Genomic DNA, 106439 nt, shown 5'->3' on the forward strand with positions numbered 1-106439 from the left:
TGACAGATAAATACCTGTAGAATGTTTTCACGCTTCAGTAGATTGAATTCTAGGTATATGCAATATATGTGCAGAATGAAATTAAAACCTTTCCATAGACCGGCTTTATAGCGAGCCCCCCAAAACTGGGTGTCGAATGCTGGCCATATTTTCATTGGTGGAGGATGAGGGCTGTCCCACACTCCCCTGTTACATCATTGCTTAAAATGTAAAATACTTGAAGGTTTTGAGATGAACCGTATCGGTTAACTCTTCCTGCTTAACTGGGAGGCGACTATCGACCCGCAGGACCTGTGCTGTCCTCGCGCGTAAAAGCGCAGAGGGGTACGCTATGAGTGCATAACGATGGGCGCTCGTTAACGACCGAGGTGTTTGAACAGCGACCCCATCAGCCACTAACGGCCAGGGGCCCTAACTGCCTGTTCACTTTTGTTCTGTAAAAAGTTATCTTCTCCTTTTCATGTTCACAGAAAACAGCTCAAATTAACTAAAAGTATTTGGAGCTTCAAGACGCTTCAATTATTACCAAATTGCCCACGTTTCTTATCTTTTATTTCTTCCAAGAAAGGACAAACTGAGTGCGTCTCTAATACAAGATTATTAGGTTATGATGGATTTTCATTTGGATATTTGAAGTTATCATGTATGGATTCTAATGACCAAGGGACTGACTTTGTATATCACAGCAGAATAATGATCAAGCATATTTTGCCGCAAATGTTTGCCGTAAATATTAGACAGCTTGTGCAAACTTAGATGCGGTGGCAGTCATCTGCTGTTCGGCAATATTGACAGTCACAAGAAATCAATTCCGAAACGCGTCAGTGATATGTTCTCTGGCGCCAGCGTAAAGTTGCTCTGAAACATTTTTCAAAATATGGACCTCACAATAAAGAACATCTGGTCTGATAATTGGGAGTTTAAAGTGTGGATTTCGAGGTCCTCTTCTCTTCTCTTCTACAACCCATAGAAACCCCCAAAACAGGACAGGGAGGGGATGCTGTTATGTTCCTTTTCACTGAAAGTGTCTGTCTTACATAAGCTCACCATCCCATCACGTTTCTACCAGGCGGTTGCCTTGCGTCACTGTGCTGCCAAACAAGGCGCAGATACATCTCCAGCTGTGCATTTTGAAATTGCATAACCTTCTGGTCTGTCAAGGTGAACAATATTTTGGAAGAAGTATTTCATCAGCGGGTATGCGTTTTATCTCAGTTTAGTTTATATAGTTTTCGTGGATATTGCATACAGAGAGTACTGTTGTAAGACAGAGAGAAAATGAATGGTCGTTGTTTTAGTTGTTTTTTATTTTCAGGTAGACAAACGACACAATGATGTGACATGTGTCGCATGTTTTCACTTTGAAAAAGAAAACGTGATGCAACTCTTTTGCCCCGCAACAACAAGTTCTGGAAAACAAATGTAACCCCGCCACGTAAATAAACAAATATCGTAATGAAATGGTCCAGTACACCCATTTGCCTTGGACATTGAACCTTTTTTTGCAGTTTGGTAGTTTGTTTTTGGTTGTAAGCACCCAATACACAATATTAAAATGTAAAAACGGTTTTTTTTTCTCTCTCTCTCTCTCTGTGATACATACAAAACACACAACCACATAAATACCCACTCTATTATTCTAAGGTAAGGACATTAAATAGAATAAGAAGCAGCTCTTCACATTATCAGTTAACACACTTATAGTACAAGTTCACACATACTGTGCTGCAAAACAACAGCAGACACACATCTGTGTTCCTTAGCATGTGCCCCCCCCCCCCCCTTAACCTCCTCTGCCGTTCAGTACCCCATTGGTTCCCTCCCTGTACTCTTTTAGACTTATTTTTCCTCTCTTTACATTGACTCATTCTCTTCAGATAATTCAGATTAAGTAAAAAGTCCTAAGTGCATGACTACAGCAAGACTCTGATGCCCCCACAGAGTTACATTCATTCATTTCAAACCAGGCTTCTGAATTCACTAGCCTCTTCCAGTCAGTTCTCACTCTGTACGCCACCAACCAGCTGTCCTGGCATAACCTTACGGATGCTGTACTGAAACACTTGTGTCAACATGTACACGTACAATGGACTTGTGTGATTACCTTCTCCCTCGTCCCCCTATACCTCTCCCACCCACTCTCCTCCCGTTCACTTGATCTCCCTGGCTGTCCTCTTTTTCAGTTTTTCTCACTTGTTTTTCTCTAAATCCAACAATTTACAAAATTTAGAAATGCTGGTCAGTATGTCTGAGGTACAGTATACCCACTGAAAACCTGCACAGTGATTGGATGATATAAACAGGGCTGCCCTGATTGGTGGGTTGACACTGAGTGGAGTTCTGTATGTAACAAGAGCCAAGTGAAAAAGTGACTTCACCCACATCTGACAGACATACAGTACATTTCACTTCATCAGCTTGATTGGGGAGGATTGCACTCAAAACATAAACCAATAGATTTAACGCAGAGTTAATAAAAAAAAATTTAAGTAGAAGTTTAGTAGAAATGAGGTAAGATTGCTAATAAATTACTGCAGCAAACAAACAGATGTACACATGTCCATTAAGATAAGATCAAATAAAAACAGATCTGTGCTTACATAACATACATATTCATATATGTAATTCTCACACACAAACACACACACACACACACACACACAATACTCATCGTACTGCTTCTCTCTTATTGGACGATGGCACATAATCTGAGTCAGAATTGTCCGACTCACTCTCAGTGGAGGAGTCAGTATACAAAGAGTTCACATCAAACAACATACTCTCTTCATCCTCATCCTTCTCTTCCTCCTCTTCCCCAGAAAGGCTCACAATCTCCTCTGCTCCTACTGCGCCCCTCCTGCAGTGCTGTGGAGAGAGTCGCGTGAGCAGCACTAACGGCTGAAGCAGCGGGGACCGGATCAACAGGGCCTGGGTCTCTGCGGAGAACCTCAGCATGCACACAGGACTCGCTCCACCCTGCCAGCAACCCCGTCCACTCCGCGCCGCCGCCTCCTTGGGGGTGGAGGCCTCGGCGGGGACGGGGTCTTGGCTGGGGAGGGTGGGGGTGTCCGACTGGAGGGGAGTGTGCCCTCCTTGTGTGAGGAGCTCCTGTGAGCACTCCCGCAGGATGCTCTTCATCATCGTGTGATGTGTGGAGCACATCTGTCTCCCGCCCGACATGAACACCACCTCCGCCTCTCCCCCGCAGTCCTCCATCCTCTCCACCTCCATCCATCCTTCCTCCTCCATCTCCGCCACTTCCTCCTCTTCCTCTTCTCCTCTTCGATCTCCCCCCATCTTCTCCAGCACTTCCTTCTCCGTCCTCTCCACCTCCACCTCTTCTTTTCTTCGATCTTTTTCCAAGCTCCTTTCTCCTCCTCCTCCTTCTTGGCCGTGATCCCAGCTCTGTTCACTTGAGTTCTCCTCCTCCTCCAGCAAGAGAGGGCTGTCGAAGTCCTCTCTCCACTCCTCCCTTAGCCTGGTCTCTAAGGTAGCCTGTTGTTTGGCAGACTGAGGCTCCTGAGAGCAGCTCAGGTGCTTTTGTGTGGAGTTTCTGTTTACGTCTCCCTTGCAACAGTCGTGAGAGCGGGATCCATGCTTTCTACTCTGCTGGGAATATATGACGGTGATTGGGGAAAAGGTGGGGCTCAGGTCTCCAAGAGCAGAGGGTTGGATGTGTGGTGAACTGGGGGTGTTTGAAAGGCTGCTGTGATCAATCAAAGCTGGGTGGATAAAGAAAGAAAGAAAAAGAATGTTAATTATTTTTTTCATAATCTATTATTGTAATGACATTCAACCTTGTAGTAAAGTATGTCAGAGCTGCAAAATCCAGGGCAAAAATGAAAGACCAGTCATCAGGTAGGTAAATAATATCTTAAATATTGACATACCACATTGCAATAGCCTTTCCAAAGCCACAGGAAGACTGTTGGAGCTGGAGGCCAGCAGGTCCAACATCAGTTCTTCCCCTTCCGTCATTGGCCACTCTCTCCTTAGCACCTGCCGATGTTCAGTATACAATCACTGCACTTTTTCACAACTGACATTATTCTCTCACGTGCGCACATACCGCACGTACACGCATGAGTGCATCGATCCCTCCAAAACAAACAGACACACTGACACAGATATACCTACACACCGGTTTAAAGATTCACAGACCCTTGTACATTACCTGATCTAGACATGTCAGTTGTGGCAGTGCAGATTCCAGCTGCTGTAAGTAATGGTCCAGCCTCTGCTGCAGTTTCTGAGCATATCGGTCACCATACTGCTCCTCCATGAGGTCCTGTTCAACGACATTTCACTTTAATGTATGTAAACATGCAGGGGCGATTCAACGATGAATGATTTTATAGAATACCAATTTCCATTTTTATTTCTGGAGTAACTGGTTGTTAATAGAATAAGGCACTATATAGGCTACAACAATATAGAGCTTTAGCATGAACATTCTGCCCCCTGCAGGATAGAACTTGCACTGCTCACACACACTGCAAATGTTTCTCACATTTAACAATGAAGTACTGTGCTATTATCAACCCTCCTCCAACAGTAATGTCTCCTTAATTAAAGCTGGAACATCAGCATCAAAAACTAATATGAATCTCAAACATTATGTTAAGAAATACTGTGAAATAAAATGATCAATAACTTTAGATGTCCTGGTGCCAATATAACATTCACCTAGTTAAAAAGGGAGATCTTAGTTTACTCTGATATAAGCTTGCCGGAGGTCCTCGTCTCTGGCAAGAGACACCGCAAACTCTCTGAAATCCTCTGAATTCTTTCTCATCAGTTCCATGTGTCTTCGAGACTGTATGTAAACAGGTCAGAACAATTACATTTCATTTGGTTGCATTGTACATGTTACTAAGTATCATGCAGTCTGCAGCAATATAATTGTATTAGACCTAAATACAACATATCTAGGCCATTCGACATTGCATTATACATAATGTAGCTGCTCACATTAAGTTCAAGTCACTTATGCTTGCCTACAGAGTGCTTGATGGTTCTGCTCCCACCTACCTAAATGCTCTTGTAAGGGCAAATGTTACACCCAGGATACTGCGCTCTTCTAGTGAGCGTTGTTTGGCACTGCCGTCTGTGCAAGTACGGCAGTCCCGACTATTCTAATTTGTAGTTCCACGTTGGTGGAATGAACTACCTAGCACTACCAGAGCAGGGGCGTCCCTCTCTACCTTTAAAGAGCAATTCCTGTCCTAACTGGCACTTCGACTAGTGCGTAACTTGCAATTACAGCAGTTACATTTCTGCATTTTTTTTCTTTTTTTTATTTCATTTTGTTATATTTCTTATGTAAAGTAGTATTTATTTTTACACCACGTTATATTGCCCGTAGCTTGACTACTCTCTCCCTTGTACGTCGCTTTGGACAAAAGCATCTGCTAAATGACTAAATGTAAATGTAATAATGTTGATTAACACCCATCAGTTGTGTGAAGCTGAATTACAAAGCAAGCAAACATGATGAACTGTCGCCCCCTAGCGGCATTGGATCGTCACTCACACATTTTCTGTACTGGGGGTGTTGGCTTGGAAAGAACTTCATCGTCTTCTCCATGGTGCTGACAGGGCAGTGTCCTTTTTGGATCATCCACATGATCACCTGAGTCAGATCGAAATAAGCACAAAAGATTAAACACCCTTCACCACCAATGACTCGCCCATGTACAGTGGGGATTTGAACCCCTGCCGATTTCGAAGTTTGGCCACTTGCAAAGAAATGTGAGATCTATAATTGTAATGGTAGGTGTATTTTAACAGTGAGAAATAGAATATCAACAAACAAATCCAGAAAACTGCATTTTATAACATTTATGACTTTATTTGTATTTGATGCAGAAAATAAGTATTTGAACCCCCAAGCAAACAGCAAGAATTCTGGCTCCCAATGACCAGTTATGTGCCCAAGAAGCACACAGATTAGTCCTCATTAGGCCTCACAAGGTATACCTGATCTCAACTGGTGACGTGTATAAAAGAAACCTGTCCAAAGAATCATACTTCACACCTTCAACCTCACCACAGTGGGCAAGACCAAAGAGTTGACCAAGGACGTCAGAGATAAGATTGTAGACCTGCACAAGGCTGGAATGGGTTACAAAATCATCGGCAAGCAGCTTGGTGAGAAGCAGACAACTATCGGTGCGATTATTTGTAAATGGAAGCAACACCAAACAACTGTCAATCGCTCTAGGTCTGGGGTCCATGCAAGATATCCCCTCGTGCGGTATCGGTGATCATCCGAAAGGTGCAGAATAACCCCAGAACTACACAGGGGGAGCTTGTGAATGATCTCAAGACAGTCACCAAGAAACCCATTGGCAACACACTACGCCGTAATGGTTTGAAGTACTGCAGCACTCGCAAGGTCCCCCTGCTCAAGGAAGCACATGTACAGGGCCGTCTGAAGTTTGCCAATGAACACTTGAATGATTCTAAGGAGGATTGGGAGACAGGATGTGGTCAGATGACACCAAAATCAAGCTCTTTGGCATCAACTCGACTTGCCGCGTTTGGAGGGGGAAGAATGCTGAATATGACCCCAAGAACACCATCCCCACCGTCAAGCATGGAGGTGGAAACATTATGCTTTGGGGCTGTTTCTCTGCCAAGGGTACAGGACGACTCCACTGCATCGAGAGGACTATGGATGGGGCCATGTAACGTGGAATATTGGGCTTGAACCTCATTCCCTCATTCCCTCCCATTGAAAACGCAACCTTAAGGATTTGGAGAGGATCTGCAAAGAGGAGTGGACCAAAATCCCTCCTGAGATGTGTGTAAACCTGGTGACCAACTACAAGGAAAGTCTGACGTCTGTGCTTGCCAACAAGGGTTATTCCACCAAGTACTAAGTCATGTTTTGCTAGGGGTTCAAATACTTATTTTCTGCATCAAATGCAAATTAAGTCATAAATGTTATAAAATGCAGTTTTCTGGATTTTTTTGTTGATATTCTGTTTCTCACTGTTAAAATACACCTACTATTACATTTTATAGATCACACATTTCTTTGCAAGTGGCCAAACTTGCGAAATCGGCAGGGGTTCAAATACTTATTTTCCCCACTGTATATACGAATGTATTGATACAGACATAGTATTTATGAAAAAACATTATTGATAGGAATTATGAAAAACAACTTCCTAAGTACTGAGCTAACCCTCCTCACTACAGAGCCTGAAAGACACATAAAGGAAACATACACAAACCTATACACTTTGTGTTATATTCAAATAATAAAATATAATTTAATTCACCAAACACAGCTACACTGGAACATCACTTCAGCTCCTATACAAGTAGGCTATAGAGTACAGATATCCATCTATTCTTGAGCTCTTAATGTCTTTAACATTACACATTTCTAATCACCCTAACCACGCCACAGCAAACCACCTACCAGTGTCTTGAAACCAAATACAATCTTCATGTGTTTGATAGAAGAGACCAGGAGAGGAAGGAGCTTCTGAGTGACCTCCAGGAACTCTAGAACGCGCTCATAGTGTTCCACGTCACGGGCCCTTAGAACCGCACAGGCTTCAGCAGCCGCAACCCGCACGCTACAGGGTTCCGCCAGCGTCAGGGAGCGCCAGTCTCCCTCCAGCCACAAAGGAGGCCCAAACACTGCAGGTTCACACACAAAGGGAGACGCATCTGAGTACAATTTAACCACATCAGCGATACATGCTCCTCAGTGCCATCTATACACATCAGTAATACATGCTAATACATTTACATTTATCCATAACTACACAAAGGAAGACTACTTCATTGCAAGATATTTTAATGAGGTGCATAAAAAGTAAGTGTAGCTGCTCTTCTACTTGTTAAACACTGTATTTATCCATATTTAGGTGTGAAAACAAAGTCCCATATGCAAGAATAACAAATATAGGATTCCACTGTTTTTACACCAGACATGTGAATACTCTTCATCAGAACAATAAATAAAATAGACTGAGCAATTTGAGTTTGGTATGTGACCTCAATTTCAGGATGATACCGGGCAGTTACAATGTAGAAATGATTTTTAGAGGTCACAAAAAAGTTGTATGCAGACAATCTTTGGCATTACAAAGTTACATCTATGAATGTACATCTATGAGGCTATTTTCTGTAGTCTAGATAGTTTTGCTAAAATGACCCCAGAGGCAATGGCAATATTGTCCAAAACTGTTTGAAATCAATATTACAAAAAAATTAAATTTACACCATTCAGTAGATCCGTCAGCCGCTTACTCCAGGCATATTCGATAATCCAGAGAGGAAGAGCAGGTAGAAGTTTCACACATTTGATTTCACTCCGCTTGAAGTGAGCATTTTCCTCCATTGTCAATCCCAGCGGTACTCCTTAGTTATTTACAGTCCTCCAGGTACCGACTTTCCTGGGGACACATTTTCAGAACAGTCAAATGCATCATCTGCGTTATCCTGCCGCTGTTCCCTAGTCCCTCCTCAGTAATCGGTTTCTTCTTACCCAGTGCCCGCCTCTCATTCATTCACAGATGGGACATGTTCGGGCAGGGACCGATAGGGAGGGGCCCACGCATAGGGCCCACGTGGTCTCACTATACGTGGGGGTGTCGAAATAATAATACAAAATAAATATAATAATAACTTAACTATACCATACATTCGTTTACTTTCTGTCCGATCCAAGAGTACTATTTTCAAGTCAGCTAAAGTTTCCCTACAACGCTGGCCCTTTCCTGCTCGAGAGCAACCAAGCGAGCATGAAGTGACAACTTAAAAGCCTCCTTTCCTTAATTACTACGTAATGTTTATGTGGTTGGTATGATGTCGTTTTGTTTTTATTATGATAGCCGATTCTAGTTGTTTCAATTACATCATGACTACATTTCAGGGCTTTTAAATTATATTTTATTTTGTTATGTCTTTTTTTACTTTTATTTTGACAAAATGAAAATTAAGCGTAAGCGGAAGTAAAAGCTGGAGATGAGAGGTCAAATTTTCATCGTGGAATACATGGGTCGCTCTGAAAGTCACTGAACAATACTAAATATGACTTTAAATATGTCGCGTTGACGCTACATCGCAGAAATTAATTTAGCGGATATCGTCGGTAAGTTGACTACTTCGTCATGATTTTTACACGTTTTACAATAGCTATCTTGTCCATTAAATACACCGGTCAATAATGTCAACGTTGGGCTATAGAGAGCTGTCAACCTGTCAGCCTTAATGTTAACCGTCTAGGTTTAACTTACTAGGGTTCAAATAATCCACGTTTTGCCAATGTAGGTGGCCCATAGATATGCAATAATTTGATTAACGTAGCCATTGAACAATCCTAATGCAACAATTGCTAACAGTGTAGTGTGTCTGAGAATCTATTTTGGCAGCAAGTAAATGATCATATGCATTTTCTTCAGAGAGCAATGTAGCTTCCCCTGTTTGTGGTTTTGTTGATGTTTTGCTCACTGACACTATATGGTGTTTGCAGGTTGTCTTGCTTAGGTTTTGCAGTCACTAAGGGCAAGTACCTTCCCTCTCCAGACATGATTCGACCACTGAGAGGGGCTCTTTGGCCCTGTCTAGTTAAGATCTGCACCTCCAGACCCCTACAACCCTACACTCACCACTCCCACTGGCCGTCCACCACCCCCTCCCGTGCCCACTCCAGCAGCGTCAAGGTCCGCTCCTACCTGCAGTACATGAAGCGCAAGCTAAAGTCACCCTCCAAGCCTCCCTATAGCCATGTGTGCCAGGTGGGGGACCCCGTGCTGCGTGCGCAGGCAGCTACCGTCGGCCCTGAGGAGGTGGGCAGCGCGGAGGTCCAGCAGGTGATCCGCACACTTGTGCAGGTGATGCGGCGTCTGGAGTGTGTGGGGCTGAGCGCACCACAAATTGGCGTACCCCTGCGCATCCTGGCACTGGAGTACACCAGCCAAATGCTGCAGGACAGCTCAGAAGCATCCCGACGGGTCCGGGGCCTGGAGGTCATCCCGTTAAGCATCTTCATCAACCCGGAGTTACGCGTGCTGGACGGGCGCACTGCTGTCTTCCAGGAGGCCTGTGAGAGCATCTCAGGCTTTTCTGCGTCTGTTCCGCGTTACCTCTCCGTGGAAGTGTCAGGTAAAGGCCCCACACCACCATAACACAACCTACACACAGCATCTCTTTCAAACTAGCATTACTGAATTTCCTCTAGATGTCTACATCTGTAGAGAATATACCCCCTGCAGAATACCCCCTGCAGCTGTCAAATGACAACCTGAATGCCAATCATACCAAAGTAGTTATTCAAAATTGGTCAGTGACCTGCGGCACCGTTACATGAAATTAACTGCCAGTGAACCGTTTTCTCTCTCTTCCCTTGAAAGGTCTGAATGAGAAGGGTGAGCCAGTGTCGAGGCAAGCGAGTGGATGGTCTGCTCGCATCCTGCAGCATGAGATGGACCATTTAACCGGAGTCTTATACATAGATCGCATGGACAGTAAGACCTTCGTCAACATCAACTGGCAGGAGCACAATGAATAGCAGCGGGATTACGTTGTTGAACAGCCAAGAAGAACTGGCCCTCAGGACGGTTACCTGCAGAACCTTGAACAAAATGTTGCTCTTGAATTAGGATTTGTGTGCTCTTCACAAGCAGATGAAGGTTAAATGAAAGGCTACAGAAGGCTGTGCAGTCATAAGATAAATGCTGTCAACAGAGGTGCACTATTTCAAAGAGGAGATGGACAATGTTGCAGTCATCTTCAACAGCGATCTTCAAATGAGTATACACTGTGTGATTCAATTCATTGCTATTTGGTGTAACTTCTGTAAATAAAAAGGTGTAAAAGCAGCATGTAAATGTCAGTGACTATACCTGTGAAATGTGTTAATATTTCGTAAACATTTGCATCTTGCCTCAACAAATACATAAAAACCAGATAGCAAAGATAGTAGTATTCAAGGGCTGGTAAGAGTTCAGAAGTCGTTTCTTTAATTTCCAAAAGAACTGGATGAAAAAGCAGCAAATTCATCCTCACACAGATATGTAAGCATTGGACAAAAATACAGGTATCACTGCATTCATTTTATAAGCTGAAAATTAAAGTATGTTTCTAACCCCACCAAAAAGCATCTTGCACCTTAGTTCCTTTCTTCAATTTCCCTCAAGTCATGATATACGTAAATGATAAATGTTAAAGTGAAACTATCACGTCCCCTGTAGATGTCACAAAGCTCTGGAAGGCTGAGGGTCTTACTCAGAAATGTAGCCTGCATCACACATTAATAAATGAGAAAGAAGAAAATATATATCAATATACACCTTCAAAACATGTTAGTATTGTTTTGGCATATATGAGTGCAGAAAAGTATTTTTTCTTACAATATGTAATGTTCCTAATAAACTCACAGCTGCCTGAGGCATATTTCAAAGGCAGTGTTTTTAAAGGTAGAGATGCACGGGCCACTGTGCTGGAGAAGATTGGCACATCCATTTAAATGTCCAGTCAAACAGGAGAACATTCATCATAAGGCTTTCCACACAGACAGGTCAGCGGGCTCTTGTACCAGCACTCTCTGCAGAACTGGGCACAGCAGTGCCTGCACAAAATGTGTGGAGCGATTAAGCACTCCTTAAACTCACACACACCCTTAAGCTTGCGCACGTTGTGTGTGTGTTGTTTACAGGAAGCTCCGTCCAGGCAGGTGGCTGAGTGGAAAACCCTGCAACTCAGGCAGGCAAATTGGGGGCTGGAGTGGGTGCAGCAGTGATGGAAGGGCATGGACTGGCTGGGCTCCAGCTGGTACTCAATCGAGTGGTTTGCCTTAATACAGCGTTGCCCGTCCTCACACAGGTAGTCATGGGCGCACCGGCAGGTGAGGCAGGTAATGTGCGGTTTGTCTCTGGCCTCCAGACAGGAGTGCCTCTCTGGAAACCCAGGCGGTAATCTTGTGCTGAATGGCGGTGGAGAGTACTTGTCCTTGGGACTCACAGGTTTGATCTGTTTTGTTTCACTTTCAACTTCCCCTTGCAGGAGTGCATCGCTGGTCATGGATACATAGTGTCCTAATTCTCGGCAGTAGTCGAGCGCAGCGCAGGACATGCAGTGAAGCATATTGCACTGTTGACACAGGTACTCACTGTGGCTGTCAAACTTCAAACAGCTACACATCTGTAGGTTCTTCTGAGAAACACCAGGCGAGCCATTCCCTGTAATCATTGCCCCGTAATCATTCTCTGTAATCTGCTCCTCAACTAGCCTGGATGGCTCGAGCCTGGTCCCTCCACCCGGTGAGGAAGGGGAGGAGATCTGGTAGCTCAGTGTGGACACACACAGACGTGACGTCTGCGAGGCCCCCCCACTGGTGCCCAGCAGTGGGCTGCTACGAGCCTGTTTGAGAGGTCGGTGAGAGCCTTGAGCTTGGACTGGTATCCCCACAGCCACAGAACTACTGGATCCAACATTTCCCTGTCCCGTGTACAAGTCCTCGTCCGCCTCTGTCGAGTCGCAGCAGACCTCCCTGCTGGGGCGTACGGAGGCCCCCAGGCTCCTCTGGACACTCTGCAGTGCCACCTGGAGGCTGTGGCCCCTGCACCTCTCGTGTACCAGCCTCCGCTCCCACTCCGACCCCTGCGTTAAGGGCCTCAGGGGCTCCAGCACGGAGAGCAGTAGCTGGCACTCGCAGCGGGCAGTGAAGAAACTGCAGGCCAGACGGAGGAGCTCTTCCGGCAGCTCAGGAGACATGTTCAGGCGCAGTTCTTCCTCGCCACTGGCCCCCACGGAGGCATGGTAGCCCAGCAGGCCAAACAGCTCTTTCACCTGCACCATGGGCAATGCTGGCTTAACGTGGTGCGTGAACATGCCCGAGTAGGTCTGAGTGAGAGGGGGGAAATACAGTTAATACATGTTAAAAATGGCCTGTAAATAAATGATGCTCCACAGGTGGTGGTTGGACATAGTGGTCTTCAGTTCAATGGGAGATACTTTGTTGAAAAAAACAGAAGCCTGTACGGTGTTCATATACATTTAATTTGCTTGATTCTGTTTTTTACGGGAACTCAATGGTAAATATAGCTGTACACAAGCTGTACACACCTTGATTATTCTGTACTCCTTCCTCCAAGGATACAGATAGAGGTTGAGAGAGGCCAGCTCCAGCACCTCAAATGCCCTGGTCAGTCCCTTCAGTCCAGCCTTGGCCGTGGCCGGACAGCGAAGGGACTCCTCCATGACAGAGAGGACGTCCGGGCTGAGGGTGAGGTAGGACTCGTGGCCGCTCTGTCCTCTGAGGATGTCCTCAACGTGATTGCACAGCTCTTCATCTCGGCAGACCAGGCTCCAGCCCCCCTTTTCAATGTGCTGCTCCAAACTGGCCTTGTATGCTTCAGGAAGACTTAGGCCATTAGTCTCTTTGATGCCAGGGCTCATCCTGTAAAGATGTTAGTAGCAAGAGCAGTTGAGAGGTTAACTCAAACGGAAAGATTGACAACCGGACGGCCTGACAGCCACTGCTAAGACTTAAATTGGCAACCACTCTACATATGGAGACCGGCAGTAGCTATTCATTTTGAGGAAACTTAAGTACAGCCATCAAAGCTAAAGCAAGCCTTTGTGGCCGTTTTCGGACACTCTGAACACTGCATGGTGGCTAGTTATCGGTGACATGAAGACCCAAATCAGTGCGAAAACATGGTCAATGTTAAGACAACAAGGTTGCTAGCTACCTATGATAGCCAAGGTTAGTTTGCCATGATCTATTTGCTCTAACGTGCAACAAGTTAAATGACACCACTGATTCAACTTCATTTGGTATGTTACATGGAATGAAATGCTTTCAAAACACGTCCATGCGATAAACTGTGATCACTGGTAAGAGAAGTACTCTAGGAAGTTAGCAGATTCGTTGCAACAAACTGAAATCAGCCGACCTTGCTAGCTAGCCGGTTAGCTAGCAAACATATAACATTACAAGAACAGAGTAGTTGTCGCTAGTGGTTCTCACACGTAAACGTCTGCTCAGTTTTTACATTAGCTCAGAGTTGGCTAGTTGCCCAGGTAATTTACCAAAGTTACCGAGCGATTTCAAAGCTAAAGTAAGTCAACTTGTTTTACAGTGAGAAAACTAATAATCAGGTAACCTTTCTGTGTTTCCTCCGCGTCCAAAGTTGTTTGGTTGTTGGCTTAGAATTCGGAACAGTGAAAACTGATCTTCAACTTTAGCTAGCTCATAACCACACATTACTTTCATTTCACTTCTGACGCCGCATCAAAAAATCAGACGTAACTTCCGCGCAGGTTTTTTTTTGTTTTTGTTTTTGTAAATAGCCACATATGAATTTATAAGCATGGTAAGAACAATTGCTTATCAAAATATAAATTCAAGTGGATGAAAAATAGATACAATAGAATAAGTAAAGGAAAACAAAATAACAGTAAGAACACGCCCAGCAAGGCTATCAATTCTAATGAAAATGAAAGACACCGTACAACAACCTACCATAATATAACATAACATATAAGTACTCTACATAATATAACATAACATATAAGTACTCTAAACATAAATTACACCTATGATAACATATAGTAAACCTACTAAATATACAAATAAATATACAATACACTATGCTAAACATATAATACGCATATGTTAACCTATAGTGACCTACTAGACCTATACTAACCTAAAGACAAATCAAGTGTGGGAGTAGCAGGTTGTGCAATATTACAAATGTATATAGTGCAAACAGTAATTGAAAGTGGCAGTGTGTAAAGTGGATGATGCCAAAACAACGTTTACTGACGTAAGGTTTTTATCTCTCAGGAAGCTTTTGTGCCCAGGGGGCTTGATTTCATATGCTTGATTCCATGCTCATTCTCTCACTTTGTCCAGCGGCCATACTATGCACTGCTATGCGGTATGTCTAGTTATCGTTAAATGTAACCTTATCTTGAAATTTCACAAATTTTGTTGCAAGCTGTAGGCCTACACAGTACGTTTGCTTTGCGCCTATCTTGAAAGCCACCACTTCCCTGCAGCTCAATTGTGACTGGACATGATACACAAGTGGCCTGTCATCACTGTGATATTTTGTGATGAAAGGATTTTTTTTAACTATTCCTGTAGAAATGATATAGGCTAGCCTGCGTTTGAACATACATTTCTGTAACAATTTAGGGCTGTCCTGATATCCTTCACCAATTTAATGTATTGAGATGACCCAATGCAACCTTCACCAAACTGAATTACCCGTGCATCAATCTCACTTTTGATGTACGGATAGGCTATATTTAGCGCGTCACGGTCTTCAAGAGAAGCACAACAACTGTCGATTTTTTCACCTCATGCCTGATTTCCATATAAGCACAATTTAGTAGTTAGGGTTGCTCTTTCGTCCAACAGGTTGCGTTTCTAAAAACCTACCACAAGGGGGAGGTGACAATTTCATGTAGGCTATCATGAGAACGCATCTGGTCCATGTCAAGTGTTAATGAAACTGTAGCCTACTTGCTCTGAGTGGGCATAGTGGCGCAATACATAATTATCTTCACTTAAATCTGCAATTCTTAGGTACAACTAGGTATAATAAAGTGGACAAGTGTTTGTGTGTCCAATTTCATGATTTGTTAATCAAAGTTTATATCCTGAAGCATAGCCTATACGCGGCTAACTCACTGTAACAGACCAGACAGCAATCACCTTCAGGTCATTCAGCGACAATTATCACATTAAATTGTTCAAAATTCAGCATTCAGAGGTAAGGAAGACTTTATGGTGCTTTGAGTGGTAAACTGAACAGTGCAGTTGTGGATAATGGGCGAGGTGTCCCATCATGTAATCCAGGCGTGGCTAGGATGGATGACAGTGACAGAAGGGCGGAACCTTGGACCCTCGCATCAGTTTAAAGGTTCTCAGTTCCTTATGAAGAGTTAAACGGGAAGATAAAGTCACAGATTCTGACACAACCTCCTCTGTCGATATATTGGCGATCTTTTCAGATTGTTTCCACACATCTGTTTTCAAATCATAATGTCAAACGGGGAGAGAGTGGTGTTGGCACTTGGCGGTGCAGGTACCGTGGGCTCCGGGATTGTGAAGGCGCTTTTGGATAGGGGTAAGCCTGATATCTTTGAGGTAGACTAGCAAATAGAATCACTTTTATATTCTATATTCTATATTTTCTTTGTGATAATAATTATGATTTTTGTATGCTGCTTCTTGAGACTGAAATAAAGTACTACAGCAAGGATGAATGTGAATGCAATATAGATTGTAATGCTTTCCCCAACTGGAACATTGCTGCACAGGTTCTTGAGTCAAAGATAGAAATTGGTCATATTAACATGTAGCCTATCATGAGTTTAGCCAGAGTTTGCTACAAATTACTCTCAGTAGGCTACTTTGCATAGAGGTGGAAACTAGCGCACTAGGTTCTTATTCGAGTGCACTCAGGGGCACAAGCGCCCGATGCCAGCGTGACGCTCTGTCTTGCAGAGATGTGTGCGTTCCTATGTGATGTTCGATTTTTGCTGTGAAGGTTTCAGGGTGGCCGTGATCTCGCGCGACAGCGCCCGATTGGATAAGCTCAAGGACTTTGTATCTCCATCCACCAAAGGCAACCTGATCACACTAGTGGGGAATGTTGGTGAGAGGACAGCTTTAACTTACCCTATTCCCTCCTTCAACAATCCTCAACGTGAGCCAGTTGGGTAAATGTATACATTTTCTCTCTTTTTCTCATATTGCAGGCTCAGAGGATGGTGCAGAAGAGGCTAAACAAGCTCTGCTGAAGCTAGTGGGGAATGTGACAGATGTGGTGTCTTCTTTGGGCTTTAGCTGGTGGCAGGGTGGACCCCCCCACACGCAGACTGTAAAGGAACTGCACTGGGTGAGCATCACTGGGTGATGTGTGTTCATAATCATACCTTTACCATAATCATACCTCTTTATCATCAGAGGGGTCATTTTCTGTCTATCCATGTCTTTCTCATAAATATTTAGTTGTAATCCTCTCATGTCTCCTCATCATGGTGACCAACTTTGTACTTGGTCTGATTCCTTAGGTCATCGAGACCTTGTTGCTCAGCACCTTTGCCTCATGGAAAGCCTTCTTCCCCTTGGTGAGAGATGATTCTGACTGCACCTACACATTCATTACAGGTGAGCATCCCTCCTCCTTATGAAATCACACACTTTTGACTGTAAATAGATAGATAGATGGATACTTTATTGATCCCGAGGGAAATTCAGGAAACTAGTAGGCTAGTAACGCTCAGATCATTTGGACAAAGTTTCCATTATGCTACAGTAAAGTATCTAAATATTTTCTGGCCTAAAGAGATTCATGATCTCAAATTGAGCTCAAGTCCCTCTGATCTGAAGTCTTTAAGGAATGCCCATCTTTTTTCAAATAAGTGGTGGCGGTATTATTCAGGCTGCAATAACAAGCGCTTTCCTGCAGGTGGTGCTGGAGAGAAGCTGCTGATGCCAGGCACTGGATTCCTGACGGTGGGAGCGGCGAGCGCCCTGACCTTCTGTCAGGTTCTGCGGGAGGAGTACCCAGACGTGTCCTGCAAACTTAACCAGGTGTGTGTGAGCCTCTCAGCCCCGGAGTCCCATGTTGTTGGTGTACACAACAAATAAATAACAAATGCCAGATAGATTGTTTTGTCCAGGATACAGGGCAGGTTGGTGCTACTCTGCCATTGTTTATCATCACCATCTTCCATGCCTTCTAGGTCACAAATATTTACCCTAGAGGCTAAAAAGTTATTTGCCTTTCACATGTGTCGGGTTCATACCAGGGATATTGTAGTTAATGAAACTAAAACTAGCAGTGAAAAAATGATTTCGTAAACTAGAAAAATAGAAATTAAAATTCCAGTTTTCCAAAACTCGAAAACTTGGACCGGACTGGATATCCTGAAGCTGACAGCATCTTTGTGTGTTGATCTCCTCTGAAAGCATCTCTCTCTCTCTCTCCCTCCTGGTCCGCAGGTGAAAATCAACACGGGGGTGGGCACTCCAGAGCGCATGGCCCCTGGGTTCCTGAACCACCTGGAGCTGGGCCAGGCAGTGGCGACACTCATCGAGAGACGGAACACTTCCCACACCATCTACCCAGTCAGCTGCCCTGCTGACCTCAAAACAGTCATCCTGGAGGGAAATCTGTAGGTTCATTTGGGATGCCATCAGCATTCAGAACCATTGTGTTGGGCTTCCCCTCGTTGGACTTCCACTCTGTGCTATTGCCAGTTGGCGTGTATTTCAGTGTATGTGTGTTGGTTCAGCTGTGTGTGTGTGTGTGTGTGTGTGTGTGTGTGTGTGTGTGTGTGTGTGTGTGTGTGTGCGTGTGTGTGCATGCATCCCCCTTCGCATGTCAGTAACGAGGATATTAAGAGAATAAGGGCAAAGCTTTGTAATATCGGCCACAAATGTATTATTTGCCAGGCTCATTTACATTATATTGAGTGGACAGATGGACAACAGTGAGCACTAACCCAATGTAAATGTAATTGCTAAGTGCATGTCCTGGGGAATAGGGGGGAAAAAGAAAAAGAGATGGGGGAGTGAGTTTTAACATAATATTGTTTTATTATTTTATTTTATTGTACAGATCTTTGAACTTTCATAGATGCCATTTTGTTGGAATCTGTGTGTGTATGTTTAATGTGTGAATATGTGTGTGTGTGTGTGTGTTTGTGTGTATTTGTGTGTTTGTGTGTGTGCGTGTGGCGGGAAGTGGAATGCTTGTTGGCATTTTTCGCATCTCCCCGTCTTGCTCACAAACACATCTTGCTCCCAGCCTCTGTTCTCCCGCTTGTTTGGATCCAATTATCCAGGTCAACCAAACCTGTAGATAAACATTTAGGGGGGCTAAATCGGCCAACCCCCCACCTTGTCACACACACTCCCATGGATTACCCATATGCCACAGGAAGATGAGACGGATTTGAGAAGAAGAGAGTGTTTGTGCCGTTGTTTACATCCCTGTCATTTGCATATGTGCTTTGGCGATATGAATGTACATTTGTCATGCCAATAAAGTAACCTAAATTCAGAGATCCTGGCTGCTGACTTTTTTTTAAAGGGATGCGGTTTGGTGGGAAGGGTGGGAGGTTGGTTGAGGGGCTAAGCAGGGTTGTTGTCAGAGTCTGTTGGCTGTGCATTTGTTGTGACTCTCGGCTGACAGCCAAATTAGGCCAAACTTTAATGAACAGCAGGGGACAATCTATCGTCTTTGCTTCCCCTCTCTCTCTTTCATACACACACACACACACACACACACATATATATATATAGACACACACACAGAACAACACTCAGTTTTCACATTTCCCTCATCTAACATCAAAGCTTATGACAAAGCAGAAAAAAGTAGGCTATGGTAAGCCCTTGGATATCCAAACTTTTCAGTGCACTGCATACAATCCTGCCAGCTGCTAGATAGAAAGCCAAGATGGCTTTTCACTGCAGCTTTGAAGGTGAACTTGAGGTATTGTGAGGGTATGAAAAACAGGATGAGACAGAAAGAAGGAAGGATGGAAGGATGGAGTGAAACAGGGCCAATGAAAATAATTGCAGCTGCACCAAAGTACTTAAACAACCAAGCACACACATTATTTCCATCACTTGAATCTCTGATCACTTGAGAGCCTCTGACAAAAGTAGAAAATTGCTATGGTTGGGGGGTCTAGGCACAAGACCTTGTTTGACCTCACAGGATCAGAGCAGATGTGTGTGTGTGTGTGGGTGGGTGTGTTAGCGTATGTGTGTGGGCTACCTGAGCCTGATGAGACAGTAGTCATGGCAACAAGAGTCACAGAAGAGTTAAGCGTAGGGTGTGATCGCTGCCGCTCTGGATTTGATTAAGACTTGGAACTGGACTGACGCCTCAAATCACAGAACTCGGTCGAGGACTCGAAATCCCATAACCGACGGGGAAAACAAAATTGAGACTTTGGCGAAGAACGCTGCCATATCCTTCCCTTGTCGTGAGAGCAGAAGTGGCCCCTGCCAAAACGCTGCACAGCTAAGCCTTAGTCACTCTATCCCCAAAAGCCATCAGACTCTGGCCTGGGAGACTGAAACACAGCAAGATCTGTCACATGACACACACACACACACACACACATAAACAAACACACGTGCACAAGTCTAACCATCTACACAAAATGACCATTCATTATAACACATGACTGGGGCCCCACACACAAACACAGACCGGTCACAAACCCAAGAAGATGATGAATACATGGAACTCGGCTCTATGTGGATGATAAGCCTTTGCGTGACTACGAGCCTGCCAGAGAGAGAGGGAGCAAGATAGAGAGAGAGAGAGAGGGAGAGAGAGAAGGGAGAGGGGGAGAGTCGAACAGAGTGCTGGGGATCATTATCTGAACGCATCGCTGTGAAGTCCGCTGATTCTTACGCAGCGTGCAGTACGCCCCCCCCACCCCCACCCCACAGCTCCGCCATATTCTGCTCTGAGTCTGACCAAGCGGCATGAATTACAAACGTCACAAGTGCCCCCGAGTACATAAGTGCCCCAGAGTACATCAGGGCCACTGAGTTCGCCAAGAAATTAACGGCCTGCCACAGCCACTGCCGCTGAAAAGTTTCTGTTCAGGTAGCACACGTATACTTGCAGAATGCCAGTTCAGACCCAAACAGGACCAAGAAACATCAAATAAATACTCTACTCTGATCTCCCCAAAGTGACTTAAAACCAGCCCTGACGCTGCGTGTCTGTGCTTGTGTGTGTCTGGGTGTGTGGTTGCTTAATTAACACTGGCAGGGCTTTTGCCACAGCGCGTCAATGGGATTAACACCATCCAAAAACAGTGTAGGAGAGTTTATGAGGTAGAGAGAGAGGGGAGAGAGAGAGAGAAAGCGGGAGAAACGGTGGAGTGGATGAGAGAGGGAGAGAGATGGGTTGACAAAGTGAGAGGGAATCAGAGAGAGAGAGAGAGAAAGAGAGTGAAGGGGAGACAGATAAGTAGAGGAGAGAGAGTGAGATAGAGAAAGAGATGGAACTAGAGAGTGATTTCTGGGAAAACTGAAGGAGCGGGTTGGTTTTTGGAGCTGCAGCGTAGCAGGGCACAGAGAAATGTTTGCCGTTGCTGGGCGCTGGCGTCACATCTGTGGCCAGTTCTGAGGTCAGAGAGAGGCAGAGGCGGGAAGAGCAAACTCACGCTATCAGCCACACAGCTGGGAGAGGCTGGACCGCGCACTCACACACACACACACACACACACACACACACACACACACACACACACACACACACTGAGGATTTAAACAAATATGCAATGAGCATCCTCCCACACAGATAGACTTCAGTTTGTATTTCATGTAGTTTGGTGAAATCTATCCTGTAAGCTGGCAAATGAGCACAAAGCATTGTGTTACTCAAAACGGCCAATCTAAATAAAACAAAGTTCAGCAAAGACAGGTTTGTTTTGGGTTCTTCGGTTTTGCTAGTGATGAGGTAACGACAGCTTGCTCAACTGTCAGCATCTTGGATTAATATATCTTGAAAATGCTACAAGGTCAGAAATGGCCTTGACACCGGTAAACTCATATGTAGCCAGACCTGTAAAGCTGTGAATATAGCCAGACTACAACAGTGCTTATAGTCCCAGAGCCTCAGCCCCTAAGGCTTCAGAACAGACTTGAATGCCTCAGGGATTTGGGAGAGGAATTTCCCAGGGAAGAGACTGAAAGTATAAAGTGATCAAACCACAACACCAGAAAGGTGGCCACCCACAAGGAGCGACATTTAACACCTGTTCAACCCACAACCCTCATTCTTGGTGACTCTATTGTCAGACATGTAGAGAAGGGATGATTACATGCTGCCTTCCAGATGTAGCCGCCTCAGACACAAAAAACAAACTTTCAGAAATAGCGTTGAAACATAAAATTTCAAATGCATTTTTGTGCATGTTGGTGTGAATGACATGTACAATGAATTGCGAAGACCTATTGGCTGTAATAGCATTGTAGTGCCCCTTTGATGGCTGGTGAGCTGGTCTGCTCTGCCGGCTGGAAATCTGAAAGGACTTCTGGTGCCTCTGGGCCCTGGACCCCCGCCTCCTCTGCCAACCAGGCATTGAACCTGGCTGCTAGCTGAACTTGGAGCAGGTCTTCTCTGTTGTAGCGGGGGCAGCTTTGTCACTCTTTGCTGAGATGCTTCTTAACTTCTCTCGGTTACTAAATGCATTTCATTAATTAGATGTGCTTAAAATTGTAAATGTATCATTGCTGTCTGGCACATCCCATAAGTCCCTGTAAACAGCTGTTAAAAAGGCCCTACTCTAAAAGAATAAACTAGATGCTTCCACACTTAACAATTACAGGCCCATATCCAATCTGAAATTTGTTGGCAAAATCAACATACATCCATCTTAACATCAAATGGCTATTTTGATAACTTTCAACATTCAGAACAGACTTGTTAATCACAGTACTGAAACTGCTGTCATTAAGGTTGTAAATGACATACGCCTCAATACCGATACAGGTACTTCTCTCGGTTACTAAATGCATTTCATTAATTAGATGTGCTTAAAATTGTAAATGTATCATTGCTGTCTGGCACATCCCATAAGTCCCTGTAAACAGCTGTTAAAAAGGCCCTACTCTAAAAGAATAAACTAGATGCTTCCACACTTAACAATTACAGGCCCATATCCAATCTGAAATTTGTTGGCAAAATCAACATACATCCATCTTAACAATCAGATTGATCAAGATCTTAGATCAATACCAACACCAACATCCCTGACCTATGGTGTCCCCCAGGGGTCAATCTTTATTATTGGGCCTTTATTATTGAACCATTATATTCTCCCACTTGGACAAATCAATGAAGACAATAAAATGTATTATCATAGCTATGCTGATGACACCTACATTTACTTAGCCCTTTCATCTAGTGACCATGGTTCTCTCGAATCTCTCTGTCAATGCATTGACCATATTAACAGCAGGATATCTAAATATTGCCTTCAGCTGAAAAAGGACAAAACTGAAATAATGCCAGCAGGGTTGACGACTGCAATGGTCTTTTTACAGGCCTTCCTAAAAATACCATTAAACGGCTTCCGCTTGTACAAAATGCAGCTGCTAGAGTTCTTACAAAAAACAAAAGAATTGACCATATTACTCCAATACTTAAGTCCTACTGTCAGAAGTAAACACGGTGAAGCAGATTTTAGTTACTCTGTTACCAACTTCCTGATCAAAGGTGTTCCAACTGTTGCCGGTTTCAAATCTAAGACCCAACTGTTTTCAGATGCTTTTTGTTAGCTGATTGAATGCACTCCACATGTTATTTATTAACTTCATCTTAATTTTTAATCCTTTTAATTACTTTTTTCAATTTTTCTGTGCTCTTTTATCTGCTCATTTGTAAAGCACTTTGAATTACCAATGTGTATGTATTGTGTTATATAGTAGCACTTGCAGTGAAGATAGGTACTTCATCCTGCCAAAGCTATGTGATTTAAAACTGCATCAAAAATGTTAAAGGTTTTATCAGTCAGGTACTTCTTCCTGCAAAAGCTATGTGATTGAAAACAAATAATGAAGCTTGTGTTTGATAGCTGTTAAAGGATTTATCAGTTGTTTTCGCCAGTGCAGTCATACCCTAGTGACAGAGTAGGGAGCAGGCAGAAAACTACATAAGGTCTCAGCGAGCAGTCAGCAGCCCAAACAGCAAACGCAGCAAAGCGGGTTTTGATTGGAGCAGAGCTCAGACGGGCACACTGGTGCTCACAGAGGCGAAAGGCTAAGTGGACCAGAAATGATTCAAGGGGACGCAGAGACACAGAGAGTTCGGCATGAAAGTTACTTAGTCCCAGCAGGCGAGAGAAAGGAGACTGTGGGTCTAGGGGTCCGTTGGCAAGAGCCTCCATTTGATTTGGTGTGGCATGTTTTTCCTTTGCCCTCAAAACTTTTGGGATACTCCAGCCATCTGGCCGTTACAACATTATAGATGCCCCCCCAACCCCTAACTACACACACACTACTGCCACCATCATCGTTCCTCCTTGCGCCAGTCAGGTCTACGTTACCTCCTGCTGTGCTGCTCCACCACTGCTTCCGCGCCCACCACACTTGTTTAAACAAATATTAATTCAACTGAGCAGATGAGAGATGAGAGACCATTCACCCGGGGCAACTGCAAGGCTGTGTGGTGGGTGGGGATGGCCAGAGAGAGGGAAGGGGAGTGAAGGGGGAGCGGGGAGGGGGATAGACCAGACACAACCTACAGGGTGTTTTTTCTTTTTTTTTCTTTACAAAGTAAAGGTTAAGATTGACGAATGATTGATGGGGGGAGGGAAAGTCATATAAACAAAATGTATGTAGTGCATCTGTGCCTTTAATGGGAAAAACTAGAATATACACTCACATCAATTTGTTCTGACTGACTGATTGATGAAGTTCAAGAAAATGAAAACTTGAGGATGTAGTACTGCGGTGTAAATTCTTGTTTCTTTTGAACCAACGTAGACGGCATGGAAGACATGGGAAAGAACTGATTCAATTTCTTTAGATATATCTTTATTGTTAGAAAACTCTAGGACGTCCATACCTTTCTCTCTTGCGCACGCACACACACACAGAACTCTACATACAAAGCAAAACCAATTTAAATCCTCCAAATCAAGCAAAAATTGGGAAAACATGGAGAGGCAGCTTCATATAAAATTGCCATCTGCATTTTTGAGTAATGCCAAGAGCCAAGACAGCCATTGTATATTCACATTATAATACTTATTATAAAAATGGTTCAGCCAACAGGCAGCTGACAAACAAATAAAAATCAACAGAAATAACTATACAAACACACATAATTCTGCCTTGCTTTCTTATCTGCTAAACATCATGCCTTTAACAGTTGCCTACAGCAGATGATATGGCTATCTGTACAAACATATTTAAAAAGGTCTATTCAGTGTTAAGACATTCAGGAAAAGTCATAATTCATACTTTCTGATTCATACAATATGATACCATACTTTGCACCATCTTATACAGCAATTCTTTTCACATTTCTTGAGACCTTGCCCTCATACAACCTCAATAAAAAGCATCTAATAAAAAAAATAAAATAAAAAAAAACAGCAAACAAAACAATAGTGTACATGGTAGTGCAGTGGTTAAAAGAACTGCAGGTCAACCTTGGGTATAAAGGATGAACTCAATCCACTGATTTAGTAGAGATAAAATAAACAGAACAAAAGCTCTCTAGTTAATGCCTGCTCTTCAAAGGCTCATTGATAACTGAATTCAACACAATCACCATTAACTTTGAACATGTGGGACAGGGGCACAGAGCAGGCCAGTTCCCACACGCCGCAAAAGTCATTTTGTTGTGAAGATGTGACTGCATGGAGCACATTACAATCACACATCGGCCACTCGACGCAAGCTCCACCCCAATTAAGCAAATCTCAAGGGGAAGTGTCACAAAATAACGACAGAAATCTGGAGATGATTCTTGTAAAACAATCTTGCTTTTTAAGGAAACAAATAGCATAGGAAACGTACATGATCTGTTCATACAAACACACACGCTCGCCCTCAGGCGAACACACACACAGCTCGTTTCATTGCACAATATTCCACTCTGCATACACACAGCAGAAGTGCATTCCTGAAGGTTAAATGTTCATGATCGTGGCTAAAGTGACAAGATAATCACCAAAGAAAATCATCTCCCCATGAACCAAAGTGCAAAAGTAGTATTTTATCATGTGTAACAGAAATAGATATCACAACACTGATTATGAAACTGTGTGTGTGTGCTCATTACAGTTCAAGCTGTGTAATGTCATGTAACATGAAAAGCGAAAAGGCAGTAGGAGTTTGACAGGTTTACTGATCTTACTGGTAACTGTCTTTCTCTCTGCCACACTTGATGCACTGTTTTTCCATACAGAATAAAGCTCTAGAGTCACTTTGTTTCTTTGTACAAGCAGAGAAGTGATACATGTGCTACTTTAAAATAAGCCTATAAAACTATACATACAAATAATATCCGTCTAAACATATTGTCATACATATATAATCTCCTTACAAGTTGCTCAATTAGTAATGCAATACATTAGCCCTCCACAGAGACACACACTCACTACTCTTTGGTAGCAAACAGTGCTTCAATTAGTAAAATATGAGGCTATGGTTGTTAACAAAATCTAAAAATGCAGGAGGAGTTGTGTGGGCATTTAAAATAAGCCATATCATCATGCATTTGGGCCTTGGTTGACAGATATTAGGCACATGCTTGTTGAGACATATGACACATCTGGCCAATATCTGGCCGAACCCTTTGCTATAGAGACCTGTATACTGATAAAATTACTTGACTGATGCAGTCCTGTGTAGGGTTCGACTGAGTCATCACAGGAACCTCATCTCCTCCCAGTAACAGCATGCCATGTCAGCAACACTCCTTGAGCACGTTTCTGAGGCCTCACCTGAAAACAACCAAACAGAAAAGCATATATTGCGTTATGTTACATAACATTCAATTTCATTAAAATACAAGTCTGTGATATTACAATACACACAGACAGGACCAGAGCCAGAGACCATGTAAACAAGCTGGTAACCTTCCAATCTTATTCAATTAGTCCAACTTGTGTGCTCATTAAAATGTTGCTTACAGGTTTCCATTCTAAAAATGACTGAAGTGAAGTTGTAGACGTGCATTAAATATAGTCAAAAAGCTTGGTTAAAAATAGTCAAAATAACCTCCAGAGAAGGAGCCTACAGAGTCACTCTCAGGATGGCTACTACTCTTGACGACACGACTACACCACTGCTCACTGGCAGTCACATCGACAACCCCACCTTCCGTCTCCCTGACAACAGGCTCCGGGGAAAACGGATGTGGATGCTGAGGTGCTATTGTATCAGCCCCACGACGCAGAGGGCGAGTCCCTCCTCTTTCCTGGGAGCCCGAGTGGATGTGACAGGGTCCCAGACAGCCAGCGAAGCCCAGTAAAATGTTTTGATAAAGGAGGATAATTGTGTCACAAGGAGTTTGGGGCCAGGCGAGGAGACGATGTCACAGGGAATTAGGAGTTGCGTTGCTCTGTGTACGCAGCCCGAGGGAGTCGCCATATGATTCACTCTGCTTCACTCACAAATGCTGGGAGAGTTTCTTTTTTTTTTTTTTTTTTACCTCCCAGAATGTTAAAACATACCAGGCACAAGCAAATCTAAGCAGGTGTCAAAGACAAGACAAAGCCTAACTGTTGCAAACACGTCACAGCATCACAGTATTTGCAACACATTTGCATTGCTGGGATTTAGATCACTAGATCAACACTTCAGTCTATTCATATTTGAAACCAGAACAGTGTCTCACAGTCTGAATCAGGATCAGGATCAGGTCACTTCCTCTAGGCTGGAGAAACAACTGGTTTCAGTACTGACAGTGCCTTTGAAATGATCTGTAAGAATACCCATTTTGGGCAAGAGAGCCTGTCAGACTGGTAAATGGAGTGTGTATGAGTATGCCTTACCGGTCAGATGAGATTAGTGTTGGCCAGTGGCGTGGTCAAGGTGTGCAGTGATTCTACATAGGTCAGCGCGCTCTGCATAGAAGTTAGACAGTAACCCTCCTCACCAATCAGGTACCTGAGACAGACAAACATCAAGGGGTTACTTTACATTTCATACAATCTTTGCAGCTCATAAGGAAGAGCAATCTCAGTTATACACAGGACAAGATGTGAATTATTTTTGTGCTGTTGGTAAGATCGTAAAACCACCAATATAATGGGTTTAATGCCCAGGAAGCACAACATAACCTAATAAAATGTGCATTTGGGTTCAAGTTTCAGATACATATATAATGGTGAATGTGTCTCAGAATTAAAACAAAACAATTACCTGTGACCAGGGCCTTAATAAGGCACCCATGACAAGCCTATGGGCAAAACTTAATCCAAAACTGACCCAGGATTTACACAGGAAACTTGCATTTACAAATAACCGTATAGCATATCGGTAGTTATGCAAATAGTCGTGCAGCAGGCAAACAGAGTGACGAGCATAAAAAAAAATGCACCTTGTAACTGATTTCATCTGTCCTTGTTTACAGTTTGTTGAAAAAAACATGGGTGATTTATGCCTTTCGTGTTGGGTGATAAAAGAGGGAAATTAAATCAAATGGGTGGCTGGAATAAAGAGATAAAGACACGCATTACACAGAGGGGTGGGTGGGAGGGCAGAACAGGGGGGAGGCAGAGGACCAGGTTTGCGTCAACTCTGGGTGACCCTGAGTTAATGAGAGCAAGACAGGAGGGAAACTCAGAGCAGAGCAGTGTGTAACAACATAGTGGGCGGGCGGGCCGGCAGGGGGGGGGGGGGGGGCGTAAGAGAGAGAGGGACACAGATAAAGTGTATGTGGGTGCATGTATGCATCTGTGTCTGGGTGTGTGCGTGCATGCGTGCGTGCATGCGTGTGCGTGTGTGTGTGTGTGTCCAAGTAATTGAATGGGAGAAAAGGAAAGGCAGAACACAAATGTGCAGTTGTGCGTGTAAGAGCCACTTTTCTAAATCGGCTATAAACGTTTTGATCATTTAAGTTTTCGGCAAACAGCATCAGCAAGAGCAGCAGCAGCAGCAGCATCAGCAACAAAAGCAGCGACATTCCCAACGCTAAAAGGCCTTCCCAGCAAGTCTGTGTAAGCTCCAGCCAGGCCTGTTCCAAACCACGGAGCTGCATAAACATCCAGTGGGATTTTATTTGTATTTTTATAGACGAAGCAAGAACCTGACGAGAATATCCCCAAATTCCTCGGGCAGTGCCAATCTAACCAGCCCGTAAAAGAGCCATCGCGCCTCAGATAAACAGCACCCGCTGGTGCCTTCAGCACTGACACGCAAGGAAAGAATCTGTCTGGAGGTGTGTGGCTCCATGGGTGGAGGGCTGTGGTTTGGGGTTTGGGGTATGAAGTAGGTGGGTGTGTGTGTGTGTGTGTGTGTGTGTGTGTGTGTGTGTGTGTGTGTGTGTGTGTGTGTGTGTACGCGCGCGTGTGTGTACAGTGGATAAGTGGGCTCTGACTGTGTGTGGTTCACGGACAGAGCTTGAGAGAGAGAGAGAGAGAGAGAGAGAGAGAGAGAGAGAGAGAGAGAGAGAGAGAGAGAGAGAGAGAGAGAGAGAGAGAGAGAGCCACTACTCACCCCTCGTGAATGAACTCCTCCAGAGCAGCACACTCAGACACCAGCTGGGGCAGCTCTGTGCGCAGGGCAACGAAGGACAGGATGGGCAACAGGTCATCTGCACCTCTGTAGACACACACACAAAGGGAGAAAGACAGAAATATTAAGTACCGGGGCCAAACATTAAAGTTGTCTCACACACACACACACACACACACACACACACACACACACACACACACACACACACACACACACACACACACACACACACACACACACACACACACACACACACACACACACACACACACACACACACAATGAAGGCACCATTCACTACTGTTGTGTGCTGTTTCAATCCGCACCTCTACTACAAGCTCACAGATAAGAATGCAAATGCAAGGGCAGTCGAGATGGTAGAGGTTCAAGCCTTATACGGTGGTCTCTCCCTCATAGTTCAAGCAAAACAAACATAATATAAAACGTCAAATGAACGACCTGCAAGCACACAACCACAGCATCCAAAACACAACGGCGTAAAAACGAGAATTAGTTGTTTCGATTGTTTTTACAGAACGTCCAGTTTCTCTGAAACCAAGGGAACGAAGTGAGAGACGACTCTCATATGGGGAACTAGATCGATGCATCCAAGTTGCTGAAACGCCTCCGATCAAGCTTTTAGGCAGGCAACGATTGTGCTGGGAAGTAGCCCAACTCTGCCCTGTTCATTAGCTATATAACCCACTGCTCATCATTGCCCCCCCCTCATAGCAAGTTGTTTTCAGAACAAGCCTGTGCTCTGAGACTATGCTGAGCTGGGACTGGTTTCAACCTGCTGTTCCCCTTCGGTCACTTCATGAGACACAGCTCACATGTGGGGGTTATAGAAAAGGTCCTGGAATGTGAAGACCTATAAAACAACCTTCTTCTCACCCAGTGAAACCCATCAGGGAAATACCAAGCCACTAGGCCTTGATCGCAAATACGCTGCGCAAGCGATGGTGCTGCGACATCCAAATGACTAAGGGGTATTAATGTAAGAGAACTGGGCCAATCAGGAGCTTAACAGATCTACTTTCTGTCATTGTTTTAAGCCATGAAATAATGCCCAAGAGGTCGCCATACCGTGTGTAGAGTGGGTGCGCACCTGTGGCAAGCGTAAAAATAAGGACATACGTACTGGACATAAGGCATGCAATCACCATAACTCATCAAATGTGGCAAAACGTGGGGGGCAGTAAGAAGCGTTCTTAATATGCGCTGAAGTGTAAGCTGCAGCCGCTACCTTAGGCACAAAAGCAGGGTTAGTCCCTGGAAGTAATGTTGCAGACGAAGGGGGAGAAGAGAAAAAACAAAAACCACCGGCTAGCCGCATCTCCTACCAGTACTACTAGCAAGACAGATACTAGTCACATCTTCTGAAAGCAGTGAAAAAAAAAAAAGTGTTACTGTGTGTTACTGGAATGTTCTGAAATACATTCACCTTGCAAGATATTCTCAAATTTGCAAATATGTGCTTCTGGATGGCTTAGGCCTAAGCAGAAGAAAAGTAAGTGTACACATGCTTCAATTTTGATAGGTCGAGACCAATAGGATGTTTTTTTTTTTTTTTTTCAAGATCAGTGGTTGTAACTCTTTGGTAACTCCAGAGAAATGCTGACGTTTGAGTGACAGCAGAGGAAGCACTAATCTCAATCTTGATTGGTTCATGATGGGTACTAATTTTTTTTCGTAAACAGAGATGGGAACTTTTTTCCGTTTTGTATTTCTGAATGCAGCACTTTTGAGTTAACAGACAGCGTGGTGTTGGCTTTCACATATAGAGATGCTTTCCAACAGTGCTTCCACTTAAGGATGACCTTTCCCTGGTATCCATGTAAATCAACCTGAGTAACAGCTTAATGCAGAACCACAAATGATAATGAGGATTGAGAATATAACACTTTGCGTGACTCGGAGTAAAGATGTAATATGAGAGCGTGATTAAATCGAAGGCCAAGTACTGATCCTATTCCGCTTCCTGTGTGAGTAACGGTCAGTCTGTGCAGGTATTAGGGTGCGGGCCACATTGCGTGAGAAGGTGCCTAGGTATCTCCTTTCCTCCCTGGCCTAAATGAAACTGAATCCTCTACAACCAGGTAAGATATGCACACACACACACACACACACACACACACACACACACACACACACACACACACTTCCTCGAACAGCCCTATGTAGTAAATACTTATCACATCTCCTAATCTCAAACACTACTACTTACAACAACTATACACTACACATCACAACGAATGCGAATGTTTAGTGAATTCGGGTAAGGTTTTGAATTGCTGCAATCTCAAATATGAATTTGAAAAGGCAGAGCCCTGAACATGTACCAAGCGAGTGGCTGTCAGTAGTGAGGTAATCTGAAGACAAAATCTGGATGTTAGAGAGAGAGAGAGAGAGAGAGATAGAAAGAGAGAGAGAGATAGAAAGAGAGAGAGAGACAGAAAGGGAGTGAGAGAGAGACAGAGAGAGACGGAGAGAAAGTGGGAGTGAGAGAAAGACAAAGGGCTAGATTAGATAAGCCGAGTAGAGAGGACCGATTAACTCCCACTTGGTCACCGCACAAAAGAAGAGATGGAGAAAGAACTGGGTTAATAGAATGGAGGAGGAAGTGACTATTGGCATTGTGCGTGCGTTTGAGTAAAAAAAAAAAAAAAAAAAAAAAAAAGACACCGTGAAAGACAAAGCGACAGAGGGAGTGCTCAGGAACAGTGAGAATGTGCGATTGTCCGTGTCCATGCATGCATGAGTAATGTCATACTTTCTCACCAGCAAACACAAACTAAAAGGGGTCAGAGCTGGACACACAAAAAATAAATAATAAAATTATTATTGTGCCCCCCCCCCCCCCCCCCCCCCCCGAGTCGGCACAGCAGGGGGAAGTAAGAGATTCACAACCTTTCACAGCCAGCTGAACTTCTCCAGCACCAACCCAGACCCAGACCCACGCTCTCTCTCTCCGTCGGATACGCCTTTAATTGTGCCGCCACTGAACTGTTTTCAAACAAACCCCCTTGTTTTATTACCGATCTTCTCGTAACGGAGGGGGGAAATACTCACTGGCAGTAGCCTAATGAAACCAAACAAGGTCCAGCAGAAATGTCCAATCTAAATCTATATTTCAGAGACAGATTTGTGCGTAAGGTGTATAGTCCTGCAAGACACAAACAGAATGATTTACAACGCACCACCTGACGACTGAGCAACCGAGATGGCTGTATATCCATCCCACCCCCCACACCCCCAACCCCCCCTTTCCTTTCTGGCGACAACACCCAGAGAGGGAGACATGACCTCAATGTCTCTTAAACGCTTTAATGACTCAAAGCCACTGGATGGAACGGTACAGGGACAAAGGACAGGAGGGGAGGGGGTGTTTTTTTGCACACACACACACACACACACACACACACACACACACACACACACACACACACACACACACACACACACACACACACACACACACACACACACACACACACACACACACACACACACACACACACACCATTGCCCTCAGTTGCTCTGCCCCGATCTCTGGTCCAGTCTGACCCGACCCGTTCCTCCCCTCTCCTTAGACCCCTGCTCCGGTCCCGAGTGTGTTCCAGACAGGCCGACCCACTTAAGTGGCAGCCCAGCACAGAGGGCTTGGCGGGGGGCAGAGTGCCAAGGCAGCAGCCCTACTGCGACTTGGACACTCTGGGAACTGATGAGGTCTGACACCGGGCCATGGACAGGAGAGAGAGGGTGGCAGGTCGGCTGAACACCAACTTTAGGTTTTCTTTAATCTGTGCTCAAATGTTTTGGTGCAGTGTGATAAAAGACAGGAAGGAGGAGAGACCTACTTGTGTGTGAGTGTGTGTGTGTGTGTGTGTGTGTGTGTGTGTGTGTGTGTGTATATATATATATATATATATATATATATATGTGTGTGTGTATATATATCAGTTGTGTGTGTGTGAGTGTAATAGAGAAAGAGTGACTGTGTGTGTGCAAATATCTGTTTGTTTGTTTCCGAGAGTGTGTGTGTTTTTGTGGGTGGGTGGGTGAGAGTTCTGAAAATGCGGGACTCACATAGCAGCTGTTTTGGGAAGCGAGCTGTCCTCATTGAGACAGCGGTAGTCTTCAGCACACGCACAGATGAGCCTCAGTGCTCTTACTGTGAAAGAGAAACAGCAGCCAACTCAGTACAGTAATCACTCACTCACACATACACACACACCACACTCAACTCACTCACACCTGAGATTATGATCTCTTTGCCACAACAGAGCCTATCCAAGGTGATCAGACCAAACCCGCACACCAGCATAGGGGACACATGATGGCAGCTGCAGTTGAATCAATTTGTCCTTGATACTAGTAGTGGTTAGAGCAGCCATCCACTCTCACAGCTTACAAAAATAGCCTATCATGACATCCATTCAATCAGTAGAGACCTTTCCTAGCCTGTCCTGTTGGGATGCAAAGTGCTGGAGACAGAAGGATCTGTACGTCAATTTCACCATGGTGAAAGCTTTTGCAGGGTTTTTCCTGGGTCGGACCGAAACATCTAGGGGGCTAAAGTTAAAGATTGTACAAGTAGGCAAAGCCGAGTCGAGTATATATCCATGATCACTGTTTTGATGAGCAAATAATGACAACGCATCAAGTACGGCTTCAGTGAACCTAATTGAAAAATCGGTCTTTTTTCTAAAAGTTCATGCCTCTGGTGTCATCATCGTAGCTTGATTGTTTTCTCCTTTGTACGTCGCTTTGGATAAAAGCGTCTGCTAAATGACTAAATGTAATGTAAATGTAATCAACCACAAGGTGGAGGAAAAAGGATGCATGTAGCACGTTGTTCATTTGTTTAGAAGAAACAGTAGTGTTTCAACCCTGCCACCACAGTAGTGTTTCAGCCCTGCCACCAAAGCTAGTGGGCGTGTCTGTTGCACCATAGTGCACCACAAAGAACAGGCCTATCAGGGTATTAAATCGACCCTCTGAGCTTTGGAAGCCTAGAATTTTGGTGGCACCTCCAGGCCCAGTTCAGAAGGGAAGAGTCTCCAGATGGTTCTCACACATATACATTTAAAATCTAATGTCATTTTCTAGCAATATAACATAATCTACAGGGAATTCATTTCTTATCTTCTTATTCGTGTGACAAGGGAAGGTCAGTTTTCAGGGTACAGCACGAACATCATCCATCCTCACAGAAAACAAGGTCTCTTAGCCATGGACATATTGTGTTCACTCATGCAAAGATTATCCTAATTGTAAAACCCTTTATACAAGCCTATGCAAATCACTCTGATATTTGACGAAATCGCCAGTAAAACCTCATCCAGGGAAAAGGCCCAGCTTACCAATGCATTCCAGTTTTCTCTGTGGACAGCAGTCCCTGCACAGCGTCTTCAGCTCTTGCACTGCCAGCTCATATGGGTACAAACCATTCAGCACAGATGGGTCAGTGGGGAAGAGTTTTGGTGGGATGCCAAGGTCACCTGGCAACACATCCCGGTACAGCCTGACGCTGATCTCGAAGGCCAGCTCTCGCTCATGGTACACCCTTCTGTAGGGCACACAAACACAAGACCCATAACCATTAGTATAGCTGGTAGCCACATTGGGTGCATTACACCAATTTAAATGGCAAAAGGAAAATGGCATGTTACATTGCAAGTACTGTATCTAACACTGTAATGCCAATTGTTCACAACAGTGATTTCCCTTGTCACAGTTCAAGAACTCCACCTAGTGTTAGAATGGAATGACCACAGTATTATTCAATGAGTGTGGCCATTGTGAACCTACAAAGACCAAGTCACTGTGTTTATTCTTAATACGAAAAATATAGCAGCTTCTCTTGACAAATCTTGGGTTCATTCCTTCCTATGATATGACATCATGCTGTTCATACTTTTTAAAGTAATTGATCTCAGATCAGAGAACTACAACACAAGTAAATGTTTCAGCCCCTTTAGTGGTATCCATTGAATTGAAAGGAATATCTAATAGTGGCAGTATCCAACGTTTTCCTTTGGTGAAAAAGTTCCAAAGGTGAAAAGTTTAAGCAAGAATGCAACTAAAGTTAATTTTTTCTAACTCTAATCTCAACTGAGGTAAGACTGAGCTCTTGTAATTTAAGCACTTTGAGCTGCATTGTTTTGCATGAAAGGTGCTATACAAATAAAGTGTATTATTATTATTACTACTGTACCTGAATAACGCCAAAAGGGGACTCCATAATTGAGCAAAGAAAGCCTCCTCGACGCTGGCAACACACTGGTCTTTGGCGTTCGCAGTGTTGAGGCATTCAAACGACAGCAGACACAGTGATAACAGTCGATCTATAAGAACAAAAAAAACAAAACGCATTTTTATGGGGGGTAGGGGGCTTTTTTTGCCTTTTCTTTAAATCGATGGGATGGTGGGGGGTGGATTCGAGCTTGGGTCCCTGTGGGTGCTGGACCTGTGTATGGTATGGGACGCAGACGCTGCACTACGGCTCCCCCCCCAAACAAAAGCACTTTTAAAACAAGTGTAAAGTTTTGCATGAAATGCACATAATAGGCACTGATAGATAAGACAGTTTTACAAATGTTCTATGCACAGCAGATATTCTCTCTCTTTCCTACACACACACACACCAATGGCATTGTGGATGTCCTTGACGATGGTCTTCAAGTGTTCCTTGAGGGCCCGTTCTTCCTGGTGCTGGATGTGGGACTCGACCTCCACCTGCATGTGGTCAGAGGTCAAGTCCAGGTCAGTGCGCTGGCCCCAGTCCATTTGCGTGAGGAACTGCGTCAGGTCCTCAAAGGAGTTCTCGTGGTCAGGCAAGGCATGGTCCTCGCCATCCGTCTCTTCATAGTGGGAGCTTTGGTCGTGTGAGCTGTGGTCGTGCGAGAGCGACATGTCCGACAGAGAACGGGCCATGCCTGGGTTGTTGCCGTGGGAACCGTCCGGATGGAGCAGCAGGCTGTAGGCACTGCGCGAGGGCTTGATCGGGATGCCCACCATTGGGCTCTGGGGAGCACACTTGCTGATTATGGGGTAGAGGTGGTTGTAGATGCGATACTGGAGCCGGTGGAGCAGCTGCACCACAGGGTGGTCAGGGCAGCTGGAGAAAGAAAGGAGGAGAGAAGTCAAAATAGGCCAGCTGAGGAACACAACTCATACTGCAGCATGTTGACATTCATCACTCAAGCAATTATATTGACCTATTCTAACAACAGTGAACATAGTCATGACATCATTATGCCATGTACATGCTACATGCTTCATACATAGGACAGAACTAAAACCCCACTACAAAAGACTATATTAAAATGATGCCTGGATTTTTTTTCCTGAATGCATTACCTAAGCATGTAGTTCACAAGCCCGGAGACCAAAGCGGGATCTTCAGGATTCTTCTTCAGATTTGCCTTCCACACTTTTGGCCAGTCCTTAGCAACATGAAACACATGAATTAACCTTCCACACAGCCCCCCACAAAACAGCATATTAGCTGTACCACACTATATCTGTCATCTGACACTATCACTGCATGCTCCAAAGTAGGTCCCAAGTCACTTACATGATCTTGTTCATATTCAAGGACGTTAGCATACAGCAAGCGCTGCTCCTGGTCATCTGCGGACATTGTGCCAGAGGAAGCAAATCTCCTATACACAAAAATATACAAACTCTTAGAAAACAACAAAAGAAAGCTGGTAATTTTCTTTCTGGGTAGACCATTAAAGAGCTTACGGACCATTTTCAAGTACATACAAACAGTATTGTTTCCAGTGTCAACTCAGAACAACAACATCAACAGATTCAGTGAAGTAGATGAATGAGCTGGTGCTGTGCGGTTATGTGCAGTGTGGTTCTGTGCTGTGTGGTTCTGTCTGTGCCTTCTGTGGTTCTGTGCAGTGTGGTTCTGTGCAGTGTGGTTCTGTGCCTTCTGTGGTTCTGTGCCTTCTGTGGTTCTGTTCAGTGTAGTTCTGTGCCTTCTGTGGTTCTGCGCAGCGTGGTGCTGCGCAGTGTGGTTCTGTGCAGTGTGGTTTACCGCATTTTCGGTTTGTGCAGTCTCATTCCAGATAGGTGTTACAACATATGTCTGGAAAGAAACAGGAGGAGGTTCTGCCTACATGTCAGTGGTTAGCGTGTTACCTGCAGAGATGTATAAAAGAACTGAATGCCGAGTGAAAAAGATCCTCAACGGTAATGGTTTTGATGGAAACATGCAACAGATATGGTGAATGGTGCCTTCATCAAGTTGTGGATGGCTTTTAGAGGGAAAGTCAGCATTCCTTACAGCGGATTTCCGCACAAGTTGGTTCATGCTCTGGGCTCTATAAAGCTTCAGACAATTTGAGTAAAATAATTATACAACAGTTAGAACTAGTTGATTGGACAAGAGACATTCCATGAATGAGGATGTCCTGGAACAACCTCACTCAGACTCTTCACCACATTCCCCGTTGGATATACTTGTTGTAGGATGTCAACATTCCACTCAAAGCGAGTGCGCAGAATTGAACACAGCAACTTTACATTTGACAGTTATCAAAAAAGGAAGGTGCGCAAATGGAGTAGGGGGGGGGGATGTACAAATGAACATGAAGACAGGTGAGTGTACAAATTCATAGCCTCTCACTCAGGTTGGAACTATTTTTCAGAGTCGAGAATGAATAAACAAAACTGAAATAAATGAAAGAACACATAATCTGGTGTCTTCAAAATGAATTAGTCGGCAGTACAGTACAGTACAGTACGACACTCATGTTCGTGGGGTTGGTAAAGGATATCGTCATGGAAGGTCAGCGGCACTCGGTTATTGCTTAAAAAAAATTGAATTGAACTACTCTACTCTTATCCTAAAAGGCACACCTGGCCCTGTAAGATGTCCATAGCTGAAGCTGAGAAAACTACAACTATGCTGTCAGTACGCAAAGCCTTACTTGTTGGCCTCCTCCTGAAGTCTCAGTCTGCGTTCCTCCATCTTCCTCTGGAGCTGGGAGAAGCTGAGGAAATTAGCTAATGATTTCACAAGACTTTATTTAAACATTATTAAGCTAATTAAATCACTGGTGCTTTTATAAACTATTTAAGCAGTTACTGTCTCAATAGGACCCCTAGTTATTCATCACAGTAGTGGATGACAAGTGAACAATGAGAGCTCTCAGGACAAACACAGACCCACTCTCTAAACAATGCCACCACCTGGTAATGCATAATTTATTTGTATTTATTTATATATTTTATTCCTATTACCTTGCTGCTATTACACCTGGATTTCCCTACAGGGATTATTAAAAGTGTATCTATCTATATGAGAAGACATCCACAGTAGTGATTTAGTTTAGTAAACAGTCGCTCTATGACCTCCCTCCACCGAAAACATAAACAAAGACATGCAAGACCAGACAGATTTCAGTGCTATAACCACTGGACATCCATAAGAGAAGAGTATAGCTATAACCCAAATCCCTTGAGTGATACAGGTCCACCGACACTGCCTGTGTTACATGTCCAGCAATAAAGCAACAAGTCCTGCATGATAAAGGATACAGCATTTTGTCTGGCTTTGGCGATGATGAGGTTTTCCATCATCTGTCGCTGGAGGGAGAGGGTCTGCGGATAAGAGGAAGGAAGTTTAATGAAATAAAAAGACAATGGAATGACAGAATCCACCAAACCCGTTTTTTCCTAACACGCAGATGATGCTTTTTCTGTTTTGTGACTGTAAAACTCTGATGCGACAAAATAAAATAAATATACACTGCTGTGCAAAAGTTTTAGGCAGGTGTGAAAAAATGCTGTAAACTAAGAATGCTTTGAAAAATATAAACAATAAATGTTTATTTTTATCAATTTACAAAATGCAAAGTGAGTGAACAAAAGAAAAATCTAAATCAAATCAATATTTGGTGTCACTACCCTTTGCCTTCAAACTAGCATCAATTCTTATTGGTACACTTGCACAAAGACAGGGATTTTATATGATTATAGTGCGGTGTAAGATCAACCAATTATACCAAACAGATGCTAATGATCATCAATTTCACATGTAGGTTGAAACACAGTCAGTAACTGAGACAGAAACAGCTGTGTAGGAGGCTTAAAACTGGGTGAGGAACAGCCAAACTCTGCTACCAAGGTGAGGTTGTGGAAGTTTCATGTAAAAGGTCATACATGACAAGACTGAGCACAGCAACAAGACACAATGTAGTTATACTGCATCAGCAAGGTCTCTCCCAGACAAAGATTTCAAAGCAGACAGGGGTTTCCAGATGTGCTGTTCAAGCTCTTTTGAAGAAGCACAAAAAAACGGGCAACGTTGAGGATCGTAGATGCAGTGGTCGGCCAAAGAAACTTAATCCAGCTGATAAAAAACACATCAAGCTTATTTCCCTTCGAAATCAGAAGATGTCAAGCAGTGTCATCAGCTCAGAACTGGCAGAAACCAGTGGTACCCAGGTACACACATCTACTGTCCGGAGAAGTCTGGCCAGAAGTGGTCTTCATGGAAGAGTTGCAGCCAAAAAGCTCTACCCCGACATGGAAACAAGGGTACTCAACTAAGCACGAAAACATAGAAACTGGGGTACAGAAACATGGCAGCAGGTGCTCTGGACTGATGAGTCAAAATTAGAAATATTTGGCTGTAGAAGAAGGCAGTTTGTTCGCCGAAGGGCTGGAGAGCGGTACAATAATGAGTGTCTGCAGGCAACAGTGAAGCATGGTGGAGGTTCCTTGCAAGTTTGGGGCTGCATTTTTGCAAGTGGAGTTGGAGATTTGGTCAGGATTAATGGTGTCCTCAATGCTGAGAAATACAGGCAGATACTTATCCATCATGCAATACCATCAGGGAGTCGTATGATTGGCACCAAATGTATTCTGCAGCAGTACAACAACCCCAAACATACAGCCAATGTCATTAAGAACTATCTTCAGCGTAAAGAAGAACAGAAAGTCCTGGAAGTGATGGTATGGCCCCCACAGAGCCCTGATCTCAACATCATCGAGTCTGTCTGGGATTACATGAAGAGACAGAAGGATTTGAGGAAGCCTACATCCACAGAAGATCTGTGGTTAGTTCTCCAAGATGTTTGGAACAACTTACCAGCCGAGTTCCTTCAAAAACTAGTGCAAGTCTGGAAGAATTGATGCTATTTTGAAGTCAAAGGGTGGTCACACCAAATATTGATTTAATTTAGATTTCTCCTCTGTTCATTCACTGCATTTTGTTAATTGATGAAGAATTGATGAAAATAAACTGTTAACACTTCCATTTTTGAAAGCATTCTTAGTTTAGAGCAGAGGTCTTCAACCGGGGGTCCGCGACCCCCAGGGGGTCCGCGGAGGTACTGCAGGGGGTCCGCCAAATTATATCATCTGAAGCATTTTTTCCCTCTTCCAAAAATGAAAAACGTCCAATAGGCTACATAAACATAAACAGAACGTAAAAATTGCTTTCTATTCGTTAAAAATAATACATAGGCTACCCATGAGTCTTCAGGCGATCATTTGATCACCATGGCAACATATGCACTTTTAGCTATCTGGTGCCAAAACACGTTACCTGCCTCAATCGTTTTGTAATTTCTCGGAACAAAAGCTCCATGTCAGACACCACTGATGGCGGTTCAGATGACCTACATTCAGAGGATGCCAACACCCCTTCCACGAACAGCCAAAAGCGCAAACGGGAGAAGACACGTTAATATTCAGAGAATTATCTGAAGTTTGCCTTCACCTACAAAGAGACCACAAACGACGCTCAGCTTTTAGCTTTTTTGTGATCTGTCAACCAAAATGAGATGCAGGAGGAATTTCTATTCTGTAAGCAGCTGCCTGGACGTAAAACAAGTTCCGAGATTTTCAAAGTGATCGACAATTTTTTCCGTGAACATGATATACCCTGACCCTGGTCGGGATGTGCACAGGGTGCAAGAGCCATGTATGACGCACTGCATGCTTCATAGGGAGAATCTTGTTGCCAAAGACATGAGTGATGAATTCTCAAACGTCAGATCTCTCACTAGGTATGAGATATTTCATCCATACTTAAGCTTCTCAAGCTACTCAATTCTTTGTCCCTCCCTAATTGAATACAGATGGCTAACTGTAAGGGAGAAAAAATGTCAATAATAAACAGAATAAATTGAAACAAGATGATCACAGATGATTTGCAATTATGTTCAAACATGTGTAGGGGAGTGTGTGTGTGTGTGTGTGTGTGTGTGATTGACAGTTCCAAATAAAATATATGAATATCAGGCCCAAATTTGGGGCGGCGGGGGTGGGGGTCCCTGCTCAGTGTCTCTCTCAGCCAAGGGGTCCTTGGGCTGAAAAAGGTTGAAGACCCCTGGTTTAGAGCATTTTTTCACACCTGCCTAAAACTTTTGCACAGTACTGTACCTCTGAAGATAAATTGCACCCATTAAACTCGGTCAGTAACTAAATTGTCTGCTCCTGTTTATCCCTGCCCTGTCGTCTAACTTAGTGTGAATCCTGTGATCTTCGATACTGAAGAGTAAACGACATGGGAGTTTACCACTCAGTGCACATGTAATCTGCTTTATGTGGACAAGCACAGTCCCGCACCGAACAACACACAACTTCGGGTATGGAGGCAGGTGTGTGCTAGCAAGGAAGCTAAAACCCATGGGTGCAAGTATCTGTCGCTAGCATTCTGATTCTGGTGATCATAGTTTGTTTTCAGTCACAATTCAAATTGTTTAGATTTTTTTTTGTAAGGAGGTGATTATGAGCCATAATGAATGTCCTATGAATGCGCGCACAGAGCTGATCAAAATGCTGATTTGCATTGCTTGGCTGGCTTAATATTTTCTTCTGATCGATCCCAACGGGGCTGGCGTCTCAGCGTCTATTCTCAGAAATGATCGATTTTAGTAAGTAGCTTATCCTCTCAGTTCTGAGATTAAAGACATCCTTCAGCACAACATCTGTTCTCAAGTCACCCACAACATGACACAAAACATAAAAAAAAAACAATGCCCAAATATTCTGACAAATTATCGCATGAACCAACCAACTTGACAACGGACTAATTACATAACCGATTGTATTCCAATACTGTCACTCCATCGTAGGTAACTCAACAATGAAACCCATACCTTAAAAAATGTCTTAAGTGATTTCCAATGCGAACGGGGGGCCGTCTGGTTTTCTCGACGTCGTCGAAACATTTTAGTCATACGAATAAAAGACAAATGTCCAGCCTCTGTTATTTGCTTCAGACAGGCAACTTTTGTTGGCTTACAGGTGAAGATGAACGCGCATTAAGATAAAGTCGATGCGGGGTCCTGTATCGAAATAAAACACTCAAAAGTAAAAAAGCATGTGTATGCTAAACTCGAATTTTTAAAGACACAAACTTCGAACGTCTATACCCTAAACTATCTTGGCTCCAAACATTTAACGTTTGGAGTCTGACTCACGACAACGTCCTAACTCAATGAACACGGTTTGGGTCGCTGTCCGCTCTCAGGTAATGACATTATAAAGAACCTTTTCCGGCAAATCGATCCGCGAGAAAGTGATCACCTGGTCAGGAAGGAGAGGCATGCGCAAGAACAGAACACGCAACACAGAAACATTTCGGTTGTTGATAACTTGGTGTTAAAATTGCAGCGCAAAAATGCGTAACCGCTCATGTTCTGAAATCAGTGTTAACCATTTTGTTCACAACTATAGCCACTTTAAAATATGCACAGACACCCACGCTCAAATTGAATAGTCCAGCTTACCAGTGATGTTTTCTGCGTTGCCTGACCTGGAGAAAGTCTAGCCAGGCGAGCCTCATAGTTTGCCTTCAGCTTCTGATTAAGGCGAGACGCCTCCTCAATAGGGGTGAGTTCCCTGATATCCCACACATAAACACATGTAATCAGCATCACTGTGTCTCAACATCTTAAAATAGCCACAGGTTACACATGAATGGCCCAAATATTCTGGGAATTGCACCTGTGTGTGCTAGCACGGAACAACCAGTAATACCTCTTGTACTCTTTTGGTTAGGGTGAGTTGTTAAAGTTGCTTCAGAGTTGTTGAGATTGACCAAAACAGGTGCATTTTTTTGGCGTGAGATGCATTGAACCCACACACCAAAAGTGTGACAGTTAGAAACCCTGGGTTTGTTTTTCGTCATCTTCATCTGTGTTTTAACTTTTGAATCCTATACATTGCCCGCTGTTGATTGTAATTGTGACTAATTGAGACTACGCTAATTTGACCAAATGAATGATATTAAGCATCTCCGAGAGTTAACCTGAATGGGGATCACTTATGCAATGCGGTGAACATCAGCCTTTCCTGTGACTGCAGTCACCACCAATTTCTGACTCACTTCTTGTCTGAAGTCTCCACTGTCTGCAGCCTCTGGAAGATCTCAGGGGGTAGAAAGGGGGTGGTCGCCCCCTCTCCCTCCGATAGGACACGGCGGTGCCTGAGCCGATCACCAGAATCTGGTCTACAATGTAGGTCTGACTCTGCGTCATTCAAGATCACTGATGGTAAACAAGCAGTAAAAAGCGGCAGTTTAGACTCCAAACATGATAACATAATTCACCTATACCTATTTGACTTGATTTAATACTTCCATTTGTCACACGTAGATCACAAGATTGCCTGGCATCTGATTGAATCACTAATCTTTTCAGCAATATATATGAGAAAATACCACCCATGAATCCTCTTTTAGGTCATCCACCACAACATCAATATCAATATTGACTCCTTATCATTATCCGCAAGAAACCTCGGGGTCATTATTGATGACCAACTGACTTTCACGGACCACATCGCCTCTGTCTCCAGGTATGCCACCCAGCTGCTGGTGCAAACCTTGGTGAGTTCCCGCCTTGACTACTGCAACGCCCTCCTAACGGGCCTGCCGGCTTGTGTGGTGAAACCACTACAGATGATCCAGAACACGGCGACGCGTCTGGTGTTCAACCAACCGAAGAGGGCACACGTCACCCCGCTACTCATCGAGCTCCACTGGCTGCCTGTAGCTGCTCGCATTAAGTTCAAGTCACTTATGCTTGCCTACAGAGTGATTGCTGGTTCTGCTCCCACCTACCTAAATGCTCTTGTAAGGGCAAATGTTACACCCAGAATGCTGCGCTCGTCTAGTGAGCGTCGTTTGGCTCTGCCGTCTGTGCAAGTACGGCAATCCAGACTATTCTCATTTGTAGTTCCACGTTGGTGGAACCAACTGCCTAGCACTACCAGAGCAGGGGCGTCCCTCTCTAACTTCAAGAAGATTTTGAAGACCCAACTCTTCAGAGAGCACCTCCCTTCCTAACTGGCACTTCGACTAGTGCTTAACTTGCACTTACAGCAGTTACATTCCTGCACCTCTTTTTCTTTTCTATTTCGTTTTTCTATTTCTTATGTAAAGTAGTATTTATTGTTACATCAGGTTTCTATTGCTCGTAGCTTGACTGTTCTCTCTCTTGTACGTCGCTTTGGACAAAAGCGTCTGCTAAATGACTAAATGTAAATGTAATGTAAAAGTCCCATGACCGGCCAGAGTTCAGATGTGCTCCAGGGAAATCTGTTCAAGATCTTTGGCAATTGAATTGCAATTCAATTCAGCAGTTTGCACTGATAAAGCTTGATAGCATGCTAACTGATGTCTCTTAGCATTATTGTTGCCCGATGTCATGCTGCCAAAGCTTTTCTTACGTTTTCACAGGGTTTCCGACCCAGACCACATAACTACATAGTGCATAGCCTGGATGGCTAGTAGGAATGACAGGTGGGTTTATCAGTCACATGACCATACCATCAAAATAAATTAGAAGATGATGCCAACACTGCTTCCCTATAACATATCCTTCAGGGGTTATTTATTGCCAGATCCTTTCTTGGAAAAATCTTCGTATTGTATTGCTTACTTTTAAAGCAACGTGGTTTATATGTATTTCGTTTTTTCAAGTTTATTTCCAGTAGTTATATTTATATGAAATCAGGTTCACCTGTCTTCTCTGGTGTGGCTGGCATAGTGTTGGCCTGGGGGAGGCTGATAGAGCACGTCTGGTTGGTTGCATGTGTAGAGGCCGGGGGTGGAGGCTGACTTTGTTTTGCAGTAAATGACTTGATTCTCTCCAGACACTGTTCGGCCAGTTTTAGCATCTTCTCTACTTCCATGCTTCCCATTTCATCCTCTGTGATTGAAGTATGAGAAAGGAAAGAAGTCATAATTTGGGAAAAACACACTGGCCAAGAACCAGAGAAAAAATGGCAGATAATGTGCGCCTGTCTCCTATTACGTACAGAGAAGAATGACAACATAAATACATTGAACATTGTTTTTCACTGTTTTAAATGTCTTTTTAATGCCTCGAGTATCCCCCCAGAGTACTCGATGAGGATAACTTTTGAGATAGTTGTGTAATTTTGTCTGTATAGCCAAACAACTCAGTAATAATAAAAACAATAAAACTATTTATTTTCAGTAAGTTAATTAAAAGGATCTGGGCCATCACATGCAAGGCAATAACGTGAAGTGGGAGCACAAATGTAATATGAACAGTCATAAACAGCATTGTTCTGGATCCAGATCCAGATTGGCACTCATCCCCAACCCATGACTAGAGGGAAGATATGCTTGTGTTTATCAACAGAACATTCAGAACACTGTCCCTCAGGCATCCTTCAATAACACTCGAGTATCAAGTTACAAATTAACTAAGTGGGCAGTCACTCTCTTTATCAACATGTCAAAGCCAATGATGACAAGAATACACATTCAAGAAAAAGAATATTAACACCCAACTCAAAGATCAAGACCAATCAGGAATGTGCACTGGTGCAGTTAGGAAAGGGTTTAAGCCTCTATTTAAGGGGACAAATGTAAATGATCAGTGCTGTGTGTAAATGCATAGGATGAGCTGATCAATGATCCTCCCCAGGAATTCACTGATTAGTTTAACTGAAAACCTGAAGGGGAGGAGTATCATCTACCATTGGACCACGGAGGAATCCCCATAGGTTGGCCTCAGCCCAGGTTGACCTCTGTATCCAATACTTTTATAACCACAGATAAGACAGGCCACACCCTTATCCAAAAGTATTACAATTAAATGTTATTACAATTACAACCCCAAACTTCCAGCCCACTATATGTCGGAGGTCCTACCAGGGTATTTACAAGCACAGGGGCCTGAGGCGAATTTATGCTAAAACGGAAACAAAAAAAAAACAAATCGGCATAGATAGAAAAAAAAAATAGCATATTGGACTTGAAACATTTGTGTTGAAATTAACTTTATGCACTTAAAAGAGTTCCACTGAGCTAAAAGATAGTTGTTAAAATGATCCACGCTTCCGATAAAGAACGAATTTAACACACTTTATTTTACCATAACATTTGTAATCTAATTATCTAATTATTTACCGAACTGGGCCAGGTCTGACGTGGGGGAAAACTAAGGAAGCTATGCAGTTCATGGGACTTCTCATCCACAAAGAATCTACACCCACAATATAACACCTGATGAGAAACTACCATACCTAGCCAAAAAGTAAAAAGATTTAATACATTTTATCCAAAATACTGGAAGATCTGGATTAAGTTAGCTAGCTAAAGCACTAGGGAAGACTTGAAAGCTGCTTAAATAAGGGGAAAAAAGGATGAATGTAATGATTGCAAGCGAGGCTAGAGGTGGAGGTGGATCTCCTGTTGCTGACTATTTAGACAAAAGCCAGGTAAAGGGAATGAAATGATGAGAACCATTTAGATCCAACTTTAAAATCTTCCAGTAATGGATCTCCAGACAGCACTCAGGCCTATCTCAACTTCGGTTTGCCAAACAAAGGCTAACATTATTTTCTGATATTCAAGCAGGTCACATGAAATGTATCTTCTGTCTAAAAAACAGGTAAATATTTTCTCCTTGTCAACACAAGTTAATGGGTAACCTATGACGGATATCCTCTCCCGTGAAAGTGACCAGACTAGTGTGGTATACTGAATGCTATCTGTGGTTATATAAGTATTGGATACAGAATGCAGCACGTGTGTCAGACAGCCAGGCGATTTTTTTTTTTCTAAACTCATAATTCAGATATACACACACACACAGATAGATAGATAGATAGATAGATAGATAGATAGATAGATAGATAAATAGAAATGTAAAGGACTCTGTAAGGGTTATGGGCTGGTCAAATATATTAACTAAGGCTTTGGTGTTAGGCCTCCTTCTCAAGTCCACAACTATTTCCTTAGTTTTTGAGGCGTTAAGATGGAGCTTGTTCTTCCTACACCAGTCTACAGCCCATTTCACCTCCTTGATGTACTGAGATGATGGTGGTGTCATCTGCATATTAGAGCATCTTGACGGAGTGGTGGTGAGATCTCAGGTAATTTGTGTAGATGGAGAACAGAAGAGGAGATAGCACACAGCCTTGCGGCCCACCAGTGTTGAGGGTCAGAGGGCATGATGTTGCGTTGTTGACTTCGACTGTTTGAGTTCTGTTTCTCAGGAAGTCCAGTATCCAGTGACACATAGCTATGTCGATGTTCATGGCTTGCAGCCTGGAGAAGAGAATGAGTGGATCAATTGTGTTGAAGGCTGAGCTAAAGTCAATAAACAGCATGCACGCATAGGTGTTACTTGACTCCAGATGTTGCAGAGTACAGTGAACAGCCAGGTTGATGGCATCTTCTACAGATCTGTTAGCCTGGTAAGCAAACTGATGGGGATCCATCAGCGGTGATACACTGGATTGTAGGTGAGATAGTACTAAGCGTTCAAACACCTTCATAGCCACTGAAGTGAGGGCCACTGGCCTGAAGTCATTGAGCTCTATTGTTTTTGCTGTCTTCGGGACCGGGATAATGACAGATGCTTTAAAACACTGTGGCACTGCACACTGATGCAAAGAGAAGTTGAAGATGTCTGTGAAGACATAAGCCAGTTGATCCGCACAGTGTCTGAAAACAGCTGGGGAAAGCTGATCTGGTCCTGCTGCTTTCCTCACATTCCGTTTTTTAAAAAGCTTGCACACCTCTGCCTCCTGAGTCCTGGGTGACAAAGGGAGTAGAGGGGGAAGAGGGGGGAGATGGGAAGACTGCCAGGGACTGATTGTCCTCAAACCGGGCATAAAACTCATTACGTTTGTCAGGAAGATCAGGGCAAGCCTAAATTACCCGAATCTAATAACCGAAAGCCAATGACTTGACTCAACCATCGATTTTGAAATCATGTATTTCAATAACTGGCCATGGCAAAATGTTATTGTTTTTAACCACAAACACCCAAAATCAATATTTTGTCTCCGAAAGGGATCGAAGTGGTGTTTATCAGCGGGTGTAGGCCTATTCCGGGTTACTTAGGTAGCCAGGTGGCCCGCTTTTCGTTGTAGGCTATTGCACAGCATATTGACCCCTTTTCCAGCATCCTGCATATTGAGATAATGTCCCGCATTTTAATTGGTCATTTAGTTATTATTGTCAGAAATAAGAACACATGGATGCGTTCTTTTAACCCGCCGACATGGACATTTATTTTTCTACATAGTGTGTCTGTTCTGTGAAGCCTACTTTAATGTCATAATGCCGCAGTCGCGAGAACCTTATGCAATTTTAGGAGATCTGATCTTTTCATGTGTGTCATATTTAACTGTGGTGATGAATTGTTATCTTTTCCAGACTGTAGTGTGAGTGCCAGACGGACAGATTGATCCCATAGTGGTTTTCTATTTATACTGTAGGCTTATCTCACGCGTATTGTTTAACTTATTCAAATGTCCTCTGAGTGAATGTGGAATGGAACGGTGTCCTGCTTGCTGTTCAACGTAGACATGGTTATTTAATAGAGGAATGTATCTGCTTAATATTGGCTGGTTGATCATGCGCTGAGTGCTCTCCCGGACCAGAACGGTTTAAGAATTTAAGGTGGTGGCAGCATAACCCATTGTTCACTCTATTAGACTAATAACGCCATCTAGCGGTAGCAAGGTTTATTACAGTGAATTCTTTTTTGGGGATGAGTCCCATTCAACTGCGTGGCCTTCATGGGATTTCCCTCCTTGTTTTCCCCCACGTTATGCCACACTCCCGGTCGGAGACGCGTTGCCTACTAGAACTATGCAAGTCATGTATTTCTTGCCCCTCCAAGCCAAAGCAGAGACAGAAAGTTGACATTGAAAAGTAGACATTGCAGAAAAAAAACCTGCACTGAAAAAAGCTGACCTGAGGAAACAGAGAGAAGGTTGCCATTGAAAAGGCAAAATCAAAAAATCTAAATTAACATAAAATAATAAGGCTACAAATGTATGACTAAAAAGGATCAAGTGTTACATTTGTTCTTACTTGAAAGCCTGGATTATTTCAATGACTGTCTTTTAGTTCAGCGGAACTCTTCAGTCCCCAAAGTTTATTTAATCTCAAGTGTTTCAATGTTGAAACTTAAAGTCTCTGTTTTAGCTCCATACCGTATTGACCCATCGCTTATTTACATTTACATTTACATCTAGTCATTTAGCAGACGCTTTTGTCCAAAGCGACGTACAAGGGAGAGAACAGTCAAGCTACGAGCAATAGAGACCTAGTGTAACAATAAATACTATTTTACATAAGAAATAGAAAAAAAGTGCAGGAATGTAACTGCTGTAAGTGCAAGTTAAGTACTAGTAGAAGTGCAAGTTAGGAAGGGAGGTGTTCTCTGAAGAGTTGGGTCTTCAAGAGCTTCTTAACGGTAGAGAAGGACGCCCCTGCTCTGGTAGTGCTAGGCAGTTCGTTCCACCAACGTGGAACTACGAATGAGAATAGTCTAGATTGCCGTACTTGCACAGACGGCAGTGCTAAACGACGCTCATTAGACGAGTGCAGCATCCTGGGGGTAACATTTGCCCTTACAAGAGCATTTAAGTAGATGGGAGCAGAACCAGCAATCACTCTGTAGGCAAGCATAAGTGACTTGAACTTGATGCGAGCAGCTACAGGTAGCCAGTGTAGCTCAATGAGTAGTGGGGTGACGTGTGCCCTCTTGGGTTGGTTGAACACCAGACGCGCCGAGACGGTGGTGTATGTCAGGAGACAATTGGGTATCATCTGCATAGCAGTGATATGAAAAACCATGCGAGCGGATGATGGGGCCCAACGAGGTGGTGTACAGATAAGTGGTCCCATCACCGAGCCTTGGGGCACCCCTGTGGTGAGGCGGTGAGGTACAGACAGCTGACCTTGCCATGACATGTTGAAAGAGCGCCCAGTGAGGTAAGACTCAAACCAGGAGTGTGCCCTGCCAGAAATGCCCATACTTGACAGTATAGACAGAAGGATGCGAAGGTTGACTGTGTAAAAAGCGGCTGATAGGTCAAGCAGGATGAGAACCGAGGATTGAGCTGCTGCTCTAGCGGTTCTTAAGGCCTCTGTCACAGACAACAGGGCTGTTTCGGTGGAGTGACCACTTTTGAATCCAGACTGGTTTGGAATCGAGGAGATTGTTCCTTGACAGGAACTCGGTGACCTGTTTGGAAGCTGCCCTCTCAATGGTTTTGGATAGGAGCGTGAGAAGTGAGACTGGCCGATAGTTTTCCACATGAGTGGGATCGAGAGACGGCTTCTTGAGCAGCGGTGTTACCCGAGCCACTTTGAATGAAGAAGGAAATGTTCCAGAAGTAAATTAAGCATTAATCACATGTGTAATTGCCGGTAAGACGGTAGGTGATATGGCTTGAAGGACGTTGGATGGGATAGGATCCAGCTCGCATGTAGTAGGACGGCTACCTGTTAGGATTTTGGAGACATCACTCTCAGTGAGAGGGGTAAAAAAAGGAAACAATGAGCCATTGACGGTTGTGCCCTTAGACAGAGGAGTCAGTTGGTTGAATTGGCTCCTGATGGCTGCCACTTTCTCTGTGAAAAAGGAGGCAAAGGCAGTGGCGGTGCGTCAATACAGGGCGCAAGGGCGCCGCCCCTCCTAAAATTTTGAGATGAAAAAAAAAAAAGTAAAAAAACATTATATACCAAACAATTAAAATAGGAACTGTACTGTGTTAACGCGTTACATGTGTGTGGGAGACCGTAAGCCCCTGCCAACAACCACTTAAATGTGACCAAATATAATATATTGCCATTCGTTATCACTGAGATAAGCCCCTCCTCCCTGGAGGGGCGCCGGCCAAATGGAAGTCAATCATACTTTTCTGCAACATTTGAGCAAGGACAGCTTCTCATTGGCGGATGAAAGTTCGATCCTGGGGCGCAAAATTTTGCGCCCTGACCAATGACATCGTTTTTTATTTCAACGCGACTGGACTATTCGTCGAATCAGAGACCTTTATCATTCCCTCACATCCCATATACATCTCACGTATCTACGAGAGCAACATAGCTAGCAGAGACTTTGATTCTGTGAGTATGCCGACTGAAAACTTTCGAATCGACGATCAGATGTCGATAAGAAGAGACTGAAAGACATGGGACCCGAACGTCCGGATTTAAAAATGCAGCAGCAGAGCATCGACCGCGGGAGGACGTACACCCGTAGCTTCTCCTCAAGCCTGTATGCTAACCGGAGCTGGTTAGCTGGTTGTTCAGTGAGTGATGCGTTTTTTTGTTTCCCCTGCCTGTTGTTCCAAAGTCCTGGGACTGAAACAATCTGGACTGCAACGGGGATGAGGGATCTAAAGCACTTTAACGATAAATGTAAGAAGCACGAATCTTGCCGCAGCCATCTAACTAACAGCCTGAAGCTAAGCCTCTTTGGAAGTATTGCAGAGCAGTTGGACGAAGGGTACCAAATTGGCATTCGAAAACATGTAGTATCATCCAGTGTTTCTGAATCTATTCTGCTCTAAACCTCTAGTATAATCCAGTATTTCTGAAGCTATTCTGCTCTAAACTACTGGTATCATTCAGTCTTTCTCACTCTATTCTGCTCTAAACCTCTACACCCTGTGTTTTTTTTTATTTTTTTATCTACTCTGTTTTAAACTTGTACACAATGTTTCTGAATCTAGTCTACTCTAAACCTCTACTACCCAATACTTAAACCTCTGGAACCCAACCCAATGTTTCTTAAACCATTCTGCTCTAAACCTCTCATGCCCAATTTTACAGTTTGTTGAGAGTTGTTAGTGGACAGTGTTGAGCACTGTGTTTTCATGAAATAAATCTTTTGTTTAATATATTCTACTCAAAACCTCTCTTGTGTTTTTGTTTTCTCATTGTGGAGTGCTATTTAAATCGCACTGCCCAACTGCGCCTATAGTCTATATATGTCTATGATTGCGCCCCCCCAAAAAAATAAATCACCAGCCGCCACTGGGCAAAGGTATCAGCAGTGAGGTTGGTAGCTAGGGGAGGAGGAGGAGGAGGGTAGAGCAGAGTTTTGAAGGTGGAGAATAGTTTCCGAGCGTCAGATGCACCGTTGATCTTGTCATTGTAAAAAGTCTTCTTAGCAGCAGTGATGCTGGATGAGAAGGAGGACAGCAGTGTCTTGTAGCTTGCAAGATCGTCCGGTGCTGCAGATTTGTGCCACTTTCTCTCAGCTGCTCTTGCAGCATTCAGTCATAATTATGGTGAAAAAAAGGATGGAATGCCTGCTGGGAACAATTCCGTAATTTCAAATCACAGGTTAAATACTCTGTGACCCTCATCTGTAAAACATTTGCCAAAATCTGTCCTAAAACTGTGATGTCTGTTAAATGCTGACACAAGTAACCAACTGGATAATGAGCATCATGGAGAATTGACCTTTCGCTAAGTTCCACCCCAGTCCTGTCCAGTCCTATTTGAACGATTTTTATATTAGGGAAGGGGGGATTGAAGAGGGGTTTGACTGTTTATGTAGATTTGTTCGTGCTGGTCATTTTGATTGATCACGTGATGTTAGATAGCAAGCTAGTCTCAATTGATTACATAAGTAAAGTTAATGTTAGTTTAAAGCAAACCATGGCTCGAATAGCATCTTTCATTGCAATAAATTACCTTCAACAATCATAAAGTAATTTGATGTTAAGTAAACATCCATGCATATTGTTTTCATTTGAGCCAGCTGAGTTTTGTACTGACCTTAGCCACAAGCCCCAAGGAAGCCCAGAGAAGGCAGGATCAAGCCCGGAAGTAACATTGGGGACACAACTGGCTTTGACACGCACTAGCTTGCCCGGGTTTGGCCCAAAATGGAAACACGGCTGCTAATGTAAATTTGGTTGTGTCTTGTGTTTTAGGATGAGTTGATGGGGTTTTGTGTTGTTTGATTGGGGCCTGTGCACTCATCCGGGCTCAATTATAGTGTCCCCTTTGGTGCTAATTTTAATATTTTATGTATCTCTCCACTTCTGTACTCTACATACTGAAACCCCTTTGGCCATGCCCAGGATAATATTAAGAATGAATGATTATTCCACAATGTGTCACTGAATTTATCTGGCAATGCACTGCTTTTTTGGTGTTTTGCAGTTAAGTTCCCAATTAAAAAGATGTTAAGGTTCTGAAAAGCCTGATGGGCGTAACTAAGGGGAGCGGGACTTAGCAATCACTGCTCACTGCTCACAGACTCGGCAGACAATAGTTGCATTCGTTTTTTACTTTGTTTTCGACTGGCTTGATGGTCAACGTGAACAGCCGGTCTCAGTCGGGGGTAGTTGGAAAAGACACCAGTCAAGTCGTATATAGTCATAAAAGGTTTTCAGTGCAACTGTTGCAAAAATCACTCATCAGATCCAGTGGGTACCCCATTGTGGTGAAATTAATTAATGGTAGGCTACTACCTGTAGACCTGCTGATGATGACCACAAGGAACGAGGGCGAGTGTAGGTGTGAATGAGGTATATTATGTAGGCAGGGGAAATATTATGAAGAGCTTTAAATGCCATTAATAAGATTTTAAAGTTAATTTGTTGTAATACAGGGTGTCAGTGTAATTGAATCAACAAATGATAATATCACTTCTGGTACCGATCGTCTTCCCTTCCACCAATCGTCTACCGACAGCATCAATTAATCCTAGGTGGTAAGTGACGCCTCCATGACGTTCTAATGTCAGCTGCTATCTGCGCTAACTGCATGATCAAGATGATGAAAAGTAGGTGTTCTGTGTGAATGAGGCTCAACACGGGAAATCTTCTAGTTAAAGATCACAGCACCGTTGTGTTTTAATTCGACAGAAATATGTTTACCAGGGTAACACTCACGTTTTGAAGATGCATCCTCCAAAAGGGCGTGGGATATATAGTTGACACTCCTCAAATATTCGCAGTACGCCTCCTGTGGGAGATAAAGTAGCAGGTAGCAAGTAGCTGTATGCATAATTCAATTATAAACTGCAGTGGTCATGTGCCAAACTGACAAGGCAAACAACAAGAGGGGCCAAAATGTATTGTAATCATACACATTATATAAATCGTAAGTTTTCGTTGTAGGGTATGCTGCATTACTTCGAAGCTGGAATTTGGCTGCCTGCTTGTTTACAGTCATACCAGTCAAAATCATCTGCTTCTGGCGACAGTTCACATGTTACACATGTTGTACATATGTTATAGCATTTGATTATTCATCTTGTCCCGCCTTGGTGCTCGATTTGTATAAAACAGGCAATGTCTGTGCCTACCTTGTGTTTGTTTACTGTGTCCAATTGTATTGCAGTCTTAACCAGTCTCATTGCAGTCTGTAGAGGTTTCACGTTATCATCCGTGGTGGCTGCCATTGTGCAAGGAATCGATCGCAATCTGCGGCTGTAAAGCACTTTTCATGGAACATGTATACCATTTGACATCAATTTGACAGTCACGATGAATTACACTTGTTCGATGTCCATGTTGTTGAGGTCTATAATTGTACTGTACAATCACTTCCGCTTTGTTATGACAGTTTGAGAATGCGCCTGCGCGCTGACACACCATGCGGAAGATGACTTGTCAGTGTTGTTGTGGCAAACTGATGGGCACGTGAGCTGTGCAACGTCGTTTGTGCACTACAGTCGACATGGCGGCTACTACTCCTCCCAAGGTATTGGCAAGCATCAAGATATTCTTCAATATATGTTATTAGGCAAAATTGGTCGCCTTTTCCGACGAATTGTAGAAGCTAGTATTAAGTCTCGAGATTAAGGTAGCCATGACTGTGGGCTATTATTGTCACTGGGTAAGAGGGTCCACACTTTGATAGCTAGCTATGTCCTGAAAGCAACGGCTAGAACTCATATTGGATGTTAGCAAGGTAGCTAACCAGCTAGCTTGTTAGCTTGTCACAGGCAGCTAATGTTAGCTGGCTACCTGCTTTTCTGTTGATACCTGAGATGCCACGAAGGCAAATCGAAAGGTTACTCCTGTTTCCAATTGAAGCAAAACCTCATTACCACAGTTATCAGTTCCGCGTTGTACGCTCAAAGACTGACTTATCTTTTCTAAGTTATTTAGGTCGCATGATGACATGCTTTTGAATCTGACTTTTGCATACCGATTGTTAACGTTTGCCTGCAAGTGTCAACAGAATACATGTGCTCCACATCTTTGAGTTTCACTGAAGCAGTGGTCATCAAAGGTCGTTCTGAAACCGAACCAGACCGGCATGTTTCTCTCTTAACCCTTTGCCCTATTTTGTAAATTGTATGTGAAATCAATATGTTTCTCTCCAGGTTGTGGCCATGTTTTAGGACACTTGAATGAGTCTGCACAGGGACTGTACACTCTAGCAGTGTTGCCATATTGACTGTCTATCTTAAGAGATTCAACGTTTTAAAAATGTATGGCGTTTGAACCGCTCATAGTAATGTGCAAAATCCAGGTTGTTCTGAATGGCTGTGTTGCTTTTTTTTTAATGCGAGCATGTAGATTGTAGCTTTGTAAATAATTGATTGACAACTACTTGACAGCTATTACAAATGATTGATCTGCATGTACAATTTATTTGTAAATATCAAGAAGTACACAGAAACTGTATTGCTGAAGTGCTTGGTTGATTCTTTTAAGTGCTTGATGATTAATTGATTCAAAGGACAAATATGTGCTCCCTGTCTTGGTACTCAAGAAACAGTCAACATCACAAAAGAATCTCCTGGAATTTTCTTACAGAAACACATCATCTTTTTCCACAGGTTCTATTTGAACATGAGGGAGTCTTTGTGCACTCAAGTACAGATGCTGTAGAAGACCAGGATTTGCTAATATCAGGATACCTGCGTGTCTTAGATAAGGTGGGTCATTTCTGCCTTGGTCGTTATTTGTAACTGCCGTTAATAACTTTCCCCTGCTCTTGTGTAATTGGGTGCATTGTTAATGCTTGTCATAGACTTGCATGTTTGCCACCTCTCCTTGTTTTCTCTGCAGGATGGGGAAACGGTGGTTGAATATAAACCACTGGAGGACACCGTTGATCCATCGAACATGTTGTGTGCATGCAAGGTGACGTCTGTTTGCATCTCTCTGGATCAATGCATTTGTAGGCCAGACACCAGACATCACATTTAAGATGTGTTACAGCAGACATTGTGGGACAGCATCACAGCAGCTTTTATTATTAGTTTAAATGTTGATCAGAATCCTTGTGCTCCCGTTCTTGTCTGTGTGTTTGAGTCATGAGTAATGATAGACAAAGTATACCTTTGTTTGATTCATAGTTTATTATGTGATTACGGCATAGTAAGAGTTATTAGTGATGTAGCTGCAAGGGAAAACCGCCAGTAATGAACATCATTATTCAGTGTAAATGTTATCGTTTACTGTATTTGTATTGACTTGCTCAGGACTCCAGCTCAGTGGTGGAGTGGACACAGTGTCCAAGTGACCGGTCACATCACGTGGTGGACCAGCAGCAGCAGAGCTGTGAGACGGAGTGGGACATGGTGAACACAGTGTCCTTTAAGAGGAAACCCTACGCCAACGGAGAAGGTGGGCAGCACAGCCACACTCTCATCCCCTCTGGATTCAGGCGACACAGACGGGGCTTAGCGTAGCTATGTCAGTTATCGGACAGTGTCAAACATAAGCCATTCTGTTAAACAATCAAAATGCTAAGTTTAATAATGGATTAACAATCGATATGCTCAGTTTAATAATGGATTAACATGACAACGCAAACGTTTGCCGATAACACACGGCGTCCGATAATTAACACCGTTACGATACAGGAGTTGTGACACACTCCTAGGATGGCTGAAGGATAGGGGATCCAACACTGAATGATGAGGCGGAGTAGCAAACACTGATCTCTCTGGCATGGGCAACTTGGAAATAAGAAGCATGTGGTTCCAAAATGTGATGAGCAGTGGAAGTTCCTGGAATAGGCAACTGCACTGGTTTTTAAAGGAGGTGCTACCATACATGCATTGATTGAAGGCAACAAGTGATCAAGACCTGCCACAGGCTGTTACACAAGGACATGCACAAGCATGTGTTAGCAGGCAATGTTTTTTTGTACAATTCTCTCCCATCAGTGCATTGCTTTGACACGCACAGTAGGAAGGTATTCTTCACTGGTCAATGTATTTCAGTTGCGTGAATGAATGTCTATATGTCTATAGAAAGTTTCGACTATGTTGTGGTTACTTTGATGCAAGGCTCTCTTAATTTCATCATGCTTGCATGTCTGTTACGACACCGCTTAGGCACCTCTTACCACACACACGAGAAGAACTGCTGGGCCTTCTCCTTCACTGCTGCTGACCTGAGAACAGTCACAGTGAAGACGGAAGGCTGGACGCACCTGATCTTCTGCCTGAAGGATGACACCACCTTACCCACCATCCACTTCCACCAGGGAGGCTGCAAGGAGTTCATGGACTGCCTGCAGAGATGCGTACATTTAACAGAGTAAGCCCTCGTATCTCTGTGATGCCGCAGTTACTTGTGGTCGCATGGCTATTCTATGTTGGTAGAGCTTTTTTTCTGGTTTTGTAGTCAAACATGACTTCGTATTGTGCTTTGCAGAGTCAGATTGCTTGTAATATTCTGCAGCAGAACAAAACAGACTCAGTTGTAGGAAATTAAGAGATAGAGAATATTTGTACAGTTCTTTGATAATAAAAGTAACCTTTGTCTTAGGTCAGTCATACCTGTTATAGGTCCGTTTGCTATTTGAAGTGTTTTTCTGTGGGATAATCTCAAATTATCTCCGTATAATTAGACCAAAGCAACATTTGGTCAAAAGGAGAAAGGAACAGTCTTTGCTAGTGCTGACAAGATTGTTGTGCTTAGTTGGATGCCGGGACTGCACTGCAGTGTTTGTGCACAAGATGGTGCCCCGGAGCTATATCCATTTACACAAACCTGGGACAAGATGTGATGAGGGTAGTGAATGGGTCTGTTGTTGAACGTGGGGAAACAGGACTGGGGTGACCAGAACCTGCAGCGAGCCCCTCATCTCAGCATGGCTCCACAACCCCTGTGCAGGGTGTTCTGCGCTTTTAACTCTCAAACACAAATTATCTTCCACAGATTGTGTGACGACACGTCTTTGGAATGATAATACCCACATTTTCTAGCGTAATCCATTGCAAACCATTGCCCTCTTAAAGCGTGGAACTCTGAAAGAGTCTTTTTTTGTGTTTGCGTGTGTGTGAGTGTGTGTAAGAGATGTAAAAGCAGACTTGGTGATCTTGTGTCAAACAGAAGGATGTGTCTCGAAAAAAGCTCCATCTCTCTCTCTCTCTCTCTCCCTCTCTCTTTCTTCCTTTCTCTGATCCAAATATCATGACAGATTAGCCTCTGGTGGACTGAACCCAGCCTGCAGTAGCAAAGAAACCAAACAGATAGCTGTTATTAGAGTTCTTATCGAGGCTCTTGTGTGATGAAAGGATAGAAGGATTAAGCTACGATGGGGTTCGTTTGATGATTTCTGGCTGAATGCAGTAAAGCTGTCAAGAAGGAGTCATGTGACAGGTTGCTATGCAGCTTCCTAAATATGGTAGCTTTAGTCTCGAACCTTCTGAAAAAACAGCTGATATGCTTGTATTCAGTGTTTTGTGCTTAAAGTTAAGTGTGTTTATGCTTAAATATAAGTGAAACAGTTGGAAGTTCATGGTTGGTCTCATTCTTAGCTGATTTGTTTTGGCATCTGTGTTTGTTTTGTAGGTGTCCGAGGGACAAAACAACGTTCCTTGTTAGCTGTCATAACAAAACTCTCTCACAGTCCTTTGAGAACCTTCTGGATGACTCCAACTATGGCCTGGTTCACGTAAGTGGTTTTTTATTTTAAACACTTGTGGGAGTCATTGATTCATCATGGATGGACTGATGCAACAGAAAGTATTTATAGAGTGTCAGAGTATTTAGACATGTTGGTGGGTTTTCAGATGTAAATAGAACTGCTTATTACCTCTGATTTCACCCATCAACTATGGTTAGCACTCGGATGTTAAGTCATTGATTAATTATGATCATGAGTGTCATCACATGTGCCGCGTCACTCGTCAGGACTGATGCTGTTCCACATGAATCTGTTCTGATTCTGCAGAAGCTGAAGAAGGACCCCTACGTCGCCACGCTCGGGGGGTTCTCCAAGGTAACCAACTACATCTTTGACGCGTTCCGCGGCCCGGAGCTGGAGCAAAGGGAGATGCCGGCGGAGGAGGAGGTGGCAGCGGACATCCTGGGGGAGATCATCCCTGGCCTGGAGATCAACCAGCTGGAGGAGCCAGGGTTTGAGGTCATCACCCGGGTAAGGGTCTGTTCAGCACTCCAGCAAAAATTAAAAACTAGAAATTACACTGGAGTGTTCAAGTAGCCCAGACATCTTAATTGAGTGCTGTCTCCGTGTGGGAGATCAGCCAGAGGTGTAGCACCAGAAACGGTACATTTGTTAAGGGTTGGGCAGCAGAAAAGGTTAGAACTTTTAGCCATGGTGTTGTAATGGTCTGAGCGTTACATAATGCTATACTGCTGCCCCTTCATTATTTTGCGTTTGATCCCCAACTAACTGTGTGGCATAGGGATCCCCTGGATGTGTTGGCATGACGACTCAGATGTATTGTCCTGTAGGTGGACCTGGGCTCAAGGCCAGAGGTCCAGCGGGGAGAACCTCTCTCTCTGGCGGACTGGCTCAAGTACCAGGACAAGGAGGGCAGAGTGCGCAAAGTGCCTGAGCTCAAAGAAAGAATATTCAAAGGGGTAAATCCATTTGCGTTTAGATTTATGTGTACAATGTGAGTGTCTGTGTGTGGGTATGTTTTTTTTTGTGTTTGATATGTGTATAAATATTTATGTGTATGTATTTATTTATATGGGTGCGGAAAGATACATCAGTTTGTTATGGCTGCTTGTTCGTGAATGATCAATCCTAGATTCATGTTAATTTTCATCTTCGTCATCCTCATCATGTGATGAAATTGCTTTCTGTTGGTCAGTTAGAGGATCACAATCTCATTTTACGAGTCCAAGCTGAAAGCTAATTTTTTTCCCTCTCTTCCCTTCCCTGACAACAGTGCTTTGTCGTCATGATGCGCTCATATCCGATTTGTTACCATGCTAGAGAGATTGTTGGCATGGAGATAAACTGAAGAAAAAAACGTCGTATGATATCCTGACCTGTCTTTAAAAAGTAGTTCATTTTAGGAGTGATGATTCGTAATAGTTCCCAAAGCCATTGACAAACTGAAGTCCCTTAAAAAACTGTGTATGTAAGGGAAGTAGGCCAATCACTAAAATAGTTGCTATCCACTTGAGACCCCTACACAGCATTTAAAACCTTTTAATACATCACTGCACATCTCATGGTGTACACTGTGATGAAAAGAAATTGCCAAATGCTGCTAAATAGCACGCTTAAAATAAACCTGTAGTAGTTATTTTGTGTAGTAATGTGCATGAGGTAGCCCTTACATGTATATACCCTCTGACTACTTAAGGAAAATGTAACAGACCTGAAGTAGTCTATTAAGTCGTAAATGTTTTAAGGTTGTTCTTTTAGGTCTCACTATTTCCCTGTGAACATGGTTACATTCTTCTTGATGAGCTGTTGTGTTTGTGTTTATGTTCACGCTTGTATGTTTGTGTTTTCACCTGTAGGGACTGTGCCATGTGGTGAGGAGAGAGGCCTGGAAGTTTCTGCTGGGGTATTACACCTGGAACAGCACCTCAGAGGAGAGGAAAAGTCTCCAGAGGAGGAAAACGTAAGATATCCACAGTCCTCGAAATGTCCCCTCTTCTTCAGGTTTCACATTATATATGTATGTCTGTATATATGAATGTACAAACGGTAGATTGCGTATTTGTATGTGTATGTATGTAATGATATATAAATTGTCTTTAATATAATGTACATGTTGTGTGTTACTAAGTGTCGTCGTGAGAAACTGTTCTTAGGTACATTGACAGGTGTGTGGTACTGACTGATGTAATTCTCCCATCTGGTCCTCTGGTCCACAGAGACGAGTACTTCAGGATGAAGCTGCAGTGGAAGTCCGTCAGTGAGGAGCAGGAGAGGAGGAACTCCAGGTTAAGAGACTATAAGAGTCTCATAGGTAAAACACAGAATTGGAAAAAACCTGGAGCACATCATCTCCAGAAGGAATTTTGATACATCAAACCATTTCCAAGTTATGCGTCAATTAAATGTGGAGGCATGGCTTATAATGATGCTAGGGCCAACATCTTGTGGTGTAAAGGTTCAAATGTAACAAAATTTGACACCCTGCATCACTACCACATACTCTGGGCTAGTGCCACATTTCGTGAAATTGCGTCCATAGGGGGCGCTGCAACTGACACAATTCAATAGCTCAAGAACCACTTAAGCTAAAATGTAAACATTTGGTATAGTTACTCGAGAAAATGGCTGCCAATCAAATCTCAGCAGTCAATATAAGCCTATGTGAATGACGAATCTTAATGAAAATGTGTAGGCTCATTCAGAAGGCGTATAGATGATGAAGATGTGGCTACAACATGTTTTCCTCTGTTTCTCTGACATGGTTTGGTCTATCTTCAAAATTCATCTAGCCTTAAAATCCTTATGTAACATTTCTAAGATTCAAATGGTCCTCCTTCCCTTTTTGCCACTGGGGGTACTTCACACATACTGCTTGGACCCTAATGATCGCCAGTTGCAGCTTTATTTAGTGTTGTCTTACTGGAGATGTGTGTGTTTAGAAATGCAGCGACAACCGTCAGAAATGCAGTGGTGTGTAATGTGTTCACAGAGAAAGATGTCAACCGGACCGACCGAACCAATAAGTTCTATGAGGGTCTGGAAAACCCCGGTCTCATCCTGCTGCATGATATCCTCATGACATACTGCATGTATGACTTTGATCTAGGTGAGTCATTGAGACATACAACTTCTATAAATTAAACAAAGAAAGTTTTACATATCTCAAAGGATACAGGCTTGACATGAGATACCTGGACATTTTAGCTATTTTCCCTGATAATTCCGGTCCAAAAAGCAGTATCCACAGGTGTTCAATCTTATTATGTTAAGCCATATAGTCTTCAGGAAGTGTTTATATTTTAAATTCACATGATTTTCAAAACCTTTAAGCCACTCTTTCTCTTGCTCGCTCCCTCCCTCCCTCTCTCTCTCTCTCTCCCCTCTCCCTCTCCCTCTCGCACACACTCATAAAACCACTCTTATAGAGATATACATACATACATACATACATATACCATTGTTGGAATAGTAAATAACTTGTTTAATCATTCCTGTTCTGTCCCATATGTTTTCTCACGGTCTTATCTGTTAATATATAATTTCATAGTATATATTATCACTGTGGATGCTTGCAGGTTACGTGCAGGGCATGAGTGACCTGCTCTCTCCCATCCTCTATGTCATGGAGAATGAAGTGGACGCCTTCTGGTGCTTCGTCAATTTTATGGATGAAATGGTAAAAACTCGACAAACGGATGTCACGAATGTTTTGCGATTAAATGAAACTAACAGAATATACAGAGTTGAGCGCAATGCCACTTAGTGATCACACCACAGAGTATATTTGGATTGTGTTGTGTTTGGTGAACATGTCCTTATTAGTCCAGTTCATGCATTTCTTTCATTTATTAAAGCAAAAAAAAAGCAGGTAAGCGCTTGGATGAGTCTGAATAAGACAATTGCTTTTTGATTGATGCCATGTGTGTTTAGCTTTGGAACAGCATTGATAATGAAAACATTATTTGCCTGGCCTGTTCTCTAATCGTTTGCTTGGCCATTTGCTTAACACGAAATACACATGTGGTGATTGGGGATCATTTAAGGGGGCATTTATTTAATGTCCGTGTCAATGTTTTAATGTTTGATCTCAGCAGAAGGAGCTGGAGATGAGTCCGTTCTTCAACTCCTTTGATGCTTTCCTACACTAAACACTAATTGGCTCTACAGATCTGCACACACCCTGTACAACTTAAATCGGAGTAATTCATCACTTACTGCAGCTAATGAACCACGGGGGTATTTCTCTAAGCACAGCGCAAACATTGGAAGGTATTCACTAGTGCTAATGTTTGTGGGTTAATCAGTCTTCAGGCATTACCACAGACATGATATTTAGCCATGGCATGCCATATTGAGCACTGTTGAACTCTCAAACCCGCCACATCAGTTGAAATTGGCCAATCTTTCTCATTTATCAGTAACCGCGTTGTCCTGGTGAAAACACTGGTCGCCCCCTAACATGATCAGATTTGGCCGCTCCATGTAAACTAAGAGAGATCTATTTGTTTACACTACAATTGTGTGGCGTTTCAGAGGAGCGATATTTTGTCATGCCTCAGCATGGCTTGGATGACTGGATGACTCTTGAGATGAAGGGTTAGTGTTATAAAATGTAACGGTTGTAAATGTTAAAATGTAAATGTTTGTCTGTTTCTTTCAGCATGAGAACTTTGAGGAGAAGATGCAAGGTATGCGGACCCAGCTCATCCAGCTCAGCACGTTACTACGGTTACTGGACCTGGCGTTCTGGAACTACCTAGGTCAGAGGTTCTGCTTTAGCACAGAGGGTCATCGTCAGCATCAATCAGTGATTTATTCTTGATATTTCGTTGCAGATTAAACTGCCAGGTTGACTGATGATGTGCTTGTTGTCTTCCTACAGAGGCACAGGATTCTGGGTACTTATATTTCTGTTTCCGGTGGTTACTCATCCGCTTCAAGAGGGAGCTCCACTTTCAGGATGTGCTCCGCTTGTGGGAGGTGTGTTTATGAACACTGATTCTGATTGTGACAGTGCAGTAAGATTTTATGTCTTCAGGTCAGAAGATTGTTTGGACAGTGTGTATGTTCTTATGTAATGTTTGCTTGTATGTGTGTTTTTGTGATTCAGGTCATGTGGACTGGGTTGCCTTGCCAAAACTTTCACCTATTGGTGTGTTGTGCCATTCTGGACTCAGAGAAACAGAAGATCATGGACAGGCATTATGGTTTCAATGAGATCCTTAAGGTAAGAACACTGTAGCAGTTTCCTGTTCGGTGTTTAGAAACTGGCATTAGAGCTCGTCTTGGCCCATTCTCACTCCATGAATACAGAGCTGTTTCTGAGTGTGAGGTTGGACCACTGGATCAAATTAGAGCACAAAGAATTGTTGTGTATGACGGAGAGAAATCTTTCCAATGTTAATTCAAATGTTACAGAATAATGGAATAATGTTTTTTTCCTGAGGTTTGTTGTATTGCATGTCTGGATTGCGTGTCTTGTGGACTGCAGTGTCTGATCTTACATACTGGTGATGTCCTTCCACAGCATATCAATGAACTGTCAATGAAACTGGATATCGAAGAAATCCTTCACAAATCCGAAGCTATCTGTTTACAGATCAAAAACTGCAAGGTACGTCTACGAGGTGACATTTCTTTTTTTATTTCTACTGAGGACCGTGCTGAGTGTCGTGACCAGGTCACCTAGGTAGATTTGGTTATCAAAATGAAATCTTTTTGCCATGTAATGCCCAGGAAAACTGTCTGGTTTTTATTATGATTTATTATTTTTTACAAAAACATTGACAAAAATATTGCACTTTTAATGTGTCCTAAGATAAACAAAACATTTTATTTTTTTTCAATCATATCACATTCACCTTGGTCTTTTAGGATTTACCCTGCTCCGTCAGTGAGATTCTGGGACTGAAAGCCGCTTGTGATAAATCCACGTTGGAGCTTAGCGACTACGGGATCCTGACGCCACCATTGCACACCTCCGGTGAACTCGTCTCCAACGGCCATGGACAGTTGTCGGAAACGTCATCCAATGGCTACAAAGTAGCCTTCATCTCGTAGTGAAATGTAAAGACTGGCAATACACAGACTTTTTACAGCCGCACACATCTGAGTGACCAACAGTCCAGAGTTTCACCTTACACCAGAGGTCACAGAGTAAACAGTCCAGAGGAAAATGAAAATTATATATAGAGATACATATATAAATAAGAATGTATAACGAGGGCCTAAAAAGACCCAAAATGTATTATTTTTGTAATTTCTTGTATTATATTTTCTTTCATTGATATAATCATTCCTTCCCACTCTGTGGAGAGTTTTAGTAATGTCAAAAAAGGTGGAGTCTCCATTTGTTTGGTGAAAACAATTAAAAAGTAAGTCTTTTCTGAACCATGCACAAACTCTTTAAAATTCAGATCAACAAATGCTGCAGTATGTGTTGATTTTTGAGGCCTTTCGAAGGTTTATATTTATTCTTAGAATAAGATAAGTATTATTTGGACACTCTTCACAGGGTCTGTGTTTTTTTTTGGATGCAGACTGTGATTTTGCTTGTAAGTGTGATAGAAATCATACTTTATTGTATCATTTATTCATACTTTATAGTATCATACTTCATTGGCCATCTCATTCTTGATTGATCACTGACCATGCTTATGATGTTCTGTCTAATAGTCATGATACCATTTTATAAGCTGGGGTATACAATACATTTAGTTTGTTATTTATATTGCTTTCTGTCAAAAAACAAAGGAAATCACTTTTCATCATTAGTTAAATCAATACCACATGCAGTTGTTCAAATTCTTTTTTTTAAGTAATGCTGGCTTAATGGGAAATAATTTGCAGAACATAGTCTTCAACTCCAATGCCATTCTCTCTCTATCCGAATACCTGTAAACTGCTAAACTGGTGGACGTCTCACATAAAGCAACCATATAGGAACCATTTGTACTATTGGCGCTTAAGTGGTTTGAAGGAGTTGACATTGGGTATCATCTAAATGCCGAAGCACATGTTATGGGAGCATTGTGACCAGAAAATCCAAACGGCTCCCAAATCAAACCACATTTTGTCTATGAGCCACGTTACTAGAATGTTAACATGAATGTCAAATACACACCTGTTTGGGAGTAGTGTTGGGTTGGGCAAGTGCCCCACAACAGAGCAAAGTGTGAATAGGCTTCATTTTTCAAAGCTCTGATGGACAGAGTGCTTTAATATTAAAGATGGTTTCTTTTTGTTTCTTTTTTTAACATAATTTTTTTAATATCAGGCTGGTTCCATGTCAACTTTGAGAAATTTGAGAGTTTTGGAATCTCAAGTTGAGCTCATTTGATCTGTCTTTCACACCACAGATGCTACTTGTTTGCTTTACTTGTTTCTACACCCTGAGTGGTTCACTTGTATTCATTTGTGTTCCTCATACAAATAACTCTTAGTTCTGTAATCATTTGTTTATCTTGGGCTGGAAAACTCAACTGTCACCTGGTGAAGGCTGTGTACAGATGTGCCTCTTGCATGAGTGGAGTGGAGTGGCCTTACTTTCGAAGGCTGGCTGGCACAGTAACTGGCACAGTGATGTTACTCGATGCAAACTAACTGTGTCTACAATAAACTTAACGTAATGGGATGACGCCAAAATGCTGTAGTCGTGGTAACTTTTGAAATTGAAATGTCTGTGGTTTTCACTTTCTCAACACCTCCTCTCTTGGTCTCATTGCCAAGGGCCTGGTTTCAGGGCCTTCAATGATATTCATTTATGTATATATACTATAAAATGTAATTATACTATTATTATATAGTATGTATACATAAATTATACTGTATTATTGCTATAATATAATAATGTATACTATATACATATATGACACTGAAATTGTAATTTTTTTACTGCTAAACAAACATGACAGCCTGCATGTTTTGTTTTTATATTCTCCTGACTAATTGGCATTCATTAATCATTTATTACCATACATGACAATGGCAATAATCTCTTTTCCACAGCAAGTAATAAATACCGAGAGGGAGATGCAGCAGTACACTTGCATACAAATGTGGCTGCCATGATTGAATGTTCAGAGATTTGCCAGTGCTCTGTGGGTGACATTTTGAACATCTAAACATTTCAGCCACTCCTGTGGACTTTAAGGCCATGATCTCAGCCAAGGCGTTGGCGGTTTCGTTCCCCCCTTTGCCCATTTTGACATTTAGACTCTGTGCACGGGTGGTGGAAGTCACTTCTGTACCCCCCCCCCCCAGAAATATCTCTCATCTGTTCATAACGTCACAACAAAGCCAGGCAAAGTGGCCCTCGTCCCCATTCCGTGTGCTTTCATTTCCTGTCCCACAGGAAATTGCCTCAGAGCCAGCTGATAGCAGTTGTGCTCACAGTTGCAGTTTTATCTTTGCCTCTATGCGCTTTTGATTATTATGGCAACGCCTGTGACAAACAGACATTCATTCAGTCAGACCCACAAACACGTTGCGGCATCTGTGTGGTTGGAAGTCTGTGTGGACATTGGGGGGGGGGGGGGGGGGGGGGGGGGGGGGACTGTGCTCAGGTTATCCTCCTGATTTTAGTCTAAACCCAGACAAGCATTTGACTACTTCTCTTTAGTAGTAAACAGCTATGGACACTACCCAATACCTAAATGTAAGATTTGCTAGTGAGGTTTACAAAATGTGATGTTCCATCCATATTCAGTTGTGTTCAATTGAAATGCCTACAAATATTCAGTATTCTCTATTCATTTAAAACCCAGATTACCATCCATAATTTGAAAACAGAAAATATCTAGTACCAGACTGATGTCCAATGTCATGGTTTTACTTTAACTTCCATGTTATAATATTTGAAGCATGACTATTGGTTGTTTATATGCACAACTATATGCGAATATACTTTATCTTAAGCATTCATCATTGGACAGCATGTTATTGTTTTTGTCACTGAGTGTACTTGTGATTGCAGCGAACATGCATTTAGGATTAGCTTCTGGATCATCCATCTTAAGGAGTGGCTGATCGTGTCCACGCTTCTCAAGTAAGGTGGGCTGGACTGCATGCACCCACCCCCACCCCTCGACACAATCAGGAGTGTGCACTTCCACAAAAAAACAGAGAGAGTGAGATGGAGGATGCTGAGAGAGAGAGAGAGAGAGAGATGAAGGAGGGTGAGAGAGAGAGAGAGATGAAGGAGGCTGAGAGAGAGCGGATGTGTAGCTTATCACATCTATCCATCATGCTATATAAAAAGGGCTCTACTCACAGAGGGAGTCTCAGCTCTTTCTCCAGCTACAGCTTCTGTGAAGTGTGCTTCCTCTGCGTGCCCCAGCGTCCCCTCAATGGCGTCCCCCAAAGCCCAACTGAAGAGGAAGGGGCCCGTGGCGGTGCCCAGGATGCAGCCCGCCATGATGATGTTCTCCAGCAAGTACTGGGCCCGCAGGGGCATGTCCCTGGACTCAGCCATGTTTGACCAGCAGCATACCGGGGGGAACCTGCTAAAAGAGGGATTGAAAATGGTGAGTTGAAAAAAAATAACAGCTTCAAGAGAAAAAATTGCATAGAACCTAAAGAGAAATGTTGGCAATGCAGTTGTAGCAAAGAATAAAGCAATGCCGATGAGATGTTGCACATTGTGTGGACCATCTTCTGAGAAGAACTCAGGATGTCTGTAGATGAATGTAGATTCATGATGTCAGGTAGTTATTGGTCTATGCCAATTATGTGCTGTGCTTTATAGTTTTTGGGACATTTGAACATTGTTAAGTGCTTCTAAGAGTTGTTTTAAAGGAAATCTAACGTATGAAATATCTTACCAGTATCTTTAGCACAGGTGGATCAACATTCAGTCTTAATTATTCATTCATTTGTTCATTTATTAATTTCAAAGTGAAAGTCTAAATGTGGTTAAACTCAAGACCACAGACGAAACTGATCAATTTATTCTAAAAAAAAATTGCTTTCCGAAGGAGCTGTAGAGCAGCTGTGGCGTGGTCGTCCCACACCATAAATAAGTCTAGTGCCCACGAGGACCTAGGTTTGTCTCCGGCCTGAGGTCATTTCTCAAGCCCACTCGCATTGCTCTCTCCCTCTCATTTACTGTTTTATCGAAAGGCTAGAAAAGCCCAAACATTTTTAATACAAACTTTGAATGAATAAATTGTTTTCGCTTGACTGGGTTCTAGAGTAAATGCTGGTGTAACAAATGTTGTAGCTCTTGTGTTAGTTGCATAATCACTGACTAGTATTCCTAAGAGTTAACCCCTGTGAATGCATTGTAATCCATCAATATCCCTTATCAACCCGCTTGCATATATGAGTAGATGATTTAAGTACCACATCTTAAGTGCTGGATTCTTGTCATCCCCTGCCTCTATGTAGACTCGTAGGACCTCCTTTGGTCGAATAGATGAGAAGCCTGACAAAGAGGTCAACAGTGCATCCCACGACCCAGGGAAGACTACTGTCATCTTCTCTGTGAAGAATGAAGTAGGCTGCTTGGTGAGGGCTTTGCGTCTTTTTCAGGTAAGTGGGTATTGAAGTGTTCCCTTAAGATGGTTCTTGTACAGTACTTTACATACAGTATTTGTATTTCTCCAGTTACTAGAGTTAATGAATCCTCAGGCATTCCATTTTTGTTAGGTATGATATTATTAAAGGATCACCACGTCTGATGACAATATTTTTTTATTTCTGTAAGGTGAAACAGAGACCATGCTTTATATTACATAAGGTTCTGAATACCTTATGAACTTATAAACATATATACTAAACATATATTAGTATGTAGTTACATGAAATGTCTATTACTATCTATTACTTAATTAACACACACATGCGCATCAAACGAGGTGAAACGTCTGTATGTGTCCTCGCTGAAGGAGAAACACGTGAACCTGGCCCACATCGAGTCCCGCAGGTGCAAGCGCGTCCCCACGGAGGTGGAGATCTACGCCGAGTTCAACTGCACCAAGAAGGAGTTTACCGAGCTGGTGCACTACCTCAAAGACCACATCAACATCCTGTCCTACAACACACCTCAGCACGTGTGGTCTGCGGACGGAGGTACGCGCATCACAGTGCCTCTTGTATGCACTTTAATGAGGACATCTCGTGCTCCGAGTTGATTTTCCATGCCCTGTATTTTTTTTTTTCACAAACCTATTGTTCAAATTCTGTTGTCAATCCGTTGAATACAATTCGTGTGATGATGTGACCGATTTGGTGAGGCTGGGGTTTGGTCTGAGGCGCTTACGCGTTTGGGTCAACGATTGCTGCGACTGTTATTGTATCGCGATCAAGTTGAAAACCACAGGAGTGTGGACAGCCGCCGGTACACGGCACAAGAATAAACGAAGTGGCGAAAGTTCATGAAGCTAAAGGAATCCATGTTTCTTGAGTAGTTTTAGTTTTGAGAAACAGCTTAACAGTATAGAGTCGAATTTAGAAATTGTAAATGAACAGACAATAAAGCCGAGAAACAAAAAACATCGACTCACCCATTGATTCATAGTATAGGCCTGCCAAAGTAAGATATATTGGCAGCACAAATGGTATATGCAAATAAATCGCTACTAAATTGTCTGAACCTTAACCCAAAACAACAGGGTTCAGGCCCTGGGCTCTGTAAAGAGCCTTGAGACAATTGTATTGTTTTGGCGCTATATAAATACAATTGAATTTAATGGAATGGAATTGCACTGAACCGTTACCTCACTAATCATGCGTGATATACTGAATGTTTAGGTCAAGGTTCAGGAACTTAACTCGGCTGATTGGGATATTTATATGCTTTCTATTTTCCCTCCTAGACTGTGAGGACTGTGTGTGTGTTCTGGGAGGGTTACCAGATGGGGAAGGTGTGCCGTGGTTTCCCCAGAAGATTTCTGAGCTGGACCAGTGCTCTCATCGAGTGCTGATGTATGGCTCTGAGCTCGATGCCGACCATCCAGTGGGTGTGGTTTTGATTCTTTACAAATACTCTCATATTACTGTTCATAATTATCTGCCTAGTGATTTCATCAGATCAGGTCAATCATCAGATTTGTTCACAGTCTATGATCTGGTTCTATGATTTCAGAGTGAAATTAATATTGCAATTCTTTTTGGTTTCTTTGTGTTCTCCAGGGCTTTAAAGACAATGTGTATCGTCAGCGGAGGAAGTATTTTGTGGAGGTTGCAATGAATTACAAATTGTTAGTGAAGCATCTACATACCAATGTCATTTATAATTTCATTATGAATCATAATTCATCATTTCTACAAATGAACACCTTTACAAAACACACAGTTCAATAACCAGCATGGCGTATGTATATAATGTAAAGGTGTTCATTTGTAAAAACCGACTGACCCTGCATTCAGCCATTGTATGCACCCATGCAGTGATGCCCGACCTTATATATTTGTGTGTTAGTGGGCAGCCCATACCTCACATTGAGTACACCGAAGAGGAGGTCAAGACCTGGGGGGTGGTGTTCCGCGAGCTCACCAAGCTCTACCCCACCCACGCCTGCCAGGAGTACCTCAAGAACCTCCCACTGCTCACAAAGCTTTGTGGGTACCGGGAAGACAACATACCCCAGCTGGAGGATGTGTCCTTGTTTCTCAGAGGTAAATACAAACTGTAACACTCGCAGTGTGTGTGTGCAATTGTGGGTTCTTGTCTGTATGTGTTTGAGCATGTCTGAAGGCAGTGACATGTCTGATGCACTCCAGATATGATGAATCAAATATTCAGTGTCAGTGAAAGAAGAAACCTTTTTAAAATAGTTTGGGATTCCTGTACAAACAAGGAGGCAGCTGCTCCCACACAACTTAACTGGCCCATTGAAACATAAAATACAACAGAGTATCCATTGATGTACAACATCACTGAATATCCAATAAAGAGTTTTGTATATAGTTTTATGGTTTTTATATAGTTTTCATATATGTATGTTTCTAATTCTAAATTCAATAGTGATTCTCCTCAGTCAGTTAACAATTCTACAAATTCTTCATTTGTAAATTAAATTAAATTTCTGTCAAAATCAATATGAAATTTCTTCATTCTTCATTCCTTTGACTGAATGTACATATGACTTCTCCAGAGAGGTCAGGGTTCACGGTGCGTCCAGTGGCTGGGTACCTGTCACCACGTGACTTCCTGGCAGGCCTGGCCTACCGTGTGTTCAACTGCACACAGTATGTGCGTCACAGCACTGACCCACTGTACACACCAGAGCCGTGAGTACACACACACACACACACACACACAATCTCACCTGCTGGAAGGTCTCACACACATGCTCATACACACACACAAACAAACACAGACATACACACACACAAACAAACACAGACATACACACACACACAATCTCACCTGCTGGAAGGTCTGACACACATGCTCATACACACACAAACATACACGGACATACAAACACAACCAATCTCACCTACTGTGAGGTCTCACACACACACAATCCTCCTTTTTTGTAAACAGCCTGTCAATAACTGAAAGATAGAATATAGAATCATTTCAAAAGCATGTAAGCAAAGATGTGTGGTACAAATTAGTCTTTTTATAGTCTGTAAACTCTCTGAATCTATATTTTAAAAGCAATCCTGTGATATTTGTGGAGATGCCTAATGTAAAATCATTGAATGTTATGTGGAATATTTTGCATGGCCCATTGCTTTACTCTTTACTTAGATATTATGCAGTTATTGTACACTATTGGCCAGTCATTTACGACTGTTGAATCAGAATCAGAATCAGAATTGTTTTTAATGCCAAGTAAGTTTACGCCTACCAGGAATTTCCTTTGGCATATTGGTGCAGACAATAAACATAAAACATAAAACATCTCCTACAGGGACACATGCCATGAGTTACTGGGTCACGTTCCCCTGCTGGCCGACCCCAAATTTGCTCAGTTCTCCCAGGAGATCGGGTTGGCTTCCCTAGGAGCGAGGGACGAGGATGTGCAGAAACTCGCCACGGTAAGCACCCCCTGTCTGTCTGTCAGACATCCATCATCCCCCTCCAGCTCTATGTTATTTCTGTACTTCCTACGCTGGCATCCATGCGGAGGAGATAAACACGTCTCCCAGAGAAGTCCCTGATGTGGTAGATGTGTGTGCCACGTTGATGCGTCGTCTTTTTTTTAATCTTTGAGTGGCAGCTATTTAGCATAATGTGAAGAAATGAGAAAAGCGTTAAAAAGGTCACAGCTCTTCGCAGTGGCATTTCCAATCTTATTGTTTGATGTGCAAAGTTAAGTCGCCTGTACACTTGTCCGCTCTCCGTGGCATGACATTTCAGAACTGAATTTTGTGTCAATTTTTTTTGCCTTTTTTTCTCTCTCTTATGTGTCTCCTAGTGTTATTTCTTCACCATCGAGTTTGGCCTGTGCAAACAGGGAGGGCAGCTGAGAGCATATGGAGCCGGTCTGCTCTCCTCCATCGGGGAGCTAAAGGTAATATACAAGAACGCTCCAACTTATGTATATATGAAAGTTTGTATCCATACTGTGTTGATAAAAGTGGCAGCTAAATTAATAATTGTAAATGTAATGATTAAAGCCATGTATGCTATACATATATGGCATATTTATATATACAGTATATAGCATACATGGCTTTAATCATTACATTTACAATTATTAATTTAGCTGCCACTTTTATCAACACAGTATAGATATATTTTTTAATGAAATATCTGAATGGGTTTTCCATGATCATGATTCAATCCATAAACTTGGTGAAGTCTGCGCCTTGCTCTGCCCCTTCAGCCACAGGAACGTAATCTGAAAAGTTCAAATATAATCTATTTGTAAGGGTTACTGGGTTACACTGTTTCTGTTTGCTGTACAGCATGCACTCTCAGACAAGGCTACAGTGAGGCCGTTTGAGCCGAAGACCACTTGCGATCAGGAATGCCTCATCACCACCTTCCAGGAGGTTTATTTTGTCTCAGAGAGTTTTGAAGAGGCCAAAGAAAGAATGAGGTAATATATCAGATAACAAGTTCTAGTATCTGCTCTGCCAGTATATATGTACCTCCATCCATACACATATCCATTGTGTGACGTATTTTACTTAGCTATTCTGTATGATTCCGAGGACCAGGCCATCACAGATGTACATATAATTGAGAAATAATCTGTCAGTATAAGTGACTACTTTCTTTCCGCAGGGATTTCGCCAAAACAATCAAGAGGCCGTTCTCTGTGTACTACAACCCCTACACACAGAGCATTGACCTTCTAAAGAACACCATAAGCATAGAGAACGTGGTGCAGGACCTACGTAGTGACCTCACCACAGTGTGTGATGCCCTGGGCAAGATGAACAGATACCTGGGTATATAAAGTCATGTTTATCAATCCTGCAAGATGAACAGATACCTGGGTATATAAAGTCATGTTTATCAATCCTATGTAAACTGTCTGCACTTTGTCACTGGTTAGTTCTAGCCATCATGTGTGTGAATTCAAGATGCCTTCAAATGCATTTCACTGCAATGTCTGTTTTATCTACATTTGCTTTAAAGCTATTGCTACTTTATCATGTATTGCAATGTAGACAAGGACTAGTGCAGCTTCAGATTTCAAACAGTCAAGTGTCACAGAACTTAAGCTTTTATTTGGCACACCTAACACTCAGACCTAGCTATTTCAGTGTGAGGCCAGTGGTAATGTTCATAATTGTCATTGCAGAAGCTTGTACAATGTTGGTTTCCTTCTTAAGACGAGCACCAACTACAGATGTCAACACACTGTTGCATACCGGGTACTGAATGTGAGCTCTTCACCTTTAAAACCCATCAAGATGAAAATGGCTCAGAGCATGTTAAATTAAGTCTACTATGTGTCAATCATGTTGTGCTGTCACATGACAGATCAGTCAAAAACAAAAACACACTGCCATCCTGAGAGGTAAATACAGTTCTAAAATTGAAATAATTTACAAAGTCATCGCCTAGCTTATCCTGGCATGTTAAATGTCCTCATATACACAGTGAATAAAGTGTTAACCTACATCTGAATAAGTCCTCCAACATTATCAACTGTTGTAACTTTATCTGTTACAAATCTACAGTGGTATTTTTTTTAAATAGGGTTTTCTTTGAATCATGATGCACATGCAAAAGTCACAGTCCATTGCAACAGAGTGTAAAAACTTTTCCCAAAAGCGAATAGTAAAAAAATATGCTGTCAGAAGTATTACAAATAATATATTAATTAAATGTATTTAAGATAAAGTGTGATGATCAGATATGTTTTATCACATGCAAAAAGTCTATGTTTGATCAAACATTCATACTAGGATGTATTGTGAATATAACATTGAATCTGAAATATTTGTCATTCTCTGGTGTATAAAACAGCTGATCACATGAATTTACGTTTTGCATCAAAAATAAAACCTCTTGGTTATATTAAGTCTGACCATTTTAGGACAAAGGTAATAATCTACACTTATGGCACAACTTTGGATCATTAAATAGCAGAAATATAGCGCTCCTTGTCTCACTGGACTTCATCGTCTTCATCGTACGGTCCATTAAAAGCTTTCTCCTGGAGGAAACAGAAACAGCCATATCAGGTTAAAGTCTGGGTTAGGGTTAGGATTTGTTGCTTGTTTGTTTGTTTGCTTGTGTGTGTATGTGTGTGTGCGTTTATGGGCATTAATGAAATATTACAGACAGAAAGCATATGAACACTCATTCATGTTTCATGATATGTTTCCTTATACACATGTGCTCTTGTCAATGCACTGCAACCTACATACGTATATCAAAATAGATTTGTGCATGGAGATAATAAGGCCAATTTACCAAATAACTGAGGAAATATTATGGAAATCTCTTACTAAATTAAGGAAAGATGCAGTCCTCAATTCTGTTGAAGCAGAACTCAGCAGTAAATAAAATTGCACCCCTCCCTTCTGTGCTCCCGAAACAATGTGTTAATTAGCTGGAATTATTTATGGCTCGGTTCAAGCCACTTAACAGTGGTGTTTATTTCCTGTTGACAGAGCCTGGACTGTGTACGCACTGAACGGACAGCTGGAGGGCGTGAGGAGCAATCCGTTGAATATGACAAAAAGTGTGTCCTATTAGCACAGCGGACTGCATCTTTAATGGATGTTAGATGGTTCCAGGGATACGTGAATATAGTGCATATAAAGTGAATTTAAGATGTATATATGAATATAAAATGAATGTGAGTGCATTTAGAGAATTTAGAAAGACGCTAAGCAGTGCTTCCTGGTTTCAGTCAAACAAAGCTCTGTGGTCTGGGCTGTCCACTTACCCAGCCTCCAGACTGTCGCACCCAGCCAGAAAAGTTCTGCTGCAGGAACTGGGCTCCAAAGCCCATGATCCGGTTCATGGGGTGCAGGTCCAGTGCCGAGAGCCTGCTGGTCACCTCACAGGTCATGGCTATCTGGGCCTGCTGGGTGCTCTGTGTGCTGCCAGCCCGTGAGGGGACAGCACAGTCCACGAAGGTCCTGGTTATCTTCTCAAATAAGCCATAGGAGAAGGACCCTTGGAGCTGTTGGACCAGTGCTGGGTTCTTCTTAAGCTGAGGATGAATGGGTAGTGGAAAATACTAGTCAGCCTTTCAGTAGGTTTACTCTGAATACACACTGTAAAACAGCAAGCCTTGATTTTATTGTTTAAAGACTTTTACGTAGATTTGTCAATTTAGAGATAATTAAAAGGATGGACTCCATACACCAGAGATAGAGATGTGTCCGTTTACCCCAATAACTGTTAAGACACTAGAAAATGACTGTTTCTACATTTTCTGTATTTTAAGTTTGTGTTTCAGTAGAAACAGTCACGTTCTGGTTTCTTTAAAGTTACCAAGGTTAAAAAACCCAGAAGTGTCTCTTTAAGGGACCTCTTTATACCTAACCAGATGTTATACTTTTTCTAGGAAGATTGAAGTGAATAAGTGGACAATACGTTTAAGTGTTAGCAAAGCAATTGTCAAATTCTGTTACAGGGCATGTCATGTGCATGTCAGCCCCTCCACACAAACGCTGAGATCCATTTTGATCCATTTGTGTTAAATACATCAAGTGCCAGTAGTAAAACACGAAAGACACAAAAACTAAATTGAATAAGAGGTTAGCAGGTTAACCCTTAGAGGTATAGAGGTTAGCAGTGTTGGGAGGGTTACTTTAAAAATGTATTCCACTACAGATTACAGAACACATCTCCTACAATGTACAATGTCAACAACAACCCACAACCCCCCTTGGCAGTAAGGATTGATAGATAGTTATCATTAGTAGTAATATTATTATTATTTGCCAATCGTTAAACAGGCCTATGAGCCCATGAAACATTATTAACATCATTTGTGGCAAAAACCCTACAATAGCAATGTTTTATCTGCACATAAATCACTACCAAAACTAACAATACCCAAATAATCTATGAACTGATTTTTATCAACATTACCAACACCAATCAAAAAGAGGAGTTACAAGCCTTTTTGTAGCACACAGTGTCAAGAAACCTGGACCCATGACTGGCCTAAAATGTACTGGCTGGATATGTTGGCTTAAAACATGATAAATTGATTTTATATTTCCGTTTTTGTTTTTAGTTTTTAGTTTATTACACAGGAAAAGATGTTAAATTCCTAATGCTTTTGGTTGGGCACTTCCCACAGCGACCAATCGTCTCACTGTCACACCAGCAACCTAACAAATATAACAACTGCCCAAACATACTGATACAACAACAACAGACAACTGGCCGGAGACAGCAGCAAAACACACCGCATGTTCTGCATGTCACCCGTGATCTGTAAAGGCCCTCACAGTATAACATGTGCTGTCTGTAGCCCAACAGTGCTAAATGATAACAACATGACTGCCCAACCATAGAACCTGGGCCCCGTTCGTCGTAAGGGCTGAAGCTAAGTTAATCAATTGTCCTTTTAGCCCGTTAACATTAGCAAGCTGATTGAGAACAGCAAATTTCGGTTCGTCAACGGCTCATCCGCCTCCAAATCATGTGGTTAATTTTAACCAGGCTAAAGTTATCAGGGCAATTGCGCGTGCACGTCCTACTTCAAAAGGCAGGAAAAGTCGATCACCAAAACAATGATTTTCTAACGGTATAATGGTTCTAAACTCAAAGAAAAGGGCTCTTTTTTTCTCCGCTGGCGAGTAGGAGATGAACACGAACGCTTATGAAGAATACAAGACCATAATCATGGCAAAATTCAACACCGCCACCGCTGTGAGAGCAAGGTGTGTTGGGATGTTTATAGGGTGATATCTATGTAAGAATACCTGACGGCAAGTGTGAACTGGTACAGAGGATTCTTCTACCGGTTTGAAACTACATGGTTACTAGTTCGAATCCCCTCACCTCCTTCCTCGGTGTAGTTTTACATTTCCTTGTAAGTCGCTTTGAATAAAAGCGTCTGTTAAATGACTAAATGTAAATGTATTAATAACAAATGCAATAAATTGAAGCAGTGAAAATAAATTGTGTGTATTTCTCTCTATTCTTATCATGAGTCCACCTTAATCATTTTCTACAATAATGATATGCTATGGTGTACTAATAACACTCATATAATTAGAAGTGCTTTGTTCTCCGCATCACCGACACTACAAAAATGTACCACTCGCAAAAAAGCGCATGACAGTCAATGTTCGACTGTGGTGTTTGCAATAAATGACTCGAGAAGGTCTTGTAAATTCATTATTCCTTGTCGGCTGAATCGGTAGCGCTCATACAAGAACTCATCATGATGGAATACGCTAATCTAACTATCTAATATCAGTCCTTGGTCAATGGGATCCCTCCTTTTTCCGGGGGTGTGGCAAGCTTATCCAGCTACACTTAAGTTAGCCTGCGCTGGAGCAGGTTAGTGCTAATTGATATGTTACTATGGTGATTTATCGAAAGTTGCTTCCACGAACCAAAAAGAGGGGCGTTTTTTTATCTTAGCCTGAAAATTAGCTCGCTAAACCGCTTAGCGAGCTACGACGAATACCCCCCTGAGCGGCAGGATACAACAACAACAACAACAACAACAAAGCTGCCTTCATGAGCATTTCACTGGGGTTTTCAAGCAGGCACCTTCCTTCATCAGTGTTTCGTTGAATTAGGCTGAACAGTTGTGTCTGGCCTCCCAGAGCCACCCCTCCATACTTATAAAAGGTTAGAATACAAGCCACTACCAGAGACAATACCAGATACACCTCAAGACAGACCTCAACAATATTTTACATGTCAGTTTTAGTTCAGGTTAATTCACGACCCCAAGTAGTTTGCAGGTGCCTCAGCCACAACCACTCGCTTGCTTTTTCAGCAGCCTCAAACAACTCTTTTAAAACTCCTTTGAGTGACCGTCCTCAAGAACCAAGAATCAAAATCCAACATCCAAGTGTTGTGGTTGATTTAGCTTACTGTGCTTTCCAACCTCATTGCCTTGCTTCTGCTACCAGTTCTACATACTTTAGCTTCTGCCTTTCAAATGTTTCGTCAGTCACATCCTCCTAAGTCCTGTCTTTGATATGTGTATGTTTTCATTCTTAATGGCGGTGCAATTTCAATGGTTTCATTGCATCGTTGCTCAACATGGTTTGGCAAATGACACACACTGGCTTTGGAAGGAAGCTGAGATGAATCGAGATGAGATATAAGATGAGTCGTAATTACGAGTAAACGGGCGATGCTCTTTGTCCTTGGTTCTTCATTTAAATTAGCATCATCAGCTGCTGGCTGTTCCTTTAAAAGACATCCAGACTTACTTGCGACATAAGTGAACATGCGTGCCGGTTTATGGAAATATTATTATTTGAATTTGAGAGCGAATAACCTACACATGACAATTTAAAAAGTAATCCCTTCGAGAGATCAATGTAATTGTAACTGTAAATGTAACTTTCAGGATACTCATAGTTTGTATTCTAAATATGTAACTCAGTTACATGTAGGTCTATTCCGTTACTCCCCAACACTGGAGGTTAGGCTACTTGGACGAAAATAGTGTGAGTTGTATGTTGTGAGAACAGCTCATGTTCTTTTAAGCTTACCTCTGCATCCAATTCGTCCCCAGCTACCTTCAGGAGTTCAACCAGTCTCTGGATAACATCTGCATTAGATGAAATACCAACCAAGTGACAGTTATCTACAATTTAAATGTGTAAAAGGAAATGAGAATGAGAAATGAGAAAATGCTTCCTTTTATGCAGATCATTCAGATTAACAATTCAGGAAAATTAGGCCTACCATCGCCACTGTCAGTCACTAGATCGTCAGGGACGAGACCTACATTGTCTGCGATCTGGGTGAGTTTGTCAGCCACACTGCCCAGGTCATCCCCTGATAAATCAAAAGGGTACAGTGATAATGTTGTTTCTTTCCTCATGGCCTGCTTCCCCCTTTCATATCAAGTTCCTCTTTGTAAAGCTACCAAACAAACCTATATAACCCACAATTTACAAAGTACATTTTACAAAGTAAAGCATCATGACGAAAGTAACAGTTGTAAAACTGACCTAATATTTAATAATATTTAGTGATTTAAATATAGTTGTAGTACATAATATTCTATGTGTCTATGAAATAGCAGCTGGCTAAACAAGAGGGGTTATCATCCTCCCTCTTTTATAAGTCCCTCACCACTTGATCCTTGTGCATGTGCATTCTTCACCCTCAAACTTGATCCTACTGCAATCCTCGCGGTACTATTTTGGACTGCTCTGCTTTGGAAAGTGAGGGGCTCGGTCTTCAAAGCAACGGGCGACTGACCAGTGAGTCTTCTTCTCGACCCCTTCCTCCGCCAGGCGCAGTATGCCTGTAGCAACTTGAATTCATTGCTATGCAACAGTGGAATAGCTGCAATAGCTTCTCCTGAATCGACTTCCATTGCTCTGAAGCCAACACAGGTACGGAGTCACAGACTGAAAAGTTAAACAGACATTAACTATCAATATCCCTGCATAACCTGTGTATGAAAAATAGGCTATAAGAGGCTGAAACTTTAGAGTTGGGCTGTGCAGTAGCAACACTGACATGAACTCAAGGGAACAAAGTGACTTCCTCAAGAACATTTCTACACAGGGATCTAATATTATGTCGTTAAACTACTAGCCTATTGCATGGTGGGATATACTGTATAAGGGTTACACTGATGAGAAATATCAGACCGAAATTCTCCACTCACGAAATTCTCTGGAAATATGTTTCAAGAAGAAGAGTAGCTACCTTCGAAAGACTTGCCTTTCCTTCCCGCCTCTCATGCACGGAAACGATGACTTGTTCAGATTGACATATAGGTAGGTCGTAGACGAAACCGAAACGTTACGTCAATGATTGCTAAAATCTACTGTTTGAAAGGAACAGGACCATGTGGACGTAACGTCATTCATAAACTTTCTTCCTGTTCTTAAAACAGAAAGTCTTCACCTTTTGAGAATGCATACATTTGTGCACTAATTTGGCCATAAACTAAAAATAAATTCAGGCGAATGTGTGTTTTGTGTGAATTGTGTTTACTAAAGTCGTGGACGTTTCATGGTCTATAATAAAACGCAGATGAATGAGGATTGAATTATAGTCTGGGGTTAATGTAAGGCCAAAATGAGTGTACTACGTTATTCGTCAGGCCAGCAGAGAAACGTGAACGCTTAACTAAGCGTGACCCAAGGGTTTATCTTCGGTCGATAGGGTCTGTTATGGTGCTGAAGTTATCCTACGGTACGATAATTAGGTGTTCAATATGATACCGCCCGTTTTATTGTCCAAATCAGGTCATCAGTTACGATAAAACAGAGAAAATGTGTTTCGAAGATCAAATTAAGAACGATATATTCCAGATAACAAATGTCTTGCAATTCATGCTGTGTAGGGTCGATGTTCCTGGAAAATGATTGGAAACAAATGGGCTGCCTTGTCAGACACTGTAAGTAGGACTATGTACAACACAAACTGAGCATTGGGACTAGGCTATCTTCTCATGACACCGCAGTCGGAGTAACAATCTTTCACAAACATCGGATGATTGGTTTTAAAAATATATACAGGTCCTGCCCAATTTACTTGTACAACAGTAGCATTCTCCTCTCTTTCAATGGGGCGAAACAATCTATGACTATCTGGCATTTACAAGATCAATGAAATTACCCCTTTTCAGACTAAGTGCAGATTCATCTTGCCCACAAAATGCCGTTAATGTTTTAGTTCAAGTTCAAGTTTATTATCATATACTCATAAACAGCATTTATCAGTAATGAAATTCTTTGTGCTCAATGTCCGTTCAACTTAGAGAATAAATAAATTAAATACTGGAGAATGGAGATAAAGGGTAGAAAAAAAGAGAAAAAAATTGTAGTGCAAAAAAGATATTTCAAGGACAGTTCAGCATCCTGATGGCATGTGGGTAAAAACTGTCCCTGTATCTGCTGGTACGGGACCTTATGGTCTTGTATCGCCTTCCAGAAGGCAGGAGGGAGAAAAGACTGTGGCAAGGATGACTAGGGTCAGAAATGATCCGCTTGGCCTTCCTCCTGCAGCGCTGGCTGTAAAGGTCCTGAATGGATGGTAATGCAGTCCTTGTAATACGCTGTGCAGATTTGACCACTCTTTGTAGTGTCTTCCTGTCCTGGGCAGTGCTGTTACAAATCTACAGTGGTATTTTTTAAAAACAGGGTTTTCTTTGAGTCATGATTCACATGCAAAAGTCACAGTCCATTGCAACAGAGCGTAAAAACTTTTCCCAAAAGCGAATAGTAAAAAAATGTGCTGTCAGAAGTATTACAAGTAATATATTATTTAAATGTATTTAAGATAAAGTGTGATGATCAGATATGTTTTATCACGTGCAAAAAAGTCTATGTTTGATCAAACATTCATTCTAGGATGTATTGTGAATATAACGTTGAATCTGAAATATTTGTCATTCTCTGGTGTATAAAACAGCTGATCACATGAATTTACGTTTTGCATCAAAAATAAAACCTCTTGGTTATATTAAGTCTGACCATTTTAGGACAAAGGTAATAATCTACACTTATGGCACAACTTTGGATCATTAAATAGCAGAAATATAGCGCTCCTTGTCTCACTGGACTTCATCGTCTTCATCGTTCGGTCCATCAAAAGCTTTCTCCTGGAGAAAACAGAAACAGCTATATCAGGTTAAAGTCTGGGTTAGGGTTAGGATTTGTTGCTTGTTTGTTTGTTTGTTTGTGTGTGTATGTGTGTGTGTGTACATACGTGTATGGGCATTTAATGAAATATTACAGACAGAAAGCACTCATTCATGTTTCATGACATGTTTTCTTATACACATGTGCTCTTGTCAATGCACTGCAACCTACATATATCCAAATAGATTTGTGCATGGAGATAATTAGGCCAATTTACCAAATAACTGAGGCAATATTATGGAAATCTCTTTCCAAATTAAGGAAAGATGCATTCTTCAATTCTGCTGAAGCAGAACTCAGCAGTAAATAAAATTACACCCTCCCTTCTGTGCTCCCGAAACAACGTGTTAATTAGCTGGAATTATTTATGGCTTGGTTCAAGCCACTTAACAGTGGTGTTTATTTCCTGTTTACAGAGCCTGGACTGTGTACGAACACTGTTTTTTTTTTTATTAGCACACGCACTGAACGGACAGCTAGAGGGCGTGAGGAGCAATCCGTTGAATATGACAAAAAGTGTGTCCTATTAGCACAGCGGACTGCATCTTTAATGGATGTTAGATGGTTCCAGGGATACGTGAATATAGTGCATATAAAGTGACCTCACTGAGTCACCTCACAGGTCATGGCTATCTGGGCCTGCTGGGTGCTCTGTGTGCTGCCAGCCCGTGAGGGGACAGCACAGTCCACGAAGGTCCTGGTTATCTTCTCAAATAAGCCATAGGAGAAGGACCCTTGGAGCTGTTGGACCAGTGCTGGGTTCTTCTTAAGCTGAGGATGCATGGGTAAATGGGTGGAAAATACTAGTCAGCCTTTCAGTAGGTTTACTCTGATACACACTGTAAAACAGCAAGCCTTGATTTTATTGTTTAAAGACTATTATGTAGATTTGTCCATTTAAAGACTTTTAAAATGTATTCCACTACAGATTACAGAACACATCTCCTACAATGTAATTTGTAATGTATTATGTTAGATTACACAAGGTGAATAAAATATTCGAAATACTCAGGATTACATCAGCATTGTCTTACATTTTATTAGCTGTGGATGAAATCAACAACCCACGACCCCCCTTTGCAGTAAGGATTGATGGATAGTTATTATTAGTAGTAATATTGTTATTATTTGCCAATTGTTTAACAGGCCTATGTTCCCATGAAACATTATTAACATCATTTGTGGCAAAAACCCTACAATAGCAATGTTTTGTCTGCACATAAATCACTACCAAAACTAACAATGCCAAATAACCTATAAACTGATTTTTATCAACATTACCAACACTCAAAAAGAGTAGTTAAAGCCTTTTTGTAGCACATGACTGTCATGCCTCGACCGGCCAGGAGATGCCGCCAGAACCCACAAGCCCCTGAGATTCGGCCCAGGAAACCCCGGCACATGTCTCAAGCCCTTGCCGAACGAACTGGGAAACCCCATGCCAGGTGATCAGAGGAATCACTTGTTCCTCGTTTCAGGTGGCTGTCTTAAGCCCCTTATTTCTGAGCTTCGTTGCTCAGTCATGGAGATTTCTACCCGAGGGACAGTCAACGCGTTATGCTCACCTGCTCCTAGCAAGAACTCACTCCTGTGATGTATTGATCCTTGTTCACCGCAGCTCACGGTCTGTTGGACTTCCTTTGTTTCTGTGTTTTTGGATACTGTGGACTTTTTGAGTGTGTTGCCTGAAGACGGCGTTTTGTGTTATTTTCTGGAAGGACATCTTTTGTTTACCGTGTGCCATTGAATCATTTGTGTTTTCCTGGAATAAAACCCTCTGTGAGTCCTCCAAACCTTGTCTCCTGCAGTTGTGCTTATACAAGATCCTAACAATGACACCCATGACTGGCCTAAAATGTACTGGCTGGATATGTTGGCCTAAAACATGATAAACTGATTTTATATTTCCATTTTTTTTTAGTTCCTAATGCTTTTGGTTGGGCACTCCCCACAGCGACCAATCGTCTCACTGTCACATGCTCATAACCAGCAACCTAACCAATATAACAACTGCCCAACCATAGATACAACAGCAACGAACAACTGGCTGGACACAGAAGGCAACACACACCGCATGTTCCGCATGTCACCTGGGATCCGTAAAAGCCCTCCTTCACAGTATAACTGTTAGCCTGGATACCAGACCGAACTTAGCCCCGCCCACACATTTTTTGGTTGGGAAGTTCGGTCTGGCATTACTCCATTGAGGAGAAATTATCTGCGGCTCGATATCGGCCGTACCAATCAAATTGTTAAGGCGGGCTTTATACGATGATGGACAGATGATCAACAGTAACGTAACCAACCACGTCACCAACACACGAGTTGAATTCGTTTTCAACAAACATGGCTGCCGCTGGAGAGCTGAAATGTATAGATTCGAGTCCATTTAGACATTGACAGTGCATTCATTTTGAAAGAGGAACAGAGAAACGCGATTAAGGCATTTGTCAATCGAAAAGATGTTTTTGCCTTCCTTCCTACGGGATCCGGTAAAAGTGTAATGTATCAGCTGCCCCTGGTCACATACTACGTTGTTCTGATTGGTTGTAGGTAACCAATTGAGCGAAGAGGCATTTTTTCTCCTGGTTCGGTTGAAACACGCCCCATAATCACAGCCCAATGGAGCGATATCAGACTCATATTCTGACTAGAATTATGAGTATGACATCGTCAGGCTATATAACTGTACATTTCTCACCTAAAGTGTATTCATATTTATATACATATCTTGTCCATAGTGTATTCATCGTATTTATATCATATCATGCCTCTTACCTTATTCTGTATATAACTTCTACTACTACCATCACTTGTACTTACACCTGCCCTTTACATTTACTTATACAGTATATACATATCATATCTGCACTACCTACTGCTATTGCTGCTCATGTTCATAGTCTTCTACTGCATATATCTTAACGTATTCATTGCCACAGTTATACCATCAATACTCTTCATACTGCATATATCTTATTTCATACTGTATACATCTTATTTATTTACCACTATACATATGTACATACTCTACACTTTTCTGCTTTTTTGCACTTCTGGTTAGATGCTAAACTGCATTTCGTTGTCTCAGTACTTGTACTCTGTGCAATGACAAAGTTGAATCTAACCTGATCTGAAAAAAAAAAACGTGCTGTCTGTAGCCCAAAAGTGCTTAACATAACAACATGACTGCCCAACCATAGAATCTGAGCAGCAGGATAAAACATGAGCATTTCAGGAGGATTCTCAAGCAGGCACCTTCCGTCATCAGTGTTTTGTTGAATTAGGCCCACGCCACCCCTCCATACTTATAATGGGTTAGAAAATACATGCCACTACCAGAGACAACAACAGATACACCTCAAGACAGACCTCAACAAGATTTAATATGGCTCAGTGTTAGTTCAGGTTATTTCACAACCCCAGGTAGTTTGCGAGTGCCTCAGTCACAACCACTGGATTGCTTTTTCAGCAGCCTCAGACAACTCTTTTAAGGCTCCTTTGAGTGACCGTCCTCAAGAACCAAAATCCAACATCCAAGTGTTGTGGTTGATTTAGCTAACTGTGCTTGCCAACCTCATTGCCTTGCTTCTGCTACCAGTTCTACATACTTTAGCTTCTGCCTTTCAAATGCTTCGTCAGTCGCATCCTCCTTTTACAGAACTCCTGAGTCTTTGAGATGTGCATGTTTTCATTCTTAATGCCAGTGCAATTTCAATGGTTTCATTGCTTCGTTGCTCAACATGGTTTGGCAAATGACACACACTGGTTTTGGAAGGAAGCTGTCACTGGAAATAACTGCAATTTAATATAAGATGGGTCGTAGTTAGGAGTAAACGGGCAATGTTCTTTTCCTCTGGTTCTTCATTTAAATTAGCATCATCAGCTGCTGGCTGTTCTTTTACGTAAAAGACATCCATCCTTACTTTCTTTGAACGTGACATGAGTGAATATGCGTGCCGGTTTATGGAAATATTATTATTTGAATTTAAGAGCGAATAACCTACACAGATAAGTAATCCCTCCGAGAGATCAATATAGTTGTAACTGTAAATGTAACTGTCAGGATACTCATAGTTTGTATTCTAAATATGTAACTGATATGAATTAATTTATAAACACTGCTCATGACTTAAATTATTTAATAATTACCTTGTAGGAATCATGTGCTTATTTAAGCAGGAACATGGCTTTTCTGTGTTTCTGTGTGTGTGTAACTTAGATTATTAGGTGCTGACACCACTTAGTCTGCATATGTGTAAGAGCTATATGCGAGAAGGAAACCATGTTTGGGTGAGCTCTTCTTGCTAACATTGGAAACATTTATGGCGTCAGAATTAGATAAATCTGAGGTATATAAACCCTGTGCGATGTTAGTGAAATTGCTTCACTTTCATCCTTATGCTGTGAGTGAGCCCGATTGCAATTGTTACTGAATAAATATACTGATCTACAACTCCAGAGTCCTGAGATAACTTGAGTGAATTTTCACCTAACAGTAACTCAGTTACATGTAGGTCTATTCCGTTACTCCCCAACACCGGAAGTTAGGCTACTTGAACAAAAAAAGTGTGAGTTGTATGTTGTGAGAACAGCTCCTGTTCAACCAGTCTCTGGATAACATCTGCATTAGATGAAATACCAACCCAGTGACAGTTCTATAAAATTAGATTGTGTAAAAGGAAATGAGTGCCAAAATGTTTCCCTTTATGCAGGTAATTCAGATTAATAATTCATGAAAATTAGGCCTACCATCGCCACTGTCAGTCACTAGATCATCAGGGACGAGATTTAGATTGTCTGTGATCTGGGTGAGTTTGCCAGCCACACTGTCCAGCACATCCCCTGAGAAATTTAAAAGGGAAAAGTGATAATCTTGTTTCTTTCCTCATGTCCTGCTCCCGCTTTCATATCAAGTTCCTCTTTGTAAAGCTACCAAACCAACAAAGTACAAAGTAAAGCATCATGACATGAAAGTAACAGTTGTAAAATAGAATAGAATAGAATAGACTTTATTTGTCATTGTGCATTGGATACACAACGAAATTTGTTTGTGCAACCACTAAAAAAAGTGCAGTTGTGCTGGGTGGAGGGTATGAGGGTTGTGTGATTGTTTAGTTCTGTGATGGCCCTGGGGATGAAACTGTTCTGCAGTCTGGAGGTGCGGGCTGTAGTGGCCCGGTAGCGCCTGCCAGAGGGTAGCAGGGTGAAGAGATGGTTTGCGGGGTGAGTCTCATCCTTCAAAATGCCACATGCTCGGCGGAGGCAGCGTGTCCTAAAGATGTCGTCCAGGGGAGGCAGTGGAAGTCCAATTATTCTCTCCGAAGACCTTATGACCTGACTGAGGGATTTCCTGTCCTTGTCTGTGCAGTTGACATACCATGCAGTGATACAGTATGTGAGGACACTTTCAATGCAACAGTGGTAAAAAGACTTAAGCAGCTCGGAAGACAGGTTGTTTCTCTTCAGTATTCTCAAGAAGTAGAGCCGCTGCTGTGCTTTCTTGACTGTGGCGGTTGTGTTACTCATCCATTTCAGGTCCTCTGAGAGCATAACCCCCAGGAACTTAAAGCAGGAGGTCCTCTCCACTTCCTCACCATTGATGATGAGGGGTTGAGGGTTTGCCTTTTGCCGTCTGAAGTCAACTATGATTTCTTTTGTCTTTTTGACATTCAGGGTCAGGTTGTTTTGCTTACACCATCCTGTCAGTCTGTCAACTTCGTCTCTGTAGGCACTTTCATTTCACTTTAAAAGTGACCTAATACAAATAACACTTGCTGATTTTAGGCTTAAGAGGCTTCTTATCTGAAGTGATTAAAATATAGTTGTAGTACACAATATTGTATGTGTCTATGAAATAGCAGCTGGCTAAACAAGAGGGGTTATCATCCCCCCTCTTCTATGTCCCTCACCAATCGGCCCTTCTTGATGTGCAATCTTCACAGGACCGTTTTCGGTTTTAATGTTTTGGAAAGGGGGGGGGATCGACCTTCACAACAATGGTACGCTGAGAAAGGAGTCTCGGCCCCTTCTTCCGCCTGCCGCAGTATGCCTGTAGCAACTTGAATTCAGTACTATGCAGTGCTACATTGGCTTCTCCTGAATCGACTTCCATTGCTCTGAAGCCAACACAGGTACGGAGTCACAGACTGGAAAGTTAAACAGACATTAACTATTGACATCCATGCATAACCTGTGTATGAAAAATAGGCTATACAAGGCTGAAACTTTAGAGTTGGGCTGTGCAGTTGCAACACTGACATGCACTCAAGGTAACAAAGTTACTTCCTCAAGCAACTTTCTACACAGGGATCTAATATTTTGTCGTTTACCTACTATTGCATGGTGGGATATACTGTAAGGGTTACACTGATGAGAAATATCAGACCTACATTTTATACTCACGAAATGATCAGGAAATATGTTGCAGGAAGAAGGGTAGCTACCTTCGAAAGACTTGCCTTTCCTTTCCGCCTCTGCCTTCTCTCACACACGGAAACAATGAGTTGTTCAGATTGATATATAGGTAGGTCGTAGACGAAACCGAAACGTTACGCAATGATTGCTAAAATGTTTGAAAGGAACAGGACCATGTGAACGTAACGTCATTCAGCAACTTTCTTCCTGTTCTTAAAACAGAAAGTCTTCACCTTTTGAGAATGCATACATTTGTCCACTAATTTAGCCATAAACTAAAATCTAATTCAGGGGAATGTGTGTTTTGTGTGAATTGTGTGTTACTAAAGTCGTGGACGTTTCATGGTCTATAATACAACGCAGATGAATGAGGAGTGAATTATAGTCTGGGATTAATGAAATGCCAAAATGAGTGTACTACGTTGTTCGTCAGGCCAGCAGAGAAGTGCGGACGCTTAACAAAGGGTTTATCTCTCCCCAATTGTTATTTATTTGAATCATGAGGTTTTGAGTGCAGTGTGATAGTAGTGTAACTTTTTGATTACCTTATCAAAATAATATAACTTGTTACATTTGATTAATTATTTATACTTCTAATGAATGTTTTCAACTGAAAGTTCCGAATTTGTACAGGTCCTGTTTTAACTATTTCAATTCTCTCTCTATCTGTTAATTTGTCACGCCATAATGCTGGTCTTCACTGATCACTGTATGCGATTGCTGTTACTCGCATTGGTGACATCACTGCTCTCGTTATTATCCAGCTGTGCTTGAGCAGTGATGATGACCATGGCAGTATCATGCGCGTCGTCAGTGCAGGTGTCCCGGATATGGGCAGCTGTGGCATAGACATCTATATATGACTATGAGCTGTGGTACATGATGGCTCTCCGTTTGTAGAAGCAAGGCAGGCAGGGTTTGTCTGCTGCTGCTAGCATTAGCTAAACTTGGCTCAGCAGCACTTGAAACATTATCAGATGAACTTGAAACATTATCAGAAATGTCTTCCACTTCCACGGACGAATTCTTGATTGAAAATATTTTGTTACCTTAGGTAATTTCTCCCTGAACTTCTCATCCTTCCTTTTCCCCTTTATTTTCTCACTGCCACTTAGAAATCGTTTCATGCTTAAATTTGCGACTACAAACGCCTCCACACGACAAATTGTGACAGAAACGTCACGTGACCTGGAATATTTTTTCCATGATGGATTTAAGATACATTTTAGGCTGATACATAAAATAAAATAATCGTGTTTTCATGCTTATAACGAATTGTCATTCGTTTGCAATGACAAATTACTTATTTAAATTCTTAAAAAAATGTATAAAAAAAAAAAACTCGGAAGTACGACGAGGACCCCCTGATGGCAACTTCCCCCCTCTTGCCCAATGGAACGCACCGCTTCTGGTCACATGACCTGGGATCATATGTTCCATGATGGATTTAAGATACAATTTAGCTATAAAGAATATAATTAAAGAATTGTGTTTTCATGTTTATTAAGAATTGTCATTCGTTTGCAATGACAAGCGATTCATTTCAATTATTCAAAAAAATTAAAATCGTAAATACGACAAGGCCCCCTGGTGGCCGAGGCCCTGGGCAACTGCCCGACTTGCCCAATGGGACGCACCGCCCCTGGGAACTAGGCGGTCTTCTCATAACACCGCAGTCGAAGTAACAATCTCTTTCACAAACATCGGATGATTGGTATTAAAAATATATACATATATACAGGTCCTGCCCAATTTACTTGTACAACAATAGCATTCTCCTCTCTTTCAATGGGGCGAAACGATCTGGCATTTACAAGATCAATGAAATGACCCCTTTTCAGACATTCATCATGCCCACAAAATGCCACTCCTTGCTCTCCCATGTACAACACCACACTGATTAGCCCCTTCATTACCTCACAGTTTTTAGTTACCTGGCTGTTGTGCTTTTGGACGCTTATGGCAACTGCTTGATCGATCAATCCTTATTCTCCCGAATAGCTTTAATTGAAGACTAGACTATATTATACTACCTCTGTATGCTGTTCTCCAATCATTTCAACAGCAAAACAAATCTATTTCCAAGAGCATCATCTGATTTGGGCAAATGCAAATGTTTATTAAACTTCCACCACTGAAGCTGAATGGTAATAGCTGGTCAGTGCTTCCTTTCATGTCACATGCTCTCCTCCTCCAGGTCCTTCATCCAGTGTGGCACCACCGGCTGGGGCCGGATGAAGTCCAGCCACAGGGAGAACACCAACTCCTCCCCAGCCTCTGTGAAGTCTGTGACCACCCAGCTGGCTTCCATGTCCTCCTCCCTGCCTTTCGCGGGGGTCAGCAGGCGTAGGTATCTCTGACCTTTGAACTCCACAGAGACCTGCTCATCGTCGTCTTTGCCGGCAAATCCTGGGGACGAGAGGTTACCACAGGCAGAGTGAAAGCCGTCACTCTCTGTGACCTCTGAGGGCGCCGTGTCGGGAGAGGAACAGGTGTAGTACTCGTCCGCATCACTGATCTGGGAGTGCACATCGCCGCAATTTGAGATACTGACTTCCCTCAAGCTTGCAGACCCACTCTTCTGCTCAGATCCTCTCACTGCTTCACCATTCTTAATTGCAGAGAGGTCTGGAATGGGTGAGTCTTTCCCAGGCTCCCTGCAGTCTCCCTCTAGTGTGACGTTGGGTAGCCTGTAGATCTGCAGCTCTCCACAGTGGTACAGGCCTGTGTCTGCTGGGTACTGCTGAAATTGTGCGTAGAGGCCTGGGACACTCAGTGCCACGGACTGCAGGTGGTCTGGGGTCAGCGGGGTCAGTAAGCGGTTGGTCACACACACGTTTACTCCATGCTTCCCTGTGCAAAAGCTATTATCTTTGCCTGGTGCTTAGACCAACAAACATAGAGAGAGTATAGGGAATCAAAAACTTGCTAAGGACTTGAGAAAGACAATGATAATCACTCATATGTAAACTCATAGGCTGCAATCATTTGGGGAAATTTGTAAGGACATTTCTAAATGTGGATTTAACACTAACCTTCATTTCTGCTAGAGATAGCAAATTACATTAGCTTGGCAGGAAATGTACAAATTAATATTAATTTGAATATGTGTTGCCTGGAGACCACTTTAAAATATATGTTCAAATGTTAAAGTGTTTTGATACTTAAGATTTTTTAGGATTCTGTAACAGCCCAAAAAAGAACATAATGAATAATTCCATCAATGATTTGGTTTAATGCAGCAGAAATATCCTAAACTATAGGCCTATTGTGATTGTTTAATTCGCCTACATGGTGTTTTAAGATGAGGCTAAATATTAGTCTAAAAAAGGCGATTTCCCTCATGAACAGGTCTGATATCACTGAAACAATTCAGTCAATAGGTACCCTACCTGAACTTTCATGGTGAGAATTTAACACTGTCTTGAAACGAAAGCGCATCAGATACCTATCGGCTTTCCGTTGCGAATAATTCATTTTGTTTAAGGAACTACTTTATAACAGCAGTCAGAAAGGTAGTCATTTGCCCCCCAGTTGTTTGTCGCGCGTTGTGGTCCGGTTTTGCGCGCGACGAAACGATGTGGCTTTTTGTGAGAACGTCGTGTTTGGAACGCTGGAACGCTGAATAAGTCATAAACCATTCATTCCATATTCATGTATACCATGTGACGTCACTGTGCTTAAGCGCCGCCATCTTTGTGCCCGAAAGTCTAGCTGAGCGTCGGTCACACAACACAGACAATAGTCGGTCACAACCCACAGAAAGTTGAAATGCCCTGCTTATGTTGTGCTGATGGATGCGACAATAGTCGCGAAAATTACCCAAAGAAACAATTTCATTGTATACCAAAAGATTTAGATCGGCGGAATAAATGGTTGGCTGCAAATTAGAAGAGACAACTGGTAGCCAACATCTAACTTCAGATTGTGCAGTCAACACTTTGTATCTTCCTGCACCACTATCCACGGACATGTTGATTTTGTGTTCAGAGCCTGTGAATGACTGACATGTTACGTGAAATGCAGCACGTTGATACAATCGTGAATAATTGCTGTGTCTTATCAGAGCTAAACTCTCCTGAGCAAGCTAGAGCGCTAATAGTTAGCGAGCTGTTTAGCCCTTCACTAAAGGCTTTAGCTACACCTAGCTAGCCCACATTGGCACTCTTAACCAGTAGTGTATAAAGTACCCAAAAGCCATACTTGAGTAAAAGTAAAGATACCTTACTGGAAAATGACTCAAGTACAAGTAACCTTTTAGAATACTACTTGAGTAAAAGTCTTAAAGTATCTGATCTTTACTGTACTTAAGTATCAAAAGTAATGTTCTGATATTAAATGTACTTAAGTATTGAAAGTAAAAGTACAAGTAAATGCTGTTAATAAAAAAGCAAAGGGTCAGAATTTTGAGAATTAGGAAGTTTATTCCGACTGGAATGAGCATACTTATAAACTGGGCCTTATTTGAACACAATTTTAACACAATAGCAATACTAAAGCAGCACTGAAAGTAACAACCCAGTCATTACTTGAAACTGAAAAATGTTTTGTTCATCTTCAAACAAAACGTCCCAAAAAGCCATTATGAATTTTTTAAATTTGAATCTTTGTAACATTTTGTGAATGGGCTCCTGAGTATCCCAAGGTATGCATAAGGCACAACCTGAGAGCAATAACCTGGCGATCTGATACAAAGCCATAGCATTACATCAGGATCATCAGTTTTACAAGCAAGTTATCGGTACAGTGACTGTGAAATACTTTCAGCAACATGCACACACATCCCTTGAACAATAACGTTACTAGCAGCTATTTTGCTCCACACTGCTAAGTTGCTGTACTGTAGATTGACACCATCCTAGCTAGCTAGCTAGATACCTCGCCAGAGATGGAATAAAGAATAAGAATAAATAATCTTTGTAGGTTATTAGCTAGCTTGAAATATTATATACAGATCTTACCCAGCGGTGAAAGAACATGACTAGTCTACAAGGTTGGCATTTAATGAAGAGGTCGTGGGGTTTCTCATTTTTTGATTGAGACCTGTGTGCTTTTGCTTCGATTATTGTTGTGTCCCCTTCGTTGTTGATCTTAATGTTTTGGATATGTCCTTCCACTGCATATTGCGGTCCATTTTGCCTTGATCTGGAGGATATCGCGGAGATATTACTCCAAAAAGAATCACTGACACTGACAGACAGTATAGTGCATGAACGAGTTCAAAAGACGTAGCAACAGTAACTAAGAGGAATGGGCTTTTGCCAACGGTCAATAACGTGCGCTAGGACCACTGATTCGCCAAACCTGCTTGCACTAGTCTGTGTTCTACCACAGTCCCCGACGTTGGTCTCGTCACTCTCATGATTTTTTTTTTTTCTAAAGATGATTTGATTTTGTAACGAGTAACGAAGGTTTCAGGGGAAATGTATCGGAGTAAAAGTATCAGTTTTCTTTGCAAAATGTAGCGAAGTAAAAGTAAAAGTAAACAGAAATATAAGTAGTAAAGTAAAGTACAGATATCCAAAAAAACGACTTAAGTACAGTAACGAAGTATTTCGTTTCTACTTCGTTACTATACAACACTGCTCTTAACCACCACTAAAATAAATCGGTTGATAATCGCTGTTTGAATTACTAAGATGTCCTGTGATGACATACATATTTTTTGTCTCCAGATGCCATATCTTGGTGTAGTTCACCCATCCTGCAACTGCATATTGATATGCATCTGTAATCTTGAAAGCCCTTCAGGCTATCTCCAGTGTATGGGGATGGATTGTGTACAAGATAAATGCAGACATTCCCTGCGCTCCCTAACAAGTTGTGGTCCCTAAAAGATATAAAAGCATAATATCATTCTATAGGCTATAGCCCTATGCAATTCGCAATTCTTTGTTAATTATGTTTAAATATGTAGATTACTTTTACTATTTATATGCTGCTTATACTATTTATGTTAACTGCTTTTATTTTTATTCCATTGCAACTTCAAACAGGTCTAAGGAGTTTGTTGTTTTCATGTAGCCCTGGCAACTAGCCGGCCTGAATAATATGCACATGAAATGAAACTTGTTGAACTCACCTCAACATGTCTTTTACAGTAATTTAACCCGCCATGGGCAATGCTGAAATCACTGTTGCAGATTGTACAGCGAGCAAAACTGTCATTGTGATTTACTTTTCTAAGACAGGGGTACACTTTTGAATAGTCTGTTGTAAAATGTGTCTTATATTTTCGTTTTTTGGGGTACTCACAACACTGAACTGATTAATTCGGTTCGGGAGAAGAGATAAAAGCCTGTCCACACTGAAAATTGATTGGTTGAGTTAGCGAAACAGGCCAATCAGGATGCTTCATGAGGCACACACTCACACTGCCACACGCACGCACACAGTCTCTAGGTCCCTCTCCCTCTCCGTCGTGCGCGCGCTACACAGATGCTTACGCGGTTTGGAGCACGTCTGTCTTGCGTGCGCGGTCTTGCTCGCTCGCTCTAGATTCCGGGAGATTTTAAGTAATTTGCGGGCATCAGGGAGTTGCTATCAATATGCGGGAGACTCCCGGAACTTCCGGGAGACTTGGGATGTCTGTAAATGTATACGTCGGGAAAAGACAGTTGGGGCAGACTTTAAGGGACAAAATAAAGTTGAAGGTAATAAATATGGATCGCGGCCAATAATCAATGTTTTTTCTAAATATCGCTGTCTTTCTGTCTCATTTAGATGTGCTATGTTCGTAGTCATGACTGTTCGCTAGCTAACTATGATAGCTAACTAACTAACCACTAGAATTAGAAAATACTACATTTAAAAAGTCTAAATTTGAAGAACCTATCAATAGAAAACAATACTAGTATTATATTATTATTATTTTTATTATTATTATATTATTACTATATATTATTATATATGACTACCTAGCTACTATTGGGTACAAAAATCTTATAATGGGGGACTGCCAATGGAAACTAGCCTTTTGGCTATAATTGGGTGCATTCACATTTTAATGTTCATGAATGTACACTGTCCCTCTTGATCAAATAAACAAATTGATTGATTGATTAATACAACGGGAATAATGGTTGAGTCGGACACAAAGATGGCGGCAGGCTTCACGGAAGTGACGTCTTTGGTAGCCATGAATAGGTGTTTTACCTGTCATGTTGTCTAAATTTCACCAACAATCTCTTCTTGCATGGAAACTGTGTTTCATTCACAACTTCTCACCTCATAAAACACTAATTTGGAACAATGCCGATATTAAAGTTAAAAATAAATCCCTGTTTCTCTCTAGATGGTTTGAGAATGGCATTCATAATATTATTTCTTTATTTGATAGATCTGGCACTATACTGACGTATGAAGAATTTCTGTCACGTCATGGCCTCCCAGTCCCATTTAGGGAATTTAACTCAGTCACTAAAGCTATCCCTAAGGGATTAACCCAACTTATCAAAAGTCACCTTTCTTTTGGTATGGACAATGCAACACAACATAAATTACTTTTGAATGGGATTGATGTGATGGACAGAAAGTGTGATAATAAACATATTCGCCAGATCTTTCAATTCAGAAAAAGGATAACACCTAGAGGGAAATTCTACTGGGGATCTTTGATTCAGGACATTAACTGGCAAAAAGCTTGGCTGTTACCCAGTAAATACTGTATCACAAATAAGGTAAAGGAGGTTCATTTCAAAATTCTACATAAAATATACCCAGTGAATGTCAATATAGCGAAATATACTGACATAAGCTCTGCTTGTTCTTTTTGTGACGACACAGATGAAACAATGTTGCATCTCTTTTTTGAGTGTGAGAAGACAAAAATGTTTCTTAATGACTTAAATAATTATCTTTTTGAATTATCTTATTCCCTTACTGCAAAGGATTTTCTCTTTTATTATGATAACCCTGTGAACTACCCTTTGGAATTTGTTGTAAACTTTTTTACTTTGCAATCGAAATTTTTCCTCCACAAACAAAAATGGCTACAAGAACAGCCATCCTTCCGTGTCTTTAAGCTAGAAATGGACTCGCTTCTTAATTCTCTTCGTTTGGTCAGAAATAACAAAAAAAATTATAGACTTTTATGTCTCCTCTACACGGTTGTTAAAGGATAATTATTTCTTTCCTCTTTGTTTTGTGATGTATTTTATTATTATTTTTTTTTTTCTGTTTTCATTGTTCATTGTCATTTGTCTGTTTTTGTTTTAATGTACTGCTGTAATGTATGATGTTCTTTGTGTTATTGTATTGTCACTATGCATCAATAAAATAAAAATATATATTTTTTTAAATAAATTAAAAAAATACCTGTCCTGGCTGCTAAGGTGATACGTTTATGATGACAGACATGGTTGCTCGTTAGTGTTTCGACAAATTAAATTGTTGGACTGTTGTAACCATATATCTATGGTTGTAACACTCTTTTTCATTTTTCTCTATTTTCCATCTAAAGACAGCAATCGAGTGCCTATCGAGGTTAAACCGGATTTTGAACATTAAACAGCAGTTCTTAAATGTGATCAGGTTTTCCCAACTTAAAAGTCTGTACTTATGGAGGATTGAAAAGTGATGGTGTGATTTAGTTTTTTTGTCAAGTATTTTTTTCTATAAATTGTAATCTGCACATCGTTTGTTTTCAAAATCCCAGTGGGATAGTCGCTAACAAACCAAGGGTGTCGCATTTTTGCAAAGGTGGCTAACTTGTTTCAATGGTGCCTAATGCCTGTTACAATTATCCCCATTGTCCTCTTCTGATATTTGACAAGGTAATTAAAACATAACTCATCAAAGGCTGCTATACCACGGCCTAGATCAGGAATCAGTGATCATAATGACGTGTTTCTTGTGTTCCTCTCAATGCTCAAGTATAGTCAAATTATCGCGAAAAGATTAAAAGTTACAAACTTACCTCAGAAACGAGCTTCTATCCATAACTTCTGACAGGGATGGAAAACATTCATGACACTTTGAACATAGTTTGTCTGTGAGTTTCATCACAGTATGTTAGACGCGATCTGAGAATTAGGCGAGTTACAACTGCGCCCTTGTTACAACTGCCCCAAATCTCACTGAATTATCGATAGAGTAACTGGGACATGCAAAACGAGTCTATATCAAAGCTATTCCCAGTGTAAATATGGGCCTACGACACTTTGTACAGAATCAACATTCACAGTCTAAACTGCATGGAAAAATGTATCATCTGGGTTTCATTATTAGAGATTTAGACTCCTCCTTATTATGACCATCCGACAGACTCTGGCAATAAAAATACATATAAGGTTTTCATAGTTTTTATAGCCATGAAAAATATACCTATTCAACAAAGCACCTGTCACCAGCGTGAAAAAACACAGGATTAATACAGACCCAGGGCAGGCTACAGAAGGAGGTAGTAAGAGCAACTTCCAATATGAGAGTCAAAATAAGGCCAGCGCTCTAACTTGAGTTAATCCACAGGATACACCAGAGCCACATATCACTACAATATCACTACAATATCACTACAATACATGCGGCAGAGCAACAGAGGGCATCCACAGACATTCAGGACAGAACGGGCCTCACAGGCCAAGATAGGCACTCTAGAGGCTTGGTAAAGAACACAGTAGATTCTCAAGGTCTTGCAAAGGTTGATGAGCACATTCAATTTGACCAGAGTGTCATTTTTTTCTGTATCAAGCAAGGTGAGGACCTCAAAAGGAGCCAAAACCCTTCTGCTGGGTATGCTCATCCAGAGGGTGGCAATGTCATGGCAGGCCGGTCACTAGGATGAGGATCTCAATAGGCACTTTGACATCTGTGAATCCGACCTTTCTGCACACATGGACAATGTCATCTACAGACTGAAGAAACTCATGAGACCTTTATGGCACATTCATCCTCCATTTTTTTCCTTGTCAGTTTTTTTTCTGATTGACAATATTTCATGGAACATAAAGTTATGTTTTAAACTCTCTAAACTTCATGTCTGAGCAGAAACATAAACTGGGGATCAACTAACAAGCTCAGCTGGCATTTGGTTTTCATTCTCTCCTGTTTCCTTCCTTTCTACTTTGTTCTCTCCATCTCTCTCTTTCTCTCTCTGTCTCTCTCTCACACACACACACTCTCTCTTTTTTTACACACCTGCACACCTCTGTGACCCTTACATAAGTGAATTGAGAATAGACTACAAGGGACGTCCTTACTTCCTACTTTGTTCTCTCCATCTCTCTCTCTCTCTCTCACTGTCTCTCTCTCTCACACACACACACTCTCTCTTTTACACACCTGCACACCCCTCTCTGTGACCCTTACATAAGTGAAATGTGAATACACTACAGAAGGATTGGAATCAGAATGGACCACTGAACATACACTGTTGAAAGTGCAATGGGAGCAATGCCTGCAGAAAGACCATTGACCACAGCTGAGGTTAGATTATCGGTTGTCTGTGATAAACAAAAAGACATGTTAATGCTTGCATTAGAGGTCAAAACGCATTTTCTGCTGTAATAAAACGTATAAAATAAGCATAATTTCAATAGAAAATATTTAATAGATTTAGAAAATCAAAAGTGAGAAAACAAAAGAATATGACAAACTAATGGATTTCATTAAGTACATTTATTTAGTTTAAACTCTCTTGGTTTTGTACAGGTGCAATCTAAAAGGACCAGTGTGACAAAAAAAGTTAGCAAGAGAAAAATGATTTGTACGTAGCACAAACAATATAATAATGTTTTGGCCTTTTGAATAACAGGGAAACAAAATCACAGGAGAGGGTTCCAGGTAGCAGTCTCTTCCAGAGAGTGCTAGTCACAGCTTGATAGATAGCTGGAAATGACAATCTCAACCCAATCTCAACCCTTTTGATTTATACCTGGGCTACTGTCCCTGTGAGCCAGTGATGATCTTCTTTGAAAATACAAGGGAGGGTCTTTGGAAAACAGAGTGTCAGGTAGACAGGCAGGCAGGAGAGGTAATTTGAAACAGCAGTTGCCCCCATGACAGAGGACTGCAAAAGTGCTTGGCAGAAAAACTCCTTAAAAAACAAAGTGCTTGTTTTGCATTCCCGGCTATATGGTGGACTTCACCAGCCAGAAGTCAGTGAATTGTACACAACATGGACAGTTCCAATGTGTAGGGACCTCATTTACCCCAGAGAAAGATCTAGAACAAAAAGAGTGGGGAGTCTAGACAGGAGGGCGCTGCTGGGCCTTGAGGGTCGGGGGTGCAGAGATGTGCAGGTAGACGGGGCTGCCAGGCGCAGCCCTTTGGAGCACCAGGTGGGGGTAGAGCTGGGTCTCAGAGTAGAACTGCCCCGCAGGAGTCCTCCTCAGGCTGTCCTGACTCCTGACAGGAGGGGGAGAGAAAGGAACAGGATGCCAAAGACTTTAGTGGTCATTATGGGATAGAGAAGGCAGAAGGTGGGAGAGGAGCTGGCTGACAGGACCTCTGCTTCAATGTGATCTAATAAAGACAGTGAGGATATAATAGGATAGCAAATAGTTACTTTATTAATGCTGAACTATGCATAACCTTTCAAACAATTTTTTATTTTACATAAAAAAACCTACTTTTTTTACTTAAAGACTTACTTTTCAGTGGATGAGCCATATTCTGAACTCTGTATCTTTCTGAAACAGCCTGATCTTACACCATAACATATGTACTTCTATATGTGTACCTATTACATTTTTTTTCTCTCTCTAGCACTTACAGAAGTGACACACCAGACGTGACCTCACACCCACCTGTGGTAGCCCCTGTTCTCGTATCCTCGGGTGGACCCCGAATAGGCAGGACTGCCCGTGGCGGCGTTGGGCTCTAGCTGCTGGGACAGATTGAAGATCTTGGGTGGGGGGAACACCTCCCAGTCCCCAGGTTCTCTCTCCAACCAAGCCGCACTCCTCCGGGATGTGTTCCTCCGTTTCTGCCTAGCCCTACAGAAGGAGCGCAGCAACATCATCTTGTCACCTTTTGGTTTACGGTATGCTGTTGTATAATACTTTCACACCAGGAGAGTGATATATGTTGTGGTTAAGTAATGTTTCTGTGTTTGGAGCAGATGAGGGGAAACACTAACATTTGTGTCCATTTCTTTTGTTTACATGGAGCTTCTAAATAGTGGGGATCTAGGAATGTCTTTTTTACGGTGTAAAATGATTCATGATCATTAGTCCTCCTATGTTACTCTGCCTTTAAACAAATGTCCAGTTCATATTTGATTTCTGTGTCAGCAGGTGAGACCGGTGAGTACCTGGTCCTCCCAGTGCGTTGCGGCTTTTTCTTCTTCACCTGCTGCTGATCCCGCATGCAACACATCACAAACGCCACCGTCAGAGAGATGATGACCACACCGCTGACTGAAGAGACCACTATAGCCATGCGGAGACCGTGGTCGTCTAGTTTGGGTAGTCCTGGATGGAGACATTGCTGTGGTCAGCATGGATACAGTCATTTGACAAGCATACATGAGTGTAGAAGGGACTGAACTGGTCACATGATGGGGAAGGAATGTGAGGTGAAGAGACGACCATGACAGAGGATGGAAACAGAACAGACACAGGTAGTCTTACCAAGCCAGATGTATATTAACATATTTCTATATTAACATATATGTCTAGACATATGACATTTCTGAATTATTCCAAAGGTCAAGGGAAATTAGTGGTGGGTTATAGAAGAAAAGTCTGTAGGCATTGCCTTGTTTTTGTTAATTTCTAATGTGCGAGTCCACAATTTTAACCAGTCACTATAGACTGTAAACACAAAGTCACCTCTGGCCCCACAAGACTAAAACACAGAACAGGAAACACAGTGGGAGAACAGAAAAGACATAGGTATGGATGCACGGATAGCAAAGTCTACAGCTGGTTAGACAGGGTCAAACATACACTCAGTAACACAAGGGCATATGGACAGATGATCAAGACTTTGAAAGAAGAGATTAAAGAAACTGTCACAGAGAAGACATGCACACACACATACACAAACACACATACACAAACACACACACACACACACACACACACACACACACACACACACACACACACACACACACACACACACACACACACACACACACACACACACATGGTGAGCAGATACATGGTTGGACATATACAAGCACACATATCTCTCTCTCTCTCCATCTCTCCCTTTCTCTGTCACCTTCACAATCTGGACGAGGGTGGCTCCATTTGGCAGCGCGGGTCTGGAGGATGCAGGAGACCCTCTCTCTCCCCACAAGCTGATAGCCCTCCCTGCACCAGAACACCAGCACAGAGCCCAGGGACACCCCTGTGCCATGCTCCACGTAGTATGACCCCCGCCGCGGGGGCAACAGGGACACACAGCTCAGTTCTGTGAATGAAGGTGGAACAACATTAGGTGAGAAAAGCAGACTATTTATTGGCAATGTGACAGTTCAATCTGTGGGATGGAATTAATTGCTGATTGTCAGAATTGTCAGTTGTGAGCAGACACCACAAGCCAAAATGAATACATATTTAGTTATACATAAATAGAAACATTAAGGGTTTCAAATTTACGGTCACAGTCACCTAGCTGAGCACACACATGTAAACTGGAGTTCCTCCTCCGAAGTGCATTTTTTCCCTAGGACCTTTCCAGGTATTAGTCAAGTGATAACCACTCAAGCAGAACTCGGTTTGAAGCTACTTTGGCCATCAGTCCACAAGGGGAAAAGCCATGGCCTACCATCTGACAGCAGATTTCATTTGTGTGTGTGTGTATTTGTGCATGTGTGTGTGTTTGCGCATGTGTGTGTGTGTGTGTGTGTGTGTGTTTGTGCATATATGTGTGTGTGTTTGTGCATGTGTGTGTGTGTGTGTTGGTGCATATGTGTGTGTGTGTTTGTGCATTTAGAACCTGGGAGATGTCTACTCTCCAAATGGAACCTATCTAAAATAATCTTAGTTGTTTCCGGCTCAAAGCGAGATGCAAGATCCTCTGGCTACTCACGTTCTCTCCATACTCTCCCTCAGTTCCTTACTCTGATGGCTGCGAAAAAACTCTCAAGTCTCTCAGAATAGCGTCTTGATTAAATAAAGATTAGCACCCCCATCATTTATTTATCCCACAAAAAGGTCCTAGTGATAAAGGGCTTGTGCTGCACTGCCAGCACTTGCCAGTTGCCACGTGGGTCCGGGGCGAGAGAAAGCCTGCCTACCGGTCCGATTGCTTTCACCCATAGGATGAGCAGCGCAGCACTTTGGACAGGAAAGGGTCCGGGGGGAGCGGAGGGTGGAGCTGGTTTGTTTTGTGTGCCACGTGCCATGATTGGGCGCACAGTTGTGTGTACAGTCGAAGAGCGATTACTGTCAGGGAATGTGATCGTTATAAGCACTTAACTGCCGCAAAGATGGTGTACACAGTATTCACTGACAAATGGTGTTAATGTGTGTAGAGGGGTTGTCTGAAATGTCAGTGTGCTAATATGTAATTTAATGTTCTTTGTTTTTCCCTGTCTAGTAATTAAGAGTTACTATACATTTCTATTGTCAGCTTGTGTCTAGCATGTATGATTGGAGTATCATTGTTTTTTTCTTTTGAAATTTTTTACTCAATTAAACAAATTCATCTGAACTAATTCAAACTTGATGTTTACAAGTTGTAAACTTTGAATTGAGATGTAAGCATCTAAGCATTCGACCCGAAAAAAAAATGATATTCCAATCATGAACTCACTGTAAATCACGGTAGCACTTATGATAGCCGGAAATATGCACTCACTCAAATGTGTTCTCATTGCCTAACAGTAATAAAAATGGAAGTCAACTTTCGTTAAAACCTGTGGATATGCACCTAATTGCCACTGAATTCATAGTATTGCCATCTTTCTCCACAAAATGCATATAATACTCATTTTTGTTTCTATGTTTTGTATTTTGGGCTTACCCCTTTGCTTCAGCACGCTGTATAAATAAATGATGCTGTACAGTTTATCAAGGCAGCTTATGTTTATATGACGCTCTCCCGCAACATAACTGTAGTTGTACAGGTAACCTTGAGTTAGGTTTTAGCTCACCTGTGTCAGTGTTGCTGGTTGTCTCTGTAGCATTAGGCAGTTCCTCCCTCACAGTGGGCTCTGCGGTGGTCTGTAGCAGGATGGGGCTCACGGATGCCCCTAAAGTTGACGAGACTCCCACACTCACCCCACACACTGTCCAAAGCAGCTGGGGCCACAACACCCCCATCCCGAGGGGTTGCCGATCTGTGGACAACAACAAACGTCCTGCAGGTGTCCCAGAAGCCTTGGCCGAATCAGGTGAGTACCACCGGGTCAAGCATTTCCTAGCAGGGCTATGACACTGGTCTTCAATGCGAAATGTCAGATATCCTGAGGCAGTGTTAAGACTGACAACCTGTGATACCCTTAGATATGGTCCGGGTCCGTGCCGGTGTGGATGGGAGGGTTGAGAGAAACACACAGGAAGAGAGGCATGAAGAGAGGCATGATCCTGCGTGGCTCTGAGCTCCCTGTACTCCAGTGTTTGTTTTCCTCCCTTCTGTTGCTCTCTCTCTCACTCTTCCTCTCTATCCCTCCCTCTCTATCCATCTCTATCTCTCTCTCTGGCTCCTTCAGTGCATTAGGCAGACAGCAGTAGCACTACAGCTTATGTAACATGAACTGCACGTGTGGATGTAATTTTATGTGCTCCTAAATCCCTGATCTCATCTCCCCAGTCACTTATTTAACCCCCCCCACACACACACACACACTCACATCAGCTCTCACATGCATGCATGCATACAAACTCATATTCATGCATATAAACTCTCACACACAATTCTTCGGTCATGATCTCCCTCACACTGTCTTGAGAGATGGAAGTATTTCTTAGGGTATATAATGTATGCATGTGTGCACTGAGAAATTATGTGTTTTTATTTGTCTGAATTATATATCCACTGTAAATAGGGTTGTTCAGACAAAAAAAAAACATGACATGAATGCTGACCTTCAAATTATGTGCTTAAGCGTGCATATGCGTTTGTGTTACTGTGTGTGTGTGCAACTGTCACATGTGTTTTTTTTCTGTGTGTGTGTGTATGTGTGTGTATGTGGGTGTGTGTGTACAGGCGTGTGTGACTGTGATACTGCCACTGCAGCAGATGGCGTGTGTGGATGGCACGTGGATCAAACACCACTACATTGTGTTGCGCTTGGCTGAACTCAGCGGATCTCTCTCTCACACACACACACACACACACACTTACTGCTGAGCAGCGGATTGGGGGTTGGGAGCAGGGTGAAGGAGCTATCGGATTCTTTCTGGATCAACATGACAATACATAATGAGCATTCTGCCACTCAGGGCCTGCACGGCTGCTCCAAATAGGGATTTACAAATCGCAAATGTGCTCCACTACTCCGCTTACAGCTGTTCTCATGCAAAAAAAATCTGCCTTTTTCCAAACTGTAGATTTATGTTCCTCTCTCGCTTTGTCACACACACACACACA

General features: G+C 42.3%; 10 protein-coding genes across 17 annotated transcripts in view; 4 read left to right on the forward strand and 6 right to left on the reverse strand.

Moving 5' to 3' along the window:
• tat (tyrosine aminotransferase) overlaps positions 1 to 166 on the reverse strand; it is an 8332-nt gene extending 8166 nt beyond the window's left edge. Inside the window, exon 1 of the mRNA XM_012828139.3 lies at positions 15 to 166. The gene's annotated coding sequence lies outside the window, so the exon portion shown is untranslated. The remainder of the gene's footprint in view (positions 1 to 14) is intronic.
• An 8801-nt stretch (positions 167 to 8967) lies between these two features.
• On the forward strand, positions 8968 to 10844 carry pdf (peptide deformylase, mitochondrial). Its single transcript, XM_031565128.2, has 3 exons — positions 8968 to 9115; positions 9497 to 10128; positions 10377 to 10844. Exons 2-3 carry the CDS (start codon positions 9552 to 9554, stop codon positions 10532 to 10534), a joined length of 735 nt encoding a protein of 244 aa, XP_031420988.1. The 5' UTR covers positions 8968 to 9115; positions 9497 to 9551; the 3' UTR covers positions 10535 to 10844.
• A 118-nt stretch (positions 10845 to 10962) lies between these two features.
• spata2l (spermatogenesis associated 2-like) lies at positions 10963 to 14276 on the reverse strand. Its single transcript, XM_012828136.2, has 3 exons — positions 14133 to 14276; positions 13090 to 13423; positions 10963 to 12867 (listed from the first exon to the last, which is right to left on the reverse strand). Exons 1-3 carry the CDS (start codon positions 14240 to 14242, stop codon positions 11500 to 11502), a joined length of 1812 nt encoding a protein of 603 aa, XP_012683590.2. The 5' UTR covers positions 14243 to 14276; the 3' UTR covers positions 10963 to 11499.
• si:dkey-238o13.4 (uncharacterized protein LOC560780 homolog) lies at positions 13436 to 19057 on the forward strand. 2 transcript variants are annotated; one of them, XM_031565129.1, is made up of 6 exons: positions 13436 to 13732; positions 16533 to 16640; positions 16744 to 16883; positions 17059 to 17155; positions 17457 to 17581; positions 17993 to 19057. In XM_031565129.1, the coding sequence occupies exons 1-6, from the start codon at positions 13684 to 13686 to the stop codon at positions 18167 to 18169; spliced, it is 696 nt and encodes a 231-aa protein (XP_031420989.1). In that variant the 5' UTR covers positions 13436 to 13683; the 3' UTR covers positions 18170 to 19057. The 2 variants fall into 2 exon arrangements, with proteins under 2 accessions (XP_031420989.1, XP_012683591.1); XM_012828137.3 differs by lacking the exon at positions 13436 to 13732 and adding an exon at positions 15741 to 16109.
• Positions 19058 to 26383: 7326 nt separating this feature from the next.
• Positions 26384 to 55070, reverse strand: vps9d1 (VPS9 domain containing 1). Of its 2 annotated transcripts, none has more exons than XM_012828114.3 (16): positions 54817 to 55070; positions 54401 to 54473; positions 45226 to 45414; positions 43590 to 43749; positions 42991 to 43102; positions 38786 to 38848; positions 38176 to 38228; positions 36807 to 36894; positions 36590 to 36675; positions 35875 to 36347; positions 35445 to 35574; positions 34591 to 34796; positions 33314 to 33398; positions 29204 to 29308; positions 27538 to 27652; positions 26384 to 26484 (listed from the first exon to the last, which is right to left on the reverse strand). In XM_012828114.3, the coding sequence occupies exons 1-15, from the start codon at positions 54910 to 54912 to the stop codon at positions 27541 to 27543; spliced, it is 2031 nt and encodes a 676-aa protein (XP_012683568.2). In that variant the 5' UTR covers positions 54913 to 55070; the 3' UTR covers positions 26384 to 26484; positions 27538 to 27540. The 2 variants fall into 2 exon arrangements, with proteins under 2 accessions (XP_012683568.2, XP_031420990.1); XM_031565130.2 differs by lacking the exon at positions 54817 to 55070 and adding an exon at positions 47539 to 47789.
• A 33-nt stretch (positions 55071 to 55103) lies between these two features.
• On the forward strand, positions 55104 to 66995 carry tbc1d15 (TBC1 domain family, member 15). Of its 3 annotated transcripts, none has more exons than XM_031565132.2 (17): positions 55104 to 55214; positions 56302 to 56400; positions 56534 to 56608; positions 56950 to 57094; positions 57811 to 58015; positions 59276 to 59378; positions 59658 to 59861; positions 60182 to 60310; positions 61208 to 61311; positions 61568 to 61662; positions 62341 to 62457; positions 62927 to 63027; positions 64012 to 64111; positions 64234 to 64331; positions 64462 to 64578; positions 64879 to 64965; positions 65226 to 66995. In XM_031565132.2, exons 1-17 carry the CDS (start codon positions 55191 to 55193, stop codon positions 65409 to 65411), a joined length of 1989 nt encoding a protein of 662 aa, XP_031420992.1. In that variant the 5' UTR covers positions 55104 to 55190; the 3' UTR covers positions 65412 to 66995. The 3 variants fall into 3 exon arrangements, with proteins under 3 accessions (XP_031420992.1, XP_031420991.1, XP_042563295.1); XM_031565131.2 differs by having other exon boundaries at positions 55147 to 55349; XM_042707361.1 differs by lacking the exon at positions 55104 to 55214 and having other exon boundaries at positions 56307 to 56400; positions 56496 to 56608.
• Positions 66996 to 68725: 1730 nt separating this feature from the next.
• Positions 68726 to 74852, forward strand: tph2 (tryptophan hydroxylase 2 (tryptophan 5-monooxygenase)). Its single transcript, XM_042707362.1, has 11 exons — positions 68726 to 68875; positions 69738 to 69881; positions 70238 to 70421; positions 71168 to 71307; positions 71484 to 71551; positions 71773 to 71969; positions 72449 to 72584; positions 73217 to 73343; positions 73724 to 73819; positions 74217 to 74350; positions 74539 to 74852. Exons 1-11 carry the CDS (start codon positions 68753 to 68755, stop codon positions 74711 to 74713), a joined length of 1524 nt encoding a protein of 507 aa, XP_042563296.1. The 5' UTR covers positions 68726 to 68752; the 3' UTR covers positions 74714 to 74852.
• A 115-nt stretch (positions 74853 to 74967) lies between these two features.
• Positions 74968 to 81705, reverse strand: si:ch211-218c6.8 (apoptosis facilitator Bcl-2-like protein 14). 4 transcript variants are annotated; one of them, XM_031565134.2, is made up of 6 exons: positions 81592 to 81705; positions 81007 to 81287; positions 80614 to 80706; positions 80418 to 80476; positions 76661 to 76930; positions 74968 to 75922 (listed from the first exon to the last, which is right to left on the reverse strand). In XM_031565134.2, exons 2-6 carry the CDS (start codon positions 81251 to 81253, stop codon positions 75875 to 75877), a joined length of 717 nt encoding a protein of 238 aa, XP_031420994.1. In that variant the 5' UTR covers positions 81254 to 81287; positions 81592 to 81705; the 3' UTR covers positions 74968 to 75874. The 4 variants fall into 4 exon arrangements, with proteins under 4 accessions (XP_031420994.1, XP_031420993.1, XP_031420995.1 ...); XM_031565133.2 differs by having other exon boundaries at positions 81007 to 81257; positions 81592 to 81698; XM_031565135.2 differs by having other exon boundaries at positions 81551 to 81634.
• A 7590-nt stretch (positions 81706 to 89295) lies between these two features.
• On the reverse strand, positions 89296 to 93658 carry LOC122132789. The gene is made up of 2 exons (XM_042707363.1): positions 93344 to 93658; positions 89296 to 92834 (listed from the first exon to the last, which is right to left on the reverse strand). The coding sequence occupies exons 1-2, from the start codon at positions 93426 to 93428 to the stop codon at positions 92128 to 92130; spliced, it is 792 nt and encodes a 263-aa protein (XP_042563297.1). The 5' UTR covers positions 93429 to 93658; the 3' UTR covers positions 89296 to 92127.
• Positions 93659 to 100526: 6868 nt separating this feature from the next.
• Positions 100527 to 106433, reverse strand: si:ch211-242e8.1 (sushi domain-containing protein 3). Its single transcript, XM_012828086.3, has 5 exons — positions 105001 to 106433; positions 103122 to 103313; positions 102205 to 102364; positions 101699 to 101887; positions 100527 to 101297 (listed from the first exon to the last, which is right to left on the reverse strand). The coding sequence occupies exons 1-5, from the start codon at positions 105167 to 105169 to the stop codon at positions 101138 to 101140; spliced, it is 870 nt and encodes a 289-aa protein (XP_012683540.1). The 5' UTR covers positions 105170 to 106433; the 3' UTR covers positions 100527 to 101137.
• Positions 106434 to 106439: the final 6 nt, after the last annotated feature.

The sequence above is a fragment of the Clupea harengus genome, chromosome 3 (genome assembly GCF_900700415.2).
Source record: "Clupea harengus chromosome 3, Ch_v2.0.2, whole genome shotgun sequence".
NCBI classification, from domain to species: domain Eukaryota; kingdom Metazoa; phylum Chordata; class Actinopteri; order Clupeiformes; family Clupeidae; genus Clupea; species Clupea harengus.

What these genes read in the sequence shown, in the direction of transcription:
- si:dkey-238o13.4 (XM_012828137.3), top strand. Translation starts at nt 16,025, where the DNA reads ATGTCAAACGGGGAGAGAGTGGTGTTGGCACTTGGCGGTGCAGGTACC. An exon ending in GAAGGCGCTTTTGGATAGGG is followed by an intron (nt 16,110 to 16,532) that starts GTAAGCCTGATA and finishes TTTGCTGTGAAG; the next exon opens with GTTTCAGGGTGGCCGTGATC. An exon ending in TGTCCTGCAAACTTAACCAG is followed by an intron (nt 17,582 to 17,992) that starts GTGTGTGTGAGC and finishes CCTGGTCCGCAG; the next exon opens with GTGAAAATCAACACGGGGGT.
- si:ch211-218c6.8 (XM_031565133.2), bottom strand. Translation starts at nt 81,626, where the DNA reads ATGAGAGGCGGGAAGGAAAGGCAAGTCTTTCGAAG. An exon ending in GAAAGGCAAGTCTTTCGAAG is followed by an intron (nt 81,258 to 81,591) that starts GTAGCTACTCTT and finishes TGTTGGCTTCAG; the next exon opens with AGCAATGGAAGTCGATTCAG. An exon ending in ACATGCACAAGGATCAAGTG is followed by an intron (nt 80,707 to 81,006) that starts GTGAGGGACTTA and finishes TTGATTTATCAG; the next exon opens with GGGATGACCTGGGCAGTGTG.
- spata2l (XM_012828136.2), bottom strand. Translation starts at nt 14,242, where the DNA reads ATGAAAGTAATGTGTGGTTATGAGCTAGCTAAAGTTGAAGATCAGTTT. An exon ending in CGCGGAGGAAACACAGAAAG is followed by an intron (nt 13,424 to 14,132) that starts GTTACCTGATTA and finishes ACATCTTTACAG; the next exon opens with GATGAGCCCTGGCATCAAAG. An exon ending in AGGAGTACAGAATAATCAAG is followed by an intron (nt 12,868 to 13,089) that starts GTGTGTACAGCT and finishes CCTCTCACTCAG; the next exon opens with ACCTACTCGGGCATGTTCAC.
- pdf (XM_031565128.2), top strand. Translation starts at nt 9,552, where the DNA reads ATGATTCGACCACTGAGAGGGGCTCTTTGGCCCTGTCTAGTTAAGATC. An exon ending in CCTCTCCGTGGAAGTGTCAG is followed by an intron (nt 10,129 to 10,376) that starts GTAAAGGCCCCA and finishes TTCCCTTGAAAG; the next exon opens with GTCTGAATGAGAAGGGTGAG.
- tph2 (XM_042707362.1), top strand. Translation starts at nt 68,753, where the DNA reads ATGCAGCCCGCCATGATGATGTTCTCCAGCAAGTACTGGGCCCGCAGG. An exon ending in GTTGCAATGAATTACAAATT is followed by an intron (nt 71,552 to 71,772) that starts GTTAGTGAAGCA and finishes TTTGTGTGTTAG; the next exon opens with TGGGCAGCCCATACCTCACA. An exon ending in GAGGCCAAAGAAAGAATGAG is followed by an intron (nt 74,351 to 74,538) that starts GTAATATATCAG and finishes TTCTTTCCGCAG; the next exon opens with GGATTTCGCCAAAACAATCA.
- vps9d1 (XM_012828114.3), bottom strand. Translation starts at nt 54,912, where the DNA reads ATGGCAGCCACCACGGATGATAACGTGAAACCTCTACAGACTGCAATG. An exon ending in CTTGTGAACTACATGCTTAG is followed by an intron (nt 36,348 to 36,589) that starts GTAATGCATTCA and finishes TTCTTTCTCCAG; the next exon opens with CTGCCCTGACCACCCTGTGG. An exon ending in GAGGAGTTCATTCACGAGGG is followed by an intron (nt 27,653 to 29,203) that starts GTGAGTAGTGGC and finishes TGTCTGTCTCAG; the next exon opens with GTACCTGATTGGTGAGGAGG.
- LOC122132789 (XM_042707363.1), bottom strand. Translation starts at nt 93,428, where the DNA reads ATGAATTATTCGCAACGGAAAGCCGATAGGTATCTGATGCGCTTTCGT. An exon ending in TTCTCACCATGAAAGTTCAG is followed by an intron (nt 92,835 to 93,343) that starts GTAGGGTACCTA and finishes TGTTGGTCTAAG; the next exon opens with CACCAGGCAAAGATAATAGC.
- tbc1d15 (XM_031565131.2), top strand. Translation starts at nt 55,323, where the DNA reads ATGACTGTGGGCTATTATTGTCACTGG. An exon ending in ACATGTTGTGTGCATGCAAG is followed by an intron (nt 56,609 to 56,949) that starts GTGACGTCTGTT and finishes TGACTTGCTCAG; the next exon opens with GACTCCAGCTCAGTGGTGGA. An exon ending in GGCGTTCTGGAACTACCTAG is followed by an intron (nt 64,112 to 64,233) that starts GTCAGAGGTTCT and finishes GTCTTCCTACAG; the next exon opens with AGGCACAGGATTCTGGGTAC.
- si:ch211-242e8.1 (XM_012828086.3), bottom strand. Translation starts at nt 105,169, where the DNA reads ATGGGGGTGTTGTGGCCCCAGCTGCTTTGGACAGTGTGTGGGGTGAGT. An exon ending in CCCTCGTCCAGATTGTGAAG is followed by an intron (nt 102,365 to 103,121) that starts GTGACAGAGAAA and finishes GTCTCCATCCAG; the next exon opens with GACTACCCAAACTAGACGAC. An exon ending in GAGAACAGGGGCTACCACAG is followed by an intron (nt 101,298 to 101,698) that starts GTGGGTGTGAGG and finishes CCCTCCTGTCAG; the next exon opens with GAGTCAGGACAGCCTGAGGA.